Genomic DNA, 102,702 nt, shown 5'->3' with positions numbered 1-102,702 from the left:
ACTCGCAAATCGCTCGCAAGACTGCTGTCTCACGCACTGGCAAGGTCTCAGTGTCTCGTGCTCCCACAGGAAGACGCTCACACCTCGAGAGTCGCCAGCAAGACTCAACGCAGGCTGGGCCCGCTGGCTATTTGTAGGCACCCGGCGCACTGTGAGGTCACGGGCTGACTGTGACTCTGCGATGCCGTCACCAAGTGCGCACATAGGTGGAGCTTTGCTGTCCGGTTGCCGTGGCGTTCCTATTGTTGGCATTGGCCTGCCCGAGTCCACCCAAGGACTTTCAATGGGACATTTTCACAAGCGGTGACAAATAAAGGATTGATTGAAGCAACCAATGGAATGGACTTGGTGTTGCCATTGATCAGTGCTGTAGCTGTGACCGTGCTGGTGTTTGATAGCAGTGCTAGCAAAGTGAATGCTATCCTGGGTATTTTTCACCAAGAAGTGAAGGGGCAGTGCTTAGCAAGAAGGGATCCCTGTCTTGGTGGGGAAGGAGCAGCGCAGCTTCTCTGTTTCTCTTGTCTCCTTAATCTCTCTCCCCGCCCCTCCTCTGCACCCTCCAGCACTTTCCCTCACATCCTAACCTCATCTGTTCCCTTTTGGGGTGACTCTTAACGTGTCTTGGGTGGAGAGTCATGAACATCAGTCGTGTGTTTATAGCACGTTCCTCTTGGAGGGTGTTATCCTACTCAGGATATGAACTTTAATATTTCCTTCAGCCTGCTCCATGTCAGTTGTCAGTCATTGGATCTCCTGTCTTATTTGTTGGTTGGTTGGGGGTGAATGTTTTAATTCCTCTCCCTTTTCTGGCCAACGTATTTGTGGAAGGAAGCCTTTGTTAGTCTTCACGTCCCTTGCCAAAGCCGCGTCCAAGTGTGCTTTGGAGAGCGTTGGCGGCCAAGGGGCTTTTCTGCAGGGCTGCTTTCCAGCTGGTCACTCCTCAGGTGCCCTGGTGCCTCGGGTCGTTCCTCCCCGAAGGCAGGACTTTGCACTTCCCCTTGGTGCAATCCTGGAGATTCCCCTCAAGCCGTTTCTCCAGCCCGCCCGGATCCCTCTGGATGGCTGCACGGCCTTCTGCTGCGTCAGCCGCTCCTCCCAGTTTGGGATCCTGCGCGGCCTTGTGAGGGTACGCTGTGTTCCGTCACCCAGATGGTTCTTGAGGCTCTTCTGGGGGACTGGACCCACTTTTGACCCCTGCAAGGAGCCTGCAGGGTGGCTGCAGTTCTTCCAAATTCAGCAGAGCAGCAGATCTGTAGAGGTGCAAAGGGGCACAGGTATCTCAGCTTTGCATTGTTGGCAGATTGCCCCCAGTCATTTTCCAGGTGCAGGTGAAGTTGTTTCATGGCACAGTTACAACTGTATCCCTGATGGCTACGCTTGCTGATGGCCCTGCTAGCATGTAAGCATCTCATGCTGCCCTCTGAATGTGGTCATCCAGCTTGCAGCCCTGTCTCTCAGCTTCATTTCCCTGCCTCAGGTCCCTGCCTCGTGTCCTTCTTCCCACACTAAATACACATCCCTGCCTCAGGCATTAGCACGGTCAAGTGAACTCTTTGCAATCAGTGGCCACGGGTGAGGAAGTTTGCCTGGGAAAAAGGAGGTGGTAGCAAAGCGGGAGCCCTGCTGCTGGGCAGAGCAGCGGTTGGAAGCACGGCGCTCCGCTTCTCCCAGCCTGTTTTATTCCTGCACTTTTTTGTGTACTTTGCATAATAATGCCATCGAGCTGACAAAAGATTTATTCCTGGCGCCTATAAAATGACACAATACAATGAGTTTTAAATGGAGAGGAGAAAAAAAAAAACATCACGAGAAAAGGTAATTATGCGGGCTCCTCTTAAAGTCTGTAAACGCTATGGACAGAAATTCAATGAGTGCGGAGGAAACTGCAGAAGCATTCATTTTCTTCTTCCCTTTTTTTAAGCTTTTTAATGTCCAGGCGACAGGGAGGATTTAAAACACCCTGTTTGTGCCTCTGCATGCAGCGGGCACATCACTGCACACATCTGCACGTGTAGAGCCATCACTGCTACTCCCCTCCCTGTTGGAGCACTGCTTCTGAAGCAGAAATACACTTTTGTAGATTATATATAGTCTTAAAACACTGGTGATAAACCAAAAAAATTGAGTCCATGGAGTTTACACGAATCGGTAAGTCCCTCACAGAGGTTTGGAGTGCATTTGGACTGAAGAGATCATAGAATCAAAGAACTGTGGGATTGTTTGAGTTGGAAGGGACCTTTAAAGGCCATCTGGTGCAAGTGCAACCGCTCTGCAATGAGCAGGGACACCCACAGCTCCATCAGTGCTCAGAGCCCCATCCAGCCTGACCTTGGATGTCCGCAGGGATGGGGCACCATCTCTGGGCAGCCTGTGCCAATGCCTGACCACCTTCAGTGTGAAGAACTTTTTTCTAATATCCAGTCACCTCTATCTTAGTTTTAAACCATTTCCCCTTGCTTTTTCCAGCACATTTGGTTTTTCAGAGCCTCGTCCATCTACCTCGCTCACTCAAACTCTTCCAGCTTCATCCTAAAGTCAACTCTTGTACCACTTCCCACAGACGGGGAATCAAAAAGACGAAAGTAGGCTGCTATGCAGGGTCACACCACACATGGGACATTGCACCATGATGCTCGGGGCACTTCCTTGAGGTTCCAGCTTCCTTTTGCAGAGGGACCTTTCCAGGACACCAATATAAGAAAGATGCAGAGCTCTTGGAACGAGTTCAGAGGAGGAGGACCACTAAAATGATCAGAGGGCTGGATCCTCTCCTATGGGAAAAGGTTGAGGGAACTGAGCTTGTTTGGCTTGGAGGAGAGAAGGCTGCGGGGAGACCTCATTGTGGCCTTCCAGTACTCGAAGGGAGTGTATAAACAGGAGGGGCTGTTTATGGTGGTGGATAGTGATAGAACAAAGGGGAATGGTTTAAACTGAGACAGGAGAGGTTTAGGTTAGATATTAGGAGGAAGATTTTCACACAACGCAGTGGAACAGGTTGCCCAAGGAGGCTGTGGATGCCCCATCCCTGCAGGCATTCAAGGCCAGGCTGGATGTGGCTCTGGGCAGCCTGGGCTGCTGGTTGGCGACCTGCACATAGCAGGGGGTTGGAACTGGATGAGCACTGTGGGCTTTTTCAACCCAGGCCATTCTGTGATTCTATGATACAATTCTATGACAGCTCTCTGGGGCTGTGCTGCTGCCTGCACACAATTTAACATCAGCACCTTCCTGAAGGACATGCCGGCGGGCTGCCTACATGGCATTTGGGGGGCTGCACCATCGAGAAACTTAACACAGCTCATCAAAGCTTGGCATCTCCAGCTCTGCCTCCTGGAGGACTCTCGCTAGGGCCAGGCTGACGCGTGGCATCTCCTGCTGCTGCAGGCAGCTGATGCAAAGCACGAGCACCATCTGCTGCTGCACTCACCAGGCTCTGCGAGCAGCGTGCAGGGCTGGGGAAGGGGCTGTCATTGTGGTCAGATTTCTCGACTTCTGCACTGAATGCTGTTCAAGAACTTATTAGAGTTTGCTAATAAGGAAAGCTCATGGAAGAATGGATTTTTCTATTCAGCACTTACAGCATGTGCAAAACACAGTGTATGCAGCAAGCCTTCCTAATCACTTTGCAATACCACGATAAAGTCATTTTCCGGGGTATGATACTACGCATTACGGGCTGCACAGCCCATTAAAAGTCCCATAAAACAAAACGCTGGTGTGCATTTTTTTTGTGGAAGTAACTTGTTTGAAGAGCAAGCAGCGGTGCTCTGTGGGGCACTGATTTCAGCTCGGTATAAAAGAACCTTCATTAAAGCAGCACTTGAAGTGTACATCCCAGCCCAGCACTGAGAGGTGGCACTCTCTGCTCTTCTCTGAGCCCTTCTCCCCGAATGGGGGACTCATCCCCCTCCTGGCCATCACAGCCCATACCTGCATACCATGCTGGGGAAGGCAGTGCAGTTGGTGGCAGTGCTGCTATCCTGCTTCTGAGCGCTTCGTTCCACTTTGATTCTGTGGAATAAACAACCAAGGCACACATCAACTGACCTCATTTTCACTGGGAGACTTTTAAACCCCCCTCACCACCACCAGATCAAGAAATGCATCGTTTTCAGTCACAGTTATTTAATATAGATTTGTTTTGATGCAAGCTGTCACGGAGAAGGTGGAGGCTCAGTCCCAAACTTGCAGGAACTCTTTTGTTTCATTTTCTGCCTTTTTCTTCGCTTTGCCCCCCTGCAGACAGCAAGTCTCAGCAGTTCAGAATGCAGTGCTGAGCACTGGATTTCCCTCCCAGCTCCATAAATCTCCCCAGCAGGTTTTCACCTGGCATGCTCTGGGTTGCCCCTACACCCCCTCAGGGACCTGGGGGATCACTGGGGTCCATCATGGGGTCAAGGGCCATCTGCTCCACAGACACGTGGCTCATACCTGCACGCTGTGCAGCACTTTACAGGGCATTAATTTCTCTTTTCATGTGTTCTTAGAAAACAATTACCAGCAGGAGTGATGAATGCACCTCTAATTATACCTTCAGTCTCACCCACTTCTAGCTGTGAACTCGTTTATTACCAAAACAGCATTTGGGAAAAAATAAAAATGGTTTCATTCAGGGATGATGAACCAGACTGAAAGGCTTTGACACTAGGTTTGCTCTGCAGGGATGTCCAGGGAGATGCTGTGAGGGACTGAGACCCCTGAATGCCCGTGTGTGCTTTGTGCGTGGCTGTGGCCCTGCTCTGTGTGTCACTGTCGTGCACAGATGGCATCTAAGCCATCCAGCAACGGGATTGCTTTTCTTTCCCAAAGTTGCTCCGTGCTCAAGCAGAGTAGCGTGGCATGTGATAGAGCTGAGAAAAAACAGCATGAACTTTTAAATCAGATCTGTCTCAGTTATGCTGGGTTTTCACTGTACCCTTAAGAGGAGGGAGAGGAGAGCAAAAAGCATCTTCCAGGTGTTATTTTTTCAGCTAAAGAATCGTTAACTGAGGACTTGGGAGCCACAACCCAGGCTCACCCATCCCTCTGGGTCTGTCAGACAGCCCTGGGCAGCTCAGCACCCTTTGTCACAGCCAGCAGCTCAAATCCAGCATCCATGCAGCAGTGCAGCTCTCCTTCCAAACTCCCACCAAGACGTGCACCTGTCTCATCTTAACTGCCCCCTTCATTTCTCTTTTTCCTTCTCACTGTTGCTTCTACGTGGTTTGTACTGCACGCTGCTTGCGTTGCCTTCTGGTGTGCACCTATCAGATCAGCCTCAGTTGTCTCAAAGAACCCTTTACTTCTCCCTTCCCAAAGTCTTTGAGAGATGTATAATACCCTCTTGAAAACATCTGATCACGGATGTGGCACCCAAGGACCTGTTTCTAACAGATTCACACTGCATGAGCATTATCCCTGATAGAATTTTTCATGCATTAGATTGAAGGCAAGCATTGATCAATGAGAGTTAAAATAACACTAAGCTACACAAATATAGAGCTCAGGTTTGTAATTATTTGCAATATTTGACTATAGGCTGGAAAATAACATTTCTTATCAAATGCATGTGACAAGCCCTGAGCAGCGGGCTCCGGATCTCCCTAGAGAGAAGGCACAGCACTGGGGGCTGGAGAAAAGTCCCATTACTAACCTGGGATCACAGCACAAAGGGCAGCAGCAACAATTTAACACGCTACCCCAACCTTTAAGAGACACAGGTGCACAAAATAAATCTAAAACAAGTTTATATCGCCAGACTGCCAAATGCCAGCAAATAAATAGAGATTATTCTCAGCTTTGCTAAAGGGCACAGAGTGATGCACGGTTGGAATGTGAGCACAGGTCCCTGCACAGGGCTGGGGGAGCACCAGCAAATAAACAGGGACACCACTGCTCACAGCTCTGCCCAAACCCACTGGTGGCCGAGCCTCACCCCAGCTGTTCTTCCTCCACTGAAGCTGGCAGGGTAATTTTAAATCTATTATCTAAAATACACAGCACAGCGCCTTTTATAATATCATCAAGCTTTTTTTTTTTTTTTTTCCTCCCCTCCGTGGGTTTATTTTCTCTTTAGTCGGCTCAAGGCAATCAGATGGAGCTCTTCATCTTCCCAGGAAAGCTTCCAGTTCATCAGAACCCCTTTTTGGTTTCTTTTTTTTTTTTGTAATTACCGGGAGTCGCGGAGCAGATTCCATTTGGGATGGTGTTGTTCCCAGGCCTGTTTGGTGAGCAGCCAGATGCTGGGCACACACAGCACAGGGCAGGAGGAAGGCTGCAGGTGAGCAGGAACCATGCTTGCCCACAGCCAGGAGCACCTGGAAAGACAATAATGTGTGGAAGGTAAATTTTTAATTAAAAGAAAGCAGTGTGTGATAGCAAGTTTAGAAAGATTTGTTCCCAAACACTTCAGGCTCTGTTTCTCTGCCCTCCACCCTTGTTTTTTTTGTTTGTTTGGTTTTTATTGGTATGGAATGAAGAAAGGTGTTTTTTTGGGGAGCTTTGCAGGAAGCCCAGCTTGTGCTGTAAGCATCACTCTCACTGCTGTCCAATATGACTGCACCTCAAAATGCTCCAGAAAGAGCAAATAGAGCAGAAAGGGGCTCACTGCTCTGCCAGTGATGCATTGCAAGTAGGGAGCACACAGATCTGAATCCGTAATAGCTCCTAATTATTTTGCAAGGGCAATTTAAATTAGTTCGACTCTTATTTATGGGTGTGACTTTTATTTCTCTGTATTGCAGCTGCTCCTGAATGCCTGAACACAGGATCAATACCGCTTTGCACCAAGCAGACCCACACACAGTGCTGCTCCCCATGAGCACCTGTTCTGCAGCCAGGCCACTGCTTGTCCCCTGCCAGCAGGGGAGCAAAGAACCAGAGCCAACAAGGAGGAGTTTGCTCCCTGGCAGTTTGCCTGCACAGATCCTGCTGCCACCCAGGTACCTGCTTGGCTATAGAAGCTGAGGCCTTTTGCACAGATAGGAGCCAATAAGAGAGTGAAAGAACACGGGGGCTGCTGGGTCTGTTGGCACCATGGGACAAGGAGGAGCCTGAGGTCTTGTCAAGATAATTGCACTGCTATGCACACCTTAAAAACTGTGTATGTTGCAAACCCTTTCTTTCCCATGTAGACACCTTTTCCTGTTCCAATTACCCTGTCCAGTAGGAGAAGTAAGCAAAGCTGCAGCTTCCCAGTGCTCCCCAGATCTCCCCATCAGCTCCACAGCATGTACACATGTTCTGCAAACTGCATCCAGTGGAAGAGTTCAAGCATTTGAACCATTTTCTGTAGCCACAAATGGGTGAGTTTAATAAAAACAAATTATTGCTGTCTTCACGTGGCAGACAGCAATGCTCAGCAGAGGCTGAGGAAACCATAAGTGAGGGCTTTGGGATAAAAGCCTGAAACCCAGCTGACATTATGGTCAGATACCCGCATACACATCATGTGTTGGTCCAGACCAGCACTGCGAGGACTCCAGGAGGATCAGGGCTGAACCTTGCAGCAGCCCCTCTATCCAAGGCCTTTACTTCTGGTGAGAACTCATAAGCATACTCAGTGCTGCACAGAACCCAGGCAAGACCAATGGGCACACACAGCAGGGTGGAAGCAGCATAGTATGAGCAGCTCCAGTGCAAGATATGCCTGTGCTGCTGCTGGTTCTGCCAGCAGGCAGCCAACAAGCCTGAGTGCCAGGCAGGACCAGTCTGGAAGAACAGAGGAAACAGGGGTTAAGGCAGCAGTAACCTTTGTAAAAAGAAGAAATTAAAGTGGTGTGGCATTGCTCTGGTGTATCTACTGGTAACCAATCTGCAGAATATCTACCAACCCATAGACACAGATTATTAACCCTGCTCTGCCCCAGTTCTCATCTGCAAGAACCAAGCTGTTCTTTTTAAACCTTGGGGCAGATGCATCAAACGAGGGAGGTGAAAGCAGTGCTTTGGACTAATCTGACTTTGACAGATGAAAATCGGAGCAGGACCAGTCAGACCAAAGCACTGAAGTCAGATGGGCAGCCCAGAGAGCAGCAGGTCCAGAAAGGTTCCTGCCAGCCATTCCACAGCCCCATCCTTCCCTGCAGCCTCAAATCCTGCAATAAAGCCCTGTTTTGGTATTGGCAGATATGTGAGATCCAAGTGAATGTGGTTCGTTAGCACTAATGGTCTTTATGCTCTAACATGAACAATTTGCTGACAAGGGACAAGCGAGTTACACTGGTACTGTAACTTCACATGGTGAAGTCTTTTCAGAAGCCCACGTTCCTGGAGAGGGAGAATGGAGCTGCCAGAGGTTCTTTAGCACTGTAACACAGGTCTGCACCTCCATTGCAGTTCTTCATTAGAAAACTTTCTCTGAATTCGTAAGCAGCTGCAGCGAGGAGCTGCTCACAGGGATGTGTGGCCAAGCCTCAGGTCTGAGGATGCAAACTTCACACAGGCTCTCTCCTTTCCTATTTAATTGCAGGGCATACACAGCAGAGGCCACTCGCTGTCAAGATGAAAAACCTTTTAGCAAATCCTCCTCAGCATTGCTGCTAAAGCACCTCAGGCATGTTGGGCTGTGGCTATTTCAGGAGGAGCTGCTGCTGCTGCTTCTCATGTCCTTGGGCATAAAGCAGGGCTGCTGAAAAAGAAACAGGCCTGCCAGGAAATGTTCCTGAAACCATCACCTTTGTTTCCAAAGCCTGTGAGGTATTCCTATTTGCCTGTAAAAGCGGCATGCAGAGGAGCTCAGCTGAGAATTTGCTGATTTACAAACACAGATGGCTTCACAGCTCCAAGTAAGTTGTAAGGGACAGACAAAGAGAAAAAGCCTTGCTTTGTGAGGATGTGTAGGAGGAGGAAGTTATGGTCCCATTAACCAATCTGCCAAAACCACCTCTATTATAGATACTTCTTAACCCCTCACCTACTCAACACGCAGAACTGCTGGAGCGTGACTGATCGGAGCTCTTATCTCACCAGCCTGTCTTGACAATGGGCAACCTTGACATCCTACAAGCAATTTTTAAATCTGTCTAGAGTCAAGATTGGTTATTGTTTCTTTTTATTTGTAGGTTATCCGTTTAAGAGAAAACAACAGTGAATTTGCTGCATATTCCAGCAAAAAAAGCTGTCTGTTCCCAAGGCTAGATTTCTAAGAACTTCACTCCAGCTACCCCGTAACGATGTTTCCAATAAGAAACGGACACTTCAAAGCTTGAGACAGAGCTATTGTTAGAGGTAAAGCCCAGCAGCACGCACTGCTGGGGGGATTTAATCCCATCCCCCTCCTGAGGGAATTGTTTCATCCATCCCAACAGCATATTAAGAAATCTACATTTTCCCCCCTTTTGCACCCTACCCGAAGGTAGTCGGTATTATACTCCCATTAAGGAGCGTCTAAAGGCAGACCTTAAGACAGAAGCCATGTACAAAGCCTCAGCATCTCCCTGGGTTGCAGGGACGGTGCCTATTGCTGTCTAAAAGCAACATAAAAATTTTGCAAGGAAGTATGATAGATCCTCTATTAGACAAACACCAGTACAAACAAACCAGAAAACCAGAAACATGCAAACTGCAAATAAAGAGCACTGTGTGAAAGCTATTTGTGCCTCTTTCCAGAAAACGTGAAGAAACAAATGGATTCACATTTTGCTTCGTTCCAACACAACCATTCCCTTATCCCTCACAATCATCTGCCAGGCTCACTTATCATGGGGTGCTTTAGCCTGCTGCTTGCTCCTAGCAGAGCTGGGGTGTTTGGGACTTGCACTGTGAAGTATTAATATTGCTCTCAGATATGCTGATGGGGCTGCAAAGGAAAGTATGCTGGTGAAGGCTAACTGTGCTCTGCTCTGAATTTAAAGATGGGAATCACATGCCTCGGGGGATGCACCAGCATAGGAGCTGCAGGCAGACCTTTGAGGTCTTCCACCAAACATGCTGGGCACATTTTTCCACTTGGCCTTGAAAGAGTCAGGCTTATTCCAAGGCACCCAACTGAAGCTAAGTCGTTGATCCGCATCCCAAGCAGATCTGCCTGATCAAGGCTGCAGAAGAAAAATGGCTTTATTAGAGGCTGTCAACACACAACCCTGACCCCATGCAGAAAACATGGCTTCGCTGTCCGTGATAAAGAACCTCTGTGCAACAACAGCTTCAACCCCAGCAATGAGATAAATAGCAGAGCCTGGCTGGGTGCACATCGCCACAAGGATCTGCAGGATCCATCCACGGTGCAAATAGGACCTACATCTCAGATTAACTGAGGCTGTGCAAACCAGGAAAAACTTTGATAAGGGAAAACGTGTCCACAAATCCCTGGGAAATGCAGTTGCTCAGAGTCCTGCAGAGCACAAGCTGCCCTTCCCAGAACAGCTGCCTTCTCTTCATCTCCCTAAATTCCCCTCCTGAGCAGCATTCCTATAATCACAGAATCACCGAATGGCCAGGGTTGGAAGGGACCTCAAGGATCATGAATCTCCAACCCCCCTGCCACATGCAGGGCCACCAACCTCTCCATTTCTTAGCAGCCCAGGCTGCCCAGGGCCCCATCCAACCTGGCCTTGAACACCTCCAGGGATGGACGGGGCATCCACAGCCTCTCTAGGCAGCTGTTCCAGCACCTCACCGCTCTCTCTGTAAACAACTTAACCAAATGAATCAGTCAAATGAAAAGAAGAAAAAAACCATCAGTTTCTGCCATGTTTCTGACTCCTCAGGAAGAGGATATTAAATAAGCACAAGTCTAGAGCAGAGAGAAGTGCAATTACAATCTAAGCATGGTCTTGCTTGTGCTCGCCACCACGATGGCTGAGGCAAGGCATGCTGGGCATGGCGGGTGCCTGGGGCAGTGGGGCAGGTTGGAGACACAGCTATGGTCTTAGCTCAGCAGTGACAGACCAAAATACAGCTCAGACCACCTCTGTATACATCCACAAAACGGAAATGCAGGAAAGTTCTGCTCAGCCTCAAGAGCATCCACAGCAAAGGAACTGCGTGACGTGCTTCTATCGAACCCAAACTCATTTCAAATCCAGGTCACAGAGATGGCCACGTGCTCTGTCCTACACAGGAGGAATTGTGCAGCAGGTACATCAGCGAGGCCAGACACAGACAGCTGCTGCTATCACCTCTTCTCTCCAAAGCAGACAGACATGCAGCAGCTCTAGGCCAGACAGTCCTGGTAGCCGCGTTAGCATGGCATGCAGCCCGAGGTAATATGCCAAGCCTCTCAATTTAGTCATACATTGTTTATGTGTGCATTTATAATCTTGCTACCATAACTCTCTCCCCTATTAAAAGATCTCAAACAGATGCAACAATAAACTGAAATTCGAGACAAACAGATTGCGAGGCAGAGCAGAAAGTAGCGCCGGTGAATCACAAATACTGAAATGAAATAAATGAATCACTCCTAAATAGTCTAATTAATAAAGGTTAATTTATTTATCATCCTGGCTAGCCTGATATCTCAGAACCCATCCAAATCAATGCAAAAGGAACAAAACACACAAAGGGCAGCAGTAATTGGAAAACCTCGGGAGGTACATTTTCCAGAAGGTTCTTCTACTCTCTATAAAGCATCCCAGGTTCATTAGTGCATCAATGAGGCCAAGGTACACAGAGATGCTCACTCACAACCTGATTGGCATCAGTGTAATTAAAAGGACACCACAGATTAACTTGGAGTTAGGAACAGCTCTTTCCTATTCCCTTTACTACGGAGCAGAGATGCCCACAACCCAGCCACAATGGCACAACTCCATCAACCAATGCAGCAATGCAAATCCTTACTTAGCTTTTCTTTATGCTGTTGAAGTATTAAGCGTTGTATAATTAAGGAATAATTGTGTTAGGCAAACCCAGGGTTTCCACAAAGCACTCTTTGATCCAGGGCCTCCATTAAGCTGTTCCCACTCATTTTGACACCTATGAGTTGTGAGACTGATTTCTAACATATTTATGCTGGGGAAAAAATTACTAGGAAGGTCTACGAAGACCATTCCACGATGCTGATTTCTGAGTTTCTCAGAGAGTCCTGAGACCAACTTCTTGATGCCCCTTGGAGCTGAACACAGTCCTACCTCCAGCTTCCTCAGGAGATGCTCACAGCAGGACTGCAGCCATAACACTGCCGTGTTTTGAAGGGGCGTCCTGGACTGCTAAGTCCTGTGCACTCCAGGTGACTGTTCCATTTCTGAAGGCACAAATGGCTGTCATTCAACAACCAACCAGGCAGATGCCAGGAGAGCACATCAGTGTCCAGTTTCAGATGGACAAGTGGTTTTTTCATTACTTCTCCTTGACAGTTCCACAGGCATGAAGGAATTCTGCCCTCTTTCAGAAGGCTGAACGCTGAAGACCATTTTATTCTTATCAAAGTGCAAGTGCAAAGTGCAATGGAAGTGAATAGAGCTTCCCACTCTGTCTGAGCAGGCTTGGAAGCTTCAGTGTGTCACTGGCAACAAGAGCAGAGCAATTCCAGGAGGTTTTAAAGGTCACAGCTCAGCCGAACTATAATTGACTTTCAAGCATTGATCCAGCATTATTAGTGTTCGTTTAAAAATCAAAGCTTATTTGATTTTAAGATATTTTGCTACTCACTTCGGCTGCCCTAAGTTTTACTATTCCACGAAAACAAAAAGCTTTTGAGAAGCTTCTCTGCCAGTAACACAGCTTTCCCCCATTCCTCACGCTCATCTTTCCCACACCAAGATGCTGTGGGGACTCTTGCTTCACTCTGGAGCAGCTTCTCCATTACCATGAGTGCTTCTCATTGATATGTTCCAGCTCTGCATGGGGACAGTCATGATGACCCCAGGCCCAGCAACCTCTCCAGAAGTAGCACAGAAGTGCACAGTGACAATGTGAACTGTGCAGACGTTATTCCTGGCCACAGCATATACTGAGATTCAGAGCTCAGTATATGAGCTCAGAAGCTGCTCCAAGACAGCATCACATGGTGATCACAATCCTCCTTCCTGACAAAAACCAGCTGATGCTCCCAAACCCTCCAGTTTCATCGCTGGCCTGAAGACCACTCCTGTGTCAACTCCCCCATGCTGCAGACAGCGAGGAGCAGACCCAGTTTCCACATTAGCACCCATTTACAGCCACACAGAGACCTGCCAGGTGCAGAAAGCACAGCAGGAGCTGTACGTTCAAAGGCAGAGAATGACATCAATGAATTCAGACAGAGCCTGTCTGCTTGCAGGGGAGCACAGTGGAGAGCAATGAAGCCTCTGATACTGCCTCTAATTGCAGTCTTTGCCCCTGGGAGCTTCAGTCTTTATTAATGCAATTATGATGTAGCCAAAGGTAGAGGATGCTTCCGCTGACCTTGGTAGGGAAACGGAGGCCTTTAGTCACCATGGGGAAGTTGCTTCCTCTCCTGGCAAACAGCACATAACCCAGTATGTTCCTGTTCCTGCAGATACACTGTCTTGTCCTTTGACCACAGTATGCAGATTGCTGCTTCAAGCCACCTCCCACACAAATCAGAGGCAAAAACCCAACAATTCTCACATTAGCCTTTTGTTAAAGGAAAAAAAAAAAAAAAGAAGGTAGAACTTGTACTCGAAGCACACTCTTGCATCTTGATTTACAAAAAGTAAGAATAACAGCCCTCAGAGGGTCCTGATTACAACCATTTTCTGAGCTCTGATTTAATTGTAATTTGATGCTTCAGCTCAATTAGCCTAAAGGCAGTCAGAGAGCTGCTCTTGAAAGAAATGTTTCCATAAATTGAAACTCCGGCAGCAAGATACTGCCATTAACAATAAGGTATGGGGGAATTGTTTCTTAATCATTCAAATAAAAAAGGGATTTCTGAAAATACTGTACAGATTTATAAGCAAGGCAAGCTTCAGAGCATTACCTTGGCCAAAAGAGTTTTTCTTAACATTACCATGTACACTTTGTGAATGAATCTAAAGGGGATTACCAGCTGTGCCTGGATTTAAAGGTACCAAAAATCTCTTCCGCCATGGGCATGATTCCCAGCACTTCATACCTGATAGCTGTAGAATAGCACCAACAGCACTAAGCCCTGAGTTCCCCCATGAAGTAAGAGACCAACCTGAGATTGGGCTTCTCTACTCGACCACTCAAGGCAGACAGAGAGCAGAACAACTGTTCTTTTACATGAAAGACAGACCTAGTGCAACCGGACACATCAGCCAAGGCTATTCAAGCAGTCAGCAGTTAAGGGACAACCCTGTGGCACAGAACCCTCCTTTCCTGGTGCTGGCAGTGGCCCCAGGACAGGGTGTGTGCCAACCCAAGTCTTTGGCTGGGCTTTGCTCAACTTCAACACCTCCCATCCCTGAATGGAGAAGGGGTAAGTCAAAGGGACGTGCAAAAGGCAAAGACTGACAAGGTCTTTCTGCAAATGAGAGGACTGAGACCTAAGAAGTGTGTATGCAGAAGTGCACAGGGCAGATTGGGGTGGGTTCCTTACACTTATCCCAAGGACTCTTTTCCTCGGTGCTATAATAGCCATGTGACAGAGCCCTGGTGATCAGCACACCACCAGCTGAAGGCACAGGCAACCACTGAACCTCTGATAGCACAAGCAAGTAACATGACAGACATTCCAATGACTCATCTTCAAGAAGGCTAAGGGCTGGAGTTTTAAAAGAGTCCAAGAGCTTGGAAGTAAAGGCTGCTGTAGGCCTCAGTATCTCAAAATTGTGCTTCAGAGACTTGTCCAAGTTGCACAGAAACTGACAAAAGCCTCCTTTCAGCTCTGACCACCGGGCTGCCCTCCCTCAGTACAGTCAGACACCCATTAACAAGTGAAGGAGGATTTGTATGCATTTGTCTTGGTGTTGCTCGCAGCTCATGATAGCTTTCCATTCTATGTGATGCTGAAGATAAGCCTCCTACTTTTAAACACAAAAAAAAAACACTAGCACAGCTGTTGCTTTATGGCTATCTGTTCAGACCCCAATATCACTCAGTACATTCTAGTACTGAATAGTGAGGAAGCCCATATTTTACTACATGATAGCACAATGTTCCTGGCCTATAGATTTCCTCTTACACAGATATTCTCCTAATAGACGTAAGGAGATGCAAAAGGAAGATCCAGGTCAGCTCCAGGTTCTAAGACTCAACCCAAAGTTTGGGGAAAAGCTCCATGGAAGGGTCTTCCTTGGCTTTAGGAAGGAGTGCTTCCTCTTGCAGAAACCTCACCTAACTGAAAAGCAAAGCCCAACCTGTGGGATGCTACATCTCACTTCATCACCACATCACACAGAAGTGTGGCCTTCTGTCCTGAAGAAGAAACCAGCAAGAGCTTTCACACATAGCAAGACTTGACCCTGTGAGATGTAAAATGAAAATCCTTATCAAATTCAGTCTCATTTTTGATATTTTCCTCAAGCTCAAAACTGAAAGCAAAAACGTGTTGAGCTGAATCAGTCCAGAAATAGCTTTTTCAGACTGTTTTGGATCTTAGTCTTTCCGACACAGCTTCACTCAAGGCCTTCTGCTTCACCTCATTTGGAAATGTAATAACTATGCCATATTCTGCATTATTAATGAAAATATTAATTGTAAATCCAGGGTATACACTTGCAGGAACCCACTTTACAAAGCCCTCTGTTTTGACAAGAAAAAGCTTTCCAGCATGGTTTTCCAACCAGTTTACAACCACCAAGTGATAATTTCTTCTAACGCAGTTTTATGACAATACAAGGGAAGGAAAAAAAAAAAAAGCTTAATTAAACCAGGCTACATTATATCCACTGTTTCTCTTTGCACCATAACAGATGATACTGATGGTTTAAGAGTGGCTTCAACATGGTGCTGCTGACCTCATTTTGTGCCAGCCTTCCAGGAAAACACTGGAACAAATCGTGAAATTAAACTTACTGGTCTGCACCTTCCTGGAGCCTCCTTACCCCAATTTAAGGGCTTATTTTTGATCTTCACCAGGAGACGCCCTGCAGCGTCTGATGCACGATCCAAGTCATTTATTACAAGTTCTCCCATCACTTACATACATTCACAACTTTCCTTTTTCAGCTTTCCCACCCACTTTTACACGTCAGCATTCTACAAACGCTCCTTAACCCTGCATGCAGGCACTCATCCAATCAGAGCCACCAGCTGTTCCTTTTGCTTTCTCTCTTCTTCTGGAGGTGTCTTTGGTTCTCATGCTGTTTATCTTGCTTCACAGCTGCTACTCTGAATAGTTTTTCTTCTATTCCCACAATTTCCCCTTTTTTTTTTTTATTTCTTAGCAATCTATTACCATGCTATAAAATAATAGCACTAATTATATTAATCATTATAACTCAATCAAGGCATCGATTGACAGTACTCTAAATGTAAGAAAAGAGACGAGGCAAACACAGCACAATGACAAGGAATACTGTTAAACCCACTAAAAAGAACAAACGTGTTTGGCCTGCGGCCCAAGTTTCTGCAACCTGGAAGAGAATCCCTGAGGGTCCCTTTCTGTATTAATCTATAACTGGTTAGAAAGGGTCTTCAACTTTCATACACTCTGCTATATTGATTTTGAACGATCACTAAAATTTGATCAACAACTGCTTTTAGAGTGCTCACAACCACACCTTTGGGCTATTAGAAAATTAATGGTTGCACAACTTTATGAAGTTGCATGTCAGATAGAATCAATATTAGTGGGCAAGTGTGCTAGAGTATCACTAGGGGCATTACTTTCCTTAGCTGGCTGACATCCTAGTCTGGCGAGTGTGGCTAAAGCTTCACAGTACTGTTGCAAAATACATTTGGATCTGAGAGGCAGGACGTTGCAGGAGCAAAGAGGCAAGGAAACGATGCATTCAGAGCAGCACAGAGGGTTATGAGCCTTAGTCAACAAACTCACACACAGGCATCTAATTAAGAAGAGGCTAATTGACAGGCTAATAGCAGCATGTTACTAATACACTAGAAGAGCTATTCCCATAGATGCCAGCACTGGTAACATCAACTCCTGTTCAATTCACATTCGATCTACTACTAAAATAGGTTGCTGTGTGCTGCTTCTATGTAGCGTCTAATAGTTCTAATTCTTGAGACTGCATTGATAACACAGGAAAGTCACCCACTTTGTCATACCATTACTGATGTTACTATAATACCATCCAGAGGGTAATGCAGCTGTTTTTCATCACTCATTATGGCACCTATACATTATTTACAATACAACAAATTACAAAACAATACCAATAAGAAAGAAACACACAATCCCAGTCATTATAAGGGCTGGATGCTATTTTCTGCCTTGAGATGAGGCCAAACATATCATGCTGGAACCACGTAGGGCCAGTCCTTGAGCTGTGCAAACAAGGCAGGGTTGTTAACTTCCTTAAGAAAAGATCCTTCAATCTGCTGAGCGATACCTTCTGTGCTGCAGAATGGTGCAGGCACACACCAAACAATCTCTCCGTAGTTCAGTTGGGCAGCACTGCCAGGCCAGGCTCAACGATGAATTTAATTGTCTCTCCTAGTGAGTTCTACATCCACGTCTGCAGCATGGAAACATCTGATAAACGGTGGGATCTGATGATTGAGATGAGATGCTGTTATTCAAATAAACTTGTTTCTGATTGTTACATCGTGCCCAAGTCTTCGGTCCAGCCTTTGCTGCGTAATGTTCTTGCAATGCTGGTACCAGGTTATCATCTGCTGAGCGATCAGTGACCAAGAAGTGGAGGTGTTCTTGATTTGCTCCACACAGTGGGCACCATTTGCAGCACAGACTCAGATGTGAACAATCCAAACACACCACTTATATCCAATCACAACTTTCCTTTTTTAGCTTTCCATCCACTTTTACACATTAGAGTATTCTACAAACACTCCTTAACCCTGCATGCAGGCATTCATCCAATCAGAGCCATGAGCCATCCCTTTTGTTTTTTTTCTCTTCTTCTAGGTGTCCTTGGTTCTCATGCTGTTTATCTTGCTTCACAGCTGCTGCTCTGAATATTTCTTCTTGTATTCCCACAACATCCCTCATTCTTAAGGTCTCAAAAATAGTAGTGAGCAGCTCTGAGACTGCTCCAGCCCTTTCTCTACACACACTACAGTGACTTTCTCTGCACCTAGCTGACTTCAGAACAGTCCACATTTTTCTTGTATTCTTCTGTGTTGGCTGCCAGACAGTTTAATTGAAGCTGAAGGAAATTGTAATGAAACACTGCAGCATGCCAGGCATTTCATCCACAGCCTTCCCTCCTCACTGAGGAGGGGACCAGCATTTCTGTCTTCCTCTTGCATCTAGTACATCCATGCTGTAGTTTCTTTTCGTCCTGTGTTCTTCCTGGTTCTGTAATCATTCTGTGCCTTGGCCTTTTGATTCTGTCCTGCCAGGCTCACACACTGTCCTTTCGTATTCCTCCTCACTAATGTGACCCAGTTTCCACAGCCTCAGCTGTTCCACTTTTCAACTATGGGGGCCGAGGGCCACTAACAAAGCCTGTTGGGTGCAGAGAAAGCAAGTCAGAGTGACCTGGACCACAGCCACTATCCAGCACACCCCATTTCTCTCCCACACCAATAGGAGAAACTTTTGCCAACAGAAAAACGGGAGACAATTTTCCCTGGGATGCAACTAATAATAACTTGCACTAATGTCTAAAAACTGGTGTGTAACCCAGCTGTGCCAGATACTCAAGGTACCAAGCAAAGCAAACATTTTCCTTAGGGGATGGGGGTGCCACATGCAAAGTTAATGGGACAGCATCAACTAGGGAGCATAGTTTGAGCTTGCACTGGGAGCAAGAGGCTGAGGGCAGCACAAGGAGCACACCAACTTCTTGCACAGCCCTCATCCCCTGCAATCTGCTGCCCTCAGTGCAAGGTAGGAGGAAAGCAGTAGAATCAAGAAAACTGAGCAGCCCTATGGGCAATCATCCCACTGTATAGCAGGCTGCCTGAGGTCAAGGTCTGGGGGTGAAAAGCATTAGAGATGTTAGAGGAGGACAGTAAAGACCCAGCATAAGGAATCTAGCATGTAGTTTGTCGTAGCTATGGGAGGCTGCAGAGATGGTCTTCAAGGGCACAGGTCAGCATCAGGGAAGGAATGCACTTGGAGAGTCATCAGAACCAAAGACAACAGCTTCCCTGGCACTGCAGCACCGTGAGAGGGATGGACATGTAGGCAGAGATGGTCACAGCAAGTTGGCAGAAACAACATTAGAGAAACACGTCAACTGAGGTTAAAAGGGCAAGACTGCATTGCTGTAAAGACAAGGATGGGGCTGCAGCTGAGAGCCCATTCCCAAGTTTCTGACATGCCTGAGCTAACTCAGTCTTTGTGAGGGGAAGAAGAGATCTGTGGCACTTCTCCAGGTTTTCTGTTGATCTGGAAGCACAGTTAATGAAGAAATTTGGGTTGGCTTAAAGACATCCATGAACAAGCCCACATCAAACCTGCAGCCAGTTGGCCAAGCTCCAGACCTACTGCAGGTATCAAACCCTCCCTTGTGCTGTGCTTACCTGGAAGCACCAGAAGGAACCATGAGCCTCAGGTATGTTACCAGGCACCAGCACTCAACCAGCACAGGTGGATCAGAAGGGCTGAGGTTTTATTTTCCTGCATTTCAGGGAGAAAGAATGCAAAATTCAGTAGGGACCAGGACCCAGAGGGAAATCCAAGTCAAAAGCAGCAAAGGGATGATGACCTGAATGATAACGATGGTATCAGAGGCAAATCAAGGAGGAAGACTGGGGAGGGGTCTTGAGGGCTCATTCAGCAATGTTCAGAGTGAGCTGGTGAGATGCAGCACCTCTGGATGAGATTAAGAGAGCCAGAGCTTTACATCTCTGGCATATGACCAATGAGCCATCAGTACACAAACAGGAGCTGAACATCACTTTGCAGAAAGCTGTTCCCAGGTAAGGCCTGAAGAAAAGACACCACTCAGGTGGGGATCCTCACCACAACACCACGCTGCAGTGTGACCCTGGGTCATACAGCTGCTGAGTAAACCCCAAAGTGAGAATAATAACACCACAGCCACACGGCTCCAAAAGCAAGGAGCAGGAGGTCTTAGAGCAGACGAGCAGGACAGCCGCACTACTGTTTGTTAAAGGAAGATATGGGGAAGGTTACACCTGAGTGACAGGGTTACATAAATAAGGAAAAAGAATACTTTGAAAAACACAGCTGATCATCTCTTCCTACAGTGGAAGTAGAGCTTCAAAGTCATTATTTGGCACTAACAAAGAGCCTTGAAGGAAGAAAAATACAAGCTGGGATTTGTGTTTTGGCTTGTTACTCTTGAACTACTTGAAATAGATTGTGTGATGCCTATTACCTGGCTGAGCTGTTCCTCAGAATAAAAACAAACAAGAAGCCCAATTTGTCTGAATAACCTAACTTCACCAATGCAACAATTAAACCTCATTGCCTCCAGCAGCGCAGCAGCTCCCCGGCACAGACACGAGCATCACTCAGAGCACAAAGCTCTGTGCACATCAGGCTGGGTGGATCCTGATCCCAGTGTTGGGAATGAGGGCAAAACCCATGGGAAGGCTTTAAGCAGTCAGATGGACACATGGAGTCTGTGGGAAAGAAGCCATCAGCCGAGCAGCCTCCAGACCCAGCGTATGTCTGAAGTCAAGGCAGTCTCTATTTGGGGATGTCTCCCTGCACCCCACGGCTCAGAGCGTGTTTGAATAGCAAACAGACAGCAGTGGGAATTTTGCTCTGTAAATTATTAAGCCTCTCTCAGTCCAGCACTAACTGCTACAGGATCACTTTGAGGAAAGACTTTCTCTGACTTCAGAGGACTCCAGATCAAACCCCAATAATACTTTCATTTCTACACAGTGGGGATTCGAAATTAAAAATAAAGCACAAGTTAACATTTGACACCTGGACCTCTATCAATTTTCTAGAATGTCTTTTTCCAGATAGCTCGGCCCAGACGTTTTCTTGAGAAGAAAGGATTCTCATGGCAAGCATTTTGTTCATTCATTCACTTTCTTTATAATACACCAAAGAAATCTTCCAAGAACTGCCCACACATTCCATGATGCGGATCAAAAGTATCATTATTAATGAAGAACATCATTGGACAGGATATGTTCAGAAAGACCTCTCTCCCTAACAAGACTCAGATCAGGAACACAGCATTAAAAAAAAAAAATAAAAAGCCCCAAAGAACTCTCCTGCACAGAAAGCATTAAAAACAGAGGGGAAAGCCACAGGAACTGCTCCAGGGCAGAAACATCACATCTTCTCTGGAGCTGACATGATCTGCATGACCACATGCCCTGTGGTACAGAATTGCTATTACCTGTTAGAGGCCATAAGCTTTGCATTGGGTGTGCAAGGACCCAGGACTGCAAAGAAACAGATGTGGGATGCAGTGTTGATGCACAGAATGAAATGCAGACCTGAAGCTGTGCAGAATCAGTTTCAGGGGGGACACGGAACACAAAAACAGTGCCTAATACATTCAGAGGGCACTGCACACATTGAATTCAGACACTCTACTGCAGACGAATGCAAAAAGAGCAAAAGCCAAAGACAGGTTAAAGTGTGGAGGAAAAAAAGATCAAGTGTGCAACAGAGTAAGTATAAAAACCCAATATGAACATCATATTCCTACCAGGAGAGGGCCCAGGTGGTAACAACGTGCTGTAACTTCTGCACTGCTACCAGAATGAAACTGCAGCCAGAGGAGCAGGGCAGAGGTAGCACAGCCCTCAAATGGATAGCAGTTATATGCATGTATTATTTCCTTCACACAAACAAATTTAAAAGTGGTTGAACACTTATCATACATACTAAGAATACATTCTTGAGTTTTTCCTACATATAGAGCGTGCTCCTCACTAACAAAATGTTGATGAGCACAGCAACATAACTAGAGTGTACGTGGGCTCAGCACAAATCATGTATGTACTATTTAATGGGATCTGATGGGTACCTCCCCTCCACCTGGATTTCCCTACGAAGAGGAATCTGTGCTGAAGCCAATGCTGCTCCCTCGGTGCTTCCCTGCTACCAAAGCCCCAAGTTCTGTTGCACTCAGTGCCATGAAGCCCTTGCAGGGATCACTCGGTGCAGTCCCCTAGCCCACAGCACCACCTCGTGGGAAACTGCACCTTGTGACAAGCAGCCAGCAAAACTTGGAACAAACCCACTTCCAAGCATCCCATTGCTCTTTCCAAGGCTTCAAGTCCCTGCCAGGAACTGCCACAACACAGCAGGACCGGCACTGCACCTTCCAGCAAATACCATCTCCTGGGTGCAACGACGCAGACAAGTGACAGAGCCCAACCACAGCACAGTGTCACCATGAGCTTTTTTCACCAGGATAAAGCAGAGCACCTCACTCCGCATTGCTAAACCCACGTTCTTTAACGCACCGGGAAGGATGAGGGCTCAGACAGGACAGCAACTATTTAAGCCCATCTATAAAGCGCCCTGTTGCAATTCTTCCTTCTTTGAAGCCATCTTAACCCTGCATGCTCAGCTCCTGGGACACAATCAGTGGTAAGGAGTGCCCAAGTGAGCCCCCACGGCTTGAAAGACATGCCCAACAGCTGGCAAAGCACCAAATACCCCTGAGAAGCACCCCTCAGACAAAGCAGTTTCATGAAATCTTTCTTTGGACAGATCATAAAGTGGACCCAGAGCCACACATCTTCAGGATATTTTTAAAGAGTATGGACTAGGGAATACTTTCATCTTCAAAAATATTTTATGTTTGTGGTTTTGTAGCTTGGAGGCCGTGACTGAAGCTGGGCACCTGTTGTTTGTTCAATTTGCCCCTTTTTTCTCCCACAGCAGGGCCCTGTACAGCAGAGGAAGGAGAGCCAGGCTGGGTGGCTGCAGGGCAGGCTTGTGTGCAGAGGCTGTGCCTGTCCTTCCCAATGTCTTGGAGGGGGGGGGGGGGGGGGGGAGGTAATAATCCCCTCAGAGCAACAGTAATGCCAAAAATAGGCTTTAAGTCGGACTTTTTTTCTACATAGGTTTATGAAAAAAGCCTGCCTGCAGCTGCAGATGGCTCACTTGGATACGAGGGAAATCAGAGGGAAAATGCTGTTGCTGCAGGTCACTGCCTAGGTCCTCCCTTGGGACACAAGGACATCTGATGCTTCCTCCTCCCAGAAAAGGAAAACTGAGTTCATTTCACCCCTTTCCCTCATGGGCACCCGCACCAACTGCTTCCCAGAAACATCTGTTGTCTTTGAGGACAATATCACCCTCAGCCAGCATTGCTGTGAGAACACAAGAGCATCAAACGGCTCACTGCCTTGCGTCTGCTGCAGTCCTCAGAGATAAGGCACACCATGCCAGCACTACAGCTCAGTATTAATGGCTCAGCCTGCACTGGTCAGCAGCACATGGCCCTCAGCCACGTGCTGAGGGATCCCCTTTGGTGAGCAGCCAGTTGCTCACAGAGGCAGGCACTCAGGCTGTGTTTACCATATGCATATCCAAAACTCAGATTTGGTCTGTGATTGCAAGAGCTCAGTGCTTCCAGTTCCTTTAGATGCCACCCCCAAGGGTTACCAACATGCTCAATTTATTCCAGCACACTGGAAGCGTGGGGTATCAGACATCCGTTAAGCTCTGCTTTCAGGTATCCTGCAGAGCTAACATTCAGGATGATTTGCTTTTCTGAGCAGTGAGATCTTGGTGACATGGGGAGCACTGCAGATGCTGGTCCCACAGCCAGCATCAGACATAAGTAGCAGGGCAAGCAGCTCCAGCTCCCACTTAGACCTCTATGAGGAGGGATCCTGCAAAGAAATTTGTGCTGTTCTACCCACCCTTATCTTCTCTGCCTGACACTCCTGCAGAGACTCATGGCCACCACAAGCCCACCCAGAAGGGGTCAGCATGATAGAAATCAAGACGCACCTCACTGCTTTGTCCATGCCCTGGCACGGAAGTTCTCCCAGTCACATCCTGAAGCCAGTTGTGCACTGTTTTTCTTCTCAGCCATGAGCACTTGCACACACAGCACACCCGTGAAATTCTGACCTGCCACTACAGAACACTGGCTGCAAGCTCAAACCTCTTAAAATATATCAAGCACCCACTCACAAGATTCCTCCAATGTTTATTAAGCTATTTATAAACCTACCAGCCATTAGCTCCCAGTGCATCCACACCCCAATTCACAACACTCAGGCCTTTCTCACACTTAGTTTTGTGGGAAATGTGACTAAGAGGAAAGACAGAAGGGATTTGCTGCTGGCATCTAGAACTTCAGGAACTGAAGCACAGCATGGAAAAGCTTCTACTCCATTTCAAGTTCTGCCACGATCAAAAGGAGACCAAGATTCCAGCCTACACCACAGGACAAGGTTTAGAGCAGAAACAAGGTTAGATTCTCTATTTCAGAGGAATACATTCCCAGCAATTAAACGAAAATAGTCTTTCCATTAACAAGAAGCAATTAGGGCTGCTGCAGAGCCACGCAACCCTGATGCCATCCCAAGTTAGTAACTGCACTCTTGTGCACTGGCCAGCTCATTACAGTTGCTCATTTGCTATCTCCAGCACAGACTGGAAGGACAGAACTGAAGGTACCTCACCTCATCCCTCCTGTCATCAGTCACCCAATGGGAGACATGGACCAGACGCCTCAGCTCCCGGTAAGGCAGAGCACAGACACACTATATGTATATAAGCATACATAAAAAGAGAAAGCTATGTTTGTGATGCAGGGAAACTGCTGGGAATCTCAGCCCAGCACCAACCAGAAAGGCAGGCAGAGGGGAGGAAGAACCCTGCACACCATCACCTGGTGTGTTCAGTGCCAGCACTACACAGCACATTGGCCCAGAAGCCCACAGTCACACCAAAACAGCACAGCATCCCTACTGCGATGTCGCTTCTTAGCACAGCACTGGCCATGCAGACAGGACACAGCAGTGCAGCTGAGCCATGCAAGCTGCACTATGCATAAGTGGACTGGGATCCAATTTCATATCAGTTTCCTGTTTCTCATCCAAAATTATTTTTCACATCATCCACTAATTAAAATTTGGCTTGATTTTTACCAACATTATGTGTTCAAAATACTTTATAATGCCTAAAATATTAAATCCCATTTTGTCCAAGTCTAAGAAAACGTGATGCATGTACAACTTTTATTCCTGAACAGGCACTCCTCTAACAAAATCCCAGCTCCTCTGTTTACCAGTGACCTGACACAACGCTGATTAGCTCAGGAGAGACAAGCTGCGAGCACAGGACAAAGCAATGCAGCACAGGGACAGCAGCACAGCACCTGCTGACTGAAGAGCAGAGGGAGAAAGGTGCAGAATCAAGTGGCCCAGCTCAAGATGCAGAAGACGAGGCCTTCACCACACCCTGAAAGGGAGCACTTTTGGGTAGGAAGGCTGTTCATACCGAATTCACGGGAATTTGGTAAGTGGGACATTTTTTTGGGGCTGAATTAAATCCCCTCGAGCATAGAGGCCTCGGCCTCTGCACTGCCTCTTGTCTGGATTTTGCAGCCCGAGTCTCACTTTGCTAATTAGAAAGAGCCTTCAGACAGCACATGAAACAGATACGAAAGGCAAGGAGGGAGCAGCAGATGTTGGGCACGGGGGAAGGCAGTAGTGAAAGGCTCTGCTCTTGATCAAAGAGGCCTCCTCTCTGTATTTAAAGTTTAAAATTTATTTGAAAGCATTGGATTGTTTCTCATATACAGCCAGCCCTCCTCTTCCTCATCATACAAAGCCCTTGCAGGGAGCTGCTGCCAGCCTCCATGTGCAGTTTGTCCCCTTCCATGTGGGCACAGAGAGATTCCCCATGGGCCCGGTCAGCAGGAGCAGCTGCACTGATGCAGGCCCTACACACACAGCTATGTAGGAATAGTCGGTTTCCCTTCCAAACCCCATTTATGTTCAGGTTTCCCCTGAAAAAAAACTCATTTCAAAGCAGACTTCTCATCAGCCAACCTACAGCCATACAAAAGCAGCCAGGATGAGCTGCCCAGGGATGTGCATTAAGGCCGCAGACCACAACAACCCGTGGGGCATGGTGAGGGGAGCAGCACTCTCCCCAGGGTTTCCTATGAAGGGCCCACACGTTGGACAGCCAGCTACAAGAGGACATGCTCCTTCTAACACAGCCTTCCTTCAGCGCTTCCTTCTCCCACCTACAGCAACACACAGACATGCACCAAACTCCCACTCCTCTAGCATGACAGGGGCTGGCCTCTCCTCACACACAGCAGCTACTCAATTTCAAGGCTGTAAAAGCAGAGCCCGTGCTTACCTCCTTCAGAAGGACAGTAATGGTAGCTGAGAACTGGAACAAGGTCCCAGTAGCAGAAACTACTCCAGAGAAACGCTCCCAGCAAGGGCCCGAACTTAAATGGAGCACCTGTGCTGCAGGTGGGTGGGATGAGCAGGGTCCCAGATGGGGCTCATCAGGGTGTTGAGGCTAATTGGTGCCTGGACCCAGGGCTGCCTCGTGGTGGTTTGCTAAGAACAAGGGCTGCTTGGGTGAGCACGGCTTACGTGGTGAGCTCTTTTCCGCCCAGCAGATGGAGCAGGTCAGCCAACGTGGCCAGAGAAACCCAAAGGGAGAGCTGAGTGTTTTCTCTCCTTTACACTTAATCATCTACATGGATTAAGTTATTGTGGTCTGTTTATAGAGCTGCCTAATGCAGCTGCTGTCGCTCTTTAGGAGATCTCCTTCAGCCTGGCGTTGGGGCTGTGGCAGCACTTTCCCCTTGCTGTACAAGGGCTGCGCTGTGCTCTAGGCTACGAAGCTTCCTCTGAAAGATGAGAACAAAATCACCCAGGCTGACCGTGGGTGAAAGCTCTGGGCACTGGTGCGGTTCATCAACGGCCAAGCAAGCAAAAGAGAAAAATCTATCCTGATTTTCTTTCCTTGTCTGTTTTGGATGCTGTGGTTGAGCTGTTGCCCACCATCACTGGCTGGGAATAGGGGCTGGCATTCACCCTGCAACCCAGCTTGGGCTGCCCTTGCTCTATTTCATGCTCCCAGTACTGCTGAGATGCTCCACTGGGCATCCAGAAAAAGAAATGAATGAGCAATTTGTGTCCTTCTGATACCAACTTGGAATTATCAGCAGAAATACGAGCACAGCAACATCCATGCATGTAAATCCTCTTGTCTCGTTTCCTGTTGCTAAACGGTTTCAGTACCCTGTTTTTAAGAGAAACTCCTTCAGCCGGGTGTTCGGGGCTACGAGGAACTGCGAGGCAGCTGCTCTGCTTCCCATGGTCACCAGGTGGCGATGCAGGACGAGAAATGGGGCAGGAAGTGCAGATTTGGGTGGTTACTGCAGGGCTGTGTCTGTCTGGGTTTGTTGTGGGCTTTGGGGCCGGGAAGAGGTGTGCGGTGTGGGTGAGAGGACATCCCTGGCTCCTATGATGTCCTTGTTCACCCCCAGCATAGCAGCTCTCCTGGGGAGCCTCCTGCAGCACAGCAGAGCCGCCTGGATTGTGTGTTAAGGGGAGGCCAGGATGGGTCTTGTCTTTTATCCATCCTTGCGTGTTTTTATGCCTGTTTGCAGGTTGGGAAGATGCTTTTGTTTTGTAAACCAGATGCTGCTCTGATCCCATAGGGCTGCCATTCTTTAGGGCTGCTCCTGTCCCGTAAGTCCCCATGACCATTCCCAGAGCCAGAGCCCCATCTTCAAACCCCAACAGAGAAAACCTGATGTGCTGTGCTGGTGCTGCATGCTCACAGGTTGCTGCTGAGCCCGACAGTGCTGGCTGCTTTGCTTTTCCTCCCTTTTCTTGCAGGCAGGCAGTGCTTCCCACCCTGCTGATGATGGATGGAGGGAGCTGGGGTTTGTGATGCACATAGAAGCTTGGCAGAGGCAGGACTGCACCTTCCTGGGGGCACGTCAGCCCCTGGGCAGAGGTTTTTGCTGGCATTGCTCAGGCAGTGGCAAATTTGGGAGAAATCAGTGTTATCTCTACTAGCTGGGAAAGGTACAGAATGAAGGCAGCCCCGTTGCTATGGCTGCCGCAGAGCTGGCCCCAGCATAGCGCTGCATGAAGCAGCAAAATGATGTGCACAGCTGGAAAGCAAGTGCTTCCCCAGGTGTGAGCATGGCACCAAGACATGGTTTTCACAACCCTGTCCCCTCCATTCCCATTGCCTTGGTCTCCCCATGCACTGCCTGCTCCCTTGGCTGCATGTCCCCATTGGTGTCCCCTATTTATGTCCCTCCTAACAGCAAAACCCTTCTGTGAGTGCAGCGCTGGGGAGAGGGAAGCTCAGCACTTGTGTATGTATTTGTCATATATAAATGTAGGTGTTCAATATTGCTGTCAAATTTTGTTTGCGTGAAAGAAATGCTGAATGTTGGCTAAGCACTTATAAATATTCCTCTGCCAAGAAATTAGGAGATCATTGATTTGTGGGGTTTTCTCAGCTTTGGGTCAATCTGGTAGGAACTGGGCCAGCACCTGAGGACCTGCTACAGTCTCAGAGGCTGCATCCTCTGCTTGCTGTTGCCCCAGTGCTCTTTGCTATCAGCTTGTCAGCATCTTAGCCCCAAACACAGCTGACAGCAGCCTCAGAGGTCTGGAGCAGAGCCAGCAGAGAGGGAGCTGCCTTGGGCTGGGAGCAGTGGGACCTGATCCAGGAGGGATGCAAAGGTGAGTGCGGGTGGATGAGAGAAGCTTCCCTCTCCTGCTTGAGGCTGTGCTGCATCCTGGCACTGCTGGCTGCCCGCCAGCCCTCCAGGGCCCAGGGGGCTGGTTAAGCTCATTGCTTTTCTTCCTGAGGCTTCAGAAAGCCGCCCGCCTGCATTTAATTCAAATTTATTGAATAATTCTCCTGGGAGCAGCGTGTTGAAGGCCGGCCACTAAACCAGACCCACAATGAGATGGGTTTGACGTCCCTTGCCAAACTCTAATCCTGACTGCCTACATTGCCTCCAGCCCCAGGGCATGTTTTTTTGAGGTCTGTTAGTGTTCTTCCCTCATCCTCCCCAAACCTGGCCCTGCCCTTGAGCAGATTTCCCTCAGGGACTGGTCCTAGTTTGGCTGGTTCCAGAGGCAGGGAGGGGAAGGGAAATGCGCAGCCTGTGGCCATATGGATGGGAGCAGGATGGCCGTGTGCCACTGCACACTGGAGCCATGCATGCGCTGTCCTGTGGTCAGGTATCCCTGAGGAGCACGTAGCATTGCTGGGAAACACATGCAAGCCTGCCTGCATGGATGGGTGTGCACTGTACTCCTAAAAGTGCCACTGAACAAGGGTGAGGGCCCAGTGCTGGGGTTCCCTGGTTTCCCACTTTCACAGCATGCTGGGGCTGTCTCCAAGGACAAGGCTGGAGCCATACTGTTGTTGTGTCTGCACCCCTGTTGCGCTGCAGCTTGGTGAGGGCAGCACATGATATGTCTCGCATTACGCAATTAACCGCTGCTCCATGGAAAAATAACGATCCTCACTAATGAGTGTGGCACCAGTTGGTCATGGCAGAGCATCTCGCGCAGGGGTATGGGCAGTCATGCAGCAGGATTGGATCGCAGCTCCCTTAATAACACTAGAAGCCGCTGTAGCTGGAGATGCAGCCCTTTGCTCACTGTTTTTGCACCAAGGTGCTGGGGGTCCTGCCCCAAGTATGGGGAAAGAAGGGACCACACTGCTTCACAGGGCACAGTGCTGGGGCATTTGTGTGTTCCCGGGGGGGGGCTGCTGGGAGAGCTGGTCCCTCAAACGTGAAGGCAGCCTGTAGCACGGTGACAGAGCCATTTCCCCAGCATCTGCATTGGGGTCACGCTGCCCGTTGTGCAGAGCTTGAATCTGAGCAGCGCTGAGGAACAGGGCTCTGCTTCCTGCTGCAGGGCTGCATCCAGCCGCCGCGCTCCCGCTGCGCTGCAGCCAAAGCATTTTTCAAACCCAGCTTTTGGCCGCTCGCAGCGGGTTTGGAGCCGGGTTGTTAACGTACGAGAGACGCGTGCTGGTGGGTGGGAGCACTTGCTGCTGAAGGCTTCCCCCCCTCTCCCCTCCCACCCCGAGAGGCACCGTGCAGCACAGCGCGGGGCCGTGTGTGTCCCAATGGCTTGGAGGCGGCCCTGGGACACCAAGGGACGCGCACTCACAGGGTACCGAGGGAGCTTTGTCCCTGAGGATGGCCTGTGCTGGCAGCAGTGCCCTGGTAGCCCCCCGTTCCTGGCGGATCCCTCTCATCCACGGGGACCTTAAGTGAGCTCTGGGGACCCTGATACCCCGCTGGGACCCCTGAGACCAGTACTACTGAGGCTGCCTCGGGGGACTCGCACTTATAAGTGCGAGTGCATGGGGCTCCCATGGGACCTGCGCTCCCGAGGATGCCTTGGGGGGACCCTTATGGGCCTTTCAGCCTGCTCCCCACCCCCAGTGATGCCCGGGGGGGGGCTCTCACTCAGGGGAGACTCACATCCTTTACTGGGATACCTGTTGGCACCTCGCTCACAGAGATGCGGGGGAGGTGGGGACCTTACGGGGACGCCTCGAGGATGTGTGCAGCTGAAGATGCCCCGGGAGGGACCGGGATCGAGGGGGAACTTCCCCAGGGCTCCCGCACGTTCACCCGCGGCGATGCCGAGGCCGCCCGGCCGCTCGGAGGGGTCGCTGTTGCCGCCAGCATCGGCCGAGCCCCCCCCGCTCCCCCCCCTCCGCCGCCTTTTGTTCGCCGCCCGCGCGCGTCCCCGCCCGGCAGTGCGGGGCGGGCGGAGCCGGGCGGCAGCCGCAGCCGCAGCCGGGGCCGAGCGCAGCGCAGCACAGCGGGGACATGGAGGCCGCGCCGGCTGAGCTCTGCTCGCCCGGGCAGCCGCCGCCGCCGCCGCCGCTCCCGGAGAAGAAGAAGCTGCAGCGGGCGCCGTCACCGGCGCGGCCCAAGGAGGTGCCGGGCTGGTCGCTGGCCAGGAGCCGGCGCGGCGGCTCCGCGCACTCCGCGGCGGCCTCGAGGCTGTCGGCGGGCGGCGGCTCCGGGCACCCGCGGCGGGCGGGAGGCGGCAAGGAACCGCGCCCCGAGAAGCGGCAGCGGGCGGCGGCGGCGGCGGCCCGGGGCGGCGGCAGGGGGGGGGCGGCGGGCCGCGGAGCGGCGAGGGCGAAGGGGCGGTGCCGCGGGGCGGAGCCGGCGGCCGGGGCGCTGCGGCCGGGACCGGGGCCGGGACCGGGACCGGGGCAGGGGTGCGGCCTGACGGACAGCAGCTCCGAGGTGTCGGACTGCAGCGCCTCGGAGGAGGCGAAGCTGATGTCGCTGGAGCTCAGCGGCAGCGACAGCGAATCCCCGGGCAGCGCCCCGCCGCCGCCGCCCTCGGCCGGGGAGGCCTCGCCGCTGCCCGACGAGCCCTCGGCCGCCTCCATGGCCAGCAGCCGCCTGCAGCTCAGCACCTCGCTCGCCTTCTCCGACCTCACCGAGGAGCTGCTGGACGCCGGCACCGACGGGCTGCTCCGCGAGCTGGAGGATCTGCGCTCCGAGAACGACTATCTCAAGGTGGGCACGGTGCGGCATCGCCGGGTGCGGCGTCCCTGGGCATCCCTGGGTAGGGCACGGCATCCCACAGCATCCCTGGGTGCAATGCAAAGTGGCGTCCCTGGGCAGAGTACAGCTTCCCTTGGCATGGCATGGCATCCCTGGGCAGGACACAGCATCCCACAGCATCCCAGACACAGCGTAGCTCAGTATTTCTGGACGTGGCGTTGCTGGGCACAGCACATCATCCCTGGGCACATCCCATGACATATCACCCCTGAGTAGGGGCGGACAGCATCTCTGGGCATCCCACAGCATCCTTGTACGTAGCGTAGTTCAGCATCTCTGGGCATCCTTGGATGTAATGCAGCATTTCTGTGATTTTTGTACTTGCTCCCTAGGCATGGCATTTCTGGGCACAGAGTATCTGGGCATCTTTGGGCAGGGCATAGCATGCTTGGGCATCCTATGGCATCCCCTAGTCATAGCATGTCTTAGCACCTCTGGGCATCCTTGGGCAACCCTTAGCAGGACCCAGCATCTCTGGGTATCTTTGGGCATAATACAGCATCCCTGGGCATAGCACAGCATGGCCTGGGCGCAGCATCACATGACAGCCTTGGGCATAGTGTAGCTCAGAATCTCTGGGCATTCCTGGGAAAGGTACAGCATCTCTGAGCATGACTGGATATGGCACAGGCAAGCATAGGGCGCATAGTTCAACCCAGTACTGCTCAGCCCAGCATCACTGAGCACGGCATGGCATGGCTCAGCTGGACAACATAGCCAGTGCTGAACTTGGCTCGGTACAGCCTGTCATGCCATGGGATAGCCTGGAAGGTCCAAGCTCAGTTCAGCATGGAGAAACCCAGCACAGCCCAGCACATGGCATGATACGGTACAGCACAGAGTGGGATGCTGCCACTGTCCTCTCTGCCTCCTGACACTGGCAGGTCCCCAGGGGGAGATTTTCCAGCTCATTTCCCTCCACCAGTCCCTGTGCTTGCTCTTCACATGGGCCTCAGACTCCCCGGGGCCTTTTTCCAGGCCTGCAGCTGGCTGATAGACACACAGTGATGCCAGGGCAAGTCTGGGGACGTGGGTCTTGGGGACAGAAAGGGGATAGATGCTGTGACCTGGTGGGCTGCAGGCATTTTGCATCCTCCCCTCTTCCTCAGGGTGCCGCTTGGGTAAGACATTGATGCCACCATACAGGCTGCAGCAGCACCTTGAGAGGGGCCAAGTGTCGGTGCTGTGCTTGGTGGCATCCCTTTACTGTGGCAGGTGGGAACTCGCCAGGTCTGCCTCACAGTCCTTCCAGAAGCCAGAGCTTGGGAACATGCGGGGATTGCTGTGGTGAGGTGAGAGCTGGGTGCTACACCCTGGAGATGCTTGGCCGAGCCCTTTGTCCATTAGCAAAGCCCCAGCTTGCAGCTGGTGTCCGAACTCCTGCCAGAATTAGCAGCATGAGCTTAAGGGCTTTGATTTACGGAGAGCTGGAAAAATACAGATGAGGCCCCTCCGGTTTCCAAGAATGTGTGTGAAAACGCTGCTGCGCCGGCTGGCCGTGCAATTGCTTCCTCCATCTTCACGTGATCATCACGGCAGGCTGCAGGGCTCGGGATGTTTTGCTGCAAGGAGCAGCCCTGGCATGGAGCAGTGTCCAGAAGCTGTAGGGACATTGGTGTCCACACTCCCACTGTGTGTGGCAGTGCTGCCCTCTGGACTGCCCCTCCATGTGCCCCATATTCCCCTTGCAGTCCCAGGGAGATGGGAAAGCAGCAGCGAGATGTGAAATCTTCCTGAAAGTGCTTTGAGCATCCCGCATCCTCTGTGCTGATGGGTTAGGGTCAGTTCTTTTCGCCTGGCTTGGGCTGGCCAATAACTGCAGCCATGCTCACTTGTGGTGCTCCCAAAAAAAGTAGAAGCTGTCGAGCAGACTGTGACCAGCAAGGAGCGGAAGAGGGGGCTGGGCAGAGGATATGAGGAGCTGTCAGTGTGTGCATGCTCATGGATTTGGGACTTCGGAGTCCAAGAAGGCCGACCCTAAGCCAAATGATTAGGCTGGCCTGTGATGCAACATGCAGGGATGCTGCGGAGGGTCCCCTCCCCTCTGGCACCGATCTGTCTGACCTGTCAGAGGTGGTACATCCTAGTGCTAACTGGAACAGCTACAGGTGAAATATCACTTGGGTAGAGCTGGATAAAATTCCCATTTTGGGGGTTTGGGGATGGATTGGGTGCTGTCAGCGTGGCCGTGCATGGTGCCACTGCAGTGCTGCACCTGGGCAGGGCAAGCTGTCAGCTCGTACTGCTCCTTCCTTGGCTGCACTAACCCAACCGACGAATATATTTCAGCATGCCTCTCCTGCTGCTCCCTGCAGCAGTGATTTCCCCAAGGCTTAGAGGGAGAAAAATAATTTGACAGAGGCTTACAGCAAAACAACAGCAGTGCTGGAATGAGCCCCAGGGCCTCATCATTCCCAGCCCCACAAAGGGCTTGGCAGCGCCTGGCTCATCACCGCTGCCCAGCCAGCAGTGAGCCCCCAGCTGTGTGCAGGGTAATTTATGGGGGCAGGTGCAAAGCTGGGAAGCTCTGGGATTTGTCTTGCTGTGAGGCACAATGAGAAGGGTGGCTGCTGTGCTCTCGGAGAGCTTGAAGAAACCCTTGTGAGGCGTTACACAGGGTGCCCCTTACCAACCTTGCATCACGTGTTGTACTGGGGTGTGTGCCAGGACCCTCTTGCTGGGGGGGTCCCTATTTTTTTCCCTAGCGAATTATAGCATAATTCTCTCCTCTGTCCAGTGAGGGCTCAGAGTTCATTGAGAGCTGCTGCGCATGTCCTGTAACACCAGTGCAGCTGCGGGGTGCTGGTCCTGGCTCTCTGTGGACTCTCTTGCTGCTCCAAGCTCTGCACAGAGATGGGAATGTATAGCAGCCCCCTGCCCACACCCCTCCTTGCTCTGTTCATCCTGTGCTGGGGCTCAGTGTGTGCACAGGGCTGTCCCCAGGATTCAATGCTTGCTGCTTGGCTGTGCCCCAGAGCCAAACGCTGCCAACCCTGGTGAGGCAGGCATTGCCAGCAGCACAGCAGCCAGCAGTGCTGTCATTTGCATCATCCAGCTTTGCATCCTGCTCTGCTTTTTGCTTGTAGGAGTTGGGGCTCCCACTGTGCTGCCTTTTGGAAAGATGCAGTCGCTCTGAGGCTCACGGGTTGGTGTTTATCTTGTGCTCCTCCACGAGTGACGTTTGATTCCTGCAAATACAAGCCAGGCATTGGCTTCTGCACACCCCATCATGTCTCCTGGCATCCTCCTCACCTCCATGGCGTGCAGTATTCAGCACCGCATACAGTGCTTTTGCAGTGCCAGTCCTCAATCCTGGCTGTTTCTCAAGCATTTCATCTGCTCCTGGCTCTACCTTTGCCTCAATCTGCGTTTTCTGGTTGCATTTTGCAAAGATGCACAGCAACGCCACAGAGCTGCAGCTGCAGGGTGGTCAGGGTGGGCTCTTCTGCCCACAGAGGGTGTCAGCACCGCCGCCCTGAGCTGCCCCCGGCCTGCTGGCATCTTGCTGCTCTCCGATCCTAATCCCATTACCTCGGCTTAGCACCGCAGGGTGTCCTGCAGGGAGTGTCCCATAGCACCTCAGCTGCCTCACAGTCCTGTTTAGGCCACCATTCAAACAGCTTTGGTGGTGAAGCTTTCCTGAGCCACCTGACCCAGGCTGGTTTCAGCCTTCTTTCTTTTCTCGTGGGTACTTTGTGAAGCATCAGGGCGGTATCTTTATTTCAAGTGCTCACATTGCCACGCAGGATCTGCTCACCCTATTTGCAGGTGGCTGTTTTCTGCTGCCCCATCGCAAGCCACCTGCATTGTGCAAAGCATTTTTTCCACGAAAGCTCTCGACTTCATTCCAAACCCACCCCAGCAGCTCCCAGACCAGCGTGGCTTTCTGAGCTTTTCTCATTTCCCCAGGTCACTGTGGGGTTTTCAGTAGGGATGTCACCCTGGGGAGCATTACAGCCTTCATAGCAGTGTCTCCTGGTGCTGTACATCTTTGTGCTTTGTGCCTGGAGGTTTTAGAACCATGGGATGTGCCTGTAGCGATGTAGCGACCCCCCTCAGTGGGACAGTCTTGGCAGTTCCCGGAGCACCCTGGGTCCTCTGAGGGTCACCTCCTGGTTCTTGCTTACTCCAGAACCCCGACACAGAGCCACGCGGCCGTTGTGGTGCCGGCAGCTCGGGGATAATCGGGGATTGTCTCGGTGACGTCCCCGATTTGCCATCTCACTGCAAAAGCCAACAGTGAGCGACTGTGGCTGATCCCCGCAGCTGCCGCCCTCAGGCTTTGTTTTTCGGAGTGGGGGGGGGGTAGAAAGAGAAAATGCAGCTGGAGCTTTGTGCTGGAGCTGGGCAGAGTGGCTGCCACCCAAATTTGAGGCAGCTCCGGGCGCTGTGTGCGCTGCCAGCCCAGCTCTGTGCTCCCCTCCGTGGCAGTGGCTGCCTGGTGGCAAACAGTGGGGCAGCCTCAGGGCCCAGCGCTGGCAGCCACGCTCGTGTCCCTGCGTTGCCTCTCTGCTCCTGCCTGCCTCCTTCCTCCTGACACATCTTTTCCAAGGCGACCTACATTTCTCTCACTGCAACTGCTGCCTGGGCTGCTCCCACGGCGAATCCTTTCCCTCCCCCATCTTCCTCTTTTATTTTGGTTTATTTATACGAGAGGTGCTGGCAGCGACACGCGTGGTGTTCAGCTCACCGGGAGTCCCTGAGCCCTACAGAATGCTCCTTCCCCCAGTGCACCGCTCTGTGGGGCTCGTGGGATTTAACATCCACATACGCATCCCACAGGGGGCCTGGGGGTTGCGGCAAGTTGTCCATGGGTCACAGTGTGCCCCGGCAGCCAGAAGGGCCAGCCGACCCCTGGGGTGCATCAGGCCCAGCGCTGCTGGCCAAGCGAGGGAAGAGGTTGTCCTGCTGTGCTCTGGGTGCCACAACATAAGAAGGATATAAAGCTGTGAGAGAGCGTCCAGAGGAGGGCTGCAGAGATGGGGAAGGGTCTGAGGGCTTCAGTGTGTGAGAGGAGTGGCTGAGGTCGCTGTGTTTGCTGGGCACGGAGCAGAGCTGGCTGAGGGGAGGCCTCATGGCGGCTGCAGCTCCTCACAGGGAGCGGAGGGCAGCGCTCTCAGCCATAGGGTTTGGGTGGTGCTGTTGGAGCCAGGGGTAGGACTCGATGATCCCTAACTCAAGAATTTTGTTATTTTATGGTCCACTTTGGGTGCTTCTGCCTGCTCCCTCAGTGCTGTTATCCCTGTGCTGAAGGTAGACATCCTGCACATGATACCAGTTTCCCCCTGATCTGGTGTGCATGGAGTGCACGTGGCCCAGTGTTATCCTCTACCTCCATAGGCATCCCACCATGTGCAGAGCAGCATAATGATGTCATCTGTGCCATGAGAGGAAAGGAGGAACCCCCCAGTTGTTAGCACCCATCTGTGGGGTGCACGGCATGGGCACGTGGGGCAGCTGCAGGCTGTGGGCTCTGACCTCTCCAACACGCCTCTCCCTGCAGGATGAGATTGAGGAGCTGCGCGCCGAGATGCTGGAAATGAGAGACGTCTACATGGAGGAGGACGTCTACCAGCTGCAGGAGCTGCGGCAGCAGCTGGACCAAGCCAGCAAGACGTGCCGCATCCTGCAGTACCGCCTGCGCAAGGCCGAACGGCGCAGCCTGCGTGTGGCACAGACCGGCCAAGTGGATGGCGAGCTCATCCACAGCCTGGAGCAGGACGTCAAGGTGATGCTCGGGGGGTGCCCTCAGGGGCAGTGCCCAGAGGGTGGGGCGGGATCTGTCCCAAAGCAGCTTGGGGTGAGATAGGAAGTGAGTTGCTGGGACACAGCTTTCCACTGTAGCTGGGGACCTGGGAGCTGCTTCTCCTCTTGGCCACTATGGGAACTTTGGAAGGTCCCAGGCTGGAACAGGGACAAGGTGATGGCTCTGAGGTGGCCTCGCATCACTCGCCCCAGCACCAGCCTGATGCTGAGTTGTGTTTGCTGATCACTTGTGCTGCTGCCAGAAGGAGTGGTGGCAGCAGGGGACATCTCCATTGCTGGGGAGCGGCTCAATCAGCAGCTCAGATTTTGGAGGGAGGTGACAGAGGAGCCTGAAATCAAGCACTGTGCTGACCCTGAGCAATGCCCCCCACAGGGGCTGCAGCAGGGAGTCGCTCAGCTCTGGGGGCTCTTGTGCGATTTTTCCGTAACCCGATGCAGCAGCTCGCCTTTCCTTTCCCGAGGGGCTGCTCCTCTCCCCTCCCAGCCATGCAGCAGCTGCTTTCCAGCACTGTAGAGCACACAAAGCTGACAGGCATCTATCCCACAGCACTGCGTTATGCTTGGGGAAAGCAGGGTTTGACCACTAGAGGTAGGGGCAGGAGTAATGATGGTGATAAAGGAGACACATGTGGCCAGGGGACAGGATATTACCTGGCATGATGTCTGCTCCAAAGGGTTCTAAGGCGATCTTCATGGGTATTGTCTGGGTCTGGTAGGTGCCCGTGAGGTCCTGCCCCTGTGCTGTGGTCCCAGCATGCTGTGCCCAGCCCAGTGACAGCCACACTGTGTCCCCAGGTGGCCAAGGATGTCTCCGTGCGGCTCCACAACGAACTGGAGGCAGTGGAGAAGAAAAGGATCAGGCTGGAGGAGGAGAACGAGGACCTGCGCCAGCGACTGATCGAGACGGAGCTGGCCAAGCAGGTGGTACAGAATGAGATGGACAAGCTCAGAGAGGTGAGGGGAACACAGGGGGCACGTGGAGGGGGTGACCCCAAGGCTCAGCCCCCAGCAGGTGTCCTGGCCTGGTGCCACGAGGCATTCATATCGCTGAAACCCAAACCGTGCTGCAGATGCTCATGAAACCCGAGCGGTGCTGCTCTGTGTAGAGTGATGTTAGGGTGTGTGGGCAGCACCACACCCAGGGCTGGCTGTGCCCTGACTGCCCGTGAGTGGGGACAGCTTCACTCTTCTCAAGCTTGTCCTTTGGGGCATGGCTGGCACATGTGTGCCTTTGTGTGTGTGCTGTGCGCACTTATGCAGGACTCCAGGGCTGTTAGTCTCAGACAAGCTCCTGGCCAGGAATGCTGCTGGTCCCCATGCAGTGAGGGGAGATCCTTTCTTGGTGACAGGAAAGGCATCGTAGTGACAGCACAAGCATGTAATCCATCGCAGCACTCATAACCCACTTCCCTACTGCCCGGGATGCGATGGGTCCCCGAGGAGCTGCAGGCACTGTGCCAGAGAGGATGTGGTGCCATCGCCCAGCCCTGCTGCCCTCACTGCCTGTGTTGGAACGGGGGTGGGGACAGTGGGTTGTGAGAATAGAATGGGAGGTGTCCCTTCTGCAGCCCCAGTGGGCTGCTGCTGGATGGCACAGGACAGGCTTCTATGTGCTTGAGGTTGTTTTGAGTTCCCTGAGGCTGGCAGGTCTGTGCTGGTGGGATGCTAATGGGCACAAACCTGGCTGTGACCATAGATGAGCCCTGCGGGGACAGAGCGTTGTGTTCCTGCAGTTCCTGCTGGGCTCTGCAGCAGGCACCATGGGTTTGCATCCGCTCTTGAAAAGGGCATTTCCCCAGGCACTGGGGTTACTCACTTATTCCAGAACGCTAATTAGGAAAGCGAGTTAACAGGGTGAGTTACCACTCTCAGCAGCCTCCTCCCTTCTGCTGTAGGATGTGGAACAGTGGCAGAGCTTGTTAGCAGCATGCAAACAGCAGCAGGCTGGGCAGGGCTGAGCTTGCCCCTAGGGGCCGCTTATTTCTCACTTGCAAGAGGTTTTCCCGTGGCTGGGCTGCTGTGGGATGGGCAGTGCATCCCCTGGGCTGAACCCCCGTCCCCCAGCTCTATCCTGGGCGCAGGGACTGCAGTGTCCCCTAACCACTATGCTGTGGGGTAAGGGCATGCCTGTCCCTAGCACAGCCGGGGCGAGCAATGCCGACGTGGCACAGCCAGCCCCCGGGTGGGGTTCGAGCAGCTCCAGCACTGGTCTTAGCCTTAATAGGAAAGCTGGAGCCCTGCACCTTGGCACAGGCAGCAGCTTACATTTCACAGCTGCTTTCTTTGGCTGCTGGGGCCTCAGCGCCAGCATGGGAACGTGCCTGGGGCAGCCCCAGCCTTGTGAGCCTCATTGCATCACCCACCAGGGCACAGCAGGGCAGTGCATGACTGGGAACAGGTCAACTTGTTGTGTTCTTCTTTTTTCCTGTGTGGGGCTCCCCATGTCTCAGCTGTCATTGCTAGCCTGGGGACTGTCCCCTGTGTGCCCAGGGACCCTGGAGAAAGGGCCAGCTCCATTGATAAACTGGGAGACCTCAGCCATTGCAAAGCACTCTTTGTGTTGGGGTGGTCAGAGGGGCAGGAGGATAATTGCTGGGGGATTTAGGCTTGGGAATCTTGGTGTCCCATTCCGCCCAGATGCCACTGTCTCTAGCAGTATGACAGCTCGTGGCTGATTCCAGGTCCCCATTTGCAACCCCATCTCTGGGCGGATAGGAGAAAAGCAGCTGGGATGTGCCTGCTGCTGCGTGTGGGCAGGGAGAGACATGGAGGAGCTCCAGCTCCTGCTCCCAAGCCAGGATGCCCTGAAGCCATCCCAGTCTGGGATTCCCCACTCCATCCGGCCCATGACTCAGCCTCTCCACTTGCCCTCTTGCCCACAGGGGAAATCTCTGGCCAAATCCCATGACATGATGTCAGGCACCCTGGATCCCCCAGCACCAGGGGCTCATCCCACCAGTGCTCTGGCCCCTTCCCAAGCTACTGGAGCAGTCAGCAGTGCCCTGGCTGCGGTGTCCCCAGGCTGGGAGTGCTGGTTGCTCTGTCCGTCTGCAGCAGGGTGCCACGCTTTGGCTGTAGGTGACATCTTCCTTTTCTCTCTGCAGAATTCCCTGAAGAAAAGGGGGTCTCGCTCCATTGGGAAGACTGAGAAGAAACCATCGGTGCAGGTACGGGCCGTGGTGCCAGTTGATGGCCACTGCACCCAGCACGGAAGGAAATCCTGAGCAAGGCAGAGCCATCTCCTCCTCTCAGAGCTCATCTGCCTTCCCCAGCCCCTGCACAAGGCAGGGATTGATGCGCTGAGCTATCCTCATTGTCCTCGGGGGTCCCTTGTCTCCTTTATCAATGGAATATCAGTGGCAGGTGGTGCCTTTAGCCCCTTCCATGCGTCATTGTTGCCTGTGCCAGTGGCCAAGTGATCCTGAGGGGCCTGGGGTCCCATGGCAGCAGCTTGAGGCCACTGTCACCATCCCTGCCCTGTGCAGGCTTCTGGGCGGGTGTGGGGAGGGGCTGTGATGGCAGCTGGGGGATTTTATCTGTCACTTGCGGTTGCACTGAGCTTCTGTGAGACGTTAATGCTGTTACCAGGGCTCAGAGGGGCAGAGTTGCCATTGTGGTGATAGATATGCGAGTGTTTTAATACCCAAAAAATCCTCTTCCAAAGGCAGGCAGACATAGGATCTATTCTGGGGAGTAGAACTTCCCTAAAGCCTGGGCAGGGAGGGAGCCCCATAAAGCTGTAAGCATCTCGTCATGGTGACCCCAGGATTTTTGGGGTCACTGTGCTACTGCTATCGCATCCTACTCCACATGGGGACAGAGTGCAGGAAAACACCACCCTGCTTCCCTGCTTCCCATGCTGTCATTGTTCCAGAGCCCTCAATTTAGGGATATGAGGCAGAAGGGCAGCACCAGAGGGACACAACTGTGGCTTAGTGCTGGAGGTTCAAAGCCAGCCTCAGCTTCCTGGGGTGCCAATGGGCTGGCAGCTCCCCCAGTCCCTGTGTGCTTCCTGTGCAGCATGACTGGGTGCCCCCAGGCAAAGCCATCTGTGACTCATTGGTAGCTTCTTGGGCTCCTTTCCTGCCTGACAGTGCTGGGCACTAGGAGAAAATGGAGTTGTTGGGGCAAGACAAAGTTAAAACCGAGCTCTGTCCCCTCTGTCTCCAGCGCAAGGAGCAGTTGAGGTGCTGCTGGTTGCTCTGGCTGTGCCTCGGACAGGGGGAAGTGCCCGGCTGCAGCTTTTTTTCCTGGAAAAACAGGAACTGAGGTCATGTCTGCCTGGCTGGGATAGCGGCCTCATGACGCTGCCCCCCCACTGCTGTCCCTGTGGCTATTTTGGGGAATTAAGCAGCACCCCAAACCTGTGGCAGTCCTGCAGGGATGGAGGCACCACATGTTCCGTGGTTCCTGGAGCTTTGTGGGCACCTCTGCCATGCTGGGGGGCATTGGGGTGCTGGGAGCCAGGGGAGCTGGAGGTGGGTGCCACTGGTGGGTGATGCTGGTGGGTCCCCCCTAGGCGGTCACTACACCAGAATGACCACACTGGACAGGAAGTCACGAGCTGAGTCAGGAAATCCTGGTCCTCTGTCCAGAAACCTTTCCAAGGCTGAGAAATGGTTTCTCAGAGCAAAGAGCAGAGCTGGTTATTGATAAAAGTAAAGTCAGCCTGAGCACAACTTCAAGCAAAGGGGAAGCAAAGGAGCCTGAGCAGGGCCAGGGGCTTGGCTGGGGCTATGAGAGTGGTAGTGGGGATGGTGGCTGAGAGGAAAGGGGCTGAGCAAGGGGTGGGACCATGGGAGAAAAAAACAAACACATTGTAGCTGCTTCTGCCCTCCAGGCTGCGGCTGTCACTGTGTCCCAGTAAGGTGGCTGCTCTGCCACCACAAAGCAGAGGGAGAGGAAGCCTGTTGGTGGCTGGGATTTTCTCCCGTGGCATCAGGCAGCTTTCCTCCCCATCTTGGGTGGTGTCAGAGCCAGGCCCCCGCATCCCCAGCTCGGTGTCTGTGCTCCATGTCCCTCAGAGCCGCCATCTCTCAGCCTGTGACCCTAACACCTGTCCCCTCCCTGTCCCCAGGAGGACAGCGCAGACCTGAAGTGCCAGCTGCACTTTGCTAAGGAGGAATCGGCCCTGATGTGCAAAAAGCTGACCAAGCTGGCCAAGGAGAATGATGGCATGAAGGAGGAGCTTCTGAAGTACAGGTCCCTCTACGGGGACCTCGACAGCTCCCTGTCCGTGGAGGAGCTTGCCGACTCACCCCACTCACGCGAGGCCGAGCTCAAGGTCCACCTCAAGCTGGTGGAGGAGGAAGCCAACATCCTCAGCCGCAGGATTGTGGAGCTGGAGGTGGAAAACCGCGGCCTGCGGGCTGAGATGGACGACATGAAGGGCCAGGGGGACAGGGAGCTGCCAGGGCAGGATCTGCGGTTCCTGGCCTGCACCTCGGCCTGCGGGGACGCGGGGGACACGGTGGCAGAGCTGCGACGGCACCTGCAGTTTGTGGAGGAGGAGGCCGACCTGCTGCGCCGCTCACTGCTGGAGCTGGAGGACCAGAACAAGCTCCTGCTGAACGAGCTCAACAAATACAAGTCGGACCACGAGCTGGATGTGACGCTGTCAGAGGACAGCTGCTCAGTGGTCAGCGAGCCCTCGCAGGAAGAGCTGGCCACGGCTAAGGTGCAGATCAGCGAGCTGAGCGGCAAGGTGAAGAAGCTGCAGTACGAGAACCGGGTTCTCCTCTCCAACCTGCAGCGCTGTGACCTGGCCTCCTGCCAGACCACCCGGCCCATGCTGGAGACCGATGCTGAGGCCGGCGACTCAGCGCAGTGCGTGCCCACTGCTGGCTGGAGGGATGAGCGTGGCACTGAGGCTGAGGTGCAGGACAGGGTGCTGGACGGCGGTTCCAACACCAAGCTGCTTAAGGCCAAGGACTTGGAGACCCTGCTGGGCATCCGGGACCAAGCAGCGCTTGTCAGCAAAGCCATCGACATCTTGATTTCAGATGCCAATGGCTTCACCTCCAGTTTGAAGGTGTGCCTGGACAACGAGTGTGTGGGGGGGCTGCTGGCTGAGGCCCTGGATAACAGCAGCGAGAGCCCCAGCGACGCCAAGCTGATGAATGTGCTCCTCATGAGGCTGGGTGTGCTGCAGCAGGACCTGGGCTGCTTCATGCGGAAGGTGGACCTCCTCTCCAGCGGCCTCAAGGAGCACTCCGGCTCCTTCCCCTTCTCCAGCAGCCACGAGGCCACCAAAGAGGGGCTGCAGAAGGAGCATGGCTCTGACTTGCAGGTACGGGGCTCCTTCCCACGCCCCATGGCCGCCCCGCAGCACTCGTTGCTTTATTTGCCACTTTTTTGCCTTTTTCTTCCTGCTTTAACAGAACAAACCCCAACCCGTAACATACCCCTCCTCGTGCCTCTCCAGAGCAATCCCCAAACTAATGCTCACCTCGCTGCATGCCGTGGCACCTGGGACAAGATAGGACTCTGCTCCAACAGAGTGTGTGCAGCAGGAGGTGGTGGCAGGAGTCTGCGTGGCTGCAGTGCTGTCCCACCCCAGTGCAGTTGCCCGGGCAGGGCTGGTGGCCCAGCTGCTCCCATCCACTGCCACCAGGCTCCCTGCAGAGCCAAGCGTCCCCTCCTCTGATGCTCTGTGCTTGTTGGGATGGGCAGCATCCCAAGAGCCCCCTGAACTGCAGGCAGCCAGCTTGGGAAAGGCCTCATGGCATGCACTGAGATAATTCCCAGGCAGGGTAATATGCAAAGCAGAGATGGCTAGGCAAATTTGGGTCTGATGGGGAGCATATCCACAGCGAGCATCCCATGCTCTCCTCACCAGGACAGCCAGGGATGGGGACAGGACTGGGGACATAGGTCCTATCACGGGCACAAGCCCTTTTCTGGAGCACACTCACTTGTTCAGAGTCCTATTTTTCTGCATGCTGCTGGACTGCAGTCCCACCAGCCCCAGGTCCTGGTCCCCCCTAGTCACTGCATGGCACCGTAACTGGTGTTTGCACATTTTTTCCCTCTTTCTCTCTTTTTTTCCCTTCCTTTTCCCAAACAATCCAGGCCACGTGTCTCATCCTGTGTTTCCTTTTGGTTTCCGCATTGTCTCCCGCCATGGTGATGAAGTTCCTTCTCCTCATCATCCTTTTTGTTGTCTTGTAGTTCTTTACTGTTTCGGAAACCCATTGTTTTGTTTTCTGGCTTTCTTTTCTTCCCGCTCTTTTGGTTTGTTCTCATTAACTTGCCCACGCATGCAGCAGCCTGATTTTAGGGACGCCGACCCTTACCGCATCACCCACACCAAGGACACGGACCCCGCACATTCCCGGAGCTACAAAACCTGTCGGCCTGACGAGAACGACTCCTATGCCACCGAGGTACGAAGCCACCTGTCCCAGAGTGGGGCTGGGAGCTGTGTCCCCTCAGTGGGGCTGGAGGGTTGGAGATGCCCCCGTGGGAGTGATGCGGGGTCAGGAGCTATGTAGAGATGCTGAGCTCTGCCCGGTGGGCACCCACTACCCTCTCCATACCCTTGCAGATGAAGGAGCTGCAGCTGGTGCTGTCAGAGGCCAATGAGAGCCTGCGGGGGCTGCAGGAGCAGCTCTCGCAGGAGAGGCAGTTGCGGAAGGACGAGGTGGACAACTTCTCACAGAAGATCTGCCAGGTGAGCAGGTGCTGGCCCTGGGAGATAGGATCCCCATGAGCACAGCTGGGGCCATCCCCAGGCTGGGGACCTGCTTGAGGACATTCAAAATAGTCCTCAAGAAATGCGGGGGCTGAGCCTGCCCATCTTTGCACGTGGGTGTAGAGCCATGCAGAACTTCCCCTTGTTGCTTTTATGACCCCACTGCCCTCTGTCTGGGCAGAGTCAGAGTCATAAAATGTGGGGTCTGGTGCTGGGAGGAGGCACAGCAGCCTGTATGGATGCTGATGGCTCAGCATATCACTCCACAGCTGAAAGAGGACCACCAGAAAGCCCTGCTGCGGCGTGAGTTTGAACTGCAGAGCCTCAACCTGCAGAGGCGGCTGGAGCAAAAGTTCTGGAGCCAGGAGAAGAACCTGCTGGTGCAGGAGTCACAACAGTTCAGGCAAAGCTTCCTTCTGCTCTTCATGAAGCTCAAGTGGTTCCTCAAGTGCTGGCGCCAGGGCAAGATAGTGCACAGCGAGGGCGATGACTTCCTGGAGGTACTGTGGGCAGGGGAAATAGGACACTCAGCTGTCCCCAGTCCCTGGCTGGGGTCCTCAGCAACCTTCCCACGGCATCTCCTGCAGGTGAACAGCATGAAGGAGCTGTACATGCTGCTGGAAGAGGAGGAGCTGACACCACAGCAGCAGGCAGATAACAGGACCTGCTCTGGGGACGCCTGGACTCCCAACACGGTGAGTGTAGTGGGCAGAATCATTCCCCTGATACTGAGTGTCACTGCTGGGCAGTGGGGGGGAGGGGTCCCGTACCCTGCTGGCATCTCACATCTGTAACGTGGGGGTGGCAGCATGCACAGCTGGGGCACCGAGGTGGCACCCCTTGCTCACCTCTGGTCCCTGACAGCCCAACGAGTGCATCAAGACACTGGCGGACATGAAGGTCACCCTGAAGGAGCTGTGCACAGAGCTGCGGGAGGAGCGGCGTGGTGCAGGCGAGCTGCAGCAGCAGTTTACCAAGGCCAAGGCTGCCTGGGAGATGGAGCGCGCCGAGCTCAAGTGCCACATCGCCCAGGTGGGAGCCTGGGGTGGGGGGACGTAGGGCTTGGGAGCTGCCCGACTGTCAGCCAGAGCTTGGCTGCTGGGAGGAAGCATGGCACGGCAGGAATCACAATGAGCAGCCACTCTAGCAGGCGAGTTTCTATAGCAACGGGGCTGGCATGAAAATTGCAGTGGGAGCAGAGGATGCACTTTATTTCTCTGATGGGCTTGTTTAGGGTGGGTAGGATGGTACCAGGACTCAGCGTGCTCTGGTCATGCACAATGCTCATTACCCCAGGCTGCAACAGCACCAAAGCCTTCCTCTCCTGTCCCGTCAACCCCCAGCCCCAGTCTGCCCTGAGCTCCTGGTGATGACAGTTTGCAGCTCCCTTATGCCGTTCTGGCAGCAGCCTGTGGCTGTGCATCTGCTCATGAGAGTGATGCCAGCGTTTCTTGGGCTGTGTTTCTCTATGGTCTCCATCTTTAGTCCCCAGCTCCCCTCTCTCCTCCCCAGAAGTGAGCAGAGCTTCTGTGGTGGCAGTATCCCTCCTTCAGATGCCATCCTGGCCACCACCAGCAGTATCCCTGGGGTGCTCTCTGCCAGCCCCGCAGGGATGTCACCTTCCCAGGGTTGTCAGGATTTCGGTGGGGACATTCAGCCCCCATCCCACTGGGTGACCATCTGGCACGTGGCTGCCAACATCGTGTCCCTGCAGCTGGAGGCAAAAGCAGGCAAAGGCATCACGGAGCGGACGTTACCAGACTGGAAGGTGGCACTGAAGAGGGAGCGCGAGGAGCATCAGCATCTCCTGGCTGAATCCTACAGCGCCGTCATGGACCTGACCAAGCAGCTGCAGATCAGCGAAAAGAACTGGAAACAGGAGAAAGTGGAGCTGCTGGCCCGCTTCAAGGAAGAGCAGCAGCAGGCAGAGCAGCAAGCGAAGGATCTGCAGAACAAACTCAACCAGGTATGGTGTCCCCATGCATGTGTCATCCAGCATCTGCCCCTGCTTATTGTGCATCTGCCCCTGCTCGTTGTGCACGTGTTGGATGACGGATGTGTTCTCCAGTTGCAGAAAGGAGCCAACCCGTGGGCTTTGAAACACTCCGAAATGGAGAAGCATGGCAGCAACTGGAAAGAGGTGGGTGAGAGAGGGCTACATGTGTTGTGGCTTCCTGTTTGGCTCAGGTCTGTGCTAAAAATTAGATGGAGGTTGGGTGTACCCACAACAGCATTCCCTGAACAGCAGTCTCAAGCAGTTGCAAGGGGCATTTAAGTAGATGGAGACAGCAGAGAGCGTGGCTCATCCCCAGGGGCTTCAGAAAGTTGTTAAGAGAATAGTTGTGGGCAGGGTGAGCCCTGTGTAGCTTTGGGAGTGAGGTGCAGGACCTGGTTGTGTTGGGGAGGCGCTGCTGGAAAGGAGCAGGGTGCAGTCCCTGCTCAACACACCTGTGTGCTGTGGTCCTGTGCCTGACTCCACCAGAGCATGCTTCTGTGTCCTTCTAGGCTCTGAATGAAAAAATCACAGACAAAGAGACAATCTCTGAAGAAGATGCCAAGGGAACCAACTTAAAAAGGTGAGCGTGGTTGTGGCCATCATCCCCGAGATGTGGAGGATATCAGTGGCTCTCGCAGCTGGATTGACCTCCAGCTCTGTCTGGACACCGCTGTGGTCCAGGATTGTCTTCCTGGAGGCAGTGAGCAGGGCTGGGTGCCCAGCAGGGTCCCATTGGGGTGATGCCTCCAGCATCCCACATCATCACCCTGTCCCTCTGCCTGCATGGGCGAATGCTGAACCCTGTCCTCTCTTCTCCCACAGGACCAAGTCCGTTTCCTCCATGTCAGAGTTTGAAAGCTTGCTCGACTGTTCTCCCTACCTCCCTGGAAAGACTGTGCCTGGGCTGGGTGACCATTCCCGAGGCAAAAAGTCATCTGCAGCCTCCCAGCTGCTGCCCAACGGGATCCGGGATAACGCCGGCCTTCCTCCCCCTAACTGTACCTACGTGAATATCGAGCAACCCGCCTCCGACAGCCTGGCCAAGGAGAAGCTGGGCATCTCCTCCTGGGACTACTCACGGGCCAGCAGCCTCTCGGGGCACGACCCAGCTCAGAAGCAGATGCAGAGGAGCTACACAGCACCTGACAAGACAGGGATCCGCATCTACTACAGCCCTCCTGTGGTGCGGCGCCTGGAGGCAGCTGTGGTGCACAACAAGGAGGGGAAGATCATGATCGAACCCGGCTTCTTGTTCACCATGGCCAAACCCAAGGAGCCTGAGGAGTCGGCCAGGGCAGAGAGCACGTACAGCCAGTGGCTGTGCAACTTCTCCAAGCAGCAGCGAGAGCTGCTCGATGGCAGCACAGGGGAGAGCAGTGTTCCACCAGTGCCCCACTTCCCTCCCTCGCTGCACGACCTGGAGATCTCCGGTAACATGAGTGACGACATGAAGGAGATCACCAACTGCGTGCGACAGGCCATCCGCTCCAGCTCACTGGAGAGGAAAGTGAAGAGCACCTCGAGCCAGACCGTGGGGCTGGCCCACGTGGGGACACAGACCACGCAGACAGTGAGCGTGGGCCTGCAGACAGACCTGCCGCGCAGCAGCCTGCATGGCAAGAGCTGGTCCCCGCGCAGCTCCTCGCTCGTCTCAGTGCGTGGCAAGCAGATCTCCACCTCCCTGGACAAGGTGCACGCCAGGATCGAGCGGCCCTGCTGCTCACCCAAGTACGGCTCGCCAAAGCTGCAGCGGAGGTCTTCCTCCAAGCTGGATGCCTCCAAGGACAGGAGCCTTTGGAACCTGCACCAGGGCAAGCAGAACGGCTCCGCCTGGGCCCGTTCCACCACGACTCGTGACAGCCCCGTCCTCAGCAACATCAACGATGGCCTGTCCAGCCTCTTCAGTGTGGTGGAGCACACCGGCAGCACCGAGTCCATTTGGAAGCCGGGCTGCCCTGAGGGCGGCAGGGCCAAGGCTGAGGCCCCCAAGTACGGCCTGGTGCAGGAATTCTTCAGGAATGTTTGTGGGCGGGCGCAGAGCCCCACGGGCCCCCCAGAGAAGAAGGATGCTGGTGGTGGGGAGGAGGGCTCCAAGAAGACCGAGCATCCCAGCCTGGCCTCCTATCACCCCACTGAGAGCACCTCCCGCATCCTGAGCAAAAAAGTCCTCAAACAAAACAGCTGTGAGGACCCCAAGCTGATGTCCCTTGGCCAAGGGAGCAAAGAAGCATTCCCCCGGGACCCTGACTTCATCTCAGCCATGGCCAGCGAGGTAATGAAGTGGGGGGGCTCCTATGTGCCAAGCTGTGTGGTGGGGATGGCTGCAACCCTCTCTAACTGCCCTTCAATCTTTCTTTGCAGGACATGGCATGCGACTGCAGCTCACAGTCCCTCACCTCCTGCTTTGCCCGGCCGTCCCGCTCCGCCGCCCGCCACTCGCCCTCCAAATGCAGGCTGCACCCCATAGACATCCCCAGGGCGGAGGAGAAGCCCGGGCCGCTGAGTGAGTGAGGACAGCGAGATGGGGCGCGCAGCCTAGCCTGCTTCCCACTCTCCTTCCCCAAGAACGCCCACGGGGCCCCTCTCGGGGATGCATCTGTCTCCTAACCATCCCCTCACTCGTGGGGATGCTTAAGAGGCAGATGATGAAGGGCGGCGGAGGCTGCCGGCAGCAGTGGGGCATCCCGCCAGGGTGGCCGAGGCACAGACACGACGGGAAGCACCGGGTCCCTGCGGTGGCCCCGTGAAGGGGACAGCTGCCGTGCGAGGCGGTGGCTGTGATGCTGCTGGTCCAGGGAGGGGTGAAGCGCGACAGGGGTTGGATTTGACGGATGGATCCGCCCCGTGGCCAATGCTGGGTGCATCCCTGCCAGCTCTGCTTGCAGGGTGGTTGCATCAGCCGTGTGCTGGAGGGAGGCGGGGGGGTCCCCGGGCTGGGCGGTGCGTGGAGGCGTTCCCATCCGGCTCCTGGGATGGGTGCTGGATGCACGTGTGTGGGACCCCCCCTCCCAGCAGCCTAAGCCCTGCTGAGCCCCCGCCTCCTTGCCCGAGGCCACTTGTAGTTATTTGTTCTTCCAAGTGCTGAATTTACATATTCCTCCCTCTTTTTTTAATTTCTCCATCCGCTTTTGGCTCTACCCAATTCCGAACAGCCTGCAATGTAAAACCAAGTGCATTTAAAAAAAAAAAAAAACACAAAACCAAACGTACTGAAATGAGCTAAATTGGAGATGTACCAATTGGATTAAGAGATTGTGGGCTGGGAGGCTGCATTGTGGCTCGCAGCCTCCACCGCCCGGAGGTTGGGTCATCACCATGGGGAAAAGCCTTATCCAGGGAGGGAGGAGAACAGCATCCTGGCAGTGTTTGTGCTGGGTGAGAAGGGCAATTTCCGAGGTGGCTGCTTGACCTATTTTTGAGCTGCGTGCCAAGGGCTGGGCAGAGATTTGCACAGATGGAACTGCCTGCAGGTGCCTGTGCCTGCTGGAGCTGCAGGCATTGCTTGGGGGGCTCTGGACATTGCTCCAGAGCCTCTGTGCATTGCTCTGAGCCTGTGTACATTTGTCCCAAGGGCTCTGTGCATTGTTCTGAGGCTCTGTACATTGCTCCAGGGGCTCTGTGCATGGTCCCAAGGGCTCTGCGCATGGCTCCGGGGCCTCGTGCAATGCCCTGGGGGTCTGTGCATTGCTTTAGGGGCTATGAACACTGTTTTGGGGGCTCTGTACACAGCTCCAGAGGCCTCTGCGTTGCTCAGGGGCTGCTGTGAACGGTGCTCTGGAGGCTCTCTGCGTTACCCTTGGGGCTCTCTACACTGCTCCAGAGCCTGTGGGCGTTGTTCTCATGTTGTGTACATCGCTCCAGGGGCTCTGTGCGCTGCTGTCATCTCGCAGCCGCACTCAGAAACCGCTCTTGCTGCCGCAGCTGCTGCCCCCTCCCGTCCAGCCTCATACTGCCCGCAGCGGGACGGCTGCATCACTGCCACGTCGCAGCCTCCGTCAGCATCTCCGCGATGGCTGCTCACTGCCTGTGTCTCCAGACACACCAGCATCAGCCAGGGCCAGACGGCCCAACACCGATGGCCTTTCACTCCGAGGGCACCTGGCCGGCCCCACGAGGTCCCTGTCACCCAGCCGTGGGGCAGGCACTGCCCCCAGCACCAGCAGCCAAGGCCAGGCAGCATCCCTGCCTGCCGCCCTCACGTCCCCGGCACTGCCGCCGGCATTCTCCTGCTGTACATAGATCCTTTCGGGGTGGTTTTTAGCATTTTCCTTGAAAACTAGGCTTTGTTTTGTTTTTAAAGACTATACTTTTGGAATGTGTTTGGTTTTTGTTTTTTTTTCTTTCTCATTTTTACAACTGCCTTTTAATTATTTGTAATATTAGTCAGTTCTGTCTTACTCTGTAAATAGCGGTGCTGGGTGTTACCCACGAGGGTGGGAACAGGGACAGGGGACGGCAGGGGCTTTGTGAAGGCAGCATTGCATACAGGCAGGAGCTGCTTTGGCCAAGCCTGGGGAGATGGGGATAATTAATGTGCTGTGGAAGTGCCAGGTTTGGCCTCAGCCCCTGCAGCATCTGCCCCTGTCCTCTCCGCAGTCCCTGTCCCTGCCCCAAGGTCACATGAAGGGCTCGCTCTGCCCTGATGACAGCACCTGCCCGCCCTGTGCTGTGCCTGCTTGTCGTGTGATGAATAAAGGCCCTGCAAACCCTCTCCCGCACCCTCGGTGCTGCTTTCCCGTGCTGCGGGGGGCAGCAAGGGGTGAGAGGTCCTGTCCCCAATATCCCCGCCAGCTGTCCGCACCTGGTGTCCCATCTGCTCCCCATCTCCAAGTGCTGACTGTGGCTGTGCCGCACGGCTCCCTGCCATCACTCCCCTGTCCCTCATGGACTCTCACCCCACACAGACCCCTCTTAGCTCCATGTTCTCGTGTTGCTGGCGTTTCTCATGCCTCCCTGCCCCCATCCTGCCTAGCTGCTCACTCCAACCTGCACACAGACCCCATGTCACTGCCCCAGCTTCCTGTCCTCATCACATGCAGATCCCAGCCCCCCTAGGCTCAGTACATGAAACTTCCCCTCCCTGAGCTCCCCCACCACCTCCTGTGTCACACCTCTCCTTTTGCTTCTTCACTACCTTTTGTGTTTCATCCCTTCTGTCCCTGCTCCTCAGTCCCCCAGTGTCCCATCCCTTCTTCTTATTCTCCTTTATCCTCAGCCACATACCTTTCCACTTTCATGTGCTCTTCCATTGGCCATAATATCCCACACCCCTTTATTCTGTTCTATCATCCACATCTCTTTTCTGCTTCCCATGTTCCACTGCCCTCCACAGTCCACCTCTCTTCTTCTGCACTTCCATTTTCTACCCTATCCCCCCCCTTCCAGTGCTCCTGTTGCCCACTGTTCCCCATCCCTTCCTGCCATGCTCCTCCATCACTCATCATGTTTCATTTCCACGAACAGTTTCTCCATCACCCACAACCTCCTATTCATCTTTCCTTCCATCATCCTTCATTTCTCTGTTCTATCACCTGCCACATCCTCTTCCTCCCTCATCACCCATCACATCCTGTCCCTTCTTGTGTTCTACCATCATCTACATTCCATTCCTCCTTTCTGTGACCTGTCCTCTCATCTCTGCGTCTCATCCCTCCGTGCCATCACTCACCATGTCCTATTCATTCTTCCTGTGCTCCTCCATCACTATGTCCCCATTCTTCCTGTGCTCCTCTGTCAGCCACCACATCCCTTCACTCCTTCCTGTGATCTGTCACCTCTGCATCTCATTCTTCCCTGCCATGTTTTTCCATTGCCCATCTCCCGTCTCTCCTAAGTGCATTTCTCCATCACCTGCTACATCCTATTCATCCTTTCTGTGTTCCTCCATCTCCCACCACATCCCATCCCTTGTTATCCTCATTGACTTTCCATCATCTCATCTCTTCTTCCTCCACTTCCACCCTGTCTCCTCTGTCCTCATCCTCCATCACCTTGTCTTTTCCTTTCTTATTCCTTATGTCAACATTTCATCATCCCTTCTCATCCTCCACGAGCTCCCACCATCATCACACCCTGCTTTAATTTATTTCATTTCCCCTTCCTGTCTTTATCCATTTACTTCTACCTCCTCCATTCTCCTCATCCCCCTCATCCTCCTCCATCTCAAAATCCATTCTCACCTCCCACTCCATCTCAAAATCCATTCTCATCTCCAGCTGTCAACATCTCCTGGCCCTGCCTCTTCTTCCTTAACACCCATGTTTCCGACCCCCTCTCCATTTTCCATCACCTTCTCACATCTTCCTCCATCTCCAATCTTTGTCTTTCTCTAACTCTTAAACACCTCTCCATCTCTCCTCCATCTCTCCTAGGTGTAGATGTTTCTGTTCATTGGAGGACAGTTGGACTAGATGACCTTTAAAGTCCCTTCCAACTCAAAAGATACTATGATATTCTGTGATCTCTCATAATCTCCTCATACCTCTTCTTCATCATTATTCCCTCCCCTCCTTGTCCTCCATCACCTACCATCTCATCTCTCTTATCTTCCTCTACTGCCTGTTTTTCTCCTTCATTCTCCTCCAGCTCCTGTTGTCCCCAATCCCTTTCCATGCCCCAGCACCTCCTGTTCTTCCCCATCCTCCTCTTCACACCTGTCCAGTTCTCCTGCAACCTTTCATAGTCTTTTCGTCATCCTTCACTTTCCATCTCCTGTATCTCTGTTCTCCTCTGCTTTCCACCATCTCCTATCCCTTTTCTTTTCTCCATCTCTCACCTCTTCTTCTTTCACCTCAGTTTCTGTCCCTCCAGTCCACCTCCACCTTCCATCCTTCCCCATCCTCTTTCAGCTCTGGATATTGCCCTGTCTCTCCTCATACATTTTCTCCTGCTATCTCACCATCCCTTACCATTGTTCACCTCTCAGTTTCACTTTCTCCTCATACTCTCCCACTTCCCTATCCCTCCTCATTTTTTAAGCGTCCCACTTATTTCACTGATTTCCCCTCCACCTCTTCCTGACCTCCAGTCATCCTCACCCAACTCACACTTCCCACTTTTGCCATCCTTTCATTCTCTTTCACCTCCCAACTCAATCCTGCCTTCCATCTTCTCCCAGCCCATCCTCCTGCCATTCTTTCTTTCTTCCATCCTTCCTGCACTCTTACTGCTAGCACATCTGCTGTTATTGCCACCTTCTCTTCCTCCTTCCTTTGCCTTGTATCCGATCCCTCAACAACCCAGGAAAGTCACTTCCAGCCCTGTTGCAAGCAGGAAGGGCAGGGCTAGGTTGGATGCAGAGACAGCCTCCCACCCCATCCCTGCTACTCAAGACATTTGCATAGCAGCAGAGATAGCCACAGCTTGCAGGTTGGAAGATTCCTGCCAGACATCAGGAAACACTTCTTTCTTGGTACAGCTGGTACTGGTCACTGGGGAAGTGGGAGGATTTCTGCTCTTGGAAAATTACAAAACTCAGCTGAAGTCACTGGTTCTGACTCGTTAGCAATAACTCTTTGGAACACAGGAGCTCATCAGAGTCTCCTGGAATCCATTGAAGCACTCACACCTGTTTAGTCTGTTAGATTTCTCCGAACACTGGAGGATTTCCAAGAGTGTCAAAAAAGGCCAGATACGGATTTGAGTGCAGTGTTTGTGATACTGCAGGACATGAGGAACCATCACTGCCAGTTGCTCCATGGTACTCAAGCAGGACCACCATGTGCTGTTTGAACAGGACCATTGCAGACTGCTCCAACAGGATCACTCCATGCTGCTGGAGCAGGACTTCTTACATACTGCTCCAGCATGACCATTCCACATTGCTCAAGCAGGATCACTCCTTGGTGCTTGAGCAGGACCACGCCAGGCTGCTTAAGCAGAATCATCACATGTAGCTTGAGCATGGCCTTCACATGTTCCTCAAGCAGGACCACCCCATGTAGATTGAGTGGGACCATTCCAGGCTGCTCATGCAGGACCATCCCAAGTTGCTTGAGTACCATGGGCCAAGCCAAAGTGGCTTCCTGAAGGACTGCCAGATCCCAGGCCAGTGAGATACCCTGAGATGACTGCTCAGCCCCTCAAGCCAGCAACCCTTGCATCACCTTCATTTTCCTTCCCTTAGATTGAGCCATGCAGGGGCATGGCTATTCCCTCCCAACCACCTTTGATTGCAGCAGGGCACAAACTGCTGGCACTGCCGAGGGAAGGACAGACCTCTTCTCCATCCCGTGGGAGCCCCAGACCCCGAGGGACTTTCCTGGAGGACCCTCTCAGAGCATCCTACATCCCTTACGCACAAGGGCCAGCCGGCTCACTTGATGCAGACTTTGCCTTGCAACTCTGGAGATTCCCAACCACCCCATGGAGGAGCAGGGTCTTTGCTCCTTCCTGAGGTGATGTGTCCCACTGCAACACAGGCAGCCAGAGTTTGGATGGGGCAGGGGTGACGTTTGTAAAGTGTTCCCACCCAAATGCCTTCCTGGCTGGTGAACTTGGGAGAGGGTGGAGAAAAATTCCTACCTGTGTTAGAACCTAGCTGAACTTACGTGTCTCCCCAAGCTGGATTTCTTATTCCAAATGTTCAAACTGTTGTATATTGTACTGCGATTTTTACACTGAATTACTGTAGAAAACAAAAATCTAAACCAAGTCTGTTTAAAAATAAACAATAAAAAATCTCTATTAAAAAAAAAAAAAAAGCTGAAATAAAATCTTTCTTTTAAGTTGTCTTCACATTAATGTGTTGGAGCCACCACCTTAAGTGGGGGCTTTCTTATGCCAAGTGCCTCTTGTCCACCGCCTGCTACAGCCCCTGGGGATGTCAACCACAGTGAAGACAGCTCCTGAGATGTTGTGATGTTCTGGGCGATGAATGAAAGAGTTCCCATCCAGCAGCACTGGCCTGACCAGCTGTGCTCCCAGCCCTTCTCTCCATGCAGGAGCAGATGCTGTTTGCAGGGAGATGTTTTGACAGCAGGGTGACGGAAGCAACTGTGAGACCTGGCCAGGCTGGTGGGATGGTGCTACAAATGAGCAACAGAGATGAGCAGAGAAACAACCTGCATCTTGAGCCAAGGACCTGTGGAGCAGAACCAGATAGGGTGGCTCAGCCACGACCCACTGTGCTGGGCTTCACAGCAGCTTCCTCAGTGATGTCTCCAGTCCTCAGCTGGGGGCAGGGCTGCCAGGGACCACAGGGAAATCTGCCGTGGCCAGGTCCCTGTCCAGCATCCTCTGGCTATAGCTCTGCCTGCAGACCTCTCTCCTGCCACCACCGCATGCCCTGTCCCACCTTCCCCACAAAACAGCAGGAGCTTCCCTGAGCTCAGCCTAAGGGGATGGGAATAGGCACATTTTGTGTGGTGGGGTGTGGCCAAGTGAGAAAAAAAGAAAAGAAAGAAGCAGACCTGCTTTGCTGGGTGCTTTCACCAGCCCTTGTGGTCCCACAGAGCACTGGTGTGGTTTTGCCACCCCCAGTTGCCGGAGCACAGGATGGGCTCCTGTGTCCTGTGCCCAAGCAGATACTCTCACTCCAGCCCATGCTTCTGACTCAAGTGAGGTATCAGCATGCAGGTCTGGGTCAGCCCTGTGCAGCCAGCTAGTGGCCTTAATGTCGGGAGGTGGAGGAACTTTCCAGTGCAGCTCAGCTCCAGGCTGCTCCAGGCTTAGGGCAAAAGCAGAGGGTGGCAGGGAACAGTGTAGGGATGTGTGGCTGGGATGTGCCGCACCATGAAGCATAGCTGTCATGAACTTGTGCTCGGAGGCTGCATCGCTGACCCCTTGGGGCCCCGCATCGCTGGCCCCATGGGCTGCAAATCTCTGTTAAAACAGACCCTGCGTGGCTGCCACTTCAGACTCTGTGTCACTGCCCACTGTGGTGCTTGCATGGCTGGCACTGCAGGCCTGCAGGGCTGGAGCTCGGCAGCAGAGGGCACGTCGCTGCCATGGGAGTTCTGGGACACAGATGAAACCCCATGGGGAAAGCAGCTCCTAAACCTCAACCTCTCTTAACGTACTGCAGACCGATGCAGTCTCTCCCAAGCCTGGTCTACCTTCCTCTGCATGCCTGGTGTCCACCATATCTCTCTTTGACTCGGCTCCATCATCCAGATGGAAAACAGCAGCAACCAGCAGAGCCCAAATAAACAAACAAGCCATTGTGAGAGGGGAGAGCATCTTTATAAGGTTAATTGGCCCCATCTACGAGACATAAAGGCATTTTCTTGTGGCTCAATCACTCTGAAAGCTCAGGCAAACAGCAGTAATGTGTCTCCTGGGTTTGATTTAGAACCGTGGTTGCATTATTAGCTCATCTACATGCAAAATGATTATGAATATATTGCATGCACTCTGCAGAAGGCTAAATCATCAGGCTCTGATATTCATCAGCTTCTTTCTGAAGCTTGAAATTCAGCCATCTGTCATCCCTGTGAGCAGAGGAATGGCTCAGGCCTGGTTCGCCCGAACCGACCCACTTTAGCTCCCCATGCCAGCAGGAGGAGGGAACTGAGGAGCCCAGGGGCTGCGGAGCTGCCCACACAATGCCCAGAGCCGCAGCGGTATCTAGCAGCCCCATTTGCAAACAAAGGCACAGATAAATCCCAGCAGGGCCCAAAGGCTGTTATCACACAGCTGGTTAAAATTTCCTCCTGCAGCCAATGCAGAGGAGTTCGATCTGTGGCGAGATGTGTGTCCCCATGTTTAACCCCACCTCCACGGTGAGTTCCAGGCACGCCCTGCAGCACTCTGCCCCACCAAGCCCCAGCTCCAGGGCAGGAGCCCAGCTGGATGCAAGCTGCTCTGGAGCCAAGGGAGCTGGAACAGTAAAGTGTGGTCATGCAGAAAGAGTCCTTGCCCTGGAGCCCAGATTATCCCTGCAGAGAGACCAGAGTGTTTCCATATTTCAGCTATTGACCATCAAAACGAAAGCTGATAAGGGCCACGTCTATGCCAAGGTTGGGTCTGAGCAGCGGTGTGGTTCTCAGCCCTATGCATGGGTGTTCGCACGGGAAAGCAGGTCCAGGGGCTATTCTCAGTTTTCCTCTTTGCAGGTGCCTTGTGAGAGGTGAAATAACCGCACCCCATCAGGCAGGATCCTGAACACAGCTGAAGCACAAGAACACCTCCGGCCTCAACAGCCCACACCAGCATTGCTAAATGGTGCTCCATATATGCTGCCCAAGATATGTGCTGCTCCTAAGATATCCATGCCACAGCACCCAGGCTGCAGGAATTCATTCATTTTTTTTTCTCCAAAAACATGTTTTTGCAATAGGGAACATGGAAGCAATGACAGCGCTGGCTGGTGAGGGAAACACCTTGCTGTCTTTGGCTGTGCCTGTGCCATGTCTGCCCATATAGAGAGCATGGGCGGCATGGGTTTGTCTGTGGTAGCAACACAACGCTCCCAGGCTGTGCACTGAACATGGAAAATACCAAAGATCCCAGAATAGACTGGACCTATCTGCTGACAGGAATATGTGCCAAGTACGAGCTTCTGGTTTTTTATCTTCTGGGTGTTCCTGGGCCCCAGCACTGTGTACCACAGAAGTTGCCCATAGCAAGCGGCTTCCCTGATGTGCATTTTCACTGGCAGGGATGATATCCATCAGTGCTGAGGAAATCTTCAAGGTCTCATCATCCTCCCAGGCATTGCAAACAGGACGTCCTGGCAGTGATCCTCTGTGCCTGGAGATGGGAGGGGGGCATGGCTATGGGGACACGGCTGATGGGGACGAGGCTGATGGGGACGTGATGTTGCTGACAGGGCAGCTATTGGGGTACACCGCTGGCACGGGGGGACAGCACTCGTGGGGGGACATCACTGACAGGGGGGCACAGCTGGTGGTAGAGACACTATGAACAGGGAGTTGATGGTGGGGCTGACAGGGGGACAGAGCTGATAGGGAAGATAGCTGATGGGGAAGATAGCTAACAGGTGGAAATGGCTGATGGGGGAGATGGCTAACAGATGGACATGGCTGATGGGGGAGATGGCTAATGGGGGAGACAGCTGATGGGGGAGATGGCTGATGGGGGTACATGGTTTATGGGGGGACATGGCTGATGGGGGAGATGGCTAACAGATGGACATGGCTGATGGGGGAGATGGCTAATGGGGGAGACAGCTGATGGGGGAGAAGGCTGATGGGGGGGTGTGACATGGCTGATTTGGGGACATAGCTGGCAGGGGGATGTGGCTGACAGGGGGACATGGCTGATGGGGGGGATGGAGATGGGTGATGGGGAAGATGGCTAACAGATGGACATGGCTGATGGGGGAGATGGCTGATGAGTGGACATGGTTTATGGGGGGACATGGCTGATGAGGGAGATGGCTGGTGGGGAGCACATGGCTGATTTGGGGACATAGCTGACAGGGGGATGTGGCTGACAGGGGGATACGGCTGATGGGGGAGACATGGCTGACAGAAGGACACGTCTGGCTGAGCGTACTCCACTGCCGGGGACACAGCCGACGCGAGACACCACCAAGGGGGGGCACACGGCCGGCGGCGGAACACGGCTGACAGCGTGACACAGCCGCTGGGGGCACAAGGCAGACAGAGCGACATGGCCGACTGGAGACGCGCGCGGTGACGGCGGGCCGCCCCCGTTCTCCCCGCGCCTGCTCCGGGTCGGCCGGCACCAACGGCCTCGGGGCGACGGGCGGAGCCGTTCGGGCGCCGCCCCGCGCCGCCGTCTCCGCCCCCCGGGCTCCGCGCCGCTTTGAAGCGAGTCGGCGCCGCGCTCCCGCTCAGAGCCGGCGGCGCCCGCCATGGTGCAGCCCGAGGAGCAGGCCCGGCTGTACCAGCCGCGGCCCGAGCTGCTGCCGGCGGCGCACGTCCCCTCGCTGCCGGACTACCGGCGGCTGTACCGGCGCTCCGTGGAGGAGCCGCAGGGTGAGGGCCGCGCGGGGCGGGCGCTGCCGGAGCCCGGGGCGCTGCCGGCGTTGCTTCGCCGCCCCTCTCCGTCCCAGCTGAGATACGGAGCGGTTTCCGTTTCTCGGCTCGCTGGGTTGTAAGCTGTGCCCGTTGCTTTTGTAGAATTCTGGGGTGACGTCGCCAAGGAGTTCTACTGGAAGCAGCAGCACTCGGGGCCGTTCCTCAGGTACAACTTCGATGTGACGAAGGGGAAGATCTTCATCGAGTGGATGAAAGGGGCGAAGACCAACATCTGCTACAACCTCCTGGACAGGAACGTCGGTGAGAAGAAACTCGGCGACAAAGTGGCTTTTTATTGGTAAAGCTTTTTTATTATTACATAGGAAGCATGTGAACGCAACACCGAGGTGTACCTGTGATATTGACTGCGGCCGAGGGGAATTAAAGCATGGTAACAGCGGGGCTCAGCTCTGTGTGTGGTGCAGCAGGTGCTTGCTTTCCATGCTGTCCTGAGTTGGGCTGTGCTGAAATGCTGCGATGCCCAGTGCTCCTACACGGCTGTGCCCAGCTATAGGTATGTGTGAGGCTGTGCCCTCGCAGGTAGGAAGGTGTGGGTGGAAGATGTAGGCTCAGGAACGGCTGAGATGCAAATTCAGCTTGCTTCCTTATTCCGTGGTGCTGGCAGGCTTTGCTCCTGTGGTGAGAACGTTGTAAAAAATCCTGAGCTCGGTGTGTTGGTTCTTAGTGCTGGTTGGTTTATAATGCAGTGGCACTGTCCTAAAGGCTGCCATATCAAGTGCTGTCTTTGGGAAGAAAAGCAAAGTGTGCTTGTGTTGTTCTTCTTAGTCTTTCTCATCTTTTCCTGGAATAGTTGGAAAAGTCCTATGAAGCTGAAATTTGTATCATGATGGAGAATGGGCTTCTCTTGTGATGTGTGACATCCAGAACCAAGGCTGTGTTGCACTGCAACAGTTGGCACTGCAGCTGTGCCTTGGATTGACAGCGGTGTTGTGTGCTCACGCACCTCAAAAGCATGTGTTTGCACTGCATCTGTGTTCCCATGGCTGCATGGGGCTGTGCAGAACCAAACTGAAGCCTACCCTGTCAGTTAGGATGCAGTAACTTGTTTGTGTGCTGCTCAGGAGCCCTCCTGTCACTGTGATAAAAATACCAAGTGCTCTAACTACAAAGAGCTCTCCTGCTTGTCAGTAGTTTTGTGCAGCCAAAGAGCTGTCTGTGCTGTGTGGGGCTGTCATAGGGGTGTTTTGTAACAGCCACACTACAGGAAGAAACGTGTTCCTACAGTATAGTTACAGCTGCAGATGTGGAGCTTGGCTCGTGTGGAAGTTTCTATCCATATGGCTGCTGCTTCAACAGAAGAAAATTGCACTTGCTGCCTAGAGATAATAGCACTGATGTTACTGCAGCTTACACAAGTGAAATGGTGGAAAGTATTTACTTCCCCACTAGTCAACGCATTCTCTAACTTGCTCAGATGTGAAATGACTTCAGCTTCTGAACGAAGCTTATCGTGATAAAGGTGTGTCAGCAAACAGAGCCATTTGGCAGGCTCCTGGGCAGCTCGAGCTGCTAGCTGTTCTGGGGGCAGCAGGCTCAGCCTTGCCCAGAAACTTCCATGTGGCACTCTCCCTTCTGGAAGTGAAGCCATGCGGCATGCAGCTCTCATTTGATCTTAGTGAGGGTTTTTCTTGTTATTCTCCCAACCTTTGTGGGATATTTGTGATGCTGAGCAACACTCACGGTGCGAGTGGTGGGTGTCAGTTACAGTGCTAAAAGATAAGGGCTCCTTTCCACCTTAACATGCTGTTTTCCACAACAGTTCTGGGGTAAGTTCTGCCAACTTGAATCTGACATGAGATTGATTTTGAGGCTGGTGCTGTCTGGGGCTGTCAGTTGTGAATTTAATGGTGTGAGAAACAGAAGAGCCGTGGTCAGCATGACACACGCGGTGCTGACCTGTGAACTCCTGGCACAAGGGCCTTGAGAAGCTGGGCTAAGGGTTGTTATTTGTAAAATCACTCTTCTGGGAACACACACATGCCTCTCAGGGCACATGCTTATCTTCAGTAACAAAATATACTTGCTGTCATCTCGTCCTTTCACATTTTGCCTTTAACACTGTTATTGAACAAGCCCTGCTTCCTAGAAACACTTAAGATTTGTCATAGTGGGTGAGTGGTCAAGAGGGAAATAAGAGCCTCCAAAAGCCAAAGAGAATTCTTAGGGAAAACTTAGCGTTGAAATACCTCGGCCGATTTCTTGCTACTGTCAATAGGCTGAGATGGTGCTGAGGTGTCACTGCTTGGCTGTATGAGAGCTTTGAAAGTCATGGCTTCATTTCCACAGGGCAGAAAGTAGGAAAAAGGGAATAAATGAATCCAGGGTGTCTCTGGGAAGAATTGTGTGTCCTGACAAAAGCGAGAGCAGTTCTCTATGGCTGTGTGAAGCTGGGAGGAGCTGGCACTTCCACCAGATGGGCTCCGGTGCTGCTCTGAAGGCTCCTGTACTGCTGCCAGAACAGGACAGTGTGGGTCCCACTCTGAGGATCTGAAGCAGGGCTGCACGTGGGCCCACAGCTCTCTGTGGGATTGCTCTTCCAGCACAAAGAGCGGTGCGTGGGATTGCTTCATGCTGTGCAACTTGTACACAGGTGGCACTGCTGGGTGTCATCCTTCTGGTGCAGTTAGAGCTGTAGTTGACCATCCCGAGTAGGTAGGAAGCGCTTGCTGTTTCTCCGTTGCCTGTTTCTGCATGATATCTTGTGCTGCTTGTGAACGTTGAAAGTATTTCTGCCCCTGCTGCTTTTGATTCCTCTTTCTCTGTTTGGTATTGCTGATGTGGCCTAAGGAGGAACAGAAGAGACAGGAAATGTCTGATAAAATGCTGTTCTGAAAAGGGAAATCTTTTGTAGCTGTATGGAAAGCATGGGGCTGCTAACTCGGTGGCTACTGTGCAGGTAGATACCTGCCCTGCAACTGTAGGAGTTGAGTTATGTTCGCTGTGTGGGCAAACTCTCATCTCCGTTGAAATGCCTGTTAATCATCTAGTGGAAACGACTGTCTGCTGAGGCTGTGGAGGTAAAAATTTAACCAGATGGGGTTTTAAAAAGGGAAGCACTTCTTCTGAGGGAAGCATGTTGTCTGTAACCTGTGTGGAGTGAAGCACTGGTGGTGTCTGGTGGAAATGGGGCAGGAGTTGGAGCTTGGCACACTGCCTTTAGTTTCCCCATTGGCTGGGTGTGTGGGTTTAGCAGTGGGCTGCAGCTTCTGCCACCTTTCAGAAAAATAAATCTGTTCTTTTTCTTTCTGCTTTCTTGTGTTCCCATGTGAAGGGATGCATTCAGAAAAGAGAAGAAAAGGTAGTGATGGCTGCCAGAACTTAGTGCAGCTTTGCTTAGATGGAAGAGTAAATGCTGATCTTTCCACTTCTGGAACTAGAGCAAGTAGGACACAAATGCAAAAAGGCGTTTTTTCTAAATGTTATAAAGAATTTAAGGGCCAGTAGTATAAGAATTTCTTCTAGTTAATCTTTCTGTAATAAACTTAAAGAGAATGGTTGTGGTCGAGTAAAATGAACTGAAAAGCAAAGTAGTACTTGCTCACTGCTTGGTCTCCAGAATCCAGATCAGGGAGTGAGTTTGTGTGTCTTCTTTTTATTCCTTTGGATATCTTCACAGGTATCAGTGTTCTATCAGTGCCACGTGCATGGATGCTGTGACTGAGGATGGTGGCTATTAAACAGCTCTGAACCTCTTTGTGTTAATCAGAGCCAGCATCCATGCGATGCACTCTGCTCTGCTACTCCCACCAGCTTTAGGACACTCAAACCCTGTGCCAGATGGACTCTGTTTCTTTGGTAACTTCCTGGATGATTTGTCATATTTCAGTGACATGGCCACTTTCAACACCATTCTGATAGTGAAAACTCATCCTTGAATTGTGCAGCTTGTTTAAAGGAGGAAAAAATAATCAGTCTGGGAAGGCTGTGTTTCCCAATGCTCATCTCAACTCTTTACAAAGGTAGATAACAGCAGGGCAAGGGGAAATGGTTTGGAGTTGAAGGAGGGAAGATTTAGGTTGGATGTCAGGGGGAAGCTCTTCACAGAGAGAGTGGTGAGGTGCTGGAACAGCTGCCCAGAGGCTGTGGATGCCCCGTCCATCCCTGGAGGTGTTCAAGGCCAGGTTGGATGGGGCCCTGGGCAGCCTGGGCTGCTATTAAATGTGGAGGTTGGTGGCCCTGCGTGTGGCAGAGGTTTGGAGCTTCGTGATCCTTGAGGTCCCTTCCAACCCAGGCCATTCTGTGATCTCCAGCCATGTGCCTGTGAACTACTGAGAGCAGCAGGAGCACAGGTGCCGTGAAACTGCTGTTTGGTAAACCAGAGAAAGCTCTACAGCAGCAAGAAGTGTTATGGAAAAGTTACCATTAGTTTGATGTGTGGTTGTGGTGCTGTCCAGGTGCAGGGCAGGGCCTCTCTGCTCAGTGGGGAAGGAGCCCTACTGGTTCCTGCAGAGCTTTCTGTAGTAGCTGCACCTGAGTGCTTGAGAGCAGTGCTCATTCCTTCAGATGGAAATGACTCTTCAGGGCCCTTCCCAACCCTGCTTGGCTGTGGGGGAGCACCAGCAGAAACCTGGCCTTAAAACAAGGAGTAAAGAACATTGCTGTTGTAACTTGAACACTTCTGGAGGAGGAGTGCTTTTTCTCTCATCTCAGTGGAATTCCTTCTGCCCCACTTGCAGGGACAGTCACCTCCTGGTGTGGTCAGTGCTGTAGTGGAAGTGCAAGCAGCTGCTGTGCTCGGGTGCTTGTTTCTGGAGGCTGTGTGTGTTTGTGCTGAGATCTGGCTCCCGCCAGCTTTCTCCTGTCATACCTTGATGTTGTTTTGTCCTGAGCATTTCTGTTAATAGCTTGTGTTTTGTGCTGTGTCCTCCATCCTCGTTTCTAGTGAAATCTCCGAGACAGTTTCCAGCTGAAAGACTGTGCCAGAGGGCTGAAGTAAATGCATGAGAGCAGCAAAATGCCTTCTTCAGGCTATGGCTGTCCTGCGCTCTTCGTCACAGGAGCGATGCGTGAGTTGTGCTCTCCTAGATGTGAGTTGGTGTTAAAAGCATCGTGTTATTCAGGCAGGCACACACACAATGCTGTCCCTTCTCAAGGTTGATTTGCAAGATCATGGAATATCCGGAGCTGAAGGGGACCTTCCAAGGTTCATTGAATCCAAACCCTGCCTCCACGCAGGACCACCCAAATCCAAACCAGAGCCTTTTCTGTCTCGGGGTAGCTGGCAGGGCAGGACAAAGCAGGGGGCTGGCATGTGTCTGCAGCAGCAGCTACTGGCCCCGCTGTGAGCTACCTGGCAGCTGGCAGTGTGGGGCCAGGGCACTGGTGTGTGTGATTGCTGCTTCTCCTGCTTGGGAGCGCGAGGCAGCAGTGGGGCAGTGGAGCAGCAGCTTTTTGGTTTGTCAGAGCTGGTTGTTCCCAGCCTTTTGCTCTGCATCCCTTGGTAGCTGCTACTGGCAGGGATACAATATCCACCTGTATCAGTACAAAGGAGGACCCAGGAAGTATTTTGACTAGTTAAACATGTCAGATGTCAATAAGTGCCTGGGATTAAATGGTGTGCCCCTCAGAGTGCTGCAGGAAGCTGCATGTGAAATAGCAGAGCTGCTGGCCAGGTCATGGAGCAGCACACAGGGCTGCATGCAGGGGCTGGGAGGCTGCTTGCATGGCTTTGGAGAGGGCTGCAAGCTGTGAGGTGTGCTAGCAAGCAGCCTGGTAGTGATGTGAGCCATCACCAGTGGTGCTGGAGGTGGGAATAGGGTCACTGTGTGCATGGAATAGTGGCAGGGTTGGTGAGGTAATGTAAAGTGAAGGCCAGCTGGGGCTTGGAGCAGTGGCATGAGTACATGGGTAAAGCCTTTCTCAGGCAGTCTTCCTGAGGCTTTGCACAAAACATTAATCAAGAAACTAATTTGCCCATGAATGGAAGAAAGGTCTTTTTATCAAGCTCATTTAGCCTTTCCCTTTGCTTCCTGTTGCTTTTCAGGAGCAATAGCAGGTTTTTTCCAATGCTGGAATTGTTGCTTACTCTATTCAATGGGGGCTCAGGTGCCCCCCAGAACAGCTGCTGCTGCTGTTCTTTGAGACCAAGTTCCAGGCCTTGGTTCTGACCTCATGCAACATTTTGTCTTAGTCTGGCAAGCTCTTGACTGAGCTGCTGTGAGTGTCCCATGGCTTTGTGTGCTGAGACCTGGGGCTCATATAACACTTCTGTGTTATTTAGTTTTATTTAATATTTTATTTGCTTTTCTCATGCTGCTCATTGGACTGATAGAGGGTCTGGCTCTGTTGATTCAGCATGGAGGAGTCAGTCATCTTTCTCGAGTTGCTTCTTACACCACTGTCCTAATGCTGGCTTGCACCTCTTCCAAAGCCACCTCTGCATGCCTATGGGTGTGCAGTTGCACAATACCCACCTGGGGAAGTACAGGGAGGGTGGTGTGCACAGATGATCTGGGATTTTCTCACAGCCTGTGCAACTTGTGTCTTGCAACTGTGGCAGATATTGGGCACCTGGATACCTTTATAGAGCAGCTTGCTGCTGGGAGAGGCATGGAGTTATGCAAAGGTTGTATGTCGGGGATATTGGCAGGACAGTGGAAACTGCAGGTGGGTGTACATGGAGTGCGTGGACAGAGGATGGGGACCTCCTGTGCTGATCCAGGGCACGCTCCTCTGTATGGAAGGTGGGAGCCTTCAGTTTGCTCATTGGACTAGAAAACATGATTATTTTGCTGTAGCTGCGTGGGTGGCTTGTTTGTATGCCCTCCTCTCTCACTCCAATGTGAAAGGCAAAGACATGGACAATGAATCAGGCGCTAGATGGGTGAGACTTGCTCTGAAGTGGTCAGGCCCTGCAAAAAGAGGTGCAGATGGGTGCTTGGTCCAAGCATGGTGGTGTTTTCATGGACAGCTGCATTCCTTGTGCCTGGTGGGTTTCTGTGCCAGAGCTGTGAGGCTGCACTATTGATTTACAAGAGCTTTGACAAAACCCCTTGGCTCTCAGCAGCACCAGGAGCTGCCTTCTTTCACCCAACCCTATGCCAGAGCCCTTGCTCCTGGCTGGAGCAGCCTTCTGGGTCTGCTTGCATTTCTGCACACCATTGGTTGTAAATGTTGATATATGGAGTGGTACAAAGTCACGAGCTCTGGCAAGTTAACAGCCTATTGTGTTAGCAGGTCTGCTCCCTTTTTAGGGGAATCCCTCAAGGAAATGGATGATCTTCCTGCTTGTGTTTTGTTGGTTTTTTTTTTTTGTGCATCCACGTACCTGAGAGCTGAGTTTATTCTGCATTGCCACTGAGCATCTTCCAAGGGATGTTCTGACACTGAACAAGAGGACAGCCCAGCAGAGGAAATCTGGCCATCACCTGCAGAGATTTGAGACATGAAGTAGAAAGACCACCATAAAATCTGATTAATGGTGTAACTTCCCATTGTGGGCTTGGTCAATTTTTTTTTTTTTTTTGAGCCTCCATTGATATCAACTTGCCTGGCATTCAGTTTCCAGGTCTTGGCAATTTGGCAGCACACTCCATGCAGATAGGCTGCATTTCCCAAAGCAGAGCACTTCCCAGCTGCGGGCAGCTTGTTGTCATATCCTGAGTGAAGCTCATGTCACGGCCTGACTGCAAATTGTTTAAACAAGGGCTCAGCGTGTGGTGCTGGAAATAAGCTCTCCTCCCATTGGGTTGGTAAAAATAGTCTGTGCTCCTGACAATATTACTTGTGGCAAACATCTAAAATGTTTCTTCTGATGTCAGCTATCTCGCTCTCCTACAGCATCTGGAGGATTTGGCTCACAGGATCAGCAGCGATGGCTGAGGTCACCCAAAGCTGGTGACCTGCTGAAGGAGCCCTGCATGGGAGCTCTGTTGCAACAGCACGATCCTTAAGGCATGTTGTTTAAAACAAGCTAAATGGAGTGGGCTCTAAATAAAATGGGCAATAAGATATAATTTTCTTTTTTGTTGGCTGCTTTCATGTTGTAAAATACCTGCAAGATAGCAGTAGTTAATGCATGTAATCTCTACTTGATGGATGGCCAGAATCAAACAAGCAGAAAAAACAAAGCTGCAGAAGAGCAGGATTCCCCTTCCTGCTCACCCTCTTCCATCCATGCAGAAGGACTGACAGCACCGCTGGGAATTCACTTGTGGTCAGCATTGGCTGTAAGCTGCCTTATTTTATCAGGTGTGACACAGCAGTAGGAGATTTCCCCTTCAAGGGGAGCGTGGTGGCTGCTGTTGTTGCTCCCTGCTCTAAAAGCATTGCTCAGGATTGGGCTTTCAGGCCACTGCAGGCTGTACAAACCCTTGTCCATCAGCTTTCCTCCCTTATGTTGGCTGACTGAGTGACAGCAGCGTGGGCTCGTGGTGTTCATTCCTCTAGGGCATCCTGTGCAGCCCTGTTAAAGGGGCCTGAAATGGGTTCTTAGGGTCAGGCAAGTGAATAGGAAAAGCTGGGTAATTCTGGAGTGGGCTGTGTGCTGAGGGGATGGTGAAGTGAATAGTGTTTGGACTACAAAGAATAAATATTTCTTCACATGCATCTGGTACTTGTTCAGATTAGGAAAGGCTGTGGGTAGTAGGAGGAGCTGAGAGAGTCATTAATGAGAAGGAAGGGCAAAGATTGATTGGGTTTTTGGTATGGGATGCCAGTAACCATGCAGGATCTTCGGTGTTTTCATTCCAGCCTGCGTTTCCATATGGCTGTTTTCATAGGCAATTAGAAGCCTGATTCCCTGGCCATAAAGCAGGTGGTGGCCCAGTGTCCCTGCAGAGATAACAGTCATATAGCAGCGCTGTGAAGGACAGGCACTGGCAAGCACTTTGCAGGGAGAGGCTGGCTGCAGCTCCGCAGGCCCCGCTTTGGCACAGCGCACCGTGTGCTGCACTCGTTTGGGTTTCTTACAGCAGCAGGAACCTGCTCGCCCCAGGTACATGGTCAGCTTCTGGTTGAAATGGTTTGGCTCACACTGACAGGTTTGACAGCGGAGCCTTGTTAGATTTCCTGTGTGTAGAGGGCGATGGCATGGAAAATGAGTCTCCAAGTTAACCGTGTGGACTCAGAAGGTGATGCTGATAAATGGATATGAATTTTCCCCAGGACCTCAGCTGCCAGGTTCGCCCAGCTGTCTTCTCACACAGTGCTGCCAAATTTTTCTGAAGGGGCTGAGAAAGCCCCTGCACCAGCCCCTCCCTGGCTGCGCTGCCCTTACACAACTTCTTCTTTCTTGATCCTGCCGTGATGCAACAGGATTTGAGCGTGACCGCAGGGAATGCGGAGGCTGAGCTTTCTGGCAACCCCCTGTAAAACCTTCAGCCTTCCCAGAACTACACTGGGTATTTCCTGCTGTGTGTTACTGAGGTGGGTGATCCGTCCACTATTATGAAGTGTTTGATTGGAGGCTTTCTGCAAACCTTTTTCAGTCCCCTGGAGTGTGGAATCCTGCTGGAAACACTTGTGCTTTTGGGAAGTCAGTTTAGGAGCATTCCCATATTGAACAATCCACGTGCAAGCAAATACATGTGGTTTTGTTTTTAAGTGAAACTGTTCTTACACAGTTGAGCTCTTCAGACTTCAATCTCAACCTATTCAGCTTTTTCAAGGACAGATTTGAAGGGCTCCATGTACTCAAGCGCCGTTCCTGTGTCAGATGGATGAGCGAGGCGAGCTGCAGCATGACATGTGGCCATTTTTAGGCTGTGTGGCTGTTACCAAGCCACCAGGCTGTCCCAGCCTCCCTTTCAGGCCGCAGGTTTCCTGGCTCTGAGTGCAGGGAGGCCAAATGGCAGCGTGGAGGCTTGCAATGATAGCGCTGCCTGTGCGCACGTGGTGGGCGCGTGTTGGCACGGCTCAGGATGGCTGGGGGCTTTGCTGCCCACGTGGCACGCACGTGAGCCTGCTCCCCAGATGGCTGCAGCTCGGCCTGGCCACGCCGTGCCTGGCATTTTGGCTGCTCTAATTCTGGAACCTGAGAGAAGGGAAGCCAGGAGCTGGCTGGCTGCCCCCCTGCAACCTTGCACGTGAGGAGGAGCTGTGGGGCAGGGGCAGACGCTTCTCCTGCTGCATGGGAAAAGCTCTGCCTTCTCGTATCTGAGCTCTGGGACGTGCTGCTGGCTGGGGAGCTGGAGGGCTGCTGCTCGTGCACCAGCTCAGCCCCTTGCTCAGGAGAGTTCTGACTGCTGCAGTTTGGGTGGCAGTGGAGTGACCTTCTCACAGTCCCTGTGCCTGCCCTGTTGGAAGCTTTTCCATGCTGTTGCTGCCTTCTTGCTAGATTCCACCTGAAGCCAAGCTGTGCCCCAGATCCCTGCTGTCCTTAAGGGTTGACAGCTGGTGGCCCCAGGGATGATGAGCACCTCTGTCTGTTAACTTTGGGCACTGCTGTTCTTTGGGAGTGATATGGGTACAGGAGCTTAGAGGAGAAACAAATTTCTCAGTAGTAGTGTTTACAGGGGTTGGGTAAGCTTTGGCTTTGTGCCCTCCTTGGTGTGTGATTTGTATTATTTTTATAAAATATCTTACCTCTTTAATTAGCGCTGACGCACTGTGGGTCTGCAGGTGGTCTGACAGATCTTGACAACTCCCAACACTTCACTTGCTCAGCTTCACTTCATCACTTCCCTGTGCACCAGCTACTCTTAATGGTGTTACAACCCTGGTAGACCGCAGTTATCATCGGTAATTACCTTGCAAACCATAATTCCCACTGATGCAACCTGTGCTTCCTGCTGTTCCATGCCATTGCTCAGTCAGCATAGCACGAGGAGGCCTTATTCTCCTATTACTCAAACAGGTTATGCAAATAATTGTCACTCACTTTACTTCTGAGGAAAGAGTAACTGAAGAGTGCTGCCAGTTATTGGTGTCTCAGCTTCACTTGGAGCTGCTTGGATGCTCTGGGAAGCATGCAGTCCTTCGAGCTGTAGCAGGTTAACAAGCTCCTGCTCCTTCCTGCTGCCTGTTATGCTGCAGCTGAAATGGGCTCAGTGTGCTTGGATGGACAGCCATGCTCCATTGCTTATGTGATGTGTGGCTGGAGCAGGCTGAGGAATAACAAGCCTGGTAGTCAGTTCTGATGCTTGGTGGAGCACAAAACTGTTTAACCTGCTGCAGCGCAGCTGCCCGGGCGTGGATCTGCCACAGTTTTGCTCCCACATGGCTGCTCCTGAGCCTTGGCTGCTCCACAGGGTCGTTGCTTGAGATAATGTTTCAATAAATGCTTACCTGCTCCTACAAACCATTTTTTTACTGCACAGCACACTAAATCTTTTGTTAACCTGTGTGATCACTCTTACAGGGAGGCTTTGCCTTGATTTAGCAGTTCTGCATCACCAAGGCCAGGCTCCTGGTTGAGCAGGCAGCCAGTCTGCAATCTTCCCATCAGTGTGGCTCTTCTGCAGAGGTGATAACCATTCAGGTTTCCCATCTGTGTTTTGCAGAGCCTGATACTAGTGTCCTGCACGCTGCTGTGCAGCTGGTGACTGCAGCCCTTGTGTGGACTTAAGTGAATGGCTGGAGGCAGCTGGAAGGCTCTCCCCTGTGCAGGAAACTTGCCTTTCTCATCAGAACATTCTGGAAGGTGTGCACCTGTGTGTTTACCTTAAAGAACTTGCATTTACTTAAGTCAGTGGGAGGCTCAGCAGTGGCCACGTGACCAAACAATACTGTTCTCCAGCTGAACATGCACACAATGTGGAGCATGTAAAACACAGGCTTCTCATGTGCTGAAAAATGCAAATGCATCCCTGCTGGGGTCCAGATGATGATGTAACGTTTTGGATTGCTAGTTGTCAAATGCAGGATTAAACTTGAGCCTCAAACTGTGTTTCACCACGTATTCCATCCAACAGTGTTTCTGGGGGGTCTGAGGAGTTGAAAATTGTTTTCTGTTTCAGAGGAGGGCTTGCTGTTAGCTCAGTCACACACCTGCAATTGCAGCAGAGCTACTGCTGATGAGAACCAACAGCAGTGCTTACAGAATATGCAGTCAGGGCTGTGGAGGTGAGCACTTTGCTGTTGTGCTGTTTGAGTTCTGTTTATTTTTCAGTTGAATTTGGACAAGTGAGCTATTTGTGAGAGGCTCAGGGCTGATAGCTCTGGCTTTTATCTGCTAGGCATCAGAGGGAAGATGCTGTTCAAAAAGCTTTGCTTCCAGGAATTCAAACTCATTTCTGACACACATTACTTTACTTTCTTTGTAATGTGCAGGTGGGCATTCCTCTAAATGCCCCATCTGAAATATGTAATTGTGTTCAGTTCTGTGCCAGAGAAAAGCGTAGAGCAGCCTGAGTGCTGTTGCTGCCCAAGTGTAGCTGTGGGCACTGCAAACTCTTTTCAGACATAAGGAAGCTAGAAGCAATTGCTTGCTCTTGAGAGTGTGCTCAGAGGCCTTTGCAGGAGATGCAAGTGGGCATCTTCTATAGAATTGTGGCCAGCACTCCATTAAGTGCAGGTCACCTTAAGATCTGAACTCATCATTCTGAAGCCTGAGGCACCCCTGCTGATGCTAGCTGTGAGGATGGAGTTGGGAAGGATGTTGAAAGCCCTCTGAAAACCTTGGGGAAAAGGTTTCAACTTCCTTCTGGCCTTGCCTTCCCACCCCATGTTCCGCCGTGCCCTGTGTGTGCTGTCTGAGTGTGTGTCCCAGCCTGGGTACATCTCTTGTGGCCTGGGGAAGGGGACACACAGGACAGGCTCGTGTCCCCAGCAGGTGCTGTGAGCAGGATGGCAGCGTGGAGGTGTCAGACGAGAGACCTGGGCTGCTCATCCCTGCAGCCTTGCTGTCCCCTTTGCCCTCCAGACCTGGCGCAGAGAGCTGCAGTGAGGAATCAGAGGGGCTGGAGTGCTCCTGCTCCTATTTGGAGGTGTTATAATTGTATTGAAAAGAGATGGTTAGGGTTTCACCCTGAGAAATAGCTGAACTTCCACACACGGCTCTCTTGTTCTCCCTCCTCAAATAAAGAAGGGGAGAAAATACCAAACAGGACTTAAGGGCTGAGAAGAGGACAGGAATGTCCCTCCCACAGATGCTCTCCTTTCTGAATGGATCCTGTGTGTGCATCCCACAGGCTGCAGCTCTCCACACCCTGCTCCAACATGGCCCCTACCGTGGGGCCCATCCTTCAGGAGCAACACTGGTGCTGGGCCCCAACAGCTGGCAGCTCCCCTAGGCCTCCTGCTCCCTGCAGCTCTTCGCCGTGGGCTGCGGCTCTAGATGGGCCCTGCTCCTGTGGGGCTGTACATCCTTCAGTCCATGTCCACTGCTGTGCCATGGGCTCCTATGTGGCTGCACGTGGAGATCTGCTCTGTGTGGTGCCCATGGGCTGCCGAGGCACAGCCTGCTCCACCACGAGCCTTCCCTAGGCTGCAGAGCACCTCCTCCCTGCTCACAGAGGCTAACCCTGCAGCCCTCCACTACCCAACCCCTGCCACATAAATCCACTGCAATTATTGAAGCACAGAGCTGTGTTTGCAGCACTCCTGTGAGTCTGGCCCCAAGCTGTTTTGCACACTGCTTCTTTCAGTGTTGCTGTATCCCCGTGGCTTAGATGCCTCAGTGAAGATCGTTGCATGGTGAAGGTTGGCAGCAGTATAACAGAAGCAGATTCTCTTGCTTTGAGTCAGATCAGTTACAGCTGCTCAGTCCAACCCTGAAATCAGCTCTTGAGTCTTTGACCTTGAAGTAATAAAATCTAAAAGGAAACACTGTGATTTCCTGGTTTCTCTTTACAAGCTGAGAGCCCTGCAGTAAGGAATCCATGTAACAGTTCGTCGTGTAGCTCGAAGTTATGCTCTTGGTTATGAGCCAGGGCTGAGCTGCCTGCCCTGAGCACTGCTTCTTGTTCCCATTGATTTTTTTCGCTTTGCATCTACGTGGGGCCAAACTTGGGTCAGGATCATACCAGGAATCCCCTTTCTGAAACCCTGGGTCAGCAGATAGGCTGTGCAGCAGTGCAAGTGTCAGTGGGCCTGATTGCTGGAGCACCATGGATATGAATGGATATCCAGGGTGAGGAGTCAAGTTTGTAAACAGCAGATCCAGGAGTGGTTTTCAAAACAGGTGATCCAGATGAAGCCACCAGAAAGCCCCATCCTGCTTGTGGTAGGAGGTACAGGGCTTGTATCTGTGAGGCTGTGTGCTGTTTCCACCCGGAGCACATCTGACATCAGAGCACATGGCTCTCTGGCACTGTCATGCTGATGCAGAACAGCCCTTCCTGGGGAGTTACGTGAGAAATGGGTGTATTTCTTTAACACGTTTCAGTGCCACAGCAGCCCTCCCACTGCTCATGTTAGTGGGGGAAGAGGAAGCAGCAGGCAGTTTCAGCTAGAATGCAGCACTTGGCTTTGTGTGCTCTGAGCTGTTTGAGATGCTCAAGGTGTGAGGTTTGTGCTCCCAAGTTAGAGGCAGCCTGGCGTGGCCCTGGGGCAGGATCCTGTGCACAGAGGTGCGTCCTGGCGGCTCCCCAGCTGGTGTTGGCTTTCATGTGCCTGCACATACCCCAGGGGACACTTTTCAAGGGCAACAAGCAGCTGAGAGCGATAGCTATTCTTCTGGGAATCACTGATGATGGTGTGCTGCCTGCCTTGGGGAGAAATGTGGGGAAGTGTGTCCTCCTTCTCTAGGCATGGAGGATCACTGCTTTGCCACCTGGGAGCTCATTTCAGGTTTCCATTGTTAATCTCCTGCCTCACTATGCAGTGGCTGAAGCGTTGTTAAAATCAGCAGGTTTTTATTTTGGTTACAGACTGTTTCCTTGGGGAACGTGACATTTCTGTTTCATCTCTGGGTGCAGCTCTTGGCTCTTCTTCGCGCTACTGTGTTCAATGCCAAGGTCCCACTGAACTGACACCTTTGTAGCAGGAGCCCAGAGCTTGTTTGTGGAGAACTACAGAGAGAATAATGCATAACTTAACGTATGTAATAATGTGTAATATTAATAACGTGTATGATAATGCATAATAATGCAGTAACTTAAATATACCTGCATGTATTTGTTTTAAGTGACCTTGGAAAATAAGACAGCCTTTGGCATCAATCTCAGGCCATCAGAAGGTAGGTATGTAAGGGGAGGGTGTTCCTAGGACAGCACTGGCCTGTGTCTCAGGCAGACGTGTTTGCAGGCATGTGAGCAAGCATGCCATACCATAAATCTCAGCTTCCTCTCATATGTGGCCATCCTTACTGTTGGAACTGTCAGCTCCTTCTTCCTGTCTCCTATCTGAAGGTATACCTTGCATTTCCACTGCATGCATTTGATTGCTTGTAGATGTAGTGATTTACATGGGATGGGGACCTTGGGCTAAATCGTCTTACTGATGGAGAGCTTCAGTCCAGATTTGGATTTCTGGGGTTCAGTTACTCTGCTCAGGAGGACAAGTGGGAACATCAGTGTTGTCCGTGGGGAGAGTACTTCTGAATTTGCACTGTTCCCTTGTAGTGCTTGCACAGTAACAAAGACCTCCTTGTTTTTCCAGGGAAGGGAATGAACCGGGGGATTCTATGAAGATCACATATGGCGAGTTGCTGCGCAAAGTCTGTCAGTTTGCCAATGTCCTCCGTAATCACGGTAGGTGGCTGGAGCAAGGGGAGAGTTAGATGCTGGGAAAGCGTTAGACCAGTTTTTGGAGATGGGATCAGTTTTTTGTATGGTTGCTATTCAATTAAATGCAACATGCTTCATTTCTCTGGCTGCTTCCACAGCTGTGGAGGAGGGTATAGGCAGGTTTACTCTGCAGTGTGTTCTTACACAGTTGTTTCTAGCTCATCAATGCTGCTTGTTCCTTGCAGCTGTACAAGGAAGGAACTTGTGCTCAAAACTTTCTCCTCTGAGATTTTCCAACTACCAGTGGGGTTCTGCCTCTTTCAAGGGACTGAACATATCTGATCAGAACGTGCAACATTCATTGCTGCGCGTTCTGATCATTGCAGCAAGCTTAAAGAGCTGGAAGGCTTGAAAGGCAGAACACGTGCTCAGTGCCCCTGGGCAGTCTGGAGCTCTTTTCCTGGTCATTACTGGTGTGATGCTTCTTGCATTTCTGCCATGGTGCATGGGCACTGCTGGGGAATGGCAGTGGAAGTTCATGCCTGTGGGCACTGCTTTGGCCTGCAGAGCTGAAATGTTCTTTCCAAGCTGGCTATGCTCTAGCTCCAGCTGAAACTTTATTGTGTGTATATAAACGTTGGCTTAAAATCATTTGCTTTCTTCTATAGCCTGTTCCTTTGGCATGGTGTGATCATTTTGACAAATGACATGCTCGTCTTCCTTTCACAGGTGTGAAGAAAGGTGACCGAATCTCCATCTACCTGCCGATGATCCTGGAGCTGGTCGTAGCCATGCTCGCCTGTGCCAGGATTGGAGCCATCCACTCTGTTGTGGTAAGAGCAAGCCCTGTGCGTCGCTATTCGGGAGCGCTGTTGGTCTGGGGAGAGTGAGGGAGGGAGACTGGAAGAGCTGACAGGGTGTGTGCTGACCGTAACATGGATGGAAACTAAATGTGGTGCATTCTAGCCCTTTCTTGCACCATGGAATGAGCTCCTCTAGATCTTTCCATCAGTGCATGCTGTTACCATTTACCATGGGATGACAGTGTGGCTGTGGCCATTCATTTTGTGTTGCTTGCTAACTTGGTTGTGTGATCTGCCAGTTTGCAGGTTTCTCAGCAGACTCTCTTTGTGAGCGGATCCTCGACTGCGGTTGCTCCCTCCTCATTACGGCAGGTAAAACATTCGGTGCCCCTGACTCTGAGCTGTTTCTCTTGGCTGTCTGAAAGGTCTGTATTTTAACAGCCAGATGTGCTTGGAATTGGAAGAGGAAGGGGCAGTGCTTCAGCTGAGCTGCTGCAAGGCGGATATGCTGCTTGTAGCTGTGCTTGAGGACTGCTTTTCTCTTCGAATGTACTGTGAAGCATCTAAGCAGCCCGCCCACTTTGTCCTGTAAAGCATGATGTCACCAGCTGCTAATAGCATGTTTCCCAACACTTCTCATCCATGTTCCTCTTCAAAATGTGCCAGATGTTTGCAAGATGTATCATTCATGAGCCTACCCAAATTTGAGGGATTCCCTCTCTTCCCTATTTTGAGAAAATTTCTGTCACAAGTCTCAGCTTTGCAAAGCAAGGGATCAAGAAAGTGTTTGCATGTAAACCCAATGCATTTTCCAAAGCTATATTTTCTGAGGTAGTGCTGTTATTGTTAGTAGGTTCATGGCATGGAAGGAACCCATTAAATACTGTGATGTATGTTCTGGCCAAGTTGCATTATTCCCCACTGAATATTCCTAAGAGACTTTTCAGGTCAAATTTGAACCTCTCCCAGGGAAGGAATTTCACCATTTCCCTTGGCATCTGTTTCTCTAGGCTAAAAAGGGCGTATTAGGAAACCTTTCCCATCAGCTGCTTGACTGCTTTCCCTCCTTCTGATGCATAAATTCTGCTCTGACCTCCTGAAACTGCCTGTTGTTTCTAGCTGTCCCAGGCTGCCTTGGCTGCAGAGTGTCTCTCACACTGTCCTTACTGTTTTGCAGATGCCTTTTATCGAGGGGACAAGCTGGTCAACCTGAAGCAGATTGCAGATGAAGCTCTCCAGAAGAGCAAAGACAAGTAAATTCAGATTCTTTTGTGAAAGGGCACTTGTTGGAATCTACTCCTGCACAAGTGGGAATATAAATTTTCATGGTGAAAATGGCCATGACCACTGGTGGATCTCCCAGTGCAAGTTGTGAGCAGTCTGACACCATACTGTGGTGCATATTAAGATGGACCTTAAACCTTGCCCAAAAGCCACTTGCTCAACCATAATGAAATAAAACAAATATTTCAGCTGTGGGAGATGGCTGTGTCGCAGGAACCAGCACTTTAATTGGCAATTGCCAGTCTATGCACAGGATTAATGCCTGACTCCATTTCTTTGAATATGTCTTCACTGCAATACTGGTGAATCATAAAAAGGGGCAGACATTACCATCACATTTTAAAGAAAGGGAAATAAACATGATGAAATGACTTTACCAGACTTACAGACACAGTCACTGTCCTGCTAGAGACCACACCCAGATCATTACACTTCCATGCCAAAATTTCCTCTTCCAATTGCTCTAGCTTCTGCACTGACAAGACAGATGCACATCATAATAATGGATAACTTCACTTGGGGAAAAAACACACAGATATTGCTTATGACTTCTTTGTAACCTTTTGTTTAGTAGGCAAAGTTCCTTGCTTAGTAAGAATAAAGGCAACATATTTGTAGAAAAGAGTTGCTAACACTCACTGTGATTTTGCATTCAACTTGTTAGATCAAACATGCAAATCTAGGGCAGATAGCCTGAATGTTAAAAATTCAAACTCCTTAGAAATGTTTTCAAGTCTTTTGTTTGTAGAAGCAGTTACACGGTAGGACAGAACTAGAATTTAAGGCTGATGAAGCTAACTGATGGAGATGATGGGTTGGTGCCCTGAGACGTCAGAGACAGGATGCTCTGCTGGTCCCCACGAAGGGACAAAGCCCTGATATTTTCCCTGATTTATAATTTGGCTTTGGAAATCTTTCCCTTTTCTGGAGTGTACAGCTGATCACTCCTAGGGATGGGAGCAGCTGCCTGGTATCTTGTGGGTGCTGTGGGAGGTCCTGCTCACATCCACAGACAGGCAAATTAGGGATTTGTCAGGCAGTGAATTGTGAGAGATGCTTGTGAAATCCTTCTTTCTTCTTTAGGAATGGTACACGTATGGTTTACCTAATAATACCCCATTAAATTCTGCACAGACCTTGCCAAGCTCTGCTCCTGTGCTGTGGCATTGCTCACGTCCCACAGCAATTCATGATGTGCCTGAGGTTTGCATGGCTGCATCTGCAGTACAGATGGAGGGGAGGTGATGAGGGCTGAGATGTGCAGCTGTGTCCAGGCTGCCCTCCTGTTCCCTCGCTCCCAGCAGTGCCAGGCAGCAGAACAGCTCTTCCCAGAGAGCTACTTGCGAGGGTGTGCAGGCAGCATACACTCTGGGTAAAGAAAAGCAGCTCAGGGGCTCAGCTCTGCCTTCAGCACAGCCCATATAACACAAAAGGCAGGCATAGCCTGAGCAGCCTCATCTGACAGCTCCTTCCCCCTTACAGGGGCTTCTCTTTGAAGAAGTGCATTGTGGTGAAGCACCTGGGACGGGAGGAGGTAGCAGCGGACGGGGCATGCAGCCAATCTCCTCCTCTCAAAAGGCTGTGCCAGGACGTGCAGGTATGCTCTTAGGAGGTTAGGAATTGGGAGGGATTTTTTTATTATTTTCTTTCCCCCCCAGCAAATTCAGTGTGAAATCACTGCCGTGCTTCTCTCAATGCTTCTGGTTTCTGACTCCTGTTCCTGCTTTCTCCCCTGCTTGCTGTTGTTGCTTTGTGAGTGGTACAAAGAAGGGTTCCTTTGTCTTTCCCAGATCCCCTCCCGCTGCTTTCTTTAACACCATTGCTAGCTGCCAGCCCACAGGGCTCCTGATTGCACAGCAGGGTACAGCTTCCACAGGCTGGAAGTCTTAGGACAAGGTACTTGCTTCTCTCTGGCAACTGAAGGGTTCTTCCTTTTCAATCTTGTATCTGTCTCCCATTTTGTGCGAAGAGGAATGTCTTCCTGTGCTGTAGCTATAACAGTGGAAACAGAAGAGAGAAACAGAAGATTTGTTCTTGTGACTGGCTTCAGGCCCCAAGATAACAATTACAGAAATGCTGGGAATAGTGCAGTTGCTGCGTAGCTGGCACAGGAACTGCGTCAGCTGCTGGAGCTGGGGCTGTCCCTTGCAAAAGAAACCAGATGGAAAGATGTGGGCCAGAGACATGGGGTGAGATGGGGTGGAAGGAGGAGAAGGTGTCAGGGAGCCGTGGCTTCCTACCAAGCTCCTGAGGCTGTGCACAGTCCTGCTGCACAGTGCAGCCAGGTACTGCCTTTGTCTGCTTTGATGGGATGCTTCTGTCACCACCCAGCACTAACAGCACGCTGCGTCTTGCAACATTATATTCTGTCCTTAAACATCTGCCTGTTAATTCACAGCAGTGCATGGCATCATCTCCAGGTGCTGGGATACTGCCTGGACAGGTATCTTGCCCAGAAATGGGTTGTGTTTTGGGGTTGTGTTTGACAGAGCTTTGGACTCTGCTTTCAGATGGGTGGTTGCTGCACATCCCTGGCAGCAGATTGTGTCTTTGGGTTACCTTTGCTTGTTCAGCTGTGTTAGTGATACTGGTGTGTTGTGCAGCATTTGCCAGCCTGGCCATGTTACACTGAGCTCCTTTGCCTGTCTCTTACTTGCAGTGGGGAGCTGCAAGGAGTGTGAAAGGTGGAGTTGGGCAGCGTTTCTGTGCTGCGTTTCCTGAGTGAGATGCTATGGAGAAGCCTATCCCTATGCTGATTGCTGGGGATGTGAGGTTATTGAGCAGCCATTCAGGCAGAGATGGAGTGGGGCTGCCTCTTACCCTTTGGTTCTTGTTTGGATACTTTATTAAGGATCGCTTTCCCCTTTGAGTTCATTACTGCTCTGTTGGCTTTTGTAACACTGTCGGGCGATTCGTGAGCTGTGTCCTGGTCTGTGCTGTTGTACCCAGCTGGCCGTGTGCAGGAGAGGCTCTGAGACCTGCCCAGAGGTGTTGGACCCCTAGAGAAGGCAAACTGGGCCACAGTTGTGCTCAGAGAGCACCTCCTGGCCTGGGCCCTGGATCAGAACTCCCTCCAGCCTACCAGGTCAACATGGAACTCCTTGCCTTCAAAGCCTGGTGTGGATCCTCCTCTTCTTAACTTTCACACCCTCTTTGTGGATTTTTAACAGGAAAAAAAGACTGAGAGCTCACAGAGACTCCATCCCAAGGTATTTACGCACAGTGCTGTCTTTCTCTTCTCGACTCTTCCCCTCTGTTCTCCCTTCCAGCCCTTTCTAACCGCACCAACTCTGCACGGCCACGCGTGCCCTGCTAACTGTGTGACCTGCGGCTGCATGTTAGCAATAGGTGCCACATCTGCTTGGCTGCAGACACTGTGTGGAGCCGTTTGCCCAGCATCACAAGGGCAGCAAGCATAGTTGGGATCCTGCAGTGGCTATGATGACCTCTGGAATCAGAGGGTGAGGAGATGTGTGTGTGCTGGGACTGCCTGGCTGCCTTCTGCTTCCTCTTCACAAAGGAGCAGTCCAAACCTCTCTGTTCTGGTGGCAGCAGGATGGCTGCTGAGCACAGCCTGGGGTCAGCAACACCAGCTTTGCTGCTGGAAACAGATTGGCTTCTGTGAATACACCTGGAAGCATATGAGTATGCTTGCAAGATGAAACTCAGAACCAGCAGGATTTGCTGGCAGCATCAGGATGACATTTCACCTCTACAAGCAGTACTCACAATGTGCTTTCCATCGTCAAGGGGCCAGCAGGAACCACTGGCAACTCCCCAGGTGCAGAGGTGCGCAGGGCCAGGAAGCCTGCAGCCCCACAACCCAACCCAGCGCCAGGGCTTTGCTCACCTGAGGAGCTGCAGTTACAGGGCTTGTTGTGAACTGAACATGGGCCAGCCAGCACGTATCCTCTGCTAGAGCACCAGGAGAGCACCAGGGTTTGCATACTGGGAGGGGCTTTTATTAGTCAGCGTCACCATGTGACTTTTTGAGATTCAGATGTTCTCTGATCCCTTGGCATCAGCTGCCCCATGGCCTTGCTGCCAACCCAACTGTGATGTCCAGTGATGGGTAGGTGCGTGCCAGCTCCCATCCTGGCTACATCAAACTCTCAGACCTCCCTGAATCAGGGTGTCCAGCTCTCAGAGACCATAGGCACCTCTGTCTCTGCTGTGTCTCTCAGCTTTAGGTCTCTTTCATTTCTAACTGGTAGTGTAACTGTGTAGGACAGAGGCAGCATGCCCTGTCGTGTGCACTGGTCTGGCCTTGGGGGCTGTGTGCCATGCATGGGTCGGAGCTGGAACAGAGGAAGTTTGGTGCTAAAACTTAGTGATCCTTGGAGGAGAGATGCCAGAAGGCAGCAGATAGGCTGGTACAAGCTGAGCATGGATGTGTTCAATGTGGTGCCTCGCTGAGAGCTTGCTGATGTGCCACACTTATGGAGATTCTCTCCAGGTGCTGTGAGATTCTGTGAGAGCTTTCAAAATGGGCTCAACTTTGCAGTGCTGTCCGTGAAGGGGCAGAGGAGCTGGTGTTCCTGCACCACGTACCAGAGCTGCGTGCAGCAGAATCCCAGCGCCTCCAAATGGCCCACGCACATCTCAGGGCTGCAGTACATCACTGCCACCCCGTGGCTGCTCTCTGCGCGGGTGTGCTCCAGCTGAGAGAATTCTGGGCTACATCTGCTGCCCTTGGGCTGCTCTGTATAGCCCTCAGCTACGAGCTGTTGGGATCCACTGTGTGGAGGAGGTTCTCTGCCTTGGTGAGTTCCAAGAGCAGGCAGCTGCTATGTCTGCTCAGCCATGGAGTTCCACCAGAACCAGAAGATCCCTATGCTGATGTTTCCATCCTGCTTTGCTGAGGTGACATCCCACTGTTTACAGCTCTACTTCTTGGACCAAAGGCACCTTCTAGTTCTGTTTGCTAACAAGAAATTCTTGTACAAGTGACTGCTGGAGCCTGGGTGACAGCTCGGGGACACTGCACAGACTGTGCTGCCCAGTGGGCCCTTGTTCTTCCAGCTGATGTGCCCCTGGTGAGCCCTCCACGTGTTGCAAGGCTGGGGATCAGCGTGCCTGGCTTTGTGGAGATGTGGGCAGTGGAGGTGTGCTGTCAGTCTGAGGAGCTCAGCTGTCCCCAGGCTCCTCCATGGAGAGGAGAAAAGATTGGGTGGAACTGGGTCTTGCGCTGAGCTGTCCATCTCGGAGATGGTGCCAGCCAGCACAGCTCTCAGGGTGACCTCAGCCCCCGTGGGTGCTGGTAGCCCTGTCATACCTTGGCACCCTTGATGGGCAGCCAGTGCTGGGTGGTTCAGCGTTGGAGCAGCCACTTCTTATCAAGATAGTTGTCTTAAAATTTGGGTATAACAGATTTTTGGATCTGCAGGGACAAGAAGCCTGATATGCTCCTCTTGGTCTTGTGACCTCCATGATAACAAGACCCTGCAATGTAACTGGAGAACATGTGGCTGTGCCAAAGCTTCTGGCTTAGTTGTTTGCAGCTCAGTGGCTGCCCATGGAGCCAAGAGGGGTCCTGTTTTCTATGAAAGTGTAGAGCAGCCACGGCTGCTCCTGAGAGGGGTTTGTTGGTGTTGCCAGTGGTTTGGAAAATCTGCTTCAGGTCTTGCAGGAACATCTTGACTGAGAGTTGCAGCTCTGATGCACGATTTGCAGTTCTGGGCAGAAGCTGTGCCATGAATAACTGCCTGGATAGGCCAAGAGGGGTGACAAGGTTGGGGCTGCAGCCACTTGTCCCCTCTCTATGCCTTTGTGGAGGGCCTGTTCCTGATCTTGTGCTTTTCTCAGGTCCCCTGGGATCCACACATGGATGTGTGGTGGCATGATCTAATGAGCAGTGCCAGCATGGAGTGTGAGCCTGAATGGTGCGACTCCGAGGATGAACTCTTCATTCTCTACACAAGTGGCTCAACTGGAAAACCCAAGGTACGTTTCCTGCATAGCCTGCTGCCCTGTGAGGATGGGCTGAGCCAGAGCAACCCCCCAGTGACGGGATGAGGGAGGTCCTGCTGCCTTGGAGGAGGGGCTGTGTTTGTCATTGAGCTCAGCTGCTGTTGAATCTCAGTGAAACAGTGATTCTCAGCTTGGCCTGCGAGCTGGGGGCCTTGGTGGGAACGTGACCTGATGGTTCTGTGCCTTCTCTTTTCAGGGTGTGCTGCATACAGTGGGTGGATACATGCTTTATGCTTCCACTTCATTTAAGTATGTCTTTGACTACCAGCCTGAGGACATCTACTGGTGCACAGCTGACATTGGATGGATAACAGGCCATTCCTACATCACTTATGGACCCTTGGCAAATGGGGCAACTAGCGTATTAGTAAGTGCTGGATGGCCACTGGGTGCCTGTCCTCTAAGAAGTTATGCGTGGTGGTGCTTTGCTCTGTGAGGAGCACATCAGGATTTGCTTTTCTCCCTTGTACGAGGCCCCATTGTACTGTCCATGCCATATTGTAGCGTGCTATGGTTTGTGAGGAAGGATGATATTCCCCAAAGAGGACATGGCTTACTCTGTAGTGGCAGAGGGATGGCTAGGCTGAGTGTATAACTTCCAGGTAATTTGTTTTTCAAATGCTCACGTTTCTTTTTCTTAGAAGTGCCAGCCTTGTGTAAACAGGCATCAGGACAACTGCAAGCTAATGTGAAAGCTGGATTGGGAGCCAGGGAGTAAAGTTGTTGCTGCTGGCACTTATTTGACAACCTGCATTTAATTCCTGTACCTGTATCTCCCTTGACAGTGTATGGCTGTAACATGTATACACATCAGGAACCAGAGACTTAGGTCCAAAATTCCCATGTGATAGAGCAAGCAGGAAAATACGTCATGCAGGGAGAATCCTCTTTAGGGTTCTTAGTGCTGTTGGCTGTGGGTCTCCACTGCATGATGTGGCATTACCCTGTGCCACATGGGCAGTGTCACTTGGGCTGGTGGGACTGCGTCACTGTGATGTTAGGATGCTAGGATGTTTTAGGGGACATTTGCTAGGACACCTGAGGTGAGAGGGTGCAAAATCCATCCTGAGAAAGAAGTAAGAAGTGTCCTGAACTGGTTTCACTGCATGGTGCCCCTGGCATGCCTCTAAGATCACACAGGGGTACAGCTGCTCTCAGCTCCTCTTGCTTGAGGAAGGGCAGGTGGTTGTGGGGAGATGGCAGTGAGGAACAGCTGTGTCACTGCCCTGTCTCCCACTCAGTTTGAAGGTATCCCCACCTACCCGGACGCTGGGCGAATGTGGAGTATCATTGACAAGTACAAGGTGACCAAGTTCTACACGGCACCCACAGCCATCCGGCTGCTGATGAAGTGTGGGGAGGAGCCTGTCAAAAAGTGAGTCAGTCCCCAGGAGCACGGGGGTCCCTGGCACCAGCACAACTTCCTCTCTGAGCAGCAATATCCCACCATGTTGTCTGAACAAAACAGGATTTTTGGCCTTCAACCCAGCGATTTGCGCCCCTTCACTACCTTCGATGTGGCACCCCAGAGCAGGTTGTTCTTTTTTCACTGTAAGCTGCAGCTAAGCTTTGAGACTGCAGGTTCTCCCCTGCTCCCCCACACAGGGCTCACAGAGGGGTGTCGGGGAGAGGGGCCCCTCTGTGATGCAGCTTAGCCCAAAGAAGGGAAGCAGCAGAGCCAAGTGGGAGCTTGGAGCAGGAGGCAACAAAACCACAGGGGTTTTCCTTCTTCCCCTGTCAGAGAGAGCTGAGAAGGGACTGAATCATTGAAACTCCAAATATATTTGAGAGGCCTGGAGATTCCTGCAGGCTCTGCAGTGCCACAGGCTCACAGCTGCTTTTCTCTGCGGCCTGCTGAGCCCCTGTGAGCCCCCTCCTCTCTGCAGGCACAGCCGGAAGTCTCTGAAGGTGCTGGGGACCGTTGGTGAGCCCATCAACCCCGAAGCCTGGCTGTGGTACTACCGTGTGGTGGGAGAGGAGAGGTGTCCCATTGTGGACACGTTCTGGCAGACGGAGACGGTGAGTCCTCAGCTGTGTGTCTCTGGGACTTCTCTTTTCTTTGTGCTCCCAGCAGGCAGCGTGGTGTCTTTGCAAGTTTCCCATAATGTTTCTTTGGTACTATTGGAACCAGCTGTTCTCCTTGTTTAGGAGCTTTTCCCAGCATCTCATGTAGCCTGCAAGTGTTGGTTCCCCTTCTCTCCCAGGGTCTCAAACAGGCTTCATGGGGAGACCTTCTCAGAAGGGTTCCTGACAAGGTCTGCTCTGAACCCTGTTCTCCCTCTCTTTATCATTTCCTGCAGTTTCAAAGCTTTGAGCCCAAACATGGATTCCCTCTCCTCTGCTGTACCCTTCCCAACAGGCTGGCATCATCTAATCTCATTCCTTTTGCCTCTGTTCTCAGGGTGGCCACATGCTTACGCCTCTCCCTGCTGCCACCCCCATGAAACCAGGCTCTGCTGTGAGTATTACTGTTGCCCTGACAGGGAGGGCTCCCCATCTCTCTAGTTTGCAAATCATCTTCATGTCTCCTTGCTGTCTGGTCCCTATGGCAGACGTTCCCCTTCTTTGGAGTGGTCCCTGCCGTCATGAACGAGTCGGGGGAAGAGCTGGAAGGAGAAGCAGAAGGCTACTTGGTAAAGAGGGGCTGATCTTCTTCACCCTACCCTTGTCTGTTCCCCACGAGCTCCAGGACATTCTGGGTAGCGTATGTACATCTCTGCTTACACTGGATCCCTTGGGTGGTAGGAGCTCTCTTTACTGCTGTAACTCACTGTGAATTTTGTGCCATGAACAAGCTGGTTAAATGATTCATAAAGGCACTTGCATGCATGAGCATGGCAGGAGGGAGTAGAGAGGCTTTCTCAGTAGCATGAGGCAGTAGCTGTCTGAGTGTCATTTCTTATAGCCACCTCTGCAGCATCTCTGTCATTGCCCAGCACTGCAAAGACTGAGCAACTTTCCTTCCACTAGCAGAATAAACAGTTTATAGGATCCTGAATTGGGGGAGGTAGAAAGCAGGTATTTGATAATACCTTGACCCTTGGATGAGTTCTTCAGAGTAAAGTTGTTCTTTCCATGTCCCCAGGAGCTACAAAAGGGTTATGCTGAGCTAGCAAGCCCTGGAACAGTGTAGGAAGTGCTCTAGCTGGCCAGCATTACTGTAGGTACATGGAGGTGATTTGGAAACGCTGACGAACAGCAGAGGCCACTCGGTTAAGAGTTGACCACTGACTCAGGTCTGCATTTTTCACTGTAGGTATTTAAGCAGCCCTGGCCGGGAATAATGCGCACACTGTATGGAAACCACCAGCAGTTTGAAACCACGTACTTCAAGAAGTTCCCTGGGTACTACGTGACAGGTGATGGTAAGGCTGTCTGGGCAGTGTGTGGGTGCAGAGGCTTGGGGACAGCAATTAAAGTCTTGCGAAGTCCTGGCCTCAGAATCCCTTATCAGTTGCTCCAAGAGCTGGCACTGCTTCCTCACGCCGTCATTTCTGGCTATTTTTAGGTTGCAGGAGAGATAAAGATGGTTATTACTGGATCACAGGGCGAATCGATGACATGCTGAATGTTTCTGGTAAGAACAACTTTTGTCTTCAGTGGGAGCCAGCATGCTTCCTGCTGCTAGTTAAAAGAGCCTCTTTGCTTTTATGGAGAGCGTTTCTCCATATGTGAGACTGCCCAGCAGCCTGTCCTCTAGATGGATCTAATTGCTGGATCAGGTTTATTTCCAAATCAGACGTGCCTGTGACTTTGTGATTCTGAATTAATTCCTCCAGTAGCAGTATACTGGAGGAAAGGAGCCTTCTGCAGTATCTTAAAGCAGATCCTCAGCCAACATATGTGCTTTGTGTTGAAGCATGCAGTGCCAAAGGGAAGCACAGACATCCAGGCTGGGCAAGACCTTGCAATCTTTAATCCAACATGTAGCTCCAGATAGGGTTAACATAAAAGCTGGATCAAGCTGCTCAGTGCTTCGCCCCCAGAGATGGAGGTTCTCTCTCCTCTCCTGGTGTTGTAGCCTGGAGGAACTCATTGCTGGCTCTAAGATGCTGCTGTACTTTTTTACTTGCATCAAAATAGATCCTTTCATCAGAAAAGCTAGATCCTCATCAGCTGATCATTTTGGGAGTTGGTCACCTTCCTGTGGTTTTCTGTGACAGCAGTCCCAGAATAACAGAGTGTGGGTGCAGGAAGTATACAAAAGTGAGTTGTGCCCCAGCCTTGTGTTGGGAAGCTCTGTTTCGTATCTCCACAGCAATGACCTGGAGCAGCGCAGGTCCAGCCTCTTCCTCCTCAGCTGACCTTGTGGGCAGCTCTCCTCTTACCAAATCCAACTCCTTCTCAGCCTGTGATTTGTGTAATCCTGTGTCTGTGAACCATTCACAGACCTGTCGAAGAAAGAAACCTAAAGGTGGAAAGGAGAACAGCCAGGGGAGGTAGTCTCACCCTGCAGCCTGAGCTCATGTGAGTGACGCCTGGCAGCCCTCTGGGGCAGCCCACACCACTGAACTGCTAAAATGGGCTTGAGAAAACAGCTGGAGAGAGAAGCGAGTGAAAGCAGTCCTCTCAAACATACAGCTCAGGGCTTTTTACATTTGCAGACCTCTTCCTCCTGGCTGCTGGGGGGCTGCAGGCCTCCATGCAGCTCTGCAGTGTTCTGCCTCTCTGTTTCCAGGCCACTTGCTGAGCACTGCAGAAGTGGAGTCAGCTCTGCTTGGGCATGGAGCCGTCTCTGAGGCCGCTGTGGTCAGCCACCCACATCCCCTGAAAGGCGAGTGCCTCTACTGCTTCGTGACCCTGAAAGATGGCCATGAATTCACCAAGGACCTGGCAGATGAGCTGAAAAAACAAGGTAGTAACAGCCAAACAGGTTGGAGGCTGTTGCACAAGGAAGGGCAGTGTTGAGCAGGGGGTGGAGGGGTTAAGGGCTTGGGTGCTTAAATGAGGGTGCGTGTAGTCTGGGGAATGCAACATGGACAACTGCATCAAGGTGCCCCCTCTGATTAGAGAACACGTCTGGCAAAGACTAAAATTAGTTCTCCTGGCCTTTGGCTGCTCATGTGATGCCATCTCTACCTCTTGGGAGCTGGCAATTGCAGGGAGAACTTGGGTAGCTTTTGTTTGCAGTGGTGGGCATGGTTCCTGTGGCTCTCCCTGGTTGATCTGAGAACTGTTTGGATACTTTGGGAGGCAAAAGGGAACGTTTGCAAACCTGTCTCCTGCAGCCAGCGGGCGCTGCCAGAGCAGGGACTGACCTGCCATGGGACTTTCTTCTCTGCAGGAACACATTAGAGAATCAATCCTTGCTCTGTCAAAATGGTCACAGTGATTGGTACGGAGATTATTGAGGTCTCTTGGAAATGGAGAAAATGAGAACTGGAGTGCAGCTGCCTTTGGGAAGATGTGCTGAGCCCTGCACTGTGTGAGCACCTGGCTGCCCTGGGAGCTGGGCTCTGCATGCCTGATCTCAGTAATCCTGCCAGAAAAATATGTGCAAGATCTTCCTGTACCTATAATGAAGATTATTTTTTTTTTATTTTGCAGTCAGGGAAAAAATCGGACCGATAGCAACGCCTGATTACATCCAGTATGCCCCCAGCCTGCCCAAAACCCGTTCAGGTAAGGCGCCCAGCTGGGGAGGACCAGTCAGTTCCTGCCAGTGGAAAGGAATTATCCCTGAATTGTTTGTCTGGGATCAGGCAGACCCACAGGGAGCAATCCTAGGGCATATGGGATGCAGTAGGGCTGGGCACTGACTTTTGCTAGGGATGCTGAAGAGATCCTAAGTTCTGCTTTTCTTGCATGGTTGTCCTTACAGGAAAGATCACCAGGCGGATACTAAGGAAGATTGCCCAAAATGACAGAGATCTGGGGGACATCTCCACCTTGGTAAACCCAGGCATTATAAACCAGCTTTTCAACAATAGATGTGACACCAAACTGTAGCAGCATGACTTCTGCCTGCTGAACAGAACTGTAGCAGCAGTGTCCTAATGAGCAGGTCCCTCAAGTAACCACTGTCTGCCTTGGGAAAGAAACCTTCACCTGTTGAAATTGAATGTACAAATGTTAAGAGATGAAGGAAGGCTGACCCTGGAGAGGCTGCGTCTTGCCAGCATGTTCATGCCTTGGAGGAGCGTGCACGTCACATCAGAGATGAGTAACATACATCTGAGGTTTGGCCTCATTTACACAGGGATTTGTGACTTGTGCTCCTCCGTTTTCATCACCTCGATCTTGATTTTTATTGTTTTCTCTTGGGGGGGAGGGGGTGTTGATTAACTTTGTGTAGTTGAGGGACCCTGGTGTCCTTAGTTGGTTCCCTTAGTGGGAAGGAGCCAGGGGCAGGTTGTAGGAGAAGTGGTACTGGAGTTACTCAATGAAGGCAGGCAAGGGAGGCTCATCTACCACTGTCTGCATGCTGAGTAAGCTTCCTTTTCTACTCAGAGCTATGGGAAAACTTAGCACTCACATCATAAGCACAACATTTTAGTCTTGCATCCACTGTTTTCTAGCTCAGGTCCCATACCTGAAAGGGAATGAGGTAAGGCTTGGGAGCTCTGTGCTTTAGCTGGATTTTTTTAGAGCTCTTTGGTACAGAGCACTGCAGAGGTATCTTTCCCACTGCAAACCAACCAAATGTGTGTTACTTCTGCTTAAATCTGGCATGACTTTATGATGATGAGAGAAAACAGTAACTCCAGCCCAAGTCTCAAGTTAATTACATTGAACGTCAACCCTGGATTGAGCTGGGAAAGATACCTTGTAATGTCTGTATTGAAATCACACCTGAGCTGTTTGATTTCTACACTTAAACCAAAGGAGAAATGAGCTTTAAATCTTGCTGCAACAGGCTTTACCTTTAAATTGAGCTGGTGTTTGGCTGGCTGGGAAGGAGGAGGTAACTCTTCCAAGGCCCAGGGCAGGTGTTGCAGGTGCTCTGCAGAGCTGCTGCCCAAGTCTCATTTCTTGCCTGCTGCTCTCACCAGCATGGTATCTGTGACCTATAACCTCAGTCGTGCCTGTGTCCCACATACCACCCACTGCTCCCTTCTGCAGAATTGTGCCACTTCTTTGACGTGAGTTCCTACATCTGTTCTCCTCCTCTGTTACTACTGTTGTGTAATTTTGGCTGGAGACAGCTAGAACTCTATGCAAAATGGAATAAAAATTCAAGAAAACAAAACAGAAACAGATTTAGAGCATGTGTAGGGGTAGGTGCATTGTAAATGTTTGTCTGGTGTGGAGTCCAGGGGGAGACCTCTGTGCCGTAACCAGGAGCTGTTCTGGAAGCCAGAAGCAGCGTGGGACAGACACTCATCCCTGTGTTTTGGTTGAGCACTGATGGTGCTTATGTGGCTGCAGCGGTGTCAGCTGATGTTTTTCTCTGTTCCCAAGGCTGTGGTTCAGTCTGTGCTGCCCCTACACTGGACAGAGGGCAGAAGCTCCAGGGCCAGAGCCTGTGCTTTATTTTTCTCCTGGTCCGCAGCCAACATCATTCCACCAAGGTGGATGGAAAGCACCAGACTGTGTGACACCCACGTGTCATCAACGTGCTGGATGGATGCAGGAGCAGCGCCAGGGAGAAAGCAGCACATGCTGCCTCCAGGAGCCCAGAGCCCTGCTCCAGTGCTCGCCTCCTGCTCCTCATGGCTGCAGCTGACCTTGCCTTCTCCCTGCTCACTCCTCCAGCAAAATGCACACCCAAGGACTAAGACCAGACTATTTCCTCCTGGAGGGCATTGTGCCTCACACCTGCAGCTCAGCATTGGCCGCTCATGCTGGGCTGCAGTGCAGGACACATCTCGAATGCTGCTGCACAGACTTAGTTGAACAGAGCAGATGCTGCCAGGTTGACCAGGAAACGTCCATGCATAGGTGTGCAGCTGCCCAAAAGCCATACCTGGACCAGGAACCGAGCTTGGAGGAGAGGAGGATACTGAGGGGCTGCAGTGAGCTCTCAGCTGCCACCACAGCTTGTCAGATAAATATGGCTTTGCAGGGACCAAGTTGAGCAGAACCAGCTCCTCCAGTGTCGGAGCAGCAAGCGTGTAAAGGAGAATGTGACCTCAGCTCTGTCTACAAGATGGAGTTTGAGCAGAGCCCAGAGCAGCCAGCAGCCCTGATGGCTTCACCTGAAGCTGGGGACAGCTCAGCCAAGGGCAAATCCCAGAGCTTGCACTCAGCCTAGCTCGTGCAAAATGTCCATCATGCTACCCCCACTCCAGGTACAATTTAAGATATGTGTCCCTCTTTGCATAGCTATTCTCAGACAAAACTGACCCCAGAGCCTTATTTAGATTCAGCATATGTTTTAATCTCTGGTGGGGTAATCAAGCCCCCCAACTGAACACCAGCCACAGATTGTGGAATCAGTCACAGAACAGAAGAACCACTGCATAGTGGCAGATCAATGCTTGATTGAGGCACCTGGACTGCAGGCTGTAGGCACAGCCAAGAGGGTATCAGAAACACAGGCATGAGGCCACGCTGCAGTCACTGAGCAGCAGAGCTCAGGCTGCCTAGGTGCTTCACCAGGGCAATTCCAGGAAGGGGCACTTTGTGTCACACCTGGAGTTGCTCAGCTGAGCAGGGCTGGAGCGGAAGAGGGGTGCACTGCAGACATGAGCCCATGGGCAGGAGCACCCTCTGCTCTTCCCATTGATTCAGGAAACCCGGGTGAGACGCATCTTGTCATCCCTCAGTGCTGGTCCCACGGTGAAGCCAACAGAATGCACTGGCACTGATGGAGGCTTGGGGAAACTGCTGCAGGGCACCTGCCCACGTGCATAGGAGCATAACAAAACTGGGACTGGCACTGAGCAGGGTCACCTCCAGTGCTGCAGCAGCCTCCAAGAGCACATTTCAAACCAATGCAAAACCTTCTGCTCTCTCCAGCCCTTCCCCCCTCACTAGCTGCACCCTGAGGGAAGCGACCCTGTGGCAGCCCAGCCCTGTGGGCACTGCACGAGGAGCTCACACCAGGTAGGGGGTGTCCAGCACCGCCACCCCAGCTGCCACCCCGCCGTCTGCGTGCTCCACTGCCTTCGTCCGCAGCAGGTGCCCGGCTGCCTCATTCAGCACCAGCTCTGTGCCCTGCCTGCAAAGAGAAGGCAGAGGGGAAGCGTAGTGGAGCAGAAAGCCCACAGCATTTCTCCCATCTGCTACAATCTGAGTTGTGGCTCCTGCTGGTGATGCTGCCCTTCTTTGGCTGGGCTGTGGTGGCTGGAATGCTCCGCACGGGAGCAGTGCTGGGCTGTGAATGCTGCCAGAGTGCCTTTGTTTCTAAAAGTTGTAGGAGGGCTTCAATCTATAAGTGTTTCAATCTATGAAAGTGTTTCTGTGGATCCTCTTATAAGGGCTTTAAACAAAAGCAGCAACTACTTAGGGTTGAGGATGACCACTTCCACCTTCAGCTCTTTCTGAGTGGGGCTGTGTGCAGATGCTGGGAGGTTCCTCCAGCAACTGGGAATGGGACACCCCAACTTTGGGGTTTGGAAAGCTGCTCCTGGGCACATATCCCACCCAATGCCATCTGTCCCTATCCCTCCATCCTGCAACATCTGGCTGCTGCTGAGATGTTCCTCTGAGACAGGAGCAGGGATAGGAAGCACTCCATACTGCATGATACTCACCTGACATAGACACCGAAAATACCAAGCTCTGAGATGCACTTGGAGGCCTTTAGGGGACTGCGTGCCCTCAACAAATAATTCACTGCTGGCTGTGGCTCAATCTTGTCCATCAGGATGTAGGAGGTTCTCTCAGGGCTGTCTTTGATCCTCTCCAGGACCTGCTTGAGCTCCTCACCATACAGGTTGTTCCCTGAAGGTGGAACACATGGGTCAGGTGCCTGCCCTGCCCCCTCAGCACTGGAGCTCAGCAGGAGCAGCACTCCCTCACTACTGTGATACATTGCTGTGGGCACAAAGCCACTCCACCCTGCCTCTCACCCCTCTGATCAGGACCAGAAGCCATCACAGGACACAGCAACACTGGACAGTGTGAACCACACCAAAACCCAGGGGAACCCACTCCAGCTCATACCTCCTCCTTCTCGCTGTGGTTTCAGCACAAACCGCTCAGGGTTGGCGATAGCTGTGGCAGCAATCCGGTCACCCTCTTCACCCTGGAAGAAAGATGGTAACAGCAAAGCATCAGCCAGGAGCAGGAGCTTCTCCAGAGACCTCTCTGAGCATGACTACCAGGGGCCCGAGGCCAGCAAAACACTGATGTTTCTGAACCAAGGCATTACATCATGCAGGCCAAGCATGTGTCTCTTCTTCACCCTCATTCCAATCCCACTCACCACATCCAGCGAGTACAGCCCAGCAAATGTTGCTCTGATGCGTCTGACAGCCTCAGCGTGGCCAGGCAGCAGCTTCTCCAGCATCCCCGGGCGGCTCAGCTCTTGCTGCACCTTCTTGGTGCCAGCCAGCTGCGTGGCAATGTCAGGGCACTTCACTGCCCGCGACCTCTCCAGCAGCAGCCGTGCCTCCCAGTTCTGAGACAGGAGGAGAGCAATCAGCCCATCAGCAGCCAGGCTTCTTCCTCTTGTTTCTGCTCAGCCCTCCATGTGAGATCCCTGCCTGCTGGGATGGGGACAGCACTCTGATCCCAGCAGAGCTGCGCCCATGGATCTGCCACAGCCCTTGGGAGCGGCACATACCAGGCTGCTCCGCCACCTCCCCTGTGCCCTGCTGCTTTCCAGACAGCAGCAAGGGCTGTTCTGTATTGTTCATACCTGCTATTACAAGTCGTAATGCATAACTGAGGGCAGGAAAAGGTTTGTAGTTCAAGCCTTTAAGTATGAGCTAATCTGCATTAACCTGCACTGCTCAGCAGCGATTCAGTGCTGCAGACAGGAGCTGCCCACAGGAACGGTGGTTGCAGAAAGAAGCCACCCGCTTTCCTTACTACAGGAGCACCACACAAGCAGTGGGGACAGGCAGCATCCCAACACCACCCGGGCAGGACTAACCCACCCAGGACAGGACCATGGGGTGTTCCAAACCCCTGCCACAGCTTCTAGGAGCAAGCAGTGGGTGCTGACCTGCTGATCGTAGTTGCTCGGCACGTAGCCCTCTCTGTAGTACACCACTGCTACCTCCTGGCCGCCCCTGGAACAGAAAGCAGCAGCCATCAGAGCCAGCAGCTCCTCTGCCCAAAGCCCAGCACGTAGGGCTGACAGGCCCAGACAGGCAGTGTGTGACGGGGTTTGCCCTTTCTGCTTTGCCTCCAGAGTTCCTCAAGAAGCAGCACCTGGGATATGGGAAGCCCTGCTCTAAGCACAGTCTCCATAAGTCAGGCACCCCCAGCCCAGAGTGAGGTCAGGAGCTCATTGTTCAGCAGCCTCATATTCTTATGGCTGGGAGGGAACAGGATCCTTATCTGAGGGTGGTTCAGGACAGGGCACAGCTGCCAGCATCACGGTACCACACACCCCAACCTCAGCCACACAGCGCAGCACGGCCACTGCCATGTGACAGCACTCATGGAAAGGGGAAGATGCTCCGGAGGAAGCACTGCAATACTTTTCCCTTAACCGCCTGGCGCTGACAAGTGTATTCATTAATTAAACGTGGCAGAGGCCCCAAAGGTCAGAGCATGGAAAAAATCTGCCTAACAACACAAAAACATTGGCGTGCAACCACAATTTCCTCTGGGCTCGTGCAGCTCCAAGCATGTTAGCCTGGAGATAGGACAGACGTCACACTTGGCATCAGCTGCCTGCGTGGGTGAGAATCAGAGCATGCTCAGTGCCCACCACAGACACGGTGCTTCCTCCTCCAGCACGGGTAACTCAGACCCAGGCAAAGCATCAAGTGAAGGGTCAACAGGAAATGTGTCAGTGCAAACCTCAGAAACAGCCTGGTGTGCTGCAGATGTGCACAGAGGAAGAAAGGGCCCTGTAGGGCACAGAGGCTGTGGTTTGGGGGACAGAAATAGGGCTTCTAGCTGCAAAAGACTGAAGTGTGCATGCAAAGTCCCACCACCGTGAAAATCACATAATCCCTAATTGAAGCAGCAGCAGCCTGAGGCACAGAAGAGACCTGCACTCTCAGAAAGTCACTTTTTACACTCAAAACCCTTCCAGCAACTCCAGCTGAGAGCTGCATGCCCAGTGCAGAGCCAGAGCGCGCACCTCGCTCATACTCACACGTAGAGCCTCCGGGAGTCATCCAGGGAGCCCTGCTCATACACGTCCCGGAACCGCCTCCTGATGACCCGAATGTTCCTGCAGGAGGAGCAGGGCGGTCACAAGAGGCTCACAGAACAGCTCCATTTCCAGCACCCAGCTCAAATGCTGCAGGAAGCAGCACGTGCTGAACATCCCGCATTCTTCCACACTCACTTTTCACTTCCTAAAGCTTTTCTAAGAAGCCAGTGATCATTCTGCTCTGTCATCCCTGCAGGACAGGCTCACTGCTGGCTTCCCAGCCAGTGCTTCCTGGGGAACCTCCTCCCTTCAGCTCTATCGTCCCTCCCCACACAGTGGCACTGTGGCCCTGCAGAGTCCCTGGTGGGGCTCTTCCCCCAACCATGCTCAGCTCTGGGGCTCAGCCTCCTCTGACCTCACCTTCTCCAGAGCCCCACAGATCTGTAGAGCCCTTCCCAGTGGGGCTGAAGCTTCAATAATTAAGCTTTTACTGAAGACCCTCTGCCCAATCCCAACTTAGAAAGCAAACAGGACCACCGGTATCCCTGCTCTGCTCCTTATTGGCTCGGCCTGCAGCAAAGCCACCCCGGAGCAGCTCTGAGGACCCATCAGTGGCAAGGAACCACTCCTGGAGAGCAGTGGCTTTGGTGCTGCTGGAGCAGGATGCTGGCAAAGGAAAGCTGAGAGAACTCAGGGAGAAGTCCAAGGTAAGGACAGCCCTGCTGCACACCACAGCATGCCCTCCAACAGGCCAGGAACCCGTGACATGTTTTAACTTAAACCTTGCACAGGTGGCCAACTGAGAAGCAGACAGACTCTGCTTTACCTGTCCCAAAGCTTGTTTTCCACACATCGCTGATCAAAAATATTCCTTTGGGCCTCCTCCACCAGGAACATCACCGCAGCACTGGAAGAGACACAGGGCACCATTAACTTAAGAGATCACACACCAGGCTCACCCACCACTGATCTCCGTGATCCAGGCTGCCTGCACATCTCCCGTGAGCCTCCTGCAGCAGTTCTGTGGCCTGGCACAGAGAGCAGGACTGGCTGTGACACCACCACATGCTGGGCACACACAAAGGGAAAAGGCAGGAAGAGGCTGGGCTCTATCAGGGTCATTAAACCAACAACATTGTCTGAGAACTACAGCTGTAAACTAAGTATGTGCAGCTCCAGGAGCTGGCAGCACTCACCTCGGCGAGCCGTACAGCTCCCAGGCCTTGGCGATGCCCATGGCCAGCCCCTGGGCAGGGTCATTGGGCAGCAACCTCGCCGCCTCCTCAGGCTTCCCCAGCACTCTGAGCACCCGCCTGCACGACAGGAGCGGCTCCAGACCTGGCCCCAGGCACCACGGTTCTATGCTGGGGCACGGGACGGGCCGCAGCTGCTCCATACCCATGCACGGCAGCGGTGCGGGAGGCGAGGCCACCGAAGCTGGCAGCGATGGTGTTGATCTCAATCTGCTTCAGCGCCGGTGGGCTGGCTGCCCCGCAGTCAAACATGTAGTCAGAGCGGTTGATGCCTAAAAACACAGACTGAGACGGAGGGGAGGGAGTGAGGTGGGGCCCTGCATCCACCCAGCAGGTGGCTTAGCACCACGCAGCTGCTTGCTCGCTCCCTCCATTCCCGGTGTGATGGGGGAGAGAATCAAAACAAAACGGAACTCGTGGGTTGAGATAAAGCCATCTACTAAGAGAACAAGGAAAAGCATAAATAATTATGACTATATATAATGTATATAACGAGTGATGAACAAGCAATTGCTCAGCATCCCCTGACTGATGCCCAGCTAGCCTCCAGCAAGTGAACAAGAGTGAAATGAACTCCCACTCCCTTGAAAACTCCTTCCACGTGATGCCATCTGACATGGAATATCCCTCTAGCCAATTGAAGTCAGCTGTCCTTATTCCCTTCCCTCCCAGCTCCTTGGGCTCTTTGCTGTGAAAGGCCTTGGCTCTGTCCAACACTGCTTAGCAGTGACCCCACACCCATCTGAGGGGCTCCATGCACCTCCCCCTGACTGCACCCACAGAGGCAGCCCACCCACCCTGCTGCAGCCTACCTGTGCCAGCCCTTCCTCCAGAACCTGCTGGTGGATCCTGAAGAGCCGTGCCGTGAACTCATCCACTTTGATGGTGCTGGAGGGACAGCAGGACCAGGTCAGTCCTCTCACAGCACTACAGAGGCACTAAGAAACCCTGCTGGGGACATTCCTGGCGCAGTGTGTGGGGATGTGGGGCAGAGACAGCGCAGATCAAAAGCAAAGGAACACGACAGAGTTCTGCAGGTACAGGGAAGGACCCAGAGGCATCCCCGTGCCTGCACACACAGCTCAGGGGCTGCACCAGATGCCTGTCCTGCTGGGTCTCTGAGTTTTGTGTGCTGCAGTGCTGAGTACTTCACAGAATCACAGAATCATTAAGGTTGCAGAAGACCTCTAAGATCATCCACTCCAATCCCAACCCATCCCACCATGCCCACTACCCATGTCTGTCAGTGCCATACCTCCACATTACTTGAACACCTCCAGGGACAGTGACTGTACCAACTCATCTTTGTTCCAATGCAGAACTATTCTTTCTGAGAAAAAATTTCTCCTGATCTCCAAGCTGAACTTCCCGTGACACAATGTAAGGCAACTTAAGGCTTCGGCCGCAAGCAGCCAACTGCCAACAAGTGCAGACAAGACCAAAGCAAGCTGCTACAGGCAGGACTTAAGGAAGCCTCCAGCTACTTAAATTCACAGCCCCGCTGCCAGTGAAGCGAGAAGCCACAAGGCTCAGGCACTGGTGAGGCAGAAGTCACTGCAGGCAGCCAACTGCTGGCCCAAGGAGACCTCAAATCACAGAGACTTGATGGAAATGAATGTTAGGACAAAAAAAAACAGCAAAGAAGAGAATTCCTGCAGAGATGATACATAATTCCTACTTAACATTTAGGTTGGATATTAGGAGAAATATCTTCTCTGAAAAAGCAAGGATGCAGTGGCACAGCTGCCCAGGGAGGTGGTGGAGTGACTGTCCCTGGAGGTGTGAAGATGTGGCACTGAGCGATGTGGGTTAGTGGGCATGGTGGGTTGACGGTTGGACTAGACAATCTTTGAGGCATTTACCAGCCTTAATGACTCTCTTCAACGAATCCACGATTCTGCATTCCACTAAATGCAGCCTGCAACACGTTACCTGGCCAGGGTGCGCTCCAGGAACTCCTTGTCCCGGCTGATGGCATCCACCAGCAGGTTGAAGTCCCGCTGTACAGCATAGGCCTGCTCAAACAGGGCACGGGGCACGGCCGAGGGCAGCAGCGTGAAGGGTGCACAGCTCACCACCTGCAGGGGCACAACAGCAGTGCCTTGGTGTGGGGCTGTGCGGCTCTGGGGGCAGGGGGGACTACACTTACCTCGGAGGCGTTGGGCTCAGCATCGGTGCGCATCAGCACGCCCTCCAGCAGCGCCGCATCCATCGCCACCACTGCTGCCTGCCTCAGGGCAGCCTCATCCCGCAGCACCACGTCCCACGGCCCCGCCATGCTGAGGCACCACAGGGTCACTCACAGCCACTGAGCAGCCCTGGCTGGGGTGAGGAGTGGCAGAGCCTGCCCTGGCCCCACTGGTGTATCCAGCACCCCACATCTCCCCATGGACACCATGCCTCAGCTGACAGCCTCTGAACCCCATAACTTGCATCCAGCCCCTTCAGCCCCCCTGCAACCCACGTCCCCCACCACTGCCTACAGCCCTTCTGCATCCTACAGGCATCCTGCATCCCAAACCCCCCCTTGCATTTCATGTCCCTTCAGTCCCCCACTGCCCCCTTCACCCCATGGTTCGCGAATCCCCCATAGCCTCCCTGCACCCCACAGCCCCCATAGCCCCCTGAACACCTCAGCCACCCTGCATCCCACAGCTCCCCATAGCCCTCCAGACCCCTGAACCCCATAGCATCTCAGTCCCCCCTTGCACCCCACACCCCCATAGATAACCCCCTACAGCCCGCACGCTGCACGCCGCACACCCCAACCCGTACCTGCTTCCTGCGCTCGCGGGCTGCCCCGCCTTCTTCAAGGCGATTGGACAATAGCCTGGCCCCGCCTCTAAAAGCCAGCCGATTGGCAGCATCACCGACCTATCAGCGTGGAACAAAGAAGTCAGGGAGGAGGGCGGGGCGTAGGGCGCGCATGCGTGCTTGGTATGGGGGGGTGAGGCAGCATCTTTGCGTCCGGCTGGTGTAGGGCTTTGGGTGGTGTTGGGTGCAGGGCGTGTTGGGTTTAAGATGCATTGTGTGTAGAATACACTGGGTATAGGATGTGTTGGGTGTAGGACATGGGGGGGTGAAGCAGTGGATGTAGGACATGTTGGGTATAGGATAGGATGGATGTAAGACATGTTGGGTAAAGGATGGGATGGTTGTAGGACATGTTGGGTATAGGACGGGATGGGTGTAGGACATGTTGGGTATAGGATGGGATGGATGTAGGACATGTTGGGTATAGGACGGGATGGATGTAGGACATGTTGGGTATAGGACGGGATTGGTGTAGGACATGTTGGGTATAGGACGGGATGGGTGTAGGACATGTTGGGTATAGGACGGGATGAGTGTAGGACATGTTGGGTATAGGACGGGATTGGTGTAGGACATGTTGGGTATAGGACGGGATGGGTGTAGGACATGTTGGGTATAGGACGGGATGAGTGTAGGACATGTTGGGTATAGGACGGGATTGGTGTAGGACATGTTGGGTATAGGACGGGATGGGTGTAGGACATGTTGGGTATAGGACGGGATGGATGTAGGACATGTTGGGTATAGGACGGGATGGATGTAGGACATGTTGGGTATAGGATGGGATGGATGTAGGACATGTTGGGTATAGGACGGGATGGATGTAGGACATGTTGGGTATAGGACGGGATGGATGTAGGACATGTTGGGTATAGGATGGGATGGATGTAGGACATGTTGGGTATAGGATGGGATGGATGTAGGACATGTTGGGTATAGGATGGGATGGATGTAGGACATGTTGGGTATAGGACGGGATGGGTGTAGGACATGTTGGGTATAGGACGGGATGGGTGTAGGACATGTTGGGTATAGGACAGGGTGGATGTAGGACATGTTGGGTATAGGATGGGATGGATGTAGGACATGTTGGGTATAGGACGGGATGGATGTAGGACATGTTGGGTATAGGACGGGATTGGTGTAGGACATGTTGGGTATAGGACGGGATGGGTGTAGGACATGTTGGGTATAGGACGGGATGGATGTAGGACATGTTGGGTATAGGACGGGATGGATGTAGGACATGTTGGGTATAGGATGGGATGGATGTAGGACATGTTGGGTATAGGACGGGATGGGTGTAGGACATGTTGGGTATAGGACGGGATGGATGTAGGACATGTTGGGTATAGGATGGGATGGATGTAGGACATGTTGGGTATAGGACGGGATGAGTGTAGGACATGTTGGGTATAGGATGGGATGGATGTAGGACATGTTGGGTATAGGAGGGGATGGGTGTAGGACATGTTGGGTATAGGACGGGATGGGTGTAGGACATGTTGGGTATAGGACGGGATGGGTGTAGGACATGTTGGGTATAGGACGGGATGGGTGTAGGACATGTTGGGTATAGGATGGGATGGATGTAGGACATGTTGGGTATAGGACGGGATGAGTGTAGGACATGTTGGGTATAGGATGGGATGGATGTAGGACATGTTGGGTATAGGACGGGATGAGTGTAGGACATGTTGGGTATAGGATGGGATGGATGTAGGACATGTTGGGTATAGGATGGGATGGGTGTAGGACATGTTGGGTATAGGACGGGATGGGTGTAGGACATGTTGGGTATAGGACGGGATGGGTGTAGGACATGTTGGGTATAGGATGGGATGGATGTAGGACATGTTGGGTATAGGACGGGATGGATGTAGGACATGTTGGGTATAGGACGGGATGGGTGTAGGACATGTTGGGTATAGGACGGGATGGGTGTAGGACATGTTGGGTATAGGACAGGGTGGATGTAGGACATGTTGGGTATAGGATGGGATGGATGTAGGACATGTTGGGTATAGGACGGGATGGGTGTAGGACATGTTGGGTATAGGACGGGGTGGATGTAGGACATGTTGGGTATAGGACAGGGTGGATGTAGGACATGTTGGGTGCATGCAGGCAGTAGCATTGCCCTCTCAGTTCTCCTGGCAGGGCCCACGTCTGTTCTGCTCCCTGCTTGCTGTGAGAGTAAAGGAAGGACATGGTAGGCTGCAGTTCCTAATCAAAGCATTGCAAAATGCAGTCCAGTTTCATTTCAGGAGAGTTGGGAAAGTGCTGTCCTGTATTCACAGCGCCCAGAATGAACACAGCCTGCTCAGGCTGGAAAAGCTCTTTTGGTAGGGAGCTCTGCCTTGCCTTCTGTTCCCTTTTTCCAAATTCAGTCTGGAGAAATGAGATCTTTCCTAACTAATCTAGGGCGGATGCAGAATGGCTTGCCCAGGAGGTTGTGGATGCCCCATCTCTGGAGGCACGCAAAGCCAGGTTGGATGTGATCCTGGGCAGCCTGATCTGGCGGTTGGCAGCCCTGCCCGTGGCAGGGGGCTGGAACTCTTTAAGGTCCACACCAACCTAAGCCATTCTGTGAAGAGCACATGCAGATAGCCCATAATCTCTGCTGCAGCGCGAGGGAGCCACAGTGCAGCTTGGAGAAGGTTAAATGATAAAAAAAACATGGCAGACATGGTAAGTATTTGGCATGTTCCATGCAACAAAAGATGAACAACAGCAACTGGGACGTTATCTTTATTTGCTAAAAATAGAGTCCTGCAAAGTTTAAAAGAAAAGCGCTTTATGTTTGTAAGCCTGTCTTCTGGCTTTATCAGAGCCTTCCAAGATGAGCTTTGTGGCTTTGGGGTGCTGTGTCTGCTCTCGAAGGCTGCTCAGGGATCAGAGAAGTGAAACTCAATACAAATCAGCTTCAGCAAGGGGGGTATAAATGGCTCTGAGCCAATGCTGCTCTTCTTGTTCCCCTCAGAGGAGGGTCCATC

The 102,702-nt window shown here is 52.3% G+C and overlaps 3 protein-coding genes and 1 pseudogene across 10 annotated transcripts; 3 read left to right on the top strand and 1 right to left on the bottom strand.

The window, feature by feature from the left end:
• LOC146542924 (uncharacterized) overlaps nucleotides 1-497 on the top strand; it is a 1,229-nt pseudogene extending 732 nt beyond the window's left edge.
• A 30,113-nt stretch (nucleotides 498-30,610) lies between these two features.
• On the top strand, nucleotides 30,611-51,614 carry MTCL2 (microtubule crosslinking factor 2). 2 transcript variants are annotated; one of them, XM_031556501.2, is made up of 15 exons: nucleotides 30,611-31,400; nucleotides 36,952-37,176; nucleotides 38,010-38,168; nucleotides 40,319-40,381; nucleotides 42,292-43,503; nucleotides 44,483-44,599; nucleotides 44,761-44,886; nucleotides 45,177-45,407; nucleotides 45,495-45,602; nucleotides 45,772-45,939; nucleotides 46,622-46,873; nucleotides 46,976-47,047; nucleotides 47,413-47,483; nucleotides 47,726-49,175; nucleotides 49,265-51,614. In XM_031556501.2, exons 1-15 carry the CDS (start codon nucleotides 30,693-30,695, stop codon nucleotides 49,412-49,414), a joined length of 5,112 nt encoding a protein of 1,703 aa, XP_031412361.2. In that variant the 5' UTR covers nucleotides 30,611-30,692; the 3' UTR covers nucleotides 49,415-51,614. The 2 variants fall into 2 exon arrangements, with proteins under 2 accessions (XP_031412361.2, XP_010720571.2); XM_010722269.4 differs by having other exon boundaries at nucleotides 44,480-44,599.
• A 7,858-nt stretch (nucleotides 51,615-59,472) lies between these two features.
• Nucleotides 59,473-90,671, top strand: ACSS2 (acyl-CoA synthetase short chain family member 2). 4 transcript variants are annotated; one of them, XR_014887700.1, is made up of 20 exons: nucleotides 59,473-59,808; nucleotides 59,953-60,148; nucleotides 75,352-75,443; nucleotides 76,149-76,252; nucleotides 76,522-76,594; nucleotides 77,400-77,475; nucleotides 78,989-79,103; nucleotides 80,677-80,715; nucleotides 83,312-83,449; nucleotides 83,673-83,843; nucleotides 84,718-84,851; nucleotides 85,363-85,495; nucleotides 85,878-85,934; nucleotides 86,029-86,109; nucleotides 86,733-86,841; nucleotides 86,985-87,053; nucleotides 88,155-88,331; nucleotides 88,761-88,901; nucleotides 89,024-89,098; nucleotides 89,298-89,315. XR_014887700.1 is itself a non-coding variant. In XM_085241367.1 (19 exons), the coding sequence occupies exons 1-19, from the start codon at nucleotides 59,685-59,687 to the stop codon at nucleotides 89,423-89,425; spliced, it is 2,085 nt and encodes a 694-aa protein (XP_085097493.1). In that variant the 5' UTR covers nucleotides 59,474-59,684; the 3' UTR covers nucleotides 89,426-90,671. The 4 variants fall into 4 exon arrangements, 3 of the variants coding, with proteins under 3 accessions (XP_085097493.1, XP_085097492.1, XP_085097494.1); XM_085241367.1 differs by lacking the exon at nucleotides 88,761-88,901 and having other exon boundaries at nucleotides 59,474-59,808; nucleotides 86,733-86,835; nucleotides 89,298-90,671; XM_085241366.1 differs by lacking the exon at nucleotides 88,761-88,901 and having other exon boundaries at nucleotides 59,477-59,808; nucleotides 89,298-90,671.
• Nucleotides 90,672-91,771: 1,100 nt separating this feature from the next.
• GSS (glutathione synthetase) lies at nucleotides 91,772-99,784 on the bottom strand. Of its 4 annotated transcripts, XR_002121037.3 has the most exons (14): nucleotides 99,668-99,784; nucleotides 99,042-99,171; nucleotides 98,825-98,970; nucleotides 97,705-97,780; nucleotides 97,038-97,177; nucleotides 96,836-96,952; nucleotides 96,466-96,546; nucleotides 95,640-95,717; nucleotides 94,533-94,599; nucleotides 93,789-93,983; nucleotides 93,527-93,608; nucleotides 93,115-93,304; nucleotides 92,051-92,579; nucleotides 91,772-91,921 (listed from the first exon to the last, which is right to left on the bottom strand). XR_002121037.3 is itself a non-coding variant. In XM_010722271.4 (13 exons), the coding sequence occupies exons 1-13, from the start codon at nucleotides 99,757-99,759 to the stop codon at nucleotides 92,456-92,458; spliced, it is 1,518 nt and encodes a 505-aa protein (XP_010720573.2). In that variant the 5' UTR covers nucleotides 99,760-99,784; the 3' UTR covers nucleotides 91,772-92,455. The 4 variants fall into 4 exon arrangements, 3 of the variants coding, with proteins under 3 accessions (XP_010720573.2, XP_085097497.1, XP_085097496.1); XM_010722271.4 differs by having other exon boundaries at nucleotides 91,772-92,579; XM_085241371.1 differs by having other exon boundaries at nucleotides 91,772-92,579; nucleotides 97,705-97,734; nucleotides 98,896-98,970.
• Between the last annotated feature and the right edge of the window lie 2,918 nt (nucleotides 99,785-102,702).

Source organism: Meleagris gallopavo, chromosome 22, assembly GCF_905368555.1.
Source record: "Meleagris gallopavo chromosome 22, MGAL_WU_HG_1.1, whole genome shotgun sequence".
Lineage (NCBI taxonomy): Eukaryota > Metazoa > Chordata > Aves > Galliformes > Phasianidae > Meleagris > Meleagris gallopavo.
Note: the sequence above shows the minus strand (reverse complement) of the source record. Positions and strands in the feature narration are given on the sequence as shown.

Bases quoted from the DNA above. Each gene is read 5' to 3' on its own strand.
- MTCL2 (XM_010722269.4), top strand. From the start codon at position 30,693: ATGGAGGCCGCGCCGGCTGAGCTCTGCTCGCCCGGGCAGCCGCCGCCG. The intron at 31,401-36,951 runs GTGGGCACGGTG...CTCTCCCTGCAG, and splicing joins CCGAGAACGACTATCTCAAG to GATGAGATTGAGGAGCTGCG. The intron at 40,382-42,291 runs GTACGGGCCGTG...CCCTGTCCCCAG, and splicing joins AGAAGAAACCATCGGTGCAG to GAGGACAGCGCAGACCTGAA.
- ACSS2 (XM_085241366.1), top strand. From the start codon at position 59,685: ATGGTGCAGCCCGAGGAGCAGGCCCGGCTGTACCAGCCGCGGCCCGAG. The intron at 59,809-59,952 runs GTGAGGGCCGCG...TTGCTTTTGTAG, and splicing joins CTCCGTGGAGGAGCCGCAGG to AATTCTGGGGTGACGTCGCC. The intron at 89,099-89,297 runs GTAAGGCGCCCA...TTGTCCTTACAG, and splicing joins CCTGCCCAAAACCCGTTCAG to GAAAGATCACCAGGCGGATA.
- GSS (XM_010722271.4), bottom strand. From the start codon at position 99,759: ATGCTGCCAATCGGCTGGCTTTTAGAGGCGGGGCCAGGCTATTGTCCA. The intron at 95,718-96,465 runs GTAAAGCAGAGT...CTCCTCCTGCAG, and splicing joins GAAAACAAGCTTTGGGACAG to GAACATTCGGGTCATCAGGA. The intron at 92,580-93,114 runs GTGAGTATCATG...TTCTCTTTGCAG, and splicing joins ATTTTCGGTGTCTATGTCAG to GCAGGGCACAGAGCTGGTGC.